Source organism: Chlamydotis macqueenii, chromosome 2 (genome assembly GCF_036417535.1).
Source record: "Chlamydotis macqueenii isolate bChlMac1 chromosome 2, bChlMac1.mat, whole genome shotgun sequence".
NCBI lineage: Eukaryota > Metazoa > Chordata > Aves > Otidiformes > Otididae > Chlamydotis > Chlamydotis macqueenii.
In genome coordinates, this window is record NC_141557.1 from 144,744,451 (window position 1) to 144,886,328 (window position 141,878).

Below are 141,878 nucleotides of genomic sequence, written 5' to 3' on the forward strand. Positions count from 1 at the left end.
AGCACATTAATGCTAGCTTTCTGCTTAAAACCACATGAAAATTATTCCATGCCAGTATGGTCAAAGATCTCACCTTTCTAAGAAGTGGATTTGAGACTTCCTAGATAATACATCTGCCCTTTCTTTTTACATCACACCTCAAAATATTAAGCTGATCAGAGAAATCCTAAGAATTAATATATTTTTCCAGAACGCATGTGCTGCCTACTTTCTCTCTCTGAATAACATCAGGATTTTCTTCAGAGTGACTGGCTGTGTAACTTGGAAATATATGCCAAAGCTTCTGCAAGTCAGCTACATATTGCAAAGCATCTGCAGCTTAGAGCTCATGGGAATTCCTTAAATTATGGTATAGGGAGCACTGGGGAGTAGGAGGGAAAGGGAAGAAGGAGTAGGAATAAAAAACCAAATACTTTTGCTGCACTGTTTACATGAAGGAAAAATAATAACAATATGAGAATGAAGAATGATTGCCTCATTCAGCTAATCAGCATTGCAGCAGTGCAGCTCATTTATAATCAGAAGAAATACAATTTGGGTCATCTCAGTACAGATTTTGAAAATGCTTTCAACTCAGCATTCATGCGTCCTTACCATAACTGCATACAAAAATCAGACTGAAAATGCTTCTTCCACATTCGTTTTCCTACTGTTGCCAATCTTCTATGAACTGTGATCTTGTCATAAACTGGAAAATTCTTCATGGTTTTAGTTCGAAGTCAAATATACCTTTAGGTGATAAGAACTTTGTACCCTTCCTGCCAAAGTCACCAATTGTCTTTAACAACTATCTCATCAGAACTGATCAAAGACTTTGATTTCAAACAATATCTCATTGAACTGTGATTGAACTGATTTGAATTTACAAATTCGTGATGAGTGCATGACAAAGGAAAAAAAAAGGCAGAAAAACTGTTATATAAACTATCTTAATAAAGCAACAAACTTTTATACAAAAACCTAGAAAGAGGCTTTAATGGGTCAAACCAATAGTTCAATATTCAGCTTCCAATAGTGACAATGGGCAACACTGTGAGCACACGAGTCATAATCTGCAGTCCATTCATCTTATACTCCCTCAGCATCTGCAATCATTGGATCAGGGATTGTCATTATACTTGCCTATATACTTACCTGTTCCTGGTTTAGATTATGGACGTGAGAGGATACATACTTGTCTATTCTTCTCATCATTGGTTTCTAGACCTTTAGTCCCTGAATTTGTCTTTAACTCTTTAGAGAGAAAACATCTGATCATAAAATAGGATTAGCCTTAGAGCTTGAATACGCGTACCCTAGTCAAGCAGACCATAAGACATTTGAGGTACAAGGGCTGTTCACTACTCCTGCTGAAGCCAGGCCACAGGGTTACAAAGAACACGAGGCCAAAGGGAGAGTACCAAACTGTGACAGAGAAATCCTGCGGCTGCACTCCATGTCTCTGAGATTTTTTGTGCACATATCCCTAGACAGCAACTAAATAATAGACTGAAACAATTCTGAAGCAAAGATAAGGAGCCTCTCTGCTGCTGAGAGCCTTAACTTCTGTACATGGCAACCAATACCTCCAAGTCAATTTCAAAAGAGAAATAAAACATAATCTCTCACTAAAGTTCTGATAAAAAGAGGACTTAGGGGGAGGGAAAGCTCTCGTTTTTCCCATAAAGCCCCCTTAAAGTCTGCCAGGGAAGCTAAGACATAGTTGCAAGCCAAGACATGACATATTCTCTAACTGCCACTGTCTGTTCTCTTGACCTGAATTTCTATTTTGAGAAGTGACTGAGGAAAAACAAATCAGCCTCGTTTTCAGTGTTTATTCATTTGTGGTCTATGAACTATTAGTTAGTCTCATTGGTATTGCCCAATTAAAATCAACAAGATTATATGAGTGCCACTGAAGACACGATTTGAAAACATGGAGGCTGGGCAGCTCTGTCACAGCCAGCATGACGACAGATACAGATACACTACCAGGCAACTTAAGTAAGAATTCAACTGAGGTTGAGGACGTATGTTCATTAGAAATAAAGAGAACTATTTGCATTAAAAAATATCAGTTGACGTCTAGAAGAGTTAGATAATAGGCTGAAGGCTGGGTTCACTTAGGGTGCTCGTTCTAGTCAGCGCTGGCTTTCCTTCTAGCATGTTTCACTCCTGAGAGGAGCTGCACTTTATGCACTGGCCTGCCTTCCCTCAGGTGTCCTGTAGGCCAGGCTGCTCTAATAATTCCTCAAGTTCATGTCCTTTCCTCACTCCTGGACACAGTCTTCTCATGAAAGAAATGATGCCAGGTGCAGCTCAGAACTTTCAGTAAAGAACTAAATAAAAAGTTGACAGTGGTTTCTGGGTTACGCTTTCAGAACAGTATGTTTTGTTCTTGTTGGTGTTGGTTCAAAATAACATCAGTTTCGTTTACTGGAATTTATGCTGGCTTACACCATCAGAAGTGAAAGTGAACTAGTGTCAAGAGACAAGTACATTTTGTTGGCGAAGGGAAGAGATGTGCAGTTTGAATTCAAAACTTTCATACACCCTGGTAAGTGGTAGCATCAGCCATCAGTAGCATCACTCTTTTTAAAAAGTGTGGTACTTGTGCTGGTGGTATCCAGTTCATTTTATTCTATATTCTATTTCATCAACATAACAAAATTGAAGTACTAACTTTGATTTTAACCTGCCTGGAAAAGTCTTCTCAATTTAGCAGCTTTCAATCAAGATTTTATCAATATTTTTTTATTTTAATAAAAAATAATAAAGTTAACATGGCATTTCACTGATTTTTGTTTTAATTTTAGCTAACAAAAGAAAATCTACTTTATATTTTTTTTCTAATCTGCATTTTTTGTACTATAAACTCATACTGATAAAGGAAGGCACATCATGTAAATTCTGCAAGTATTCACTTTTCTTTCATAGCCATCTTTGTATTAATCATATAGGTGTAAGAGGAGAACAATTTCCTAATACTGACATTCGTAATATGGAAGGTTTGCATTGCCGTAATGTGGAAAGCAACATTTTTTTTCCTGGAGGAATAAGAAAAGAGACATCTAACAATAATTTCTCAATAGTCAGAACAGCTGAGATACAGTAAAGACCAGTCAGCCACAAAATAATTGCTTTCAACTTGCACCTGGGTTTTGGGGAAGGGGGTTTGGTTTGTTTGGTTTTGTTTTTTTTTTTTAATTTTAAAGAGACAGATGCTAGGAGGTCAGGATAAGGTAAGGCATACTAAAGATAGAGAGATCCTAAATGTGGAGTATGGCTATGCAATTTTCTGTTCTGGGACAGATAAATAAGATATAAAGGAATGTACGCTTTCAAAAATAACTCTTTGCACATCATAGCAATGTCACACACAGTGGGTGCTTTGCCTAGAGAAGAGGAGGCTAAATGGAAATCTAGCAGCACTCTTCAGCTATCTGAACAGGACTTATAGAGAAGACTCAGCCCAGCTCTTCGCAGAAGTGCACACTAAAAGGACAAGGGGCAACATATACAAACTGCAACAACAAAAAATTCCCTGTGGTCAAACATGGCAACACAGACTACAGAGATTGTGAAATCCTCCATCTCAGCCAGATTTGATATAACTTCAAAGTTAGCCCTGTTTCAAGCAGCGATTAGGACTAGGTGATTTCTCAAGATCATAGAATCATAGAGCATCTCAAGTTGGAAGGGACCCATAAGGATCTTTGAGTCCAATTCCCTGCTCCTTGCAGGGCTACCTAAAACTAATCATATGCCTAAGAGCATCGTTCAGATGCTCCTTGAAATCTGACAGGGTTGGTGCTGTGACCACTTCCCTGGGGACCCTGTTCCCATGACTGGCCATGCTCTCAGTGAAGAACCTTTTCCCATGTCCAAGGAACAGTCCTTTCTAACCTCAGGAGAAGTACGATCACACAAAAACCCCAGTGCTATGAATACATTGATAGGATCCACCATGTAAAGGCAGGATAAAAACAGATGTCTAGGACAACAAAGAAACTACACACGAGGGCACTTGCTACTTAGGGATGACTTTCTTGTCACTCTCAAGGAAACTCTGAATATGAAGGTGACTGTGTGAAGAGTAATCAATGTATATCTAATGCACAGTGCTTTTCAAACATGTTGTATCAACAAAACAGCTGTTTAGAAAACCCTCAAGTTTTCCACTCCAATGGGGAAAAATCTGCATCCACACACCTTCTCCAATTCTTCAGTGTGTATGCTATTCTGAAGGAATAAATTCTTTAAATTAAAAAGTACCAAAAATATTTTACTCAGAAGCTTATGACATCATTTTATTGTATTTTGTAGCATTCTTTCATTGACATGCCTAATACAACATTTGTAACCACTACTGAAAGGATTGTATGAGGGCATTCACTGCACTTACAGCCAAATTTGATAACCAGTAAGCAAACAGGCAGCTACAGTTCTTCTTTGTGCTTTTTTTTTTTTTTGAAGTCAGCATTTAATGTCCAAAATAGCAGCCTAGGATCAGAATAATCTTACTGTACTTAAGATTATTATGTTATAGGTAAATATGAACATATTCTAAATAACAGATGGTGAAAACCGCATGGTTTATGGAAGTCCACAAGCAGTTTCATGGAACATTGATATGTGCCTAACTACTGCACTTTTTTGTAGCAACACTTGTCCTAGCTAAATAGGCATCTATTTGTGCTTATAGATGCTTTATTTCCCTAGTTTATTTGTAAAGCATATAACCTATAAAACTAAAACTGAGATTTCTGGGATTTTTCTAAAGTATATGTCAAAATGAGATTTGCAGGGGTCTGGGGTGTGTTTTACCTTTTCCTCACTTTGTGTAAGTCATACGCAAGTTTTAGTCCTAGAACTGTACTAACTTCTCTAAGTGACAGCATAAATGACAGCTATTTTAGTGTGGGCTTTTCCCAGCAGATATTTTAATATCTCCTTGAGTGCAACCCAAATAACACTAGATTACCAAATTACACATCCTGAGCCATTTTAACTTCCTACACAGACAATTCTCCCCACCTCTCCCCCAAAAAAACCCCTCAAAACAGACACCAGGTGCAGATTAAAACTGCTAAACTTCTGTAAATAACTGGCAATACTGGGACATTGACTGGGGTTTGCTACACTTTTGAGTGACTGAATTTACATAGCTTTTTCTTTTGTTTTTCCCCTATTCAGGTATTTGTTTACTGTACCTGACTGAATCAGGACTAAGAGAAATAAAACCTTGTGCATTATATTTGAAAAAAACTACACATACAATCTTAGATGCCAAGAACTTTCCATATAATTTCTCTCCTGATACTCAAAACATCTATCATCATTGTGCCTCATCTTAAAAAAGTTATAAGTCTTTTTCTGAGACAAAATACACCAGGGCTGAGATAGGAGTACAGAATAGCAGAAAAGACTCGCGGTTTACTAATCTGGCAAGTATAATTCAGAGCTGATACTCCGTTGTGATGGTCAGTACAAGGTAGTTTAGCCATCTGAATGTGCTTTACAAATGAGAAAAAAAAATCCATTTTGTAACTATTGAGAAATATGAGAAGATACTTAAAACATATTAAAAAGTAAACATTTACTGGATTATTTTAAAGTATATTACGAGAACCAACACAACATAATTTTAAACATGTATAAAGTATTATACATAAAATGCATAGATGTACAGTAAATATGTTCATTTATATGTAGACAGAGTAGTATGTACACATTCTGTTGTGCTTCTGCAAGTCTAAGCAGTAACTCCTGTGGTATATTGTCTTAAAGCAGTTTTATTATACAACTGTTTTAATGTAGCAGGTGCTGAGAACAACGTACATTAACACTAAGTAGGTAAGTCATATCCATTTACTCTTGAAATGTACAAATATAGGAAACAAAGGCCATAAATGCAATAGTACCTACACCTCCAAGACTTCCTTCTTTTTTTTTTTTTAATTTAAATATGCACAAGTCCGCCTAATGGTGATACATAGGTTTCTTTCCTGCTTCCCTTCCGTGTCAACACGTTGACGAGGCACTCAGGACAAAATCTTTGACGCACTTAAGCACCACTTCCACTGATTGAACTCAGTGGGCTCCTGACCTTGAAGTCTTCAGACCAAAAATGAGAGGAAAAAATAAAATAAAAATATATAAATAAAACAAACAAGCTTGTGGGCTTTTTTCACAAGTTATTTGCCACCAATACTGTCAAAGCAGCTGAATCGTAGTGCATCCATGGGCAGGAGCATATAGCAGCTTTTGTGCACTTTGCAAAAAAAAATATATTAAAGAAAATTAAGTCTTTACTGGCTTGTTTTGTCTGTTGCTAAAAAGATGCTGTGCTGCTTCTGAGCCCTTTCCATCAAATTCTTTTTCTTCTTTTTCTTGTCCTTTGTTTTTGTTGGCCTTCTTCCTAAAAATAGGAAAAAAAAATCAATGAGTCAATTAAGCAAAAAATGCAGAAGTTATATTAGGCTGTAGTTGAAAAGCTCAGTGGCACAGAAATTATTGATGGAGACGGCAAAGGTAACGCTGGCTAATGAGCTTTGATCATCTGTGAAAACAGAAGTTTTCAATGTGGTACAAGAGGAAGCAGGATCCTCGACTGTCATCACTTGTCCACAGGCACAATTTTGCTGGTATGAGTAACCATGTTGATGCAAGTCTCACTTTCAGCAGGATAAGTCACGCAAGCAACATTATGCAAGTGCCTGGGGCCCAGTGCCAAACAAGTACGTAGGCTCCTAAGCTGGATACGTGCCGTAGACCCTTGCGTAAATTTGCTTGAGTGAGTAATCCTGTTTAAGTCAAGTCCAACATACTCGTGATTTCAATGAGAAATTAGGCATTACAGCTCAAGTATTTGGTTGGATGGCCTCCCACATGCTTTGGCAAAAACAGTGCCGCCTCTGTGGAGAACTGCTATTATTGCTTATTAGTACACTGTGCCTAATTCTCACAGCATATTACTGTGCAGGAACAGAAACTTCATTACACGCTTCTTACTATTGGAGGTTCAGTGAAAAATAACCAAAATTGGGAAATCAGGATCAATGCAGGAAAAAAAAAATTCTCAGGCTCCTGGGTTGGGAAAGTTTTTTCCTGTTCAGCTTTAACAATAAATCAGTGTTCTTTGATTATGTCAGTAAAGATAGCATGGACTGAAAAAATGCTAGATACAAAGGCCCTCATTCAGCAATGAATTGCCTTTTAAGCATATGCTTAAATCCTACCAAGTCTAGTAGGATTTAAGGAGATGACCAAATGCTGTCTGGAGTGAGAATGGTCTGGGTTTTCTTGGCAGTATTGCATACTGAAATATGTGATCAATGGTAAAAAAATAAGGTTATCAATCTCTAGAGGTGCCAACTTCATAAACTTTCAAGAGAACTAAATGAACTTAAGAAGACAGCAAAAGGAAATTCAAGTAGCAGACAACATAAAAATGTGAAAATACATTTTTCGTCTACACTGTCAGTATATTATAAATTGGGAGAAATGTTTGCCAGTCTGGTTTTATCTTACTTCTATATTGTTTCCTAATTAAAAAAGCTTGAACCAGTATGAAGTATTTTTCTCTGTTACAATAATACTGAATAAATCTGATTCTAAAGTTATCAAAATTTATGATTCATTTAAAATATAGGGTTATATACTTCAGATCATATCTTTGTAATACGTTGTCTAGGCTACTATTCTCTAGGAATTATTGGAATACTTGTATATAAAATAGGACAGGACATTAAGGTAACAAGCACATGAGTTTAGTCCATATTAAAATCATAAGGGTCCTTGGAGTTTGCTTCTGCTTCTCATTAAAGTCCAGCATTAACACTGCTATGGCATTTTGCCATTTTTAAATCTAGTTAATCCTACACAGTAAAACTTGGGTCCAACCAATCATTAATCAAAGCAGCTTTTAAGTTAAAACTCTGTAGTAACACTGTACCTAATGACTGGGCACACCTAATGAGGTCAGAGGGAAGGAACACTGGACAGAAAGTGGCATTACAACAAGATGGTTTGAATTACAGACATTTCCATATCAAAATTTTATTATGCAATTCTACTAGCTGGTATATTGTAAGGCATCAGAACTGGGATTAATGTATAGTTCATCGCTGTATTCTAACTTGCACTTTAAATATTCTAATTTTTTTAACCCAAATCTTTGCAATACTTGTTAAGGGAGGAGCAGATGAGATGAAACAATTTGAAATGAGTGATGAATGCTGCTGGTCGATTGATTTTTTTTAAGACCTGCAAAATAATTTAGAGCTTTATTGGAGTTTTGCTATCCTATTTCCTCAATGATCTTACTTGCTGAGGTTTTTCACTGTAAAGACCAGTTAGTAAAAGAAATACAAACTCCAGTCAGTGCCTTGTCTGGTTTTCTCTACAACCTCCTCCAGAGAAGTAGAGCAAATGCTGCAAGTTTAAGGTAGTGAAAGATCCTATTATTTTCTCTCTGAAAACGTTGATATGAACAGATAAATGACACACAACCCAGTTATCTTTGCCTAAGCCTTATAAAGCAGCTCCTGTAACACAGCATCAAATCAAATTGCCAGCATGCTCCCCATAAAATATCCTTAAACCAGAAATTAACTGGACTGGATTTCAGTTATTTGACATGTGACTGTGCAACAGAGATTTCGGTGTTTCTGCTGCCCTGCAGCAATCCTCCTCCTACCTGCTTTTGCCCCCTCAAGGCACACCAAAAGGCAAACTACCTTCTTTTACAGGTGCCATGGAGTAGCAGCCTGTGGGGGGACAGTACTACTGCACCACTGAAACCCTGTAAGTTGTTATCCTGTTAGTGAGCTCTTTGGCTGCTCGCTATATTTCCAAGTGCCCTGTTGTACAGAACAAGTCTCATTACTTTCAGGGCAATATTAAAACCACACAGAGAAAATCCAGATGGCTGGCGATGCTGAGTCCCAAATTCCAACTATCGTTTTAATCAGAAAACCGAATATAAAAGGTATTTCTTGGCTAATCATCGGTTCCCATGTTGTTACTAGAACGCAAGAGAGATTAGAGATTAGCAAGAAAAAAGAGACTATAAAGACCAGAGAGTTCAAGCAAAGTATGCTGCTGAAGTCCCCATGCACCAGAATTTTATTAAATTCAGATTTCAATTACAGTGCTTATTTTGCCAGCAGAAGCACAGTGAACAGAAGCAACTTCTGAATATCTTGCTACAGATGTCTTTTGAAGAGCATGATGTTCATGACACAGAAAGCAGATCCTCAGAGAGAATCCGGGAGCCAAACTCTCCCAGTTCCCCAATGGGAGGGCAGTGGGGTGAGGACAGACGATAGAGGAGGAGCTGCCCCAGGGCCGGGATGGCAGTGGCTCCCTGTGCCATGGGTGGGGTGTGGAGAACCTCATTGGTAGAGAGCCTCGCACAGTGTCCCCCACACCTCGCCACCCTCACTGCTCCTGAAAGCAAGAGCTCTGACCCCACGCCCCTCTCTCCATACGAAGCAGCAGGGCTCCACTGTGCTCGACTTTGCTGGGCCAGTTGAAAAGGAGTGGATTTTAGCAGCAGTGGATTATAATCCAGAAGGCAATTCCTGGGTGAAGCAAATGAGGGAGAGCAAAAGGACTGTCTCTCTAGAGGGGTTTTACCGCTATCAATAACAGGTTACAGTACTACGGCACAGGAGAGGAAACGACAAGATGTGAGATATTAAGTCTGATCCACCTTGCCTGTAAACCCCTCCTGACCAGAAACGGCACCCAAATACACAACTTGTCCAGTGCAGCTGCCTGGGATCTGCAGCCAGCAGCACCCTTAAGCGGTGTTACATCCTTCCTAGGGATAACTCGCCCGCTTGTCATCTGGCAGATAGCCACATGCCTCACATCGCTTTTCCAAGCTACAGGACTCCACACCAGGTCTCATCTTCAACCTTTATTTTAAGATTGCAGACAATCTATTTTTGAAAGCCTTTGATGTTAATAGCAATGGGAGCAAACACAAATAATTCACGCAAAGAGCACGATATCTGAGCACTGTTCAAGCTAACTCTCTTCCTGTTTTTACTTTGATTGCATTTTCCTTTGCATACTAACTAGCTAACCAACTTTTCCTTGAAAAGCATTTTTTATCTCTGACTGTCAAAAAAAGGGCTCCTCCATTTTTATTATCAGAGTGAGCTCTGAACACAATTTACAGAATTTGTTCAATACACTGTAAAGTCATGTGTATACACTGAAATGTATAGGGTTTAAGAAAGATCATAGAGTCAGAGAATGGCTGGGGTTGGAAGGGACCTTCAAAGGTCATCTAGTCCAACTTCCCTGCAAGGAGCAGGGACATCTTCAACCAGATCAGGTTGATCAGAGCCTCATCCAACCCGGCCTTGAATGTTTCCAGGGATGGGGCATCCACCACCTCTCTGGGCAACCTGTGCCAGTGTTCCACCACCCTCACTGTAAAAAATTTTTTCCTAACATCTAATCTAAATTTACCTCCCTCTATTTTGAAACCATTACCTGTAGTCCTGTCACAACAGGCCCTACTGAACAGCCTCTCCCCATCTTTCCTGTAAGCCCCTTTTAGGTACTGGAAAACCACTATATAAGGTCTCCCTAGAGCCTCCTCTTCTCCAGGCTGAACAGCCCCAACTCTCTCAGCCTGTCCTCATAGGAAAGGTGCTCCAGCCCTCTTATTATCTTCCTGGCCCTCCTCTGGACTTGTTCTAACAGGTCCATGTCCTTCTTACGTTGGGGGCTCCAGAGCTGGACGCGGTATTCCAGGTGGGGTCTCACCAGAGCAGAGTAGAGGGGGAGAATCACCTCCCTCGATCTGCTGGCCACACTCCTCTTGATGCGGCCCAGGATGCGGTTGGCCTTGTGGGCCGCAAGGGCACATTGCCAGCTCATGTTAAACTTCTCATACACCATCACTCCCAAGTCCTTCTCCTCAGGGCTGGTCTCAATCCATTCTCCGCCCAGCCTATATCTGTGCCTGGGATTGCCACGACCCACATGCAGGACCTTGCACTTGGCCTGGTTGAACTTCATGAGGTTGGCATGGGCCCACCTCTCCAGCCTGTCAGGGTCCCCCTGGATGACACCCCTTCCCTCCAGCGTGTTGACGGCACCACACAGGTTGGTGTCGTTGGCGAACTTGCTGAGGGTGCACATTATCCCACTGTCCATGTCGCCGACAAAGATGTTGGGGCCAACACGGACCCTGAGGGACGTCACTTGTCACCTGGACATTGAGCCATTGACCACCACTCTCTGAGTGCAGCCATCCAGCCAATTCTTTATCCACTGAGTGGTCCATCCATCAAACCCATGCCTCTCCAGTTTAGAGAGAAGCATGTTGTGCGGGACAGTGCCAAGTGCTTTGCACAAGTTCAGGTAGTTGTGAAACTTAACTGTATTCGGGGTTCAATTATCTAGCAAATAAAAGCCTAAAAGCTTATCTATTATTCCGTATCTCATATTTCTGCATAGGTTATTTTACAGAAGCAAGATTGGCAAAGCCATTCATTCAAACCCTTTATTGCTGTGTTACAAAACTCAGTTTTGCTGTTTGCTTTGTAAATTACTTATGAGTAAGTTCTCCTTTTTTACTAAGTAACTTATCTCAGTGCTTGGTATCTTTACAGTGTTATCCATTACACTTTCGTTTGGACCACTTGCCTGTGGTAGGTAGATGGGCAACTAATATGCTATGCAATGAAACATTATCGTTAGCTAACGATGTACCACAGCTTCTAATGGTATGGTAACACATAGGTAGTGGTACAATAACATACAGGTAATAATGCAATTCCAACATGAATTCCTGAAAAAACCCATTATTTATGCTACTATACACAGCAATTGTCTGTACATCAGAGAGCAACAGGTACAAAACCAATTATTTAACTTGGCTCTTGCTGGATTTTTTTTCCTCCTTTTTTGTTCTTTTTGTACCATTTTATCAGTGTTGCTCCTACAGCTGCTGCATGCTGCTATAGTAGACACTCGTGCTCAGTTCTGTGCTTTGTCTCAGACCCTGAGCTGAAAGCTGTTTGGAAATACTGCATGTTCCTTCTGGATAGACCCACTTGGTCAATTTGGGATACATGTTACTTGGTTAGGAAAGAGCCTTCATCACCTTCTGTCAGCTGCAAAGTAGCTTTCTCCAGATAGAGTTCAGGCAGCAGATTGCTAACACTCAGGGCACTCCTGCTTCTCCAGAGTTCAAAAGTCGCAGTTGTATTCAAAGGGACTCCCGGCCATGCTCCTTGAGATCCTTGGCTCAGACAGCATCAGTTCAGTACCTGAATTGTCCTTCAGCTGCTGCGTAAGTACTGTTGTATGTACCACTCTTCTAACAAAATCTGTCAGTTGCTCATTTCAGCAGACAAACACAGCACACATCCACATGAGGGCAGCAAGGATTTAAATTTAAAACATTTAATAGAAGAAAAAATAGCAACTACTATGTGCGGGTTTACTTCATTGTGTAATTCCCTCACAGACTTTCTGCATTTTCATATACAAATCATTATTTTACAGATATCTCTCCCCGGGATTTTCACAAGCAGAATGTTCTCTGCTAGGAGCAAAGGCACAACGGTGTCCTGGGATGATACAGACCTTGCTAAATACACCTTTTTATCTTTTCTTCCCTTTCATTTGTCCTTTTAGGAGCCAAGTGTTGCGCACTTACACATCGTTCCCCTACGGCTGCAGTTCTATCACAAACCCTGCCTGTGACAACATCTTCTCCCCACAGTAAGCTAGAAAACTTGTTACACTCACGTCGTATCACCGAAGCATGGCAGGCACCGTGGGAACTAATGACAACAGTGGAAACAGAGATACTCGATGATTTAACCCATCAGATCAATTCAAGAGCAAGATGGCAGATGTGAGCTGCTGGAGGAGTCCTCTCTGGCAGGACAACTTCTGTCCCGCAAAAACCCACGTATGCCTCATCATTTACTCCCCATTTGCAGTTCACATCAAACTACACATAAACAGTGACTGCAAAAACCCAACAACCAAGCAAACAAAGACTCAGTCCAAAAATTATTCCCCGGAGGTAATTTATTTCCAGGGGCTTTCAGTCGGGTTAAAAATTTTGGATACTGAAACTGCCAGAGAAATGCACAAATTGTTAAGAAATCTTATAAACACACACTCAATGAAAGAAAAAATTCCCCCATGCTACAAAGTCAACCTCTTCTTAAAGCATGATTTACAAAGCAACTCTGACAAGCAGCCCACAGGAAGAGGACGTAAAGAGCTTTTCTCATGTAGGAAACTGCATGCCGTGGGTGTCACTACCCTCTGTTGCCCCTGAAGAAAACAGAAAGGATGTTATGATCACACAGAGTACATCAGCTGCCCACAACACCACTTTGAATCCCAAAATACCAGAATTTGTAAAGGTGAGTAAATTAATATTGGCAAAGCACTAAAATATGGTAACAATGGCTTTCTTAGAAAAATTAGGAATTATTCTTTCTTCATTTGCAAGGGTTGAAAAATGTTGAGGAAATTAGGCCCTAGAACAATTACTGAATAAAAATAGAAAAAAAACATACTATAATTACAGGCTTTATCAAAACTGACACAAAGAAGAAGCAAAGGAAGGCATCTCTTCAGCTTCAAAGTGTTTGGCTTTGCAAGCTTACTGGTGTTCTTTGGTACTTTTCAGTGCAATACAAATTGGTATAAATTACATGTATTCCTGGCCTACTGAAATTAACAAAGCTATTACAATAATAGACTAAGGAAATTAGTTCCTTTCTGGAGAATGCACTGTTAGATGTTTCTCACACATTCTTGTCTATTTGATGGCAGCTTTACTGATGAAAATCAGGGAAATTTCTGTCTTGAATAAACTTTGTAATTTCTACACAAATCATTACGAAAACACTGTAATGCAGAGCTAACCTGCATGATATCTTATTCAGTTCCTAAGAGCCAGAAGCCTGGTATTTTATTTTTAATTTAATAATTTCACAACTTGGGTAAATGATTATAACCCAGCCAACACTTAACACTGCATATACTTGGTATCTGTGTAGTTACACCAGACATCAGCTACTGAGATGAAAGCTAATTTAAAAGAATCAAAGAATAATTTCTCAACTAAAAAAAAAAAAATCAAATTATCCCAAGTTTCTGTATCTTAATCGCAATAGCTTTTTTTTTGTTTTGACACATCCACTCAGAAATGAAATGTTTTACTATTTAGGGCAAGAATAAGCAAAGTGAGGTACTCTTTTCCTCCCAAAGTACATATCTACTTTTAATCTGGCATGAATATAAACTATCTAAGTAAAACTAAAATCTGATGTTCTTTCCTTCTGGACAATATTGAGTATCATCAGACATTGTCATCTGTTTAAGAAATACTGATTTATCCACAAAGATTGGAATTTAAATGTCACAGTCTACTGAGAGTTCAGTGGACTTTTCCTCAACTTTAGGGTAAATTCACCGGGAAAAGAGTCGTCTTAGCAATGCACTTCCCACAGTGCAGTTTTCCAACGCGTGCAGTAGATGGCAGTGAGATATTAACAGAAAACTGGCTTCCACTTCCATCATTTCAAAGAATAGGCATTTTTCTTTGTAGAAGTGCCCATTACTCTCTCTCGAATATAAGCAGTTCCAGTCATTAATGAATAAAAGAAGTGCAAAAAATAAAAATTCACACATACAGACTCAGAAAAGAAAATAAAAGAAAACACACTAGGGGAAGAGGAAAACTAGCAAACTCAAGGTGATGTGAAAACTCTCAGAAAACTCTGATGGAAGACCTATGTTCAAATGAATAGTACAGATGTTTAAATGTCGAGTCCCATTGTCTTTCCAGTCACAGTTGTGTGAAAACAGGTGGGTCTCTTTTCCAGCCACAACGTTTATCTAATGTCGATTTAGCTCAGAATTCAAATGACTATCAGTTGCATGCAGGGTACTCGCTATTCTTATCTTAGTCAGCAGCATGTCACATTAGATGCTTTGCAAGTAGAGCCAAGAATAATATTTCCAAGTAAAGGTTTGTGTTTGTTTATTTTCCTTCCTTTCACAGTGCAATATAAAGCAAATTTTGAAATAATTAAAAAATACTTACACATAGTCAAGAGTACACATACACGTGTAGATATATTTTAACTGTATAGGAAACAATTATATCTAAGAACTAATTGGCTTTGAACTTCTCTAGGTTAGGTTGGAAACTAATGTGACTTAAAACTCCTTCTATCCAGTATTTCAAAACAGACTCTTTATTTTTCTTCCATTTCTCCATTTTCAGGACAATTTAATTCATTTTATTTTTATCTCATCATAGAGGGAATAGAAGATAAAATCTATTGAGACAACATTTATTTGTGGCACCTGCAAGGTTTAATTTCATACTGGAAATTGCATTTTGTTCAATTAAGAGTTTCTTGCAGCGAGAGAGATTGTATTGGAAAGTTGATTTTTTTTTTTAGGGATTCTTTTTTCTTCTAAGAAATACTATTTAGTTGTGAAGAGTTTGTCTTTTTTAATTGCCTTTAGCGATTCTGGTCAAGAACTAAGGAACAATTTTTCTCCCAGGACCTTTTTCTTTTTTTCCTTTTCTTTTTCTTTTTTCTTTTTTTTTCTTTTTTTTTGAACTTAAACAGCTCAAAAATAGTTTTAATTATCACTTCTGCCTCTGTTCAAGTAACGCACAGAAAATCCTACTGAAGTTCAGTAAGAAAAAAGGCTCAATTGGACACCTGACGATGGAATAAAGTATGATCCAGTAGGAAGATTCCTACTGAATAACAACTGAAAGTGAAAATGAATGTATTATTTCTAATAATATGATGTAAAATTATTACCTCAGTCTGCTCATCAGGAATGGTGCAACAGATTAACTGCTGCACCTGCATTGCTCGCTGATATTCATTTGATTTATACGAGAGAAGGTGCTGATACAGAAGGCATTCATATTGTCTACCTAAATTTGGTCAGGTTAGTCTCTGTTTATCCATCACTACATTGGTGTATACTGTGTACACTTCTCCCTTCTCCTCAGATATTTTTCTGGTGCGATGAGATGAAACATATGCACTTGTTTTCTTCTCCAGACTACAATCAGAACTTCACTCCATCCATTATAGCTCTTACTGTCTGTACTACGGTCATGATGGAGTTGCTGTCTTGGTCTTCTAGTTAGTATATTATCTTTTCTGATATTTCTCCTCTACTGACATGATGTAACACACTCTTTATCCCTAATGATATAAATTCAGCTTTCAGGACTTCCCTTTACCTGTACATCCCACACACTGTGGTCAGAGACTTCTCCATAGTAAAGCTACACCTGCACTACTAAATGAAGTGGTGTTAAATAATATCGCAAACACTGTACCTCAATCATCTGACATGTTTTAACCTGGGGTAGCCCCTGCCCTTCCCAGGGGGATGGCACAGGCCAGGGCTGCTTCCGCAGGCACATCTCTGGCTTAGGAGCTCTGAGGGGAGTAATATGGATGTGGACCGACCTGGGCCACTCAATGTCATGCCAGGTAACACCCCAGCATGCTTAGTTATCTACTGCAGAGACAGTCTCTATCTTTGAGTTGCGGCCAGTCAGGATTTAAAAGATGTCCTCAGTTACATGGCTTTATCCCTAAATGTATTACGGTAGCTTTCCTGCTGTCTGAAAGATAAGCCCTTTCCCAAGACTGCCTATAAGGACCTAACTCTCATAAGCATGCCAGCCTGATTTATGCTGTGACCAGTTAATTCCACATCATATAGCTTCAGGAAGTTTATTCATTATCAGAAACTGGAGAAAGGGCACTAAATCTTAATTATTTCCCAATAGTCACATACCAGTTTTTCATGGATATTTAAATTAATAGTGCACAGCCATTTATAAAAAATGGATACATACAGTATCCAACATGGCACTTCAGCTTGCTAAACCTTTTGTTTTTATACTAGTACAATAAAACCACCGTACCAGCTTTAGAAACAGCTTTATGGCCCATGGAACATTTTTGGAAGTCTATTGTTCATACGGAGTCTACTTTACAACGAAGTTAGGAACATAAAATCACCCAACTGGTTTCTGTCAACTACGATCTGGGCCAGCTTTCAAAGCTCTGCTATTATCTTTGGAAAAGGAGTGCATGAGGAGTTCTGCAAGGAAGCAAAAAGGCATCAGGATGACGCTCCCTCCATAAGGCAGTGGCACTGCACCTGAGCCTGTCCACTGCCTCCATGGGAGTGGCAGCACAGCTCTCCTAGAATGTTGATGCTATTTTTTTTCCACTGCAAACACACCATGGAGAGAGTTGTGGAAAGGAAGAGCTGGACTAAAGGGTGAGTTTCAGCTCTCCAGGGAAAAACACGGTTCCTTCCCTACCCCAAAACTAGTACTCAAACAGGTACACAATTACCGTATGTCCACTAGCACACACACACAGTGTGTAACTTCTTTAGTTTTAAAGGAAATTTATTCAGACTGAAATACCAGACACTGACTGCTTCATGCTGCCTGACAGGCTTGGCCTGGAACGTGAAAGAAAGAGACGTTGTAAGACCATTGGCTATTTGTGTTATTGTCTATTTTATTTCATAAAGAAGTACCGTTAAGCCTATTTTCATTTCCATGCACCACACGCCTAGAGCTTTGCTGTACCCCTGGCTCCCAGCCTGGCCGTGTTTCTGGCACAGGCAGTGACTCTGGGGCCATCTCGAGCTCTAGACCATGTAAAAACATTCATCGTTCATGTAAAACTACTGAAATAATTTTCTTCAAACTTCCTCCTGGATGTTTTCTGAGTGTTTGAGGAATATTTGGTTCACCTCTCTGCATAATTCTTGTCACAGGAAAAACTTTTCACCCTCATCCCCACAAAACCCCCCTGCAAGCAGCTCTTTCAATGTCCCCCTGTTGCTGTGAAGAGTTAACTAAACTTTTTTGACCAGCTGGCACTTAAGGCTTGAACATGAGTTGGCAGAGGACAGGAGGAAATTTCAGTAAATCAGGATCAAGGACTTAAGATAAACTGAGCTTAAAAGTATTTCTTTTTGGCTTTCTCCAAAGTAATGCACAAACAAACCATGGGACCACCTAACTTTTTCCCCCTCAAGGCACTGAACTGGTTTATACCACTCATTAATTTCTTGTTCTCTGGAGAAATAATTTTGCTCATGATATTGTCAGCCTTTAAAAATATGACAGTTAATGGGTTTCAGTGAACAGGTTGTAAAATACTTAATATCTTTTTTTTTTTTTTTTTACTGAATTATTGATAGGCATTTTTTTCCCATTTTTTAACGTTAATCGAACATAGTGTAAAACAGTCAAAAGCACAAAATGCAATCTGATATGCTTGGAGATTTTCATAATCAAAGAGTCACATCTGAAGGAAATAAATTAGGCAGTTTCAAAGTTATAGTTATTTAAAATGGAAATTCATGTAGAAAGAAACAATTTATGCTATACTTTCTTTAAATTATGCTCTATAACTTTTCCAAATAAAGTCAAGTCTGCATTTAATCGTAGCATTAGATACAATGTGTCTTATATTAAATTTTACTGCAGATGCACATGGGAGCAGAGTAAGGACAAACCAAAAGCCAAATAACCTGTGATTTCTCAAAGTTTATTATTATACTTAATAACTTGAAGTGTCTTGTTTGCCTTGAAGCTAGCTGAATCAGTTCTTATCTGAAGTTCACTGCATCAAGATTGTCTCAAAGCTGCATACTTTTTCAAAGTCTGTATATTAAATAATAAATATCTAAATAGGAAAAATTAGATAATGCACGTCTCTTTAAGAACGCTTACACTTTACATTAACATAATTGAAAACATGTTGTAGTCCTTAAAACTTAAGATGATGCAGTGATTGCAAGTGAGAAGTGGGGTCAAGAGAACCTATAGTGAGATCTCTTACATAAACATGAGAAATTAAACATTATTCTCATATGCTATTGAAGCTAATAACATGTTGGAGAAATGCATCCAGTCTAGATCTGAAGACAAGAGGAGACGGAGGATCCACCACTTCCTCTGGTAATCGTCCCAGCAGTTAATCATTCTGCCACCAGAAATATCTGCCTAATTCCTAACTTAAATTATAATATCCAGCTCTTATTTTTCATTATGCCTTTCTGTCCTAGATCAGGCTTTTCTCTTTATGCACTGTAGATAAATCTCTGCTCATCATTTTTCTGAGAAGCTAAACACGTCAGTTTTTGTGCACCTTTCTTTAAAGCTTATTTTGTAGCCCTCAAATAAAGTTTTTTGACCCTTATCTGCAGAGTTTCCAATTGAACTATCTGTTCAGTTTTCCGGTATCTTCTATAAAATATGGGTCTCAGACTAGATGTCAGTGTTCTGCTCATGCACAGGATAAAAATGATTTACTGTGCTTTTTCTTTATTACCAAAGTTATATAGCCAAGAATTGCATTTGAAATTTTTCTCTTTAGATTGCAGTGGACTCATGTGATGTGTTCTGAGAAACACTGCTTCTTAGATGCTGTACCTCATCCTGTAGGTACGCATTCCTAGTTCTATAACTCTTTGATCCTCCAGGATAATTTTACATTTAATTAAATGAACATTAATTGTGTTTGAATGGGACTACTTCAGAAAGCAACTTGGATTTTTCTTTAGGTCTACTCTAGAGTATTATCCTCAGAGCATTTCTTTTTTAAAAAACATGTTTATAAAATTGACTGAAAAAAAAATAGCAATTCTTACAGAACCACATTAAGGCTATCGGCACTTTTTCCTAGACATCCAGTCAGCACGTGCTTTAGTTTTATTCTGTGCTAAAGATAAGAAAACTTTATAGATCTATAAAAGTCTGAAGTCTGAACATTTTTGAGTATGGCAGTTAGCTCTGTCCATGATTTTTGTGATGTTTCTCTTAGCTTCATTTCTACAGGTGCAAATACTAATCCAAAAGGATCCGACTTTGCAGAAGCTTTCCCCATATAAAATCATAGAATGGTTTGGGTTGGAAAGGACCGTTAAAGGTCATCTAGTCCAACCTCCCTGCAAGGAGCAGGGACATCTCCAACCAGATCAGGTTGCTCAAGGCCCCATCCAACCTGGCCTTGAATCTTTCCAGGAATGGGACATTCACCACCTCTCTGGGCAACCTGTGCCAGAGTTCCACAACCCTTAGTGTAAAAATTTCTTCCTTATGTCTAATGTAAATCCACCCTCTTTTAGTTTAAAACCATTACGCCTTGTCCTATCATAACAGGCCCTGCTACAGAGCTTCTCCCCATCTTTCCTGTAGGCCTCCTTTAAGGTACTGGAAGGCTGCTATAAGGTCTCCCTGGAGCCTTCTCTTCTCCAGGCTGAACAGCCCCAACTCTCTCAGCTGGTCCTCATAGGAGAGGTGCTCCAGCCCTCTGATCAGCTTCGTGGCCCTCCTCTGGACTCACTCTAACAGATCCATGTCCTTATACTGGGGGCTCCAGAGCTGGATGCAGTACTCCAGGTGGGGTCTCACCAGGGCAGAGTAGAGGGGGAGAATCACCTCCCTTGACCTGCTGGCCACACTCCTCTTGATGCGGCCCAGGATGCGGTTGGCCTTCTGAGCTGCAAGGGCGCATTGCCAGCTCATGTTGAGCTTCTCATCCACCATCACTTCCAAGTCCTCCTCAGGGATGGTCTCGATCCATTCTCCACCCAGCCTGTATTTGTGCCTGGAATTGCCCCGACCCGTGTGCAGGACCTTGCGCTTGGTCTGGTTGAACTTCATGAGGTTTGCATTGGCCCACCTCTCCAGCCTGTCAAGGTCCCCCTGGATGGCACCCCTTCCCTCTTGCATGTTGACTGTACCACATAGCTTGGTGTTGTTGGCAAACTTGCTGAGGGTGCACTCTATCCCACTGTCCATGTCACCGACAAAGATGTTAAACAGGACCAGGCCAAATACCGACCCGAGGAACGCCTCTCATCACCAGTCTCCACCTGGACATTGAGCCATTGACCACAACTCTCTGAGTGTGGCCATCCAGCCAATTCCTTATCCACTGAGTTGTCCATCTATCAAATCTATGTCTCTCCAGTTTAGAGAGAAGGATGTCATGCGGGACAATATTTGACACAAGTATTTGACTTTTGTCAAATACTTCACACAAGTCCAGGTAGATTATGTCAGTTGCTCGCCCCTTGTCCACTGATGCTGTAATCCTGTCACAAAAGGTCACCAAATTGGTAAGGCACGATTTGCCCTTAGTGAAGCCTTGTTGGCTGTCACCAATCACCTCCTTATTTTAAATGTGCAATGGAATACACAGGCTTATGAATGTACAGGCTTAGTTCTCACACAAAGAAATTTTACTTTGAAAGAAACTCTGCTTGGATAAACTCACCCGCTTATGGTATGGCAAAAATTAAAAAAAAAAGAAAACCCACAAAACCAATCTGGGCTGGACTTAACTGTGTGCCTCTAAGAAATTTTACATCAGAAGTTGCAATAAGCAAATAACAAAATTTGACTTGTTATTCACCTTCACCGGAAAAGCTTATGTCTAGGAAGAGCCATGAGAAGCCTGAATAGAGTGTATTTTCAGAACAAAACCAGTATTACTGCGGTTATTGGGAATGCCCCTTTTCTGCATCCAGCTGGAGCAGCTGAGGACATTTTTGTCCCGGCTTTTCCTCAGTGCCCACCACATGGCAACTACCAGCCACAGCTCTGCAGGCAGAAGAGCCTATATTAACAATTGCTAATCCACCGAAGTACAAAACTGGGCCTGTAGGAAGGCTCAGACTCCCTCCCCTGGTGCTGAAGGCCACTCGGCAGACTATGCAGGGCTGGATGAGGAGCATGTGCATGTTCCTTCCCCTGGCACAGCTGCAGGGAAACCTACAGTGGGGCAGCACTGGCTTCACATATAGCAACCATGCAGAACTGAACAAAGGCTTATTTGAAAATTATTTTACTAAACTGAAGTAAACCCTTGACAATAAATTTATCCACATGAGACAAATTTATCCACATGATGCCCAGAGAGGTGGTAGATGCCCCATCCCTAGAAACATTCAAGGCCGGGTTGGATGAGGCTCTGAGCAACCTGATCAGGTTGGGGATGTCCCTGCTCCTTGCAGGGAGGTTGGACTGGATGACCTTTGAAGGTCCCTTCCAACCAAAACCATTCTATGATTCTATGATCCCATGAGCTATTTCACATGCTTAAACAGACTGCATAATGAGTATGTATTTCAACCCTAAGTGCATCAGTGTTTAAACATGTATTTAAAACCATGTATTTTTTATACTTAGCACTGACCTGAAGAACAACAAAAATATCTTTTTCCCCTCCCAGAGGTGAGAGACACTGATTTGCTAGGGGAATGAATAGGTTGCAGCATCTCTGTTATGCCAGCCTATTGCTGCAGATGCTCTCAGCACCACAGGAGGCTGTCTTCCCCCCTCGTACATGCAGCAGCTGGATACAGCCTTGGCATAACATGATACAAGCAGCAGTATAATGCGGTGTCTAATAATACACATGGAGTGGACAAATTAGGTCCTTTTCTTATTTTGATGTACATCTGCAAGAAAGACAGCACTATAATCTCCACCATCAGTTTAACCAACAAGTCTAAACTAAATTGAAAATTAAAGTTTTTTCCTGCATAAAATGTTTTAAAGTATAGATTCACTGATAAAGTTGGAAGAAAAATGTGTGGATGTCTTACGAAGAAAAGGAAAATGAATATATGAAATAAACACAGCATGTAGCTTTAAAGGCCACTTGCCATAAAAGGCTTTTCCTGACTGGAAGTTACAGATGTACTTAAAAAACAGATGTACATCAAAGACTGTTGATTAGAAGCACAGAGAGAAGTAATTATCTGTTATTTTTTCTTCAAAAAATAAGTTCTTCATTCTAATACCAATAAAACCTTAGTCTGTACAGAATGATCCTATGGGTTTAATTAGCCATATGAAAAATGCAAATCTATATGCTACTCCTGCTTCACATCATCACATTCTTATGGCTACTTTGGGTGAGCTTCTGACGGATATGAGATCTTGGCTTCATTATTTTGTGACAGTATCAGCTTAAATACATGCATAACTGAAATTGTTCAAGATCTATTTATTTTTTGCTTAGAAGTGCCTGATGCTAATAGTTCTTTGTGGGCCAGAGGTATTTCCACCAGTAGATACTCAGGCTGTCAGTCATAGTCATCTCCATCCTGCAGTACAGTACCATGGGTACACTAGCAGAAACCACAGTCCCTACGAAACTGATGGCCAGCTGCAAGGGCTACATCTTACGAATAAAATAAAAAGCCAGAGCACAGGTTTGAACGCTTTCCTGAAACACCAGCAGGTTTCCTGGCACGTTTCTGACTTGTGCCAACTAGTACTTCTCCCCAGAATGGTACATTCCTATCTACATTCTTTGTGGAAGATCAAGAGATGCTGAAAGAAATATTTACCCTAACCCTTCAGCCTTCACTAATTTCACATTAGCAGCTGTTTTTCAAGCTGAAGAATTTTTACAGTTCTGATTTTAGATGCATACATGATAAGCCTCTGGACTGAAATACATGGACCTAAAAAACAGACCTGCAAGTGTATGACTTTGGCTACGTACTTGGGCTGACTGTTACCGTTTTGAGTGCTGGAAGGAAATATTTATTTGAATCAAGCTCAGCTAAGTGATTATCAGCTTCTCACATTGAAGTATAATTGATCTCCACTGAATGCTAATTATTTCATCGTGTTAGCAAATACTCATTTCTTGGCCAGTGCCTTCATCACAATCTGTTCCATGTGTTGATTTAAACTGTCCTGTAAGATTAATAGTGGGTGACAACTGGATCAGTTAGGGCGTGACATACTTATAAAATTAGTTACAAGTATCCACTCAACTGTTTATTTTCTTTACTGAGACAATTAATCCACTATTATAGCCACATTCCTTTTCTCTAACTCAGACTGGAAGGTAGCATTTTCTTCTTGTCATTTGCTGGCTATCTAGTTTTTCTTCTTTAAACTTCTTTCCACACACATAGGCTTCGAACATGTAAATTTTGTTGTTGTTAATTTCTGTGTAAATAAACTTTAGATAATAGCTCTTCCCCCAGACCTGACTTCAACAGGAAACATAAAGTACTAATATGCAACAGAAAATAAATGTTTGTAATACAGTATAAACATTTCTCCTTGGATTGCCTGTTTATGCAGACAATTAAAATCTGCACAATTATATGGATTATTAGTTAGAAATTGTCAGTATTATAGTTTGTCTCTATCAGAACGATGGAAACATCCTAGGTGAGAGTCACAAAGCAGATTGACTCTTGTGTCTCCATGATGAGCATTCATAACATGCATTAACAGTTATTTATGTAATTAACTAAATGGAAAAATCCTGCCACCTATAAACTAAGCATATCATATAGAAAAAACAAGTTTTTAAATGCACACTAGAATGCAATGTCAACACCATACCATAAGTTAAAATTATTTATACAGTTACATTTTTGTTGATACACAGTTAGCTTTTCAAAGGAAAATCTCTTAGGCATTTGAATATTTCTAGAATAGTGAAAATAATTTGACCATTTTAAACTACTTATCAGTTTCTGCATGGACCTACTCTAACAGACAAAACACACAGAAATATTTAAGAGTGATTTGTGAGGTAAGAGCAACAAAGTAGTTATTCATTGTCAGGAAATGTGTCTATTAAGATCATAATATTATTTGTTTCCAACAAATACAATTCTACGATCTTTAAACAATATATTATTTTGAAATACATCTGACATAATAAATTAGATGACTGATTTATTTTTGAAAATCTGGATAAATATACAAGTAAAATCCCCGTGAATCAAGATCTCCTATGCCAAGTCTCAACTGCGAGGAACTTTTTATGATTAAGTATGAATTCCTGGAAAACATGGTTTATCATAGAAAAACTGGCAAAACTTTCACGGTATTTGCTGTAACAGGCGCCACTGTAATGGGCTGCAGATCTACGAACAGGCCAAGAACAGAAGCTAAAACTAACAGTGAACAATACAATATGTTACAAAGTCAGAAGATAGGGTTTTTTTTTCTTTTCTAAATTATAATAGATGGGATTAATTTCAATCCATAATTTACATAATGAAGAACTTAACTGGCCTGATCTCATCATTTCTCAAAAACATTGTTTTGATAAGTGATTCTGTTCTGCCAAATTTCATCTGGCAATGAAAATATGGTCATCTTTGAATAACTGATTTATTCTCTTCCTATGTGCAGTTACTGCTTGGGAACCCAATTGTGCTTTCAAAGAACAGATCAGTTATAAGTTACTATTGCTAGCAGAATTTTGCTCATTCCATGCTGGCCATAAGTCTTGAACAATGTGCTGACCCTCAAATTTCACAAATCCTTAAATGTCTATGTGCATAATGTTACAGGCTGAGATAGTTAGCCGGTAGGACCAGAACACAAAAACATGAAAGCGGTTGCTCTGGGTCAACCAAGGATCCACCGAAACCACTATTGTAACAGTAGCCCAAAACTAACATGTTGGTAATAGTGTAAGAGTAGGACAAAAATATATGCTCCCTTTCACAAGAAACTTCACTACCACGCATGATGCCTGGCACATACATGGCCATACAGAGACACTTAATGCAGAAGGGTTTGCAAACGTGTTTTTGCTAGGGAATGTATTTTCTCGTAGAACCCTTGTAAGTGAAAGTCCCCTCTACCTGCCCTTCTGCCACCCAGTAACTTCTTTGCCACTTCTTGATCCTAATCCTGAAAAGCTAGTTAGGATCATGCAACTATGGCATTTTGAGTCCTAATTTTTCAACTGGTAATAGATCAGGCCAAACTTCTTTTGTACAGAAGGGACAGTAGACTTTGCATGACATTGAAAATGTACAAAGTCTAGACTTTTTAAGGGGAAAAAAAAAATGAGCCATGCATTGAACTCCTAAGTACTGCTTGAGACATGGGAGACCAGAAATGGTAAAGAAAAATCTGAACTACTGTATGAGATGAGACTAATAGAGAGTGGAAGAGTGGCGTTACAGCAGACCATATCAGTACTTTCATGCTAAAATCAGCGTATTTGTTATTTTATGGCCCTGCACATCAGGTCCATTCTTGACATGTATAGGACATGAATCTACTTCTTTTGCAATGCCAGCCTACAGCATCATGTAGTTATACAGAGGCTGTCACTGAAAAACTTGTAGCTCCATAGCATATCCAAAAACATGAGTATCACTCCACCTGTCATTTAAATGCCTTACATATCAGGCACACAATGCCTGCACTTGAGTTATGCCAGGTTTACTACTATAGAAAGTGATAGCGTATTTTTGCATATGGCTTCCAATTGCTCACCGTTTCAAAAGACTGGCCCAGAATAGTAGTTGCAAAAGATGAAGGCATGTGAAGACACTAATTTCTGACAAAATGACTGGTTAAGATTCCCTCTCTTACAAGCTGACTACACTCTGAAGTAAGAGCTCTATCACCTTTGGGAGAGAAAACAGAAAATTATTTTCCCTGTGCCTGAATGGGGTCAGGAAAGAGAAAGGCACCTGTTCATATTCTATGCTGACACAAGTTTATTCAGCCAACTATTGTGCTAATGCAAATGCTAATAGTTTGTTGCAGATGTGCGCAGCTGAATATAATGCAGCCAAATCATCTGGGCTTTTTGCAGCAAGAAACTACACACAGAAGATGATGGTGGATTCAATAAGCATTTTAAAAGAGAATTTTAAGTGCAGTACCTTCCTGTCAATGCCCCTCAACACCTTAACCACCAAAATGGCAAACTTTCAGTTGTAAATGTTATTTTGAGAAGATTAAGATGTAGGGTGACTCAAAAATCAAAGTACAAGTGGCTAATGGATTTCAGGCTTTAATATTGACATTTCATAGAATCACAGACTCATAAAATAGTTTGGGTTGGAAGGGACCTTTAAAGGTCATCTAGTCCAACCCCCCTGCAAGGAACAGCGACATCTCCAACCAGATCAGGTTACTCAGGGCCCCACCCAACCTGGCCTTGAATGTTTCCAGGGATGGGGCATCTACCACTTCTCTGGGCAACCTGTGCCAGTGTTCCACCACCCTCACTGTAAAAATGTTTTTCCTTATATCTAGTCTGACTCTACCTCCATTTTAAAACATTACCCCTCGTCCTTTCACAACAGACCCTGCTGAAGAGTTTCTCCCCATCTTTCCTGTAGGCCCCCTTGAGGTACTGGAAGGCCACTATAAGGTCTCCCCAGAGCCTCCTCTTCTCCAGGCTGAACAATCCCAATTCTTTCAGCCTGTCCTTACAGGAGAAGTGCTCTAGACCTCTGATCACCTTTGTGGCCCTCCTCTGGACACACTCCAACAGGTCCATGTCCTTCTCATTTCAAGTCAGAAGGAATCTTGTTAGGTTCTGCAGTCACTTATTATGTTCATTATTATTATTGTCACAGAGAGAAAGTGATTGATAGAATGATTGTAAAATAGAGGAAGTATTCTAGGATAGTACAAAAGAGACAAACATGGTGCTAGTGTCTCAGTTGTAAGGAAAGAGCATCCACAGTATAACAAAGAACTATATTCTATCTTCAGATACATCAAATAAGTTGCAGATATTTTGCTGACATTACTATATCTTAGGTAAGTTCTCACTGATTTTTTTTTCTGTAGCGCTCCACAGGTTTCAGAAATTTTCTCCACAATCATCCTCAGTGTTCCAGTGAGGTGTGCAGCTTCCCATCACTCATCTAGTCATATAAATTGCCCTTCCCCAGTAGAGCAATGTCCACACTTGGACTAAAACATAAGGTGCTCTAAACTACGTAGCACCATGCACTTGTTGCATCACTTATTTTTCTCTTATTAATGGAGAACCATATAATCAATTAAAAAATCCACGAACTTTCTACCTATGGCAACATTCCTGCTTTTAAACATACATAGTATAGCAATTTATGGTTAGCTTACCATCACTTCAGATTCTATTTTGAAATCAAACTATGCCTATGAGAGAATGGTTGAAGTTGGAAGGGACCTCTGGAGGTCATCTGGTCTAACCCCTCCTGCTAAAGAAGGACCACATAGAGCCATTTGCCCGTGTGCCCATATATCCAGGTGGCTTTTGAATATCTCCAAGCAGGAGACTCCACAACCTCTCTGGGCAACCTATGCCAGTGCTTTGTCATCCTCACAGATAAAAAAAAAAGTGTTTCCTGATGTTCAGAGGGAATCTCCAGTGTTTCAGTTTGTGCCCATTGCCCCTTGTCCTGTCAGTGGACACCAATGAAAAGAGACTGACTCTGTCCTCTTTGCACCCACTCTTCAGGTATTTACACACATTGGTAAGATCCCCGGAGCCTTCTCTTCTCCAGGCTGAACAGTCCCAGCTCTCTCAGCCTTTCATCATATGAGAGATGCTCCAGTCCCTCTAATCATCTTTGTGGCTCTTTGTTGAACTCTCTCCAGTATGTCCATGTCTCTCTTGCACTGAGGAGCCCAGAGGTGGACACAGTACTCCAGGTGTGGCCTCATCAGTGCTGAGTAGAGGGGAAGGATCTCCCTCAACCTGCTGGCAACGCCCCTTCTAATGCAGCCTAGGACACCATTAGCCTTCTTTCCTGTAACGGCATATTGCTGGCTCAAATACACAAATATACTGAGATTTCTTATTTAAAGGTTGCACAAATATATCCCATTTACTTAGATTACCCACTAAATACAAAATAGTATCATCACCAGACATCAAAATTATCTGGTAGGTTGATAAAAAGGGTATTATCAGTCTAGATTAACTACATCAATTAATTTATTTCACACAGGATGAATTATAGCATTAATGAGTAAATAGAAGAGGCATTCAGAGTGGAAGCCTCTGGTTATTAAAAAAATATAAAATGCAAGCATAGGAAGCAGAAGAAAACCAGGGAAGTGGGGAGGAATATCATTAAACAGGGAGAACTGTGTTAGAGACAACAGGAAGAAGAAAGTACGCACGGAAACTGGAGATGTCCAGAAATAATTTTGAAATGTGCTAGAAGCCTGGTAGTCATCAGGAATAACCAAAGGCAGAGGGAATGACATGTAGACATTTTGGTGAATTTAGGTGAAGTGATGCTTTTTGTAATCACCCTCAAAATGACAAAAATACTTACACCAATATATACCAATTATATTGGTTTAAAATAAAGTATTGTAATTATTTTAAGGGATGGCATAAACCTGATAGCATTATGCAGGTTTGCTAAGCTCAGCAACGCTGAAAATTCAAGTTTTGGTTGTGATTTTCAATATGCATTATGCAAGAGTGGATCTGTCTTTGTACGAGCATCCTGAGTGAAGAGCTGCTCCATCGGACAAGAATATCAAATGCTGTCTCAACACAGGACTGACAAATTATGGATAAGATTTGAACATAATATTATGAAATACTATCAAACTTTTTTTTTCCTCAAGTGACTTAAAAAAATATATCAATTTTTTTTGTGGCTATGATCGAGAGCTAAGTAAAAGAAAAAAAAAACCAACAACCAGAAGTAGAAATATCCCAACAAAAATGCACAGTGTGCGGAACAGCTATGTCTCCTCTCTAAACTGCATTATTCCATTGAAACTTATTGTAGTAACCATGTAATGGAGTTTTGAGGTTATTTACTAGCCACATCTTGACATTCAGAAAAATAGCTGTATATCAAGTAACACAATAACAATATAATCATACAAAACAAAACACAATCCATTAACCGCAATTTGAATATTTTCATATGCTTCTGCAGTTCCAACTTTTAGCCAGTAATGGAAGCTCCAAAAGACTGGAAGGAAGATTTTTCTTATGGCATGATTTCAAGGCAAGATTTTACATCCATTTTTAAGGGTAAGATAAATTAATTGATGATGAAAAATTTTTGCAATTATGTGGAAAGCTAAATATTCTCGAGATCATGGTTAAGATTCTAGGTATGTGGGTTAATATCTGAACTGTATTCAAAAATATACTGTACTATCATTATTCCAAACTACTAAGTAATTCACAGGTAGCTACGGTAAAGAAATCTCTGTCCCTCACTCTTCTCATTATTCCACTTCTTGATTTAGCTCTTGTAAAAATAAGATTTTAAATACTTGAAAATAAATTGAGTATATTTTCACTGATACCAGTCAATTCCAAGAACAGTGCAACGGAAGTTTTATTGCCAAACTTCCAAATTCCATTTCTAAACCAAAGTCATGGAGGGCTTCTTGAGGAGTGTTCAGCACATGTGACCACTAGATTACTTTGTCCCGTTTGGGCTAATAAGTGTAACTGCAACATAGTCAGAAATATTTCATAAATTATATCATTGCTTCTGAGAAAAAAAAAAAAAGAGAGAACATGATTCTATGAAACTATTTGTAATTCTGCATTTAACAATCTTGAATTTTAGTACAGAGAAATGTAAGACTGCAGAAATCCCACAGCATGCTCTACAATACCATTACTTTGAGTAGAAAAAGCCAAACTGTAAAGTTTCAGACATTTTCATAAACCCCCGAGCGATTCAGAACAGCAAGTCCAACTAGAAGTCAGTAAGGCATTTTGCAAAAAGCCAGAGGAATCTCTTAAAACACACTGTCCTTTAGCAGCAAATGTTCAAAAGTGCTCAGCAGTCAGTAGGGTCTGCTAATAACAAAATTGTTATTGAAGAAATTTTTGAAAGCCTGAACAACAGCAGCTGTGTATGAAGAGAAGTACCAATAGCTAAAGATTCAAATTATTCTAGCTGCAAGTATATTTTGGATTTAGGACATACTAGCAAGCCCGGAAACATACAAACACTTTTCTTTCTATGTATAGTTGTTAATATTTGTATTATCTATAAACAAACAACTATTGTCCCATTCTCTTTAATGTGGAGCTTTAGCTTTTGGGGATAACATGGTAAGTTTTAGGTATAAATGAAAAACATGACAGATGTCAAACCTATTTGGAAAAAAATTAAGCACACACAAAATCTAAGTTTCTATATCATAGTCAGATGTGTTGAGAGTTACAAAAATCGAAGCCAAATAATAAATGTTGGCTCTTGAGCTACAGTAACTCAAACAAAAATGTTTCTACATTTTAACATTATATACACAATTAAGTACTCAATTTCCTGATATTTTTCCATCAAAATAAAGCTAAGCTGTAATAAACACCGTATGAAGCTTCAAGCAAAGAGGATCCAGATCTGATTATTATTATTATTATTATTATTATTTTTAATTTGGCAGAACAACACTCCAAAACTTCCACACTAGACAAAGTATCTCTTGCCCTTATCTTCAGAAGTGTAGGATCACCATAAGTACATTGTAGCTCCTTTTTAACAAAAAAAAAAGTTTGCTAGCAAAAATGAGGTTATGGAGCGTGTTTAGTATTAACTTCTGCCAAGCATAAACAATTTTTCCCTGAGTTACTACTGAGTCATATGGCTAACGGCAGTAACTGTTATCACTTCATTTTCTGTGAAATGGCTTAGGCTTGAAACCTCCCACACTTTCCCCTTGCAACTACTCTGGACTATGAAACAATCAGAAAGCACTTGCTTGCTTTCAAGATCTAATGTGGTTGGTAGCATGGTGACATCATCACCATTCCATGGCCTTTTAAAATGCACATTTTTTTATTTTAAATTTGGCTCAGCTGAACACCATATTCATGAGCACTAATGTAATAATAGGATAACTTCAATCAACGCAATTTTGAAGACTATACATAATGTATTTTTAAAAGAAAGCTACTTTTTTACTAGCAGAATGTAAATATAGCTAAACACTGAAGTATTTTTATCTGTAGCAGGAAATTGCTGCACCTAATTGGAAAGACTGACTGTATCAGTTTTAGTACAGTTTCTTTGAGGACACACTATTATACCTACTCAACACAAACGAAATGGCTGAGAGGAACCGAGGAAGTAAATGACCACCATTATTTAGCTCAGTCACAATACACTGTGTTAGCTCATTTTCAGAGCCTAAACAAGAATATGAATTTATAATATCCTCAAATTAGTATGCTAGATTATAGCATTGAAGTATTCCTTAACTAAAAACACTTGATTTTTTGCTGTTGACTAGCTTTTATGTAAATATCATGAAAGTAAGCTCTTTGGAAATATGTCAAATCTACAATCTTACACAACAGCATTCTCTGCCTCACAAATTATATACCAAGTATTTTCATCCAGAAATAATTTGAGTTTTCTGTGAACATCTAAACAAGACACAGTGTTCTGGAAAACACTGAAAACTCTAAACCAGCACCTTTAAACAAGTTCTTTTTTTGAGTTCGATGTCAGGTACAAGCTTGACAACTACATTGAGTCAAAAATCATGAGCAAGCAGCACTTAAAATTTAAAACCACCTGATTTTACAGCAGTAATTAATTTCCAGTGCTTTTGATTTAATTTATGGTGTTGAAACATTCAGAGTCTCCATGTTTTCAGACATTTGCCTGCAGCTACAAAGACTGAAAAAAATAGCTAAAACATGAAAAGTGTCATTATGCAGTGGTTCCAGCAGCTGAGCTTTAAGAAATTAGAAAATTGGTGACAAAAATCACATGAGAAAGCAATATAGGGAACTCCCATTCATGTCCTCGTTACTACTTTATTTTCTTCTCTTAATTGTCCTAGGAAGTAATAAGGTAAAGCCTTTTTATAGCAATTCCTGCAAGGGATGCACGGTAACTTCCACATTTCAAAGAGTTCTGCTGGAGGAAGCACCTGAGCTTTCTCCAAGTGTCCACAGGGGATGAATACCCTCACAGATCTCAGGGCATTTGTACCTTTCCTTTGGCAGCTGAAGGATTGCAATGCTGACAGAGTTTCATTTCCTGAAAAAGCGTCTTTCCAAAATCAGTCATTTTTGATTGAGGCAGAAGCCCAAAGTTTCCATATCACACTGTTCTCAGTAAAAAGGCCTTCCCCTATTCTCTTGTTTATTATTGTCTTAGAACAAAACTATTAGAAAAAAAAATAGTATGAGTGGTATAAAAGATAGACAAAACAATTGAATTGCCAGTGACCTGCCGTGATGTCTTTACCACCCGCTGAACAGTTCTAGAGAATTTACATAGTTAATAGCATAATTAGATTAAATTTTGGATCACATAAAAAAGTAAAGCACACTCCTATCAATAGATTCACACTTTGTTTTAATAGCTCTGAAAGACAATATGGAAATGTTGACTTGGACAACTGTGTAAAAAAAAATAATAATTTTAAGGGGTTCTATTGCAACATGTTGGTCCCAGCTTTCCCAGCTTTGAAGTGCACACACTGATGCAGCCAGTTACAATTCCAAAACAAACAACGCTATTTACATTCTTATGCTATACTCAACTGGTTGTATCTTTTCTTTTTAATAATTTTTAAAATTTTTTAAATCATTTCTGCTAGGACAATCTTCCCTTGAATTAGAGAGAGGTTCCAAAATTGCTCTAAGAAATGAGAAGGCCTGTAGTTATATTCTGGCTCCTATTTTAAGTTCGCTTTTAATTTCTGAGATCTCATTACTTTGTGGAACAAAACAGCCAGATTTGCTTCTCATTTAAACCAGTCAAGCAACAACACTTTGTGGCCTTTGATAGAACTTCTGACTTTGTCAATACTCATCAAGAAGCTCACACTTATCAATGCTATGAGAGATCAATAGGAACTCATCTATAGAACAAGACTGACCTATTCCAGACAGGTGTATCACCCAAAGAACTAGGATCTGAATGCTTTATAGGCTTGAGCCACAGTTTAAGATACTGTAAACATTTGACATTGTAATAAGGGGAGGGTTGTGTTCTCCTCCAAAGAGACTTAATTTCCTTTATCTCCTTGAAAAAAAATAATTCGGACAGTTGGAAGAAAAGTAAGAGAAAAGTAATATATTATTCTTTCACAACATACTCAACCCGAAAAAAAAAACATTATTCTGGAAAAGACACGTGAATCAACTTCTTTTAGAGACTGAAATTTTAAGGACAATAACTTATTTAATAAAAAAAAAAATCAGTTGAAATAAATATTCAGCATGTTATAAAACTTCTTACAAAACATTTTGCTGGTTTTTGGGCTATCTCTATTACCAAGTTCTCCAGAAATGATAAATCCCTCTTCTCCTTTTCCTTGCCACAGCTGCAAGAGAAAATGAACCTTAACTCCCAGGATTTTTCCATTTATATGTCTGGGACTCATGATCCACTGGCTTCCTCTGCTCTCAAAAGGGGTATTACTGCAGCCTACGCGCAAGCTGGCATTGGATTGCAGAGCTGATTAAGAAAATCTGATGGCAGAATAATCATTTGCAGTACTGAGTGCTGCAAATTACAGCTGATAGCATCTATTCATAAGTCCTGCAGATAATATACATTTAATCATCTTCAATGATTATGAAAAATTGATTCTGACCATTACATCAGAATGTCAGTATTTTGTATTATAAAACTGACACAGTCTGTAACGATCTTGAAACCAACTTCCTTTTCCTTCAAGACTTATCTCCCTGTATTCTGCCATGGTACTTTTTTTTAGCTAGAAACCTTCCATCAGCCCTAACAGTTGTCTAAGCAGAGCAATGATTTGAAGCCTGATCAGGACTTGCTTAGTAGATATTTTTCATCTGTGGAGTTTTTATGGCCCAGAAATGTCTTTAGCCATCAGCTATCAAATACAATCTCTTTTCTTCTGTTGTAAATACACTCAAATAGTCCTACTCATATATCACTCCTAGTGCTATATAGCAGAATGGTGAACTGATTGTTAGTGCATCTCTCCTGCACAATCTTTTCAATGCTTAAAATATATTCTCTGTATTTGCCTAAATTGTGGGTTTTCTCTGCTAGGCCTCACAAAAGTTGCTTCTTCTAGTTTAGATGATATAAGGAACAGATGATAAAATCAGGAGGTAAAAAAAACAATCATACAATATTTTGGGTTGGAAGGGACCTTTAAAGGTCATCTAGTCCAACCCCCCTGCAAGGAACAGCGACATCTCCAACCAGATCAGGTTGATCAGGGCCCCATCCAGCCTGGCCTTGAACATTTCCAGGGATGGGGCATCCACCACCTCTCTGGGCAACCTGTTCGAGTGTTCCACCACCCTCAGCGTAAAAAATTTCTTCCTAATATCTAATCTAAATCTACCTCCCTCTATTTTGAAACCATTAGCCCTAGTCCTGTCACAACAGGTCCTACTGAACAGTTTCTCCCTGTCTTTCCTGTAGGTCCCCTTTAGGTACTGGAAGGCCACTATAAGGTCTCCCCGGAGCCTCCTCTTCTCCAGGCTGAACAGCGCCAACTCTCTCAGCCTGTCCTCACAGGAGAGGTGCTCCAGCCCTCTGATCATCTTCGTGGCCCTGCTCTAGACTCACTCCAACAAATCACAGCGCTGTGCCAGATCTAACAAATCCTCTCACTCAGCAGGGGTAATTAACTCTTGCAAAGCATTTTGCTGGCACTTTTAAACTGTTTCCCTTTCCTGAGCTACTTTACGCAGCACCAGCTTGGGAGCCTCTGAGCTACACATCACTGTAGACGAGCCTGTTGTGCATCAGATTTTAAAAGGCACTGGAAAGCATCCACGATGAAGCAGCATATGGGGATAGGCTTTACCTTTTGCACTTAGCTAACAAAGCCATTAATTAGGACTCAAATGTCCCTACATTATTTTTTCCTGTCTAAAGCACCAAAAAGCAGGAAGAAGCCACAACGGTCTATTTCTCAGATTCTTTCCTCTCTTCTCCTTTTTGCCAGAATCTTTACTCTCCAGATTTGCCCTGTCTGGTAGTGGGATAGAAGAAAATAATTTCTGCTGAATTCAGCCTGAATCCACGAGGCTCCTGTCTTAGGCTACCTTAGCTATCTGTCTTAGGCTACCCCTAGCTATCAAGCAAACAAGCCACCGAGCAATGAAAATTATTCTCCAGAAGAAGAAAGCTATTATAAAGGGTACAGACAGGCCATCACAATCAATCAAGTTACAGCAGTGTAATGAGTTCCTGGTTTAACAGCCAAGCAGCTGTAAAAACAGCCAGTCCTGCAGAGCAACACCCAGCATTCAGAATCATACATGTGTTTTCTTATAGCATCCTTAAGGATGACAAAGCAGACAGAATCTAAATATCACATAAAAATACTGCATATTTTCAAAATATTATAGTATGGTGAAGTCTTTCTACTTCAGTGGCAGTTCCCATTATTTATGGAATAACTTCCAGTATCCAAACACTGCCATTGTTAGCACATGTTCTGCTGGAGAGATGAACTGTACAAAAGATAAGGAGTACCAGAAACATTCAAGCAAAAACTCTCCCAGGAGTACAATACAAGGGCCACGTCCCAACAATGTTGTGAAAATTAATAGTATCTGGATAAGCCTAATAGATTTATTACTTAAGAAGACACTTACGTGCAAGGAAAGCCTTAGTGAATCCTTAAAAATGAGCAAGGCTGACTGCTCTCCTGATATGCCAAATCTGAAGCAGATTGCTTTCCAGACCTGCCGTACCCAGGTCTGTGGCTTGGGAGAGGACATGCATAGAACTGTGCCTTACCGATTGGTCTTCAGGGAGGAAAATATAATCTCAGGTAGGTGAGTGTTTGCTGTTTTCTCTGCTGTGACTGAAACAGCTGACACTACAATCTATTAAAAAAGCTGTCTGGCTGAGACCCGGAAATGATCAAGTATATGGCTTTTCCTCCTACAGGTGGGCTGTAGTTTCAGAATGCGCAAAAGACAAAACCAACAGGAGTTACTTCACAAGGGCATGCATAATAAAGTTTGTCAGGTACCTTTTATGGACGAATTCAATCTGTGCGCTTGGACCAGCTACAGGTCTTTTCAGTATTTGAATTTCCATGTGGATTAGCATCTGGCTCTCTTTCAGCATTTTTAAATAACCTTGAACTGTATAATTGCCATGGGACAGTTCTAACTCACACTCTGGTCATTTACAAGGATTTACACTCTGGTACTTAGTCGGTTATTCATTAAAACTAGGTAGCTCCCATAGGACATACTGCATCACATGATGCTCATGCTACTTCTGAAATACAATATACTTAAGGAAACACACATGTTGGAAGTACTTATCTGGTCGAAGATATAACAATGGCAATAAATAAATTGTGCATAGCACCTTTTAATGATTGGAAAAACTACGTGAAAGTCTTCCCAAAAAAGTATTTTGTATTACTTTAACTAAAAAGGAGGATTGAAGGATAATTTACATTCAGAAGGAAGGGCAAAATGTGCTTCAATTGGCACTTCTGTACTGCCAGCAATTGCCTGATAATCCTCTGAAAATAAGTTGAAAATGTATCATGCTGCAATATGATAAAGCAATACATAAAATCCCACAGGCTGAATTGTTCTGATAAGGTAAGTAGTGACTACATCAGTAGACAAGGGAAGAGCTATGGATGTCATCTACCTGGACTTCTGTAAGGTCTTTGACAGGGCCCTCCACAACATCTTTCTCTCTAAATTAGAGAGATATACATTTGATGAGTGGACTGTTCACTGGATGAGGAATTGGTTGGATGGTCACATCCAGAGGGTAGCAGTCAACACCTCAATGTCTAGGTGGAGGCGGTGACAAGTGGTGTCCCTCAAAGTGATAAGATCAGTACTGTTTAACATCTTCATCAATGACATAGACATTGGGATCGAGTGCGCCCTCAGCAAGTTTGCAGACAACATGAAGTTGAGTGGTGTGGTTGACAGAATGCCATCCAGAGGGACCTGGACAAGCTCGAGAAGTGGGTCCATGCAAACCTCATGATCTTCAATAAGATGAAGTGCAAGGTCCTGCAGCTGAGTCAGAGCAATCCCTGGTATCAATACAGGCTGGAGGATGAAGGAATTGAGAGAAGCCCTGCCGAGAAAGACTTGGTGGATGAAAAGCTGGACATGAGCCAGCAATGTGCACTTGCAACCCAGAAGGTCAACCGCATCCCAGGCAGCACCAAGAGGAGTTTGGCCAGCAGGTCAAGGGAGGTGATTCTGCTCCTCTACTCTGCTCTGGTGAGACCCCACCTGGAGTACTGCATCCAGCTCTGGAGCCCCCAACATAAGAAGGACGTGGACCTGTTGGAGCAAGTCCAGAGGAGGGCCACAAAGATGATCAGAGGGCTGGAGCACCTTTTCTATGATGAATGGTTTTAAACTAAGAGAGAATAGATTTAGACTAGACATAAGGAAGAGATTTTTTACAATGAGGGTGGTAGAACACTGGAACAGGTTGCCCAGAGAGGTGGTGGATGCCCCATCCCTAGAAACATTCAAGGCCAGGTTGGATGAGGCTCTGAGCAACCTGATCTGGTTGGAGATGTCCCTGCTCCTTGCAGGGGGGTTGGACTGGATGACCTTTAAAGATCCCTTCCAACCCAAACCATTCTACGATTCTATAAAAAGCTTGCACCCAGGTATATATATAGTCCATTACAAGATAAGCTTTGGGCAGCGGTAATAAAGAAGAAAAACTAAAACAGAAATCAGATGACAACAACCCTTTTCCACTAAAGTGTTTTGCTAATGTCTTGAAAGGTACCCTTAAAGATCACGTCAGACATTTTATATCCAGTCTTAAAAAGAACCATGAATTTATAAATTCTACTTAAGTCAAAGAGAACTAAGCCTCTTAAAACCTTTAAAAACTGACCTATCAGTTAAAGAAACAAACAAACCAAAACCACACTTCACTACAACAGCACTCTCACTCTGAGGGAATTTGAGCTACTTATATCTAAATTAAGTTACAGGTTTCAATATAAGTAATGTATTATTTCACCATGTTTACAGAAACTCACAAATTTTAATAACTGCAATTGTAACCCATTGTAATATTTATCTGGACTAAAACATCAAAAAAGGTTTGTAGGAGCATTGCGACTTAATACCAAGCTGCCTCAACTTCCATTGAAGATTCACCAGTTTCAAGGAAGAGAAATACTGAAGAGTTAAAAAAAAACCCTAAAAGTTTGAGAAACTCTATGAACTGTAAATGGGTACAAGCAAAGAGAGAACATCTTAATTACTTAAATATTGGAAGGGTTATTTTCAATAAGTGTTCATATTTTTCAGGGCACTTAATTGCTTAGCTGCTTAATTTAACTGACCTTATTTCAAACAAATAGAAGACAGAGGATGATGAGTCAACAGCCTTATCTTGTTCACAGAGCTTTGAGAGCCATTTAGACCATCAAGCAATGTAATTTTATAACAGCAAAGAAGAGTCATTCCTCTCAAATCTGCAAATGAAACTTGGATGCTGGCCCTTGCCAGATATTACTTGGTTTTAGAATTAAACATAACTGCTTCTCAAACTAATGTTCAAGTTTATATAGCTTATAAAAAATATTTCTAACTACTTTTTTGGATACAAGTCTAATTGGATCGCATTTTCCCTTTAGAAAATAACTAGAGAACAGATTGCTTCCAATAACATAATAGAAAAATAACAGCAATTTTTAAAAAGTCACATTAAGTTTATATTTGAAGTCATTTTAATGAATATTAATCAAATGCATGTGGAATAGGGTTATCTAATCTCTTAGTTCACACATGTGTATGCATTTTTCTTTTCTCCCTGTATTCAGAGTTTTTGCTGCTCAGGTTGGGGGTTGTTTTTTAAAACAAGTGCTTTAACACAAATTCAGCTGAAATATTTTGTGTGCAAGGGAGTTTTCAGAACAGGATTTCATAGATTCATTCCATCACATATTTCCTCATTCATATGACCAAATAACACACAAATTACACTGTTTGAAAAAGATATTAATCTTTCTGTATCTTTGTCCCATAGCTGTGAACATCAAAATGTCATACTGGGTTGTCAGGATCTAACAGATTTGTTTTTCACCAGCCTTAAGGAAAGAACATATCTACTCATATTTCATCATTAACACACCTTGATTTTCTTTACAGTTTTGATACAGAAGTATGGAAAGAACACTCTATCAACAGATTCCTGATTTTCCTATCCCTGCTGCAGGACAGAAAAAGAAGAAAAACACACAAGAAATATCAGTACAGGTTTTTTGTTTCTAAGAAAAAAAAAAATAATACTATATTTTAATGCAGAAAGGAAAAATCAGAATTTCTCGCTATATTTCAGCAATTTTCTAGTATCCTGTTGGCTGAGAGGTACACTGCTTAACTTTTATCTGCAAATTTTAGAGGTATAGAAGTGCTCAAATACAGGTATATACATGCACCATGTAAGTTTTCAAATCTAAGTGTAAATGAAAGCAAATATCATGAAAATGTAATTTCAAATTTGCTGTGCCTTTTTATATTTTTCACTTTTTTTCCCCTGTAATTTATAAGCCAGTATCTCACAGACACACACATGAAGAGGAACTGAGCTATGACCAAAAAAAAGGGAAAATATTTCATCTCTGAGGACTGTCAGAGCAATAGCTAATCCTGGTTTTCTCACAGTTGACCTGATTTAACAGGAGGCTAGAGTAGGTGACCTTCTGAACTACTAATTCAAATTTGTTTTTTTTTATTACTACCAAATAGAAATTACAAACTTTGTCCTCTTTTTTAGAAGCTGGCACAAACTTACTGACTATTGATAACTATACCTCTTGCCTATGTGCCTTAATTTAAAATACTTGAAGTCTTGTTGCAGGCACTGTCACTGAAATAAACAGTATCATAGGTTTCATTTTCCTTAAGGTCTGGATTTCCTTTCCTATTAGTTTTTACCTGCAGCAGTCCCTTCTGAATGTGATCAGCTAAAGGGTACAAAAAAGCCTTTTAATACTCTCAGCACAACATTCACTGTATGAAGCAGATGTTGGCAATCCAGATGAGCAGAATCCACAGCTGACAAAAGCTTGTTTCCTGAACAAACTTACTAACAAGCATGCCAGGCTCTGAGGGTTAACCCACACTATAAAACAGTTCTTGTTTTCTGGAAAGTCTCCAAACTACGTTCATCTTGTACCTTCTTGCTCCCACTTGCTAACTCCTTCACAAAATGTGCAGAATGGCCATCAACCAAAACACAAAAATATTTGCTCATTATTATTGCTTCCCCAATCTGCACTGGGCAAATAAGTGTCTTTGGTGGAGTTTAGTTCTTATAAGCTCTCTGCTGATGCGGAAATATTTTTTCCTTTTTTCCTTCAGAAGCTTTAAGTCATGCTTTGAAACTGAAAATTATGGGTTATATTTTCAGACAAGCTAAGGCCAAGCCTTCTTGGTTAGAGTGTAATTGGTGTTTACAAAATACATCAAGGAGGCAAGCCTGCTTGGCGATATCAATATTCTAACAGAGCCAGTAATCAGCAGAGCTACATTTAAAGTAGTTCCTACCTATCTGCTGAGGGCAAAGAAGGGCAGATTTGGTCCAATGCTACTGCAAAATTAACAGAGAGCTGCAGTAGGCAATGACACTCTATTGTTGTAAATACTATGTACTACAGTCTCATTTAAAATGCTGATGAGACATGCAAACACTAGTTTTTAGTATTACAGTGATAAATAATATTCCAATGTCTTCAAGATTCATGCAATACTAACCAACGCAGTAAGACCTTATTGTTTGGAAATCTTGTCATCTTTCCCAGAACCACAATGTTTTCTGTTTGCTACCATCCCTCTTCAGATCATGCCTTAACTTATAGGATAATCTTTTCTAAGTAGAGTCATTTTCTTTTATCTGTAACTTGCCACATACATTTATGTCATGACTTAGCTAACAACAGAATGAAATCCTCAAGTTACTAAAAATGTCAACAAATTAAACTGGACTTTTGTTTAAGATTTGAAAAGTCAAATCAAATCTAAAACTAAAATATAGTTCTATATCTGCATCTCTACAGTACCTCTGCTGGTCTTTCAATTTCATCTTAGATCACCATGGTGCATTAAGTTGAAATAAAGGTACATTGTGCTATGTATCTTTTAGATTCTATGCAAGATTTTGACATTACAGGTGTGCAGCATTCAGCCAAAGAAAAGTGAACAGATCAAAAAATAATAAAGTAAATTAAGAAATCAGCATTTCCAGCTAAGCTTCCATACTGATTAAAGCTAAACTTGGAAATGAATGAACAGTTAGCTTTATATTCAAAACGTTAGACATACTCTGCATGTTATTTCAACATCAATAAATAGTTCAAATTAAGAGATCTCATCACTGTTACAAACACAGGAAAGACTTGTTTTGTTCCTTTTCCCTATGACCAGTCATTGTAGCTTCTCTCTAATTGGGAGTAGAAGACATCAAAAATTTTGCAAATCCTGGACAGGAAGAACAGTGCTCTTTCAGCCTAAACCCACAGCACATTCTGCCTTTCACAGCAGCAGAATCATCCAGGCTGCTCCCCAGTCTGACTTCCTGCTCTCAGGAGCATCAAGACAATTCAGATGAGATTGCTCAGGGCTTTGTCCACTCAGGTCTTGGAAACTTCCAATGATGGTAACCACACAGTCTGTGGACAAATCTAGCCCAGTGCCCAACTGTTCTTGTGCAGAAGGCAACAGTTCTTGCTGTTCCTGGACCATTTTTTGCCAGGCTATCTGTTCTTGTGGCAACATAACAAAACCAACAGGAGACAAAATGTGGTGGTAACATTTACTGAGACCCACCTAGAGAGAGCCCCAGCATTGACACTCAAAAAGCAGACAGACAGTGGTTGTAGGTATTGTGCCTACTTGTGACCAGAAGTGCAAGGTATAAATTACGGTTCTGAAAGCATCCTGGCTTACAAACTTTTCCACATTGGGTACTTCAGTGTAGACATAATCAAAGAGCTCAAAAGAACATAATCATCTGTCTGATCACTGAGATCACCTGCTGAGTTCTGGGGCTACATTTATTTTGAGCTTTTTTTTTCCCCTCCTCACTTATGAAGAGATTCACTGTAGCTGAAAGGAAGCTCAACAAAGACAAGTGCAAAGTTGTAGCCCGGGACCATCTTGTCTGGCCCTACTTTGAGCAGGAGGTTGGACTGTGTAACCTCCTAGGTCCCTTCAAAACTGTATTATTCAATAATTCTATGAAATTGTTGGTTGTGCAACTAAAAAATTCTTCAGTTAGCCTCTTCTAAATAGATCTAACAAAAGAGAGAAATCCTGATTTCCTTTGCCAGGTCTCAAAAGAAAATAAATGTTAGCACTAAATTTTCAGGGGGGAAGGGAGTACAACACAAGAACATTTTCAACCTTTTACACTGCAGGTTGTCAAGTTAAAGCCAGAAATTTTAAAACATTCACTCTCAGAGGAAATATGTAGATTTAGAGAAGGAAAATACATGTACCTACTAAAGATAACTATACCTTTAACATGGCTTCTATTGGAAATTATGCTAGTTTACTATACTTTAAGTGTATAGCTAATGTCTTCACCAACGTGTATATAGAGTTTTACTCTAAATATTATTTATCTTACCTTAAATAGTCTTGCAAACTGAGATCATTAACTCCCTGTTTGCTATATCACTAGTAGCTTATCAGAGTAAAAGAACTCACACTACTTAGTTAACATGCATTTTGCAGCTTTGTATAATTATTAGTTTTCTATATTTAAGTATATATTCTTTAATACTTAGATATTTTCAGTCATAAATTCTGAATATTAATAATGAAATGTAACTGCAGTATAAGGACAGAAAGTCTTATTGGGTCTTTTTACTGTTGCTCTTCCAGCAACGGAAAGAAGAAAGATTATTGCATAAGAAGCCTCCAAAGCCCAATCAAGCAGCATGAAGTCCATCCAATTACATGTCTGTGTCCTTCCCACAGTAGCCTCTTGACCTGTCCTGCTACCTTCCCTCTTTTAAGCTCAGGAAATTAATGCAGACATACATGCCATCTTCACCTCTCTTTCTTCATGTCCGAAATGGCATCATGATTTTTACTAGAAGTAATAGAGTAATATTAATGTATTGGACAACTTGAAAAACTGTGGCCTGATAGAAGACTAAAAGAAGTAGAGCTGCTTTGCTTGCCTTTGTAATACTTAATAAAAAACATGACAGCAGGGTACAAAGAAAAGAGGAGTAATTTACTGAGGTGAACACAGGAAGCATGTAAAAACAAAAAGTAAAAAGAGAATATTTATAATAAATATATGGGAAAAATTCTAGACAGCAAGCTGCATTAGCCCACAGAATATTTCTGCCTGCTAATTTCCCCATTGTTTGTAATGTAATCCCTTTTTAATTTTTTTTTCTTTCTTTTTGAGCTAAAGAGGAGAAAATTCCCTATGAGGACGAGATCAGCATGAGTAGGAGGAGGCCTGAACAATGCAAGTCATCTTCTCTTAAGTCTAACCTCTCATAGTATGAGTTATGTTACACCCAAGCCACAGGGTAACATACATAAGATGAACAGATACACAAATGTGGCATTCCCATCTGGTAATAACAGTTAAATCAATTAGTACTGACAATAAGAAAATACCACTGAGTAACATATTTGAAATCAAGTAGAGTATCCTCTTATGTTGCTGGCTTCAGTAGGAAATAAGTGAAATCATCTTTCACTTGCATTCCAGCTTGTATATCTACGACTCTGCAAACACTGGGAAAGTGATAAAGAATTCCTCTTCATCAGCTAGATTTGTACCACAGCCATATGGCCAGATGAGTAATATTTCAATCCTTGATAAATATGAAACTGAAGTACTCAGTAGGAAAACTTCATTTAACCCCACTTCTGCAAACATGTAAAAATCTGTTTCGGAAGTTTTTCTGTAATGTGGGCCATAAATAGTAACTGTAAAATGTACAGAAGTAGAAAGCATGTGTCAAAAGCACTTTATTTGACCCTGTTATACCAAAATATCCTTACTTCCTGTGCTCAACTTAATCCATCACAATCTACAACCATCTTAGCTGTATAATCCAATACTTATCCTACACATTTGTGTGAGTTTATGTCCTGAGAATATTAGGAAGAAAGGATTTATTGACAGCCTCTCAACTGACATTTACAGGGATTACAGTTCTTCAGTCCTGCAGTAGTGCTAACCTTACATTTTTCTCTTATTTCCCTAGTTTAAAAGTTCAATTATAAAATTTCTAGCATTAGAAAAACACCACATTTTTAAAAACACAGAATCTCCTTCTTAACAGTCAGTATCTACTTAATTTCATTTTCATTTTAAGCATCAGCATTCAGTGTGGAGAGTTCAACCCGCAGTTTTGTACATATTTATTTGCATCTCTGAAAACACAGGCAGAAAATTCCACACTATGGGAGGACAGGAGAGGACTAATCTTTAGGATTTACTGGAGCCCATGTGTAGAGTACTACAAGCCTTTCACATTAAATTTGTATTTGTGGCAACAGCTTTTCTGATACCTAGTGAAAAAAAAATCAGAGATTTTATCAAAGATCTTGATATAGACTAGGCAATAAATTTACTAACTCTTAGGAAAGTCTACCATTGTGCTTTTGGAAAGATAAAATTCGAGAGGTAAATCTTTAACCAATGACCTGAATGGCTGGACAAGAAAATTTGAAACAACCTAAGAGAAACTGCTACAAAAAGGTATGAATGTTCAATAGCTCCAGATTACCACAGATGTGTATGCTAAGCATGCATAAATATTGTGGTTCACTTAAGCACAGTTCTCAAACTATTTACAACAATTTGAATAATTTGTATCCTAACTAAATTATCAAGACTTAACCCACATCTGTAAATTTCTATGTGCCAGGAGTTTATACAGAAGTTGGGCATTGCATCCATGAAATACCTCCCACTTTACACATTGGGTAGGTAAGTTAATACATCTCTATCACATGGAGTTTAATTGAAAATATTCTGCAATTTTCTCAAATTTTCCACTACAAGCTAAACTTAATGCATTTGGACAGCAAAAAAAAAAAAAAAAAGAAAGTATTGACTGGAGATTTTGCAGAACTACTTCACACAGGCTCTTTTTGCTTCCTTCCATTTTAGCAATAAAATATTTCTCCAGTTGATCTGATCACTAACCCCATTTGGGCTTCAGTGTTTGTTAGAAGTAACTGGAACAGCTCACCCACCTCAGCGGGCTGCAAGCACTAGTAAGTGGAGCTACCTTGATGTAGACGCATCTGACTCTCATTCAAAGATACCATGAGACACAAACCATGGCAGCCCAAATCAGCCTTGATTTTTACACTTTTTTCTTTCTTCCTATGGAGATATTCATTCTGTAGGTTCCACTCCACAATGCCTTTGAGAAGTTTATTTAGGTTGCAGATTAACTGTGCTGTTAAATGCACCCCAGTACCACTCTGACTATGCACTATGTGTGCAGGCACATGTGTATGAGTGTAGGGAGCGGGACAGGGAAGAAGAGTGCATAACAGACTCGGTTAACCTGGATAACAGAGAATAAACTTCATATTTTCTTCCAGATTGTGTCAGGGCCCCAGAGATAAAAATGAGGCTTGCACAGATTTAATCTGTAAGCTAAAACTTTATGTATCATCTTCACACATACTGGTGGGGAGCCAAGAGAGAAGTATTCCACAATCCCAGAACACAAAGCAAACTTATTTATCTACCTATTCTAAGATTATTTCAGTTCTGGTTTATCATCAGGTTACAGCTTTTCTCAGAATTCTACAACCTTTTATGCCTCATTATTTGTCTGACCTCACAGTTTACCCAGCTTGCAGCAGGAGGTTGGTCTAGAGATCTCTTGAAGCCTGAATCTTTCTTTAATCCTATGATTACAAAAGGAATAGCATATTTATCACCTGTTGATCACCCACTTCTCCTACAAATTCTCAAAACTCTGTAAGTGTTCAGTCTGCACAAGTGAAAGTTTAATAATTTCAATTTAAAAGGTAACAAAAACTCCTCTACCAGTGACATGTCTCCACAAAACCAAACACAAATTTGAAATTCCATTTCCTTTTTCAAATAAGCATCACTACTTAAGTCTTAGAACTTCATGGTAAAGAAATCTGATTATTTATTTTATCTGCTTGTGGCAATTGCCATAAACTGTTCTCATGCTGAAAAGCTTGGTATCTATTACTATTCTGCTTGCATCACATCTGTCATTGTTTGGCCCTGATCTGCAATATTCAGAACAAGTAACACATTCCAGCTAACAGTTCCAGCTAATAACACCATGTGTAACTAACTTCATTTAATTTAAATACCCATCACATCAACACTGGGTGTGCCGCCTGCAGAGAGGTTTAGAGTCATAATCTTTCCTGCCATGCGCAGAGCAATTAGTTATTCCGCTAGCACTATCATTTTCATGCTGAAGCTCAAACTGCAACCTGTTATGATTCTTCTGAGGCACCTGTCTGAAAAATCCTCAGTATCACACCAGGAAAAACACAGTTTCATGTCTACTGAGAGACTGATGACTCCCACTCTGAGCCTTTCCCTGGAGTCTTGCTGCACAAATTAGGACTGCTGTAGTACTGTTGCCTTTCAGCCTTGGCTGGCAGAGCAGAGACCGGATTTCCCCCTCAGCTGGGGTGAAATAGCTCTCTATTCAAGTCAGAAATACGATTTCAGTTAAGGAAAGCTCAGAAAGATTTTTGTGACATGGTCTATGCTTACCTCCTGGACAATGCCTCACAGCCATTTTACACCGTCTGGATTCTGCAATGGTTGGGCATGGTATCGTGTCTTTTGCTGGCTTCTTCACAATTTGTCTTGTTCTTGTTTCCAGGCCCCACTTAAATCCACAAGTTTTGTTATTTCTGCTGCAAGTTCCCCACTCACTCCACTGACCCACTTCACAGCCTTCTGATAAAGCAAAGGAAAACACGAGTGAGCAATTCTTCTGGGTTCTTCTTTCTTTCTTTCTTTCTTTTATTTTTTTTTAAATTAGAATACACTATTAGAAAGTACCACTTGAAAGTTTTACTGTTAACAGGCAAAATCCTAGAAACAAAATTAAAGTCTTTTACAAAACCTAAAAGAGTCTTTTAGCCGGCATCAACATCAACCTGAGCATAAAACCATCAGACTATCAATCTGTATGTATAGACAACATGTCAGTCCCAAATATTCCAAAACCCTCCTAAAATAATGAGATTGATTTAATTTTTTTCTCTTTTTAATAAATAATTCCTTTATGGTTTGTCTCCAGATGTGCAAAGCTCAAGAGTTCTCATTTCCAGGTCATCTCCATCATGAAATGCAAGGAATATTCTTGAAACAAAGAGTCTGTTCTGACACAATTCCTAGGCTTCAAAATAAAACACCAAACTGTGAGACTCGAGAAATATTGTGAGAACTGCCAATGCTGGCTCAGAACTAGAAAGTAGATTTCTACTAAACTCACTTATTTGGTGATTTATATCTGTTACCTGCTAATGGAAAACAAGGGAGCTGCAGAGAAACTAGAAGTTAATTTGAAGCCTAGATGTTACAGGAACTCAATCTGCTCTGCCCCTGGGTTCTGTCCTTGGTAAAAGGTGAAATGAGTAGGTAGTTTTATGAGGGCAAGAATCCAACAAGTACATCACTGACTTAAAGTTCTAATGCAAAGGCTGGCCTTCCCAAAATTGTACCAATTCTGAGTTACAAATCCTCATACAAGGTGATTTACAGTTAAGAGGACAGAACTTTCCAGTGCAGAACACAGTGGTGTTCCCAACAATGCAATATTTCAAAGTTTGGAAAAAACTATTACTGTTAGTAGGGATAAAGAAATCCAGACGCAATTCGTTAGTGACTATTTCTTGATAGGAAATGCTAAGCATCAGCTTAAAAATAGTGCCATATTTGAACCTGGCCATCTGGCAAAAGAGCTGCTTCAGCTGAATTGCTGTGCTAGAAGACTTACCCACACATTCCATAAGCTCTTCCAAGGCTGCAAAGCCAGGGGGGCATCCTCGGAAGCAGCGGCCTCGGTGCGAGTAAAAGCCAGTTTTGCATTTGGTACAAAAGTCTCTGCTAAAGCAGGAGTCGCAGTTTTCTATTCTGCATCCTGAATCAAAAGGATCATAAGGAACAATTAGACAGCTAACTTAGGGTAAGACTGAAAATGAAAGGACTTACAAAGCAATGAAACAGCAAAACTAGAAGTGCTATAATGAGGAACACTGTCATCCTGAAATCTATCTGCTCTGTAAGAGAAATTACAGTTAACTGTAATTATTTTCTACATTTCCCCCTACATCCTTTTAATCCTATTTTTTTAAATCAAAACTGTAGATAAAACCTCTAGTTAAGTCATATTTGAGTTAATTACACAGTTTTGGATTAAAAACATTCAACATAAATTATATCTATGTTTAAAGTAATTTTGAGGAAACTAAGATGCAACAAATTGTTTTGGGAAGTATGTATGTATTATATGTACTGTCTTCAGTTTATTATTTGTCATTGAAAGTAAGATACATTGTATTCCCATGATTTGATCCTATAAATAGCTGAATGAATGCTTGCATGTATTATATCTGATGTCTATATCTACACATATGCATCTGCCACCATGCAAAAAGCCTATATTTTTCTGGATATAATGCCTCTCTATTTTTAAGGCAGTTAATCCATAAAAAATAACCATTATTAAATGACTAAAAGACATAAAGCTATAACCCATAGAACAAAATACTACTGCCTTTTGAAATATGAGACTTCTCTGAAAATTTAAGAGAAATATAATCTGCAATTGACTACAGACTCAGAACCAAACTGTTCAGAAACATCCTATTCCTATAGTAAAACACAGCAACTTGGAAATGAACTAGAAATCAACCATCATATGCACACTTGAAAAGCAGAAATACTTACATGGAGGCTTATGAAAGTCAGTCATACACACCTACCAAAAAATGCCAGGCAAAAAATGTTCCAAAGATTAAAAAGTAAAAGTCATTATATTTGGAACAGTAATGAACACTTCAATTTTTAAAAATCTAATCCCTCAGCTAACATACTTAATTTATATAAACTACATTAACTGTATCCTGTCTTCAGCTATGTGAAGTCATAGCAGGAAGCATCTGTTACTCACGTCATGCAACAATACACTAATCTTTTTGGTCACTTATGTAATTCATTTATTGTTTTCTAAAGAAAAAAAAATCACAAACCATAAGGACTTTTGAAATAGCTATTGGCAAATATCCCCTAAAACCACTGCAAATTTAGCCAATCTTTATAAAACAGATTTTAATATTTACTCTTGAACTTCAGCAGGCCAAAACAGGGCACAGCATAACACTTAAACTGGGTGGCAGTGGAAAATAATTCTTTGTTAGCAATTAGGGAAACACAAGGCTTTTTAGAGCAAACCTTTTGAGGCATTAGACAACAAATTAGGCAGATTGCATGAAAAGAAAAAAAAAAAAGTCAAATGCTGGTACACCTTTCTTTGGTTAGAAGGAATGCTAACATCAATGTGAAGTCTTGTACTGCCAAAGGTAAGCTCTGCAGGCTCTATTTAGACACAGCCATACATAACCCACGTGCTACCAACTCCTGTTTTCAGCATCTCTCAAGCGGGCTTTTAGAACTTGTGTTCATACAAGCAGCACAAGTTGGGCTTCTAATCCATAGTTTAGTTTTTAGGAAATTCCCAAGAACAATAATTTTTTTTTTCACAAGGGTTACCAGTCTTGAAAGAACAGGAGATCAATGCCCATAAAATTACCCTGCAAAATCACTTATCCAGATTAATGTGTCTGCAAGGCAAAATGCTAAGGTATGCTGCTCTGGAGATAGAATCACAGAATCATAGAATAGTTAAGGTTGGAAGGTGCCTTTTAAGGTCATCTAGACCAACCCCCCTTACAATGAGCAGGGACATCTCCAACTAGATCAGGTTGCTCAGAGCCTCGTCCAACCTGATCTTGAATGTTTCCAGGGATGGGGTATCCACCACCTCTCTGGGCAACCTGTGCCAGTGTTCCACCACACTCACTGTAAAAATTTTTTTCCTAATATCTAATCTGAATCTACCTCCCTCTATTTTAAAACCACTACCCCTCGTCCTATTGCAACAGGCCCTACTGAAGAGTTTTCCCTATCTTTCCTGTAGATGTTCCTGTAGATGTAGCACAGTAGTTAATTGCAAATCTGGCTTGTTAACTCAACATGTACTGCAAGTATTTTATTAATTGCAGTGCTTGAATCAAACATGCAGTGCATTTAAATATGCAGAAAAAACATTTGCCTCTTGCCCACCCACACAAGATAGTTTGAAAGTGATGCAAGTATATTTTCAAAATAATGTTTTAACTATTGCTTTCAAAACTTGTTGGGGAGTAATATGTTTAAAGTTTACTCCCTTTGAACTATTTTGGTGGAAGAGGGATTAAATTAAAAACTTTTGGTACAAATTGCCTTTTGATACCATATAAAGAAGCTTAGCAGGCAACAGTCTGCCTCACTTTACGCTGGGGATACTCTTCATAAAACTATTGCTATTTAACAGTTCATATGTGAATACTCCATATTTAAGCATTAAATGAAGAAATCACTCTTCTTTCAGTTTCGTGATCATACTTTAAAATTCCTATCCTATTTATATCTTTTGCTTTGCCTTCTATTCCAGTTTTCTTTTGTATCACAGTACAGTCCTTGCCACGATAGTTACATTTTGGAAGTATTACAAGGGGCTCCTGTGTTAAGGTTGGGTGGATATTTCCACCAAGGCAGTTTATTTTCCATTTTTTTCCTAGGAAGATAATTTACTCCGAATATGAAATGTCTATTATTTAATTTATATCAGATACAATTTAGGGGAAAATATTGAAAGAATATTAGGAATTATTTAAGAATTCTGAAATTAAAACATTAATTCACAAGAGTGATACTCAGCACAATGCTTGGGGTTACTGGGTGCTAATCTCAATGATAATTTAACACAGTAATAGACCACATTGTAGTTGAGGATCAGCTGGGATTGACAACTACTCCTTTTTGACATCCTCCATCCACTCTGTTTCACATCATGAAGGGTGCTGGTGCAGCTCTAAGTCTTGCAGGGATTTTTTAAAATAAAATTTATAGAAACTGAACTAAAGAATTAAGAAGAGTAGTACTCCAAAAGTTAGAAAATCTAACTTCCTAGAAGTCTGTTTCCAATTACAAACTATCATAGGAGTGGTTATAAAATAAAGACATTTTTAAAGATTTTATTATTTTTGGTGCCTAGCTTCATTTTATTATACCGTTTAAATGCTTTTGGAGCAAATTTTCTTTCTTTCTTTTTTAAAAAAATAAAAGATCTATTAATAAATTATTTTTACTGTGACTGAGGTTAGTAAGTTAGAATAAAAGAAGTTTTAAAATTCTTTCATTTTTACAGCTAAGTATACCAACATGGAGAGAGAAAGTAAGCATATACATTTTTAGTTGGACTCCTAAAGAATGTTGATACTCCATTATGACTATTTAGATACATTAGTTTGGAATTAAATATAACTGCCAAAATTTTTATTTCTTATTATTAATCAACATCATTATCTAATTGTTAAATATAAGTCTTAATGGGAGTATATTGCAGAATTGAAAATTATTTTGCATTCTATTATTTAAATAATAAATTAGATAATAAATTAATAATCTAGTATGAAATCTACAGAAGAGCTGTTTGACATAATATACAATAATTAAGAAAACCAGCATTTTAAAAAAATGGTTTTTGCCTTTACACAAAATAATATAATAAAAAACAAGGCAATATTTTTTAAAGCTGATAACCTGAACTGCTTTCTTCCGATTGCCACCGTTTTCAACCCTTCAAACTTTCTGATCTCAGCATCTTATGCCTAACTCTGAAGAAGGAAAGCAAAATCTTTCCTACTTTTCAAAACCACTTTCTAAATCCTTTTGGATTCGCTTTAAATTAATGAGTTAGCTTACTGATACAATTATAATAAACTGGGACGAGAGATTTTTTTTTTTAATCTAGAGAAGGTTCTTGGCAAAAGAAGTTTTATTACTTCATTTTACTATCTACAGATCCCATTGCTTTTCTCACCAGTTCAGTGGTTTAATTTTTTGTATAATTTCAGTAGCTAAGCCATGCTGCCAGTGTATTCTTTTTATTCCACTGAGAAGATTACCTAGAAGTTTACAACATCAAAAAAACACAAAGGAAACAAGACCAAAACACTTGAGCATAGCTATGATTTTAGATCTAAGGAGTTCTTTAGAGGAAAGAAATAGATATTGCACAACCCACAGTATTCTTAAGAAATGCTTTGATTTCTTTTCTCTAAAAATAAAGAGAAAAATGGTGCCCACTAGAGGTTTCCAGATAGACAAGGGAAACTGCCTGGGAGATTTTAGAAGCAGCAAGGAGAGGAAGCCTAGAAGTGTAAGCTCTGGAGGCACAAGGAAAGCTAAGGTTGGTGTTGAAGGGAGAAAAAGTTCATAAATTGAGCCATGCATAAGAACCCCAAAGAGTAATCACATACCTTTGGCAGGCCTACCATACTTGCAGGGCAACAATGACAAGGTTGGAAACCTAATCTTCAGAACCTGAGAGTGAAGAAGTAAAGGGTGCTTCATTGCTGCTGTTCCCATTTAGCTAGCAACTAGAGGTCTGTAAGTTAGGGGCAGACACTTGTCAGTCCTTACCTCGTCCTTCCCTTGTATTGAATTTGCTGAGTGTTATCAAGGGTCTGCTTCCTACAGATCTCAAATGCCTTCTATTCCTATTCAGCATCACATCTCCTTATATCCCACTGGCTCTATTACCCTCTACATAGCCAAGACCTCTCAGATACATCATAACACTCTTACTAGCTTGTCTAGTACAATCTCGGGTTTTTTTTCCTTTTCTTTTCAAGCAATAGGAACACTTTCCCAAGATAGTGTTTCTATCTTGCGAAAGTCAGAAAGTCAAATATTTGCTTCCATCATTCCACATGAAAGGTATTAAACACCCTTGAAAGCCACCCCCATATGAAGACCACACATCCTCCTCTGGTACCATCCTCACATAACTGGACTGCAAAAAGGGCTCAGGGAGGCTCAGAGAATCTGCTGGTATGTTTGATTAGTACAGCCTATTTTTAAAGAGATGACTTTAAAAAAAAAATGTTACACCATACTTCCACAAAAGTTTTTTGTAAATGCTAAAGGAAAAACATTCTGACCTCACTGAAATCCATAGCAAAGGTCCTAATTGCTTCAGCAAGGGTAGTTTCAAACTAACTGTCTTATCCCATCAGATAGAATAGAGCCCGCTGCAACGACTTTAATGGTCAAAATTAATATTAAAAACCCTGAAGAGATATAATCTTTCATGATAAATACATATTTATAAAGTGAAAAGTGAGAACTGAAGAAGAGCAGTACTCCAAAAGTTAAAAATGCTTTCTAGAAGTCTATTTTCGATCTCAAATTGTCAGAGGAGTGGTTATAAATTCACAGCTCCATGATTTCACCTCCCAGTGGAAAGGGTGGAAGAGAAGTCACTACTTTGTCTGGTAAAGCTAAGCTAGGCTGAAATTAGACAGACATGCTCCGCTCAAGTATCTTCAGAGTTCAGGTAAAACAAAGTGAAACATCTTATCCCTTCGACAGAGCTCTGCAATGTTGATTTATGGGAGATACCTACAAGATACCTACATTCCCCAATGGAAAGTCTACTGATACTGTCTCTTAATTTAGGTTGACAGGAGAGTAAGAACTTGAATGACTGACATTTCAGTGCAGCAGAAGGGTAGATCATAGTATGTAAAAGTGCCTCCACCCTTGAAAGCAGTTAAAGAATATGCTCAAGAAAGAAACTTAACTCCATGAGCTAATACTGTGCCACTCCTCAGTCACTGGCCAGGAAATCTACAGAACTGAAGGACCAGATTCTTTGGTTCTGAAGAGAGGGAAAAGAAAAAAAAAGAAAAAGATCATAATATCTCCATCAAAAAGGCCACTGTCAGAAAAGAATCCGAAGACAGAAAGTTAAAACATCTTTGACTTTGCTTACTGACACAGAATGGCATGGACTTAGGAGCCAAAGTCCCTTTTTCATTAATTTTCAGTTAGCCCTAGCACCCCCGGGCACTTCAGAAATAATTTTCTTCTGAAATGCTTTTGCACATACACCAGATTTTTTTAAAAGCTATGAACCATGTTTCAGTCAAAGTCAGGGCAATCAATCTGATCTGTAAGGAGTGTATTTAGCTAGCCAGTAATAAAACACTTGCATTTTGGATTCATAATCCCATTTATATTGCCCAAATGTTTCTCTGCCATTTACTTAAATAGCAGTAAAAAATCACATCTGATTGACGTGGATGAAACTTAGAATATTTATAGAAAACTACATAAATGGGGCATTAAAGAACTCTGTAAGGAGAAAGCCTGGATTACGAATAATGCTCAAATTAGAGGTACATTTTAAGCAGATGAACCACAGTGATATTAAAAGATTTTCCTGACCTGCTTTGACTTCCTGACAGTCATGATAAGCCACTCCTACTCATTCTTCTTCTAAAATAAGCATTAAAAAAAAATGATGGACTTAGATTTCAGAGAAGAAATCAATAGCCCAGGAGTCCAAAATACAAATTCAGACATTGAAATAAATTTAGACCCAGGTGCATGCGTCTGTTATTGTACAAAAAGAGTATGTGCTCCTGTAAACAGCTTAATTCTGCACTCTAATTACAGAAAGCATAACGTTACCAGGACAAACACTATCCTTCCACAGCAAAACTCATCACCAGCTTACAATGTGAAGCAGAAGAAGCTGAATTATAAGGAAATATAATTCATTCGAAGCTCAAAATAAAGCATAAAATGCTCCATATTGAGATGCTTGTGCTTCATACGGTAATATACCTTAACAAGAAGGTTTACTATATTAGCATCTCACACTAAGTGCATTATGATTAAGTTTAAGGTCAAAAGATGTCTATCATCTCAGCTGTAAAAACTGGGTACTCATTTGTAAGGTGTTTTTACTGATATGTATAATCTTGAAAATTTTACATGAGCCTTATTTTGCCTTTGTGAAATGCCTATTCTGTAGCATTTCCATTATCACATTGTTGCTTTCTAAACATAATGAATATGATGAATGAACTCCTTTCATAACAAGGATTTTTATAGTACACATAGTGGAAAAGACAGCTGGTTAATTCCTAGTAGTGTTAATAACAATGATGATTTACAGCAAGTTTGCTGCATGAAACACAGACACCAGTGAAGAGCAGTTGAGTACGAGAAAGGGAAGCGACAACACAAGAGGATCTGCATTAGTGGAAACCAGCAATTAGCAGCGTAGGAAAGAGAACTGTACTGAACTCCTTCAAGGTGGAGAGATAATGATCACATTTTGCAAAGGGAAGCTGCAGACTGAAGGTGAGGAAGGAAACGTGGCATTCCTAAATTGAAGGGCTTGACAGTCTTTGCCCTGAAATTGGGTCATTTCTTGAGGCAACCCCTTGTGTTTAAGAAGTCAAAGTAATAGATGATGATTCACTACAGTGAGCATCTTCCTTTTGAAGGTCAAGTTCAGTCTTTCCATTGAAGGATCACGCCAGAGGAACCTCTGGGCTCACAACTCGTGAAGTTGGTTATCCTGGGGAGTGATAACTGTCGCTTGGTCCAAAGCATCTAATACTTTGGTCTTTCACTTGAGCTCTGACTCACAGTACCCTACTCTTCTTGCCTCAGATCTCTCTGCCTCTTCTACCCCAGCACCTCTTAACTCCACCTATCCCCAGATTGTCCCCATGCCCAGCACACTCACTCCTTCCAACTCCTGCTCCCGTACCAGCATTGGTGCTACAGACTTAACTTTCAAGCTACAACTTTGGCAGGGGCTGAACATGGGTACTAGAGAATGATACACACAGTCACTTGACTGTATCAGGTTCTGGAGTTTACCACAGGTCTACCATTTCATGGAGAACAATACTTGGAATACAACATTCTAATTATAAAATACTATAGTGATGATATTTTTAAAAATAATTTCACTTAATAAACACTTAGTGATACATTTGCAGTATGTTCCAATCTTGATTAATTATTAGTTGAAATCTTTTAAATAAATGCCAAACTCTAGTGTTTTCCATTGGTACTTTAAAAATATACAATCACTCTATTGAATCTAAATTAACTCCAGATTTAATAAATCTTAATTCAAAACACTAGGATGTTTTTGTTGCCAGACGGATGGAACAAAACTTTTCTGTCAAAATACAAAGTGAGGCCAAAAATAAAAAAAATTCCAAATAAAAAAAAATCAAAATCCATCTGAAGGAGGACAAGAGAGTGGAAGAGATAAGAAAAAAATAAATGTCTATAAAATACTGATAGGGAGACAACCATCTCTGGCCATCCAACTTCATTTTCAAAATTCCAAATGCTATATTAAGCTTGTTTTTAAAAAGAAAAAGCCATATTTGAAGGAAACAAACACAAAGTAATGAAAACTATTTCTAAAAAGTCAGAAAAATGTTTTATTTAAAGCAAATAGTGCTGCCCCTGTGGTAATTGAACCCTCTGATAGACAGTTACAATTACACTGGCTACACTAGTCTCAGAAGGTCACATGCTCTGCTATACTACATAAGAAATAGTCAAGCCACAATATATTAATGACATCTTGCTATTTTGTAACAAAGTTAAAAAAAATCATTACTTTTCTAAATATAGTGAATTAACTACATGTGCTTAATGCCCAATTTATTTAAAAGCGTCTCTTTATCTTGTTTTTAATTAAGGCACATGGAAGTGGAAATCACAGTTTTAGCAATGTCAGGCCCTCCTGCGAGAAAGAAGGTGAATCTAAACAAATGGAGCAGCCAACCAAAGGGAGCTGTAATTTCTAAACTCTGAGTGCTTCTTCCCACTAAAATTGTAGAGGTCCCTATGGATTCAGACTAAGTTGAAAGGTTCAAGATAGGCTTGATCTATTAATCAGACCAATGTTAAACCAGCCCCCCAGGTGACAGATTTCCGCTTTCTCTTTAATTCAGCTTTGTTTTTTTCTCAGGAGATTATTTCTTGTTGGAGTAGTTCAGTTCAAAGTTATTAATTATTCAATTTCTTGGAAAATTAACAAAGTGTAGCTCTTCTCCAGCATTTTTCCACAGAAGGGATGCAACACTTTCCAATTTTGTGACCAAATATCATTCTTATCCTGCAGTGTTCAGGAGGAAAATAATCTTCAGCAGGACACTCTACATCAATTTCTAGAGACAAATAGTCTCAATATTACATGATTCACTGTTACTAGAAAAACAGTCTAGAACCACTTAGCAAATTCAAGACAAACATACTGCTTACATGTAGGAAAGAAAATTAGTCTTGAAATTCAAAATTTCCATCATTTTAGACCTGCTGCACTTGGCTGTGGTATTTATTGTGTTACATTTGGCACTAACTATGTTTGGCTTTTAAAATCATCTCAACATTTTCCATAAAAATATGTTCTATAGCTTCTCTAACAAAAATGGGCAAGTGTTCCAGTAATAAAATGTTAAACAGCTTTTGTGCCTATAAAGACATGAATAGGGCAGAAATCATTTCAATTTATGTAATTCAAGCCCTGTAACTCTCAGAAGGATTTTAACATAGCCAGAATTTTTATTATTTTTAGCTGAAATAATACTATCTGAGCAATGGAGTCTATACCTAAGCGTACCTAAAACTATCTAACATCAAGTAGGAAGAAATCTATTCTATTTTTTAAAAATGTTTATTTTAACTCAACTTCAATCCACAAAATGTATGTGTATCCACAATGCAACTATGTGCCATGCAAGATCACTAAACCAAGAATAAAAATGAAGATGTGATTTATAAAAATACCAGTTGGCAGTTACACTAAAATAAAAATACACAATACAAAAATCATCGGAGGTGAACCAGGACAGGTCAGTAAATGCAACTGCATCATTATTTTCACAGGCGGAGACTGTCAAAGTGAGGGTGAGTAAAATATCCAGCGCTCAACACATGCCAGTATGGGTTGGACACAACTTGTACTTGTGCTTTTCAAAACCAATCTTGTAATTCAGGGAAAAAGGCCACTTTCTGTGAGTGGTAAAAATGAAAACAAGTTATATTGAATTCACCATCCACCTTCTGCAAATAACTATTTCTTCTTTCTAAGAAAGTAAAGAAAGACTGTCAGTACAGACTGCTTTTCCTATCTCACAAGCACAGTACAGGCTCACATAGATAAAATCCTCTCTTTCCCAAAACTATAACTGTATTCAAAAATAAGTTTACATGGGCAAGTTTTTACAGCCCAGTTTTGAAAGGTTTAAAGTGGACGAGTTGCTGAATTCACAAACATGTTACGAAAATTAAGGCCAAGATTCTAAATTACTTTACAGAAGGGATACATAACCATTTACTAGTGTCATTTAATTTTTCATCAAAACCTAGCCACCTGGTATAGATTAGGCAGCACTCAACAATATTAGAGAGCAGTTGGGAACGCAACGTGAAGAATACCATATCCACAGAGCCTGTGCAGGGAACGGGGAGAAAGAGGTGAGACATCATCGCACAGGCCGGGCTGGGTCCAAGCAGGGCTGTGAGTGCTTCTCACCAGCCCAGACTGCCATGGAGTGACCTCGCATGGGTCTCAAGATTACGTGCGATGTGAAAGCCAGCATTCGCTTTCTCACCGCGCAGTGCGTCCCAGCGACACGCCACAGCGCTGAGGGGGAGGGCACCATGCATTCAACAGACACTTGATTATTCCAGGAAGCCAAAAAAAAAAAAAAAGCTATTTCTCACTTCAGGTTTGGTGACCTAATTCTGGTTAGACTATGACAGATACACCAGAAAAGAAAAAAAACCAAACCATAAATAAGAATTAGAGGTAATAGCAATGATTAATAATCCATATGGGTAATACTCCACAGATGAGCATATGGAAAAATTGATACGAATCAGCACCACTGCCAGACAGCAGTGAAATAATGTGTAGAGATACCAGAGCACTCACTGGTTTTAACAGTTGTGCTTCTAGGCACAAACATGCAAACAGGGAATCTTGTTGCACATTAGCAGGTTGTAAATCTCCAAATAAAATGCAGTACTAAAAGTGAAAGATTGTTTGTTTAGTTTTAATAGTACATCTGTTCTATTAAAATAGCAACACTTAGATATTAAAGCATGTCTGGTGTGAGGTGTCTGGTCACCTGAAATTTGTGTGGGAACAAAAAGAAGCTCACCCATATACCACTACATATATTGACTAGTTCCTACATGAGGCACTGTTAAATTAATGCTTAATTCTTTTTATTTTCATACAATGGGAATTTGTTTATTAAAACTAGGAATATCTGCTCAAATTATCATTCTTTCCTAAATTTCCCTTCTAACTAAAGCAATAACAACAATAAAAACAACAACAACAAAAATAACAACAAGAATTAGGTTCATGCATCAACTATTTAATCTGCTGAATGCTACATATCTTGGAATAAGCTGGGACATTCTTCAAGAAAGAAGTTTCACGATGATCTGGAGACATCTGTGCAAATATCATCATGTTCCACAATATATCATCTTAAAAACTGAGTGTGAATTATAGCCTCACTATCAAAGTGAATGTAAGCATTCAAAAAAAAAACCTCACTCACTTGAACATCTGTTCATATCTGGCGTTCGGAGTCCGTAGTACCCTGATGGGCAGGAATGCAAGCATTCACCATATTGTCTCATTCCTTCTCTTCGTAGGAAGAAGAATAACTTGTGTTGGCATCTGATGCACCCATTATCCTTGGAACAAGATAAACAGCCTTTGCAAATTGGATTGGTTCCATAGCTAGCTGCAAAACAAGAAGATAAATTACACTTTAAGATCATTTGGAAATAATTTTGGCTGGAGGTCCTCTTTCCTCTGAAGTGTTACTTATCTACTGCATGATTACAAATAGTTTTGAAAGGAAGGTTCTGAAAGTGCACTCGTTCTCATACATCTGCACTGGTAAGTGAATAAAAAGAAATGCAATCTGTGTATGTTTAATTGTATGTAGGGCAATTTAATGAATTTACACACTTTTTCAATAAAGGTACAGGCAAGCAGAGACCAAGCTATATGAAGTTCACCAGTACAACATAAGTAAAACCCAGGTGCTGAATTCTAGTTTGAAGTTGAGCACATAAGCACACACCAGCAGCGAAATAGAAGAACATCAGCACCCTGATGAATGCACCTGGAACGATATGCCCACGGAAAACCAGCAACCACATTAATGCAACTTCTGGCTTGTGCAGAGAGCAATGTTAAGAGTAACAAACTCTCTGCAGTACACTAGCAAAGCATGCTGTCCCAGAGCTCTCGGGGAACAGCTGTCTTGCAGTCTCTTCTTGGTCTTTCTAATGAGAATGTTAAGATTACTATTTTTTAAAAAGAAAAAAAAGAAAAAAGCAGGAGTTTTAACTTCTAAGAGCCTTTTTCTATGAGTTTCTACCCAAAATGTGCTGAAAACCATATGCACAGACATTACTGAAGGAAGGTGTTTAGTGCAGTTTACCATTTTAGATCACCAGCTGCTATGCCTTCAACTAATTCTGTTATCTTCTTTTTTTTTCTTCTTAAAAAAAAAAATACTTGACTGATACTGCAATACAAACCTTAGCTGCATCACTCTTTGCCCTTATAAGCTTTTACTACCCTGCCTTTCTTCAGAGTCATAGAATGCTCCCCTGTCCCCATGGGCGGTCAGCTCCTTCTCAGGCATTGAGTCAGCACAGCAGGTTAGCAGAGGAAGGATGGCTCAAGACATTCCTGAAACCAGCTTAACTTAACAGGTCTATTTTAAATACTAAATTGGCTACAAGACTCCACTGAAATTTGCCAGTTCAAATCTGGTTTACTGGAGAAAAAAAAAAAAATTATGCAACACAAGGAAAGTGTCTTTGAGATCTCAGAAGCTTTTTAATAGAGGCCACTCTGAGGGCAGCTGGCCAAAAGGGAGAGGGCTATGTTTAACTGTTATCTTTTTAAATATTTAAAAGTAATCACACCCTAACATAGTACTCTGGTACTTTTATCTTGTATGGATGGATAATTGAGGTTGTTCAATGGATGACTTTACCAGCAAAGCTGGGAAAAGAAAAAAGGAAAAGCCCACCACCCTCTGGAACCAGTAGCTGATAAGCTTTACTCTCACCCTCACACATCTGCACACCACATTCCCACTCCCTCTCTGCTCCCGTTCCTCACACACGCCTCTCCCAGTTCAGCACAACAGCATTCAACCCCGATCTCGTACAAAATAATCCTAGTGGGTGGCAGGCAGGATGAGAAGCCTAGTGATTCACAGTGAAACACCTCAGCCATGGGGACACTTTGAGTGCTGGAGTCCTCTGGCACCAGGCTTACCTGGTGAAATGCTCTTTATGGGAATAGCATCCAAACCCTCTACGGTACATGTATGATTCTTCAGCTCTCTGTTAACCCCTTTATAATGACACATCCTACCAGACCAACTGCCTTATACTCCTAAACTAGTTCCCATCTCCTGTTGCCCTCAAGATCTCAGATATAACTTTTCCTACAGCTCATCTTGCAACTATTCTCATTCACAATCCACATCTTCAAAGATGTAAGAGAAGAAAAACAAACAGATGATAAGCAAGGCCTGGATGCATCCTTCATTTCACTGTCGGCAGGGATTGCCTATCTGTAACCACATCAAATAATACGTGACCATGTACTCCAAAGCAATTGTTGCTTAACACATGGTGGGCAATCCTGTAGACTTCTGAATCCCCTTTTAGCCTCCTTGCATCTCACTCTCAGTAAATCTGTACCTCCAGCTTGTTCAAGGTTCCTCAGAGAAGCCTGTACTTCAAAAAATAATTAAAAAGAACAAAGCAAAAGTAAAGATGCGAGATGCCTAAATTTATTCACCACTCAAAGTGGTTTTTAGAGTTTGAATCAGCTGAAGTCAGGATCTCATATTCAGCATGCTGTTTCATATCCAAACCAAGGATTTCTCTTTTCTCTATATCCCTCTTGAGCAGCTACCCAATATTGGCATCAAATAACCCAGCTCCCCAGTTCACTCCAAGCTTCAGCCTTGACTGTCCACCCTGCCTAGGTGTCACTCCAGCCCTATGCTTTTCTCTGGAGTCAACTAACTCCTTCTAAAACATAGGCCAGATATGTCCCCGCGACGAGTCTGCTCCAAGGAATCCTCCAAATAGCCAACACGAACAGGACTGCACCACTCTGCCACACAGTCCTCGTACCTTTTTCTAGCATTCTGGAGCAGGGCTCACCCCTTATACCTGGGTACTCCTTTCCTTAGGGGTACCCCGTATACTCACACCACCCAACACATAACAGTTGTCATTAAAAAATCACGATCCAAGCATGCTGTACAACCCTTGCATTATTTCAGAAAGCTTGAACAGAGAGAAGGATATCTATGATTATGACATAGGGCCAGGCTAATTACCAAACAGCATAGGTATAGCTAAAGGCTACTGTTCTCAATAGTCTGGTTTAGGAAGCAGGGATTATACTTTTGCATAGATATATTTGTAGTGTCCATATAGGTCTCATGTCCACCTTCCCTCATTGATCCCCATTAAAATTCAGACCACTTGGCTACAAAATGTGTCTCAGTTTGATTCTACTGTCCAACTTTCCTTTATCTATGACTATCCACATGTTACTCTCCTCAAGTACCTCTTTCTTCTATTTCTGGTAAGATGTCCTTGTTGATAAATTTTTATTCTGCAGACAAATTTAATTATGAGGACTTCCCTGGGCTTCAGTCATAGCTCTGTCCTAACGTACTCTCACATGAAAAGGAGCTAATAGCATAAAATGATTCTCTACTATCCTGATCTATCCATGTTTAGGAGACGGACAGCACATCTTTCACAGCTTAAGGTCCACACAAGATATATGAAAGAATTCAATAATATAGTAATTTTGTAAGCTGTATATATTTATCCCAAAATTTTAACTTATGTGTAGGTTTCTCAAACCATAACATCTAGACTCTCCTTCTTCTTCATCTCCTGAGCAGCCTTAACAAATGATTTGTAATTTCTATGTCTGTATTTTTTCCCTCTTATAGAAACCGTGTGAGATTCAGTTCATCAAAACATGTAAACTGCTCTGAAATCCTCAGATGAGAGGTATTACAGATGTGACACATGTATCGTTACTTAAATGAACTATTATTAAACTCACACATTAAACTTGGATAACAGTTCAGGATGATCACATAGTTAATTGCCACATAGTGATGACTTCCCCTGTTGCTCTCCTAGTTACTAAGTTATAATAAAAACCTAAAAATGCATCAGATATTTTTATTTTCTTTCTTTATCACATTAGGCAAAAAAAAAAAAAAACCAAACAAATCACTGAAGAATTATACAATGGTAAGGGGAGAGAAAGGTGGTGGAGGCCCCATCTCTGGAAGCGTTCAAGGTCAGGCTGGATGAGGCTCTGAGCAACCTGATCTAGTCAGGGATGTCCCTGCTCCTTGCAGGGGGGTTGGACTAGATGATCTTTGAAGGTCCCGTCCAACCCTAACCATTCTATGATTCTATGATTCTATGATTTGTATGCTACGATATATAGAGAGTAAACTTTATGAAAGAATCTGAAAACTTCCCAGTGTGTTGCTTAGGCATCAAACTGAATAATTTCCAGGTATTTTGCATACAGTAAAGTTATCATGAAGTGTATATCACAGAATCAGCATTCTTCCACTTTGTTGTCGCTTATATTCTTTTCCAAGCTTCATGGGAAGCATGTTGACTTCTGCAACCTTTCTGTCAGTCCAGCTTGTCCCAGAGCAGGGAAAATCAAGGTATGCTCTACTACTAAATTACTTGGATACTGAACATATAGTTTAACAAATCAAATACTGTAGCACAGTTTTTGGTGTCACACAGGCACACCATCTTGAAGATACCAACTTAACTTTCTCTCTTTGCCCCTAGGTACATAGGCTATAACTAAATCCTATAAAATCCCCCCTGCCCCAAAGTCTTCCTTCTCCATCGTGGTTTCTTAGCACAGCAAATACAACGTATTCTTATCACATCCAGCTTTTTCAATTCTCATATAATTGCTTTTTGAAGAAGGAAGTGAATATCTCTGTGTTCAGCAGAAACATCCATACACTTCCTTTTGAATTTCTTCACAACTTCTTCTTTTTCCTTCTGTATTAGACCGCAAGAAAAAATAACCAGCTTACAAAACACAGTCAATCACATTCCAAGTTACCAGCTGTGTGATACCCAATGTAAAACATCACGCTACTCTCAGTTTTCACATATCTATTTCGGCCCTGCCTGGAACACCCTCCTCAACTCTGTGTGCCAGGCAGGCGGGTTTCCTCCAGCCGAATCCCTGATGGAAACTCACTCCTTCCACAAGGCCAACAAATGTTAACTGGTGTCAGAGCACTGCTGTCGTCACATCGTAAAACCGAAAACACACACATGCTCTAAGTTAGCACCATCCTCTGGGTCTCAAAGTGCATGATTGCCCTGGCTGTCTGTTCAGATTGTAAGGTCCTTGGAGCAGGAGCAATGTTTTGTACAGACACATAAGTATGTACCCAGGTGTGAACACTGCACATAAACACAAACACACACCTTTATACAGAAAACAGATTTTCTATTCCTTCTGCTTGCTGCTTCTACAATTCTAGAGCATCTCTGTATTTAAAGGAAAAATACAGACTTGATTCTCCATGTTGTTTTTTTTTTATTTTAAATCTGGAACTAAATTTGCCAAGTTTGAAAAGGTTACTTGAGAACACAGACTAGTACCCAAACATTGAATGAAACACTTCTGAACTCTAAGGGTGTTCAAAGTTTTATGGTTTGGATCCATATCAAGTAAAATCAAATGTCAGTTAATTACTTAACTCTTGTCTGGATCAAATGTATTGAAGCCATATCGCTGAAGCGGTTTTAAGTGAATTGTTATGACTATTTGAAATCACAAGAGAATCAAGAGTGCAAAATGAGTCTAGCCTCTTCCCCTCAAGAATACAAGTTGTTTTGTAAGCAAAAGAACTAAGAGCATTTGGTTTCCTATGATCTTACTGTCTTGCAGCCCATACAACAACAACTGTGTCTTTCTTGTATACCCACTTGATAGGTGTCACAAACCTCTTTTGAACCTGGTGCTTCAGCTCACCGCAAGAACCTGGTATTTTTACACTTCTGTAAAAAACAGGCTGAAATGGACAAATGAATCCAAAACCAACTGGAGAAAGAGGAGGGTCTGGCAGAGAAACAAGCAGTAGAAAAAGTCATTATCTAAACATTATTTCTTTAGACGGCCAGGCTAACATACTCATTATCTTCCTAGTATCACTCACTGTGTGGTCACTGTGTCACTATTTGTCAGTCTTTGGTCTTTTGAACTCTCTGAAATCAGAAACTGGGCTCACTGGTCCAATGGCCAGATTAATGGCACTCTTGCCCTAACTGGGATTGCAGCCACATTGTCGTAGTTCAGCTGATAATTGGATTTTAGTTCAGATCTAGCAGGATTGTCTCTGAGACACACTTATCACTGCAAACATGAGGTGTGCAGATGGGACTCAGAGGAGGGAAGCAACTAACGGACCACTGCAGCTGCATCTATTGCAGAAAGAGTAGATTTCACAATCCTGAATTCAATTAATGCTATAAAGATATCTCATACATATCTCAATAAACCCAACTAAAATACACTTATGCTTGGCATATGTCTTCAGGGTACCAAAGAATAGAACGAAGGATACAGCCTTACAGGTACACCAATATTGTGTACTATACTAATGCACTAACACTGTAAGACTGCAAGGTCACTAGAGTTAAAAACCATCTGATGGGCTATGAACAGAAGCTGGCCAACAAAAATACCTATTTTTCATTAGAGCTGTGTAAGTTTTGGACAGAAAACTCCAATAAAAAAAAAAGAAAAAAATTGACTAGCTTGACTCTAGTCATTGTCTTGCATTAAGAGAATTAAGAGATTCAAGGTCAAAGGGGATTTTTGTGACCAATTAGCCCAATGCCCTGTACAAAGAAGCCACAGAACTTGTGCTTTACTAAAACATATAATTTAAGAAACCATTTAATCTTGATTTTTAAATTGTCAGTGGTAAGGAAACCACCACAACCTTTGTTAAGATATCATAGAGCTAATCACTCTCACTGTTGAAAATCTGCAGTGGAATTTTGAACTTCAAATAGCAACCACTGAACCTTTTTATATCTTTGCCTGCCAGATTGTTAACAGTTTTTCAATGTTTTTTCCCCAATGCAGACACTCTGATCAGGTCAAGTCTTAGCCTTCTCATGGTTAAGATAAACAGAGCAAGATTCCAGAATGTCTCACCGCAAGGCAAAGTATCCAGTCCTTTGATCAATCTCGTACCATTTTATCAACAGGCTTACGGACACCAAAAAAAAGTGCTCAGCAATGGAAAAGCGATTGTACCAGTGCCAAATACAGAAGTGATATAAGTTCTCTGCTATTCCTAGATATTACTCTCCCAAAGTATTCATGTGTTATGCAAATTTTTTTGACCACAAAGACACTGCTTCCCAAGTATCACACTGCTCTGGGTGGGAAGTAGCCATTTTCTGGAGTTACACAGGAGATCACCCCATGTTATCTTTCTCAGGATACGAGTCCTTAATCACTCAGGATCATTTTCTTTGAAGTTGTCCACAACCCAGAAAACCCACATGTTCCACGCTCTTTGTCTGAAGACAGACTAACTGAAGGGTGGCATTTCACTTCAAGAGTTTGGTATAAATCTCACCCAATTTAGGCTCATAAGTGAACAATTTTGCCTGCTTATTATGAAACTATTTCTTCAGTTTCTTTGGAGGTCTTAATTATATCTTTTATTTTCAATACCATAATTTTATGCTTAAACTACTCTCATTTGTCAGCTCATTTCATTCTCTCATTATTGGTATAATGTCCTTCTGATTATTCTAGTCTAGATCTCAGAAGACTTGTCTTCATTCCATCTGTATTCAAAAGACAGTGGACTTTAATTCCACTTCCAAATCAAAACATTTTACTTTTGCTACATGGCTATCCAGCTGAATACTTTCAGAATTTTCTGTACTGTTTTCCCCACCACCATAGTAGGGAGAATCACTGTGAAGATCAGCTAGATATTATTCTCCATCAGCACCCCGGCAAGTCTCAGGGAATCACCTAAATGTTGAGATATTCTGCAATATTTAGTGACTATAGGCATTATCAGCATTGCATACTGACGACCAAAGTCAATAAAATAATCAATAAAATTACATGTATATTGGTTTCAGGATACCTTAGTTGCTTAGATGTTTTCAGAACATTACTTTCTTTCCAGCTGGGCTGAACTGCCAGTCACAAAGGTTATCTCAGCCACCTTTCTTCATTGAACCCTCTGGAGCTTTTATAGGCTCCACTCACAGTTTAATTTCTGGATATCTCCTATCAACTGCAAACACTTAACACCCTCTGTCCTCTTCTGTCTGCTGTTCACAGCCTACCAGTCCTCACCTGCCTTCAACTCTACTGAATGCTGCTTCCTCCTTCTACTTCTGATGTGAATCCTCCTCCTCAATTTCTCTCTGCTCAGTTCCTTGAGGGACAGTTCCTCTCTCTGAAAACAGCGCAGCAACACTTCCTCAGCCTGGTTGCTCAGACCTTTTCCATTTCCCCAGTGTTCACTAGTGACAGTACTTGTCCTTTCAGCCCAGAAAGCCACCACTGTCAGCAATTTACATTTTATGCATAGGAAGTCCTTTCTGGCTACAGGATGGAAAAAAAAATACGGAACATCTGTTGCAGGTCACAATCACCACTCCATAACCTGCCATCCTAAAAATCAAATCTAGAAATAGACACAGAGAGGAAAATGTCCCACTTCCTGTTCAAATTTTCATGGAAATATTAGCTTTTATCGCTGTTCACAGATTCACAAGTTTATCCTAGGTTTTCCTGCTGTGACTGACAGAGAGTTATTCAACATTCACACTTGAAACACTAGGGATAAAAGGTCCAAGCATCACAGACACAAAGTGCATGCAGAGACAAAAATAGAAAGTAAAATAAAACAAACTTTTAAAAGCCCTCTTCCCCATATATTCATGCATACAGGCCAGATACATAGCCTGTTCAGAAAAAAAAAAAAAACAACAACTAAGCCTTACCAACCCACTGTTTCACAGATATCATTCACAGGTCATCTGTCTTGAAATCTAGCCCCTCACAATACTTACATTTGGTGTTCAAAGTCTTATATGATGCAAACTCATGTGCATATTGCCAATCTCCTTCCTGAGTTTTAATTTGTAGGCCAATCTACTTCAGCTATAGTAAAAAATCGCATTATAGCAACTGACCAGCCATTTCCTTTAATCCATTCAAGTTGTTCGTTCGTGAAGTGGCTGCTTCAGTTATTATCACACTAAGAGTCCATCCAAGATGATCTCTGTTTCATCTGCTTATGAGTTGCTAGAATTATGCTTTTTTAGGAATGCTGTAATCCAGCAGTACCAAAACATGGCCAATACATGTCCATCTCTGTACTATTTGCATAGCTGAGGGCAGTTTTGTCTACTTCAAATCTTAAAATTCTTTATCCTACCTGGCATCTTCAGTCTCTGTAAAAGTACCTATGATATAAGCTTTAAAAAAATTTCCATCAGGTAGTTTTATGATTTAGGGTACTTTATAAACCCCGGATAATATGATTAAATGCTGGTAGCTTCATGTATAACAACCTCAAAAAACTCCAACCATAAAACGCAAGAGGATTTTTAATATGCAATACTTTTGAAGGACAACTTGTCTTCCAATTTCTCTTATTTAGAATTTACATTAATTACACTTCCAGCTTTCTACAGATCTATAGAGTAAAATGAAGAAATCCCCCAAAAAGACTACTTAAAAAGAAGAAAATAATCACATCTGAGATTCTAGGTTGTTCCACAATCCCCAACAATTCAGACATGTAGGCAAAGCATCACAAGTCATTACCTTTGGCCACAGAACAGATTACTTGTATCTGAGTGGCGTCCCTCAGGGGTCCGTGCTGGGCCCGGCCCTGTTCAACATCTTTGTCGGCGACATGGACAGTGGGATAGAGTGCACCCTCAGCAAGTTCGCCGACGACACCAAGTTGTGTGGTGCCGTCGACACGCTGGAAGGGAGGGACGCCATCCAGAGGGACCTTGACAGGCTGGAGAGGTGGGCCCGTGCCAACCTCATGAAGTTCAACCAGGCCAAGTGCAAGGTCCTGCACCTGGGTCATGGCAATCCCAGGCACAAATACAGGCTGGGCAGAGAATGGATTGAGAGCAGCCCTGAGGAGAAGGACTTGGGAGTGCTGCTGGACGAGAAGCTTAACATGAGCAGGCAATGCGCCCTTGCAGCCCAGAAGGCCAACCGCATCCTGGGCTGCATCAAGAGAAGCGTGGCCAGCAGGTCGAGGGAGGTGATTCTCCCCCTCTACTCTGCCCTGGTGAGACCCCACCTGGAGTACTGTGTCCAGTTCTGGAGCCCCCAGCACAAGAAGGACATGGACCAGTTGGAGAAGGTCCAGAGGAGGGCCACGAAGATGATAAAAGGGCTGGAGCACCTCTCTTATGAGGACAGGCTGAGAGAGTTGGGGCTGTTCAGCCTGCAGAAGAGGAGGCTCCGGGGAGACCTGATAGCGGTCTTCCAGTACCTCAAGGGGGCCTACAAGAAAGATGGGGAGAGGCTGTTTAGTAGGGCCTGTTGCGATAGGACGAGAGGTAATGGTTTTAAAATAGAGGGGGGTAGATTTAGATTAGAAATTAGGAAAAATTTTTTTACGATGCGGGTTATAGAACACCGGAACAGGTTGCCCAGAAAGGTGGTGGAGGCCCCATCTCTGGAAGCATTCAAGGCCAGGCTGGATGAGGCTCTGAGCAACCTGATCTAGTTGGAGATGTCCCTGCTCCTTGCAGGGGGGTTCCCTTCCAACCCTAACCATTCTATGATTCTATGATTCTATGATGAAAATTGCATAAGTCAATCAACAGGACAGAGACCAGACCCCCAGTTGGCTCTACCCCTAGGATCTACCTCAAGGTTCGTCTCTCTCTGCCATGCCCTTCGTGCACAGGCAGAGCTCTCTTGTCTCAGTAGCACAGCAAGCTACTTTCAATGAGGGGATGCCTACAGCTCCCTTCGCACCAGGCCACCACTTTATCACTCACCAGTCACAGCTCTCCTGCAGACAGCAAACTAGAAAATAGTGTGAATACCGAGCAGCCATAAACCATCTACAGCAGAGATTGGGAATTTTCAAAACTAATTGCTGTGTCCTCCCAAACAGGCTTTTGAAAATCACATTCCTCAACTAAGGCTTTATCTCTTTTTCACTTGTATCTTCTGTATCTCACCTACGTACGAGGCCCAAGAGCTCCTTCTAGACCTTGTATGTAGGAAAAGCGAGGCAGGGAAGAGAGTACGTGACAACCTCCATCTTCCCCAGTTTATTTCAAGTGGGAAGTTTATTTGCGTCCTATTGAAAATAAATCACACTGAGAAGCATGAGCAGACACTCAAACAGAGGCTGGTAGTTCCACTTCTAATACAGAAAAAATAATCACACTCTTTCCAGAGACTTACTATACCTTGGACCAACTCTTTATATATGGTGTAAATGTGGAAGTTGCAAAGAGAAACAAAAATAAATCACAAATACTCCTTTACTTTCCTCATAAGACCATGCTGGTGAGGAGGTCTGGTCAGTTAGAGTCCACAAGGCAGTGTATTGCCACCTCTCAGGTGCTTAAAAGTCATTTGAACACCAGTCTCAGACTTTTCCATCTCAGGTTCCCATGCTACAGTCATCCAGAAATGCACAAGCTGTAAACATCTATTTCTTAATTTAAAAATTGCACAAAAATGTGCAGGAATGCATTTTTCCCATGTATATATTTTGTGTGCCACTATCTGATGGCATATTCAACAGCAGACTTCATCTAGCATATTGCTGCTGCAGATCAACATCTGGAACACAAATCCTATTGGAACAAAGTCCCAGGCATTTAAACAAATTCATTTTTTTCCAAGTCTCTTAATATCTAGAATATTTCAGCTAGCTGCTGTGAATAAGATTCATCTCTAGCACACAGGTGAATAAACAGAGATTTAATTTTTTCCCCTTTGATGGTGTGTTTACTTTGTCTTCTATTGTAAGTTATAACTTTTCCAAGCACTGAAAACTGCCGGGATCCAACCTAGAGACATTCCAACACAAACACAGTTCCAAATCCAGGTCCACCCAAACCGCTGAAGACAAAACATTATTGGAAGCTCTGAAACTAAAGAGGTGAAGATCCAGAACGCTCTGCTTAAAACACAAAGTACAACGACAAACAAGAAGATTTTATGTATGACACATGATATTTCACTTTGCCATTTCATACTCTTACTGAACAATTCCTAAAAAGGTAGAAAAGACTGAGGAACAGAAAAATGTAGCTCAAGAAGCAGCTCAAGTCTTTCTTCTCGCTTCCTGGAAGACTAAATTCAACGTATTTTACAAGTGAAAGACATCAAATCTGGACTCTGAAGCTAGATGATCCATACAGCAATTCCAATACAAATAACAAAGGAAAATCATAGAATCATAGAATCATAGAATGGTTAGGGTTGGAAGGGACCTTCAAAGGTCATCTAGTCCAAACCCCCTGCAAGGAGCAGGGACATCCCTGACTAGATCAGGTTGCTAAATGTTATATGGTTATTTTCATTGTCATATTAGGCACCACTAAACTAATGACTACACACTTAACTTTTGTTTACTATCACATTTTTATTGTACAACAGGAACCAGCATGTAAAGGAAATGCCAAACAAATAAATATTTGACTATGATTGTAAACCTGTAACAGTGAAGAACATGCCTTATTTCTCCAGTTTATATAGCAGTGAACACACCGCTTAGTGTTTCATAAATACCAAATTTCTGAAATGTTGAATGGCATGAAAATGGAGCTTTTTGTTGTTTGTGGTTTTTTTATTTTTTTTCAGGGTACTGTTAGTTTGAAAGGTACAGAAAGTGTTACCTGCTAAGAATGAAGAAATGTAAGGTTGAGATGACTGGGAATAGTCCGGAAGACACAATGGTCTCAGACATAAGAAGCTGAGTAGGAAACTTTAAAGTGCACATAAGGTTATATACACAGTACAACAAGTTTTGCAGAAGAAATGTATAGGTCCTTACATTAAGCAAAAGGCAGTTCTGAGCAAAGTTTCATTGGGGGTCTGTGCAAGCAGATGTCCAAGCCTGATGGAATCAACCTGGGTTTCAGGTCAGGCATTAGGCTGAGAATGAATCTTAGACAACACAGAAGTAAAATTGCTCCCCGCAGTATTTCAGAGGGCTAGGCTGGTAGTCTGCAGGTAGATATGACAAGTGCGTAGAGAAACCCATTTGGGTACTGTGTAGACACTGCATTTCCTCAGCTACAGCAGCTGACAGAGTAGTCAATGATTATGTTTGCACTAGAAAACTAACAGCTTTTACAAGCTCCCAGGTGGGGTGGTTAGGCTGAACCCATTCCAACTCTGTACTGAAGCACTCGGCAGAGAGCAGATACTGCTTGTCCATTTTCCACAGGAAGGAAAAATCAAAGCTAGATGGATGCTGTGGTTACACAAACAGTCACCCAGTTTCAGTAAGTTCAGGACTCCAAGCGGCATCACAACACTCCTGAACGGCTAAAGGACATCACAGCCATTTCAAGCACCAAGTGCATAAAGCCCCAACTAACCTGGTCTAGCCTCACACTTGATCCTGCTTTGAGCAGAAGATTGGTAAGGGAGGTCCAGTCTCCTGCTTGGGAGGTCTCTTCCAGACTAACCTACCCTCCGGTCCTACAACCTACATCTGAATTATCAAATTTCACTCCTTGCTTTAAGAAGGAGGCAGCTTGAGCTAAATGATGTGCCACACACTTCTGATGGAGGAGGCACAAGGAATGAAGCACAGGGGGATATGGATATTTCTGGATGTCCAGATATATTCCTCTTCACAGGAGATCCCATGGAGGGAGGCAACAAGTATCAATGACTGAAACGGAAAAAAAGCATTTTGGAAATGTGCTATAATTGCAAGTAAGGGAACATAAAGGTTCTCTTTACAGCTGCAAGTATCCTTTCCCACACAAAGTGAGCCATCTTAAGAGAAAAAAAGCTTACCAGAGTAAAAGACCTGTAAGTAGCAATGCAGCTCAGCTTAAAGGAGATTAAATTCAAGGAAGCACAAGACAACATCCACCATTGGCCAAAACCCTCCAAATGTTCCCCCTAGAGATACCTTTCTTTCGAAAAGAGCAGAGATGTTCCAGAAGGACAGGTGGCAACTTCCTGCCTCCTGTGAGTAGACAACCTCCCCACAAGGACAAGCCACCTTCCTCTACTCCGACACTAGAACAGAGGTTTCATTATCACATTCCTAAAATGAGAATTTGGATATGGATACCCACTTTGTATTACCAATAACTGAGGAGAAAAGGCTGTATGTTCAAATGCTGAAAATCCCACCTACATCCCCTCCTTTCAGGAGGTGAGACTCTGATAAGCGATGATGGGGCAGTATTCTGCATCAGACAAACAATCGCCCTTTAGTCTTACACAGGACAGCAACAATGACCTATAGAGCTCACTCACAAGACTACAACGTTAGTGCTGGTGCACTTCCAGCCCTCCCAAGACATCAGAATAAATTCTTCCTTAGCCATCAGTTATCAGAAAAGAAAAAGTCATCCCAGGAAGCTTTGGCATTCAATAAATCTGATATGAGATACCTCTGTTATGTGTCTTTAAAGAACATTATCTAGAGTTTCTTTAATAAGGTGGAGTCTTTATGTATTATAAAGAGCACTTCCTTAGTGTGCTTATTATGAGGCAATTCAAAGCCAGATTAACTTTTAAGACAAAAACCAGGTAAATGCTGATTAAAAATTAGCAATTGATAATGTACTGGCTATATTTCCATTGTACAAGCAGTATGTAGCATAAGCCAGAAATGTGATTATTTGAAACTTCACAAGGGCCAAATTTGCCAAGTCTAGATTACTTATTGGCATAATTGGCTGGAAACAAAAATTAGATCTTGAAAAGAGTTAAAATTGGTAATTGTTCAAGGATATTCTACTGGATGAATAGCAAGCCATAGTACCACAAATACCAAAACCAAAAAAAAAAAAAATGTAGGGCAAAAAAGACCATTCTGACCAAAACAAACAAACAAAAAAAAAGTGGAAGTGGTATTAAGGCACAGTTTCAAAGGATGGAAAACTAAGATGAAAATAGCAAATAATATAAGTATAGAAACTGAAACAATTGACAAATAACTTAAAGGGATCAAAAAAATCCCACCAAAAAAACCAACCCCACCCCTCTAAACCCTCAAATCCCAAAACTCAACAGTGAGTAGTGACCAGAATAACAAACCATATTTCCAACGCTTAAAATAACAGAGAAAGTAAAAGATCCTAACAGTTACATCTTGTGTTTGGAATAAAGCAGGATGTATCCACCCAATGTGATAACACAGCTGTAATCAAAAGTTTGCCATCCTTACAAAAGGAAATCATGCAAGACCATTTGCCAAAGAGAAAAAAAAAGTAAGCAACTATCAATGCATTAACTTGATGTTTTTTTCTAAAATTAATTATTTTTTTTCAATAAATGCTTGAAGATTGAGGAAAGCCCAACAGCTCAGAGGACAGCCCATGTACCAAACAGGGAAGTACAGACCGATTCATCCGACATCAGTTTCAGGTATGTGCTGGTTTTGGCTGTGATAGAGTTAATTTCCTTTATAGCAGCTTGTATGGGACTATGTTCTGGATTTGTGCTGAAAACAGTGTCGATAATACAGGGATGTTTTCATTATTGCTGAGCAGTGCTTACACAGAGTCAAGGCCTTTTCAGTATCTCACATCACTTTGGCAGTGAGTGGGTTAGGGGTGCACAAGAAGTTGAGAAGGGACACAGCCGGAACAGCTGACCAAAGGGATAGCACATGATGTCATGCTCAGCAAATCAAGCAGGGGGAGAAGATAGAAGGGTAGATGTTCAGAGTTATGGCATTTTGTCTTCCCAAGTAACCAGTACATATGACGGAGCTCTGCTTCCCTGGAGACGGCTGAACACCTGCCTGCTGATGGGAAGTAGTGAATGAATTCCTTGTTTTGCTTTGCTTGTGTGCATGGCTTTTGTTTTACTTATGAAACTGCCTTTATCTCAGCCCAAGAGTTTTTTTCGCTTTTACTCTTCTGATTCTCTCCCGCATCCCACTGAGGGGGAGTGAGCCAGCGTCTGTGCGTATTTAGTTGCCAGCTGGGGTTACACCATGACAAGGGGAAAAAAAATGAGTCTTTAACTAAGTGTTGCATCATTGAGAAGTAGAGATTAAATATACATATGTATAGATAGACAGAATAAGCAAGAGTTTAGACCAAAATAAACTGTTACTCTCTATGAGCATGGACGAAAATAAAACTGTTGGTGAGTTATACTTCAATTTCTTCAAGTCATCTGACTTAGTACAACGTGATGTTTTGATTTTAAAATCCAGTATGCATCCAGTTCACAGGACCAGATTAGAGCTAGCCCAAAGCAAAACCTTGAAATGTGTAAAGCATGGGCACCAGATCCCCAGAACTAGTTGTTTAATTCTACAAATGCACCCCATTGGACCTCATTTCTTGCTATTGTAGACATGGCCAGTGAGTCTCCCCTGATCCCAGGTAGGACACAAATGCCCAGATTGTCCTCAGTAGTCTCACGCCTGTTAAGCCATTAGTTATAAATCCCATATAGTCTCATACTTCAGGGCCCAGCCAGTAACGCAAAAAGGTTACCCACTTTAACATGCAACTGGCAGATGTAGTTTCCCAAGAATGAGGGAAAATTATTTTTCTTCCTCTGAATGATCAGAGGCTGGCCATAACTAGGGGCAAGTAACATACTAGATCAAAGCTCACGTCTAATTTCTGTATGTTCCCCATATACACAGAGTAGTTACCAGATTACATTCAGAAAGGAATTTTCTTACATCAGATGATAACCATAGACTTGCAGCATGTGGCATGGTTTACCTGTTGGGACTGTCTGGACAATTTTTATTTAGTTAATGTCTCACCTTTCAAGGACCTGACTTGTTTTGTGGCTGTTTGGTCACTGCTGTGGTCTTTGACACGTAGTTCAGTAACCTGTGAACGAAGTGCTTTGTGCCAGTTTGAGTCTTTAGACTATATACGTCTGAGTAAAAGGTAATAATACTTAGCAATATATCATAATAACCGTCCTTCCTGGTCTTAAAAAAACAAAATGAGAATATGCTAAATAAATCAGTTTATATTTTATTCCCTTTTATTATAAAGGCTGTACATCTGAGAGGAGCAATGAGCTACTCAGGGTAGGTTCAAGGAACCTAGGTTCAAGGAATAATTCAGTCACAGTTATTTTCGTGACTTGGGCAAATAACTTAGCTTTTCTTACTCTGAATTCCTCATTCTTAAAATTGAGATAATAGCACCTCACCATCCCTTAAAGTAAGAAGTTACATGGGCTTATATCTCATTTTTAAAAAAGAGAGAGAGAAAAAAAATATCGATTTCATTAAAAAAATGGAAAACCTTCATTTCTGGAGTATTTCATAAAAGACAAATTATTTCTCCAAAGTTCTCCCCTCAGCTCTCGAACACTTCTTCCTAGAGACCACCAGAGGGAAAAACAGCATAAGACACTGAAAAAACAGCTACTGAAAATGGGGAGCAGTATTTTCAAATGAGACACTTGAAACCTGGCTGCTAAATTAATACTTTGATACTCAAATGGGTTTTTATTTTTCACATTGCTGTACATTAACAGACTCCAATAATTTCAAATAAGTCAGAAGGAGCCAGGACCACTCCAGTTATAAGTCTCCCGGTACAATTTTGTGAACAATAAATATTTCTTGATAGTTTTCCAGGAAGGATGTGTAGTACAGCTTTGGCACAACTATGGTCTTTAACTCAGCCTGCTAATTCATATCATGATTACAACTCCTATTACTAGATTTTTTACTTGAAGTAATTAACTAGAAAAAAAGAAAACATATCTTCCCACTGAAAGCAGAGAAAAAGCTCTTTAAGAATTGGACTATTAGGAAAGCCCATGCAGAGCCCAAAAAGAATAATCTGAGTAAAGAAAATCCTAGCAGTACTGCCATTTAACAAGAGCTGCCTAAAAATTAGCAATACTAAGCATCCTCTCATATATATTTGTCCAAAGTCACATACTAGGAACTCAACAAAAAAAAAATTTAAAACATCTTCATTCACGTAACTATCTGCAAAAAAAAAAAGCCTTGGTGTGCACAGATCTGGGCTCTAAAATGAGAAGTGAAAATGACTGAAAACAAATTTACTTCAGTGCATATACTAATGCGAGCTCATGCACTGAGGAGAGTGCACTCAAATGATTCCCTAATACATCTGTTTTCTTCACATAGTTATTTCACAGGAACAAAGCAAAATATTTAAATGCTTCTGTCATTTTGTATCTCAGATTTACTTGTGTTTGTAATTCCTTATGATTTTTAGGAGGTATTTGTGACACATAAAGCTGCAGTTGGGAATTGTAAGTACGTTTTCATCTCTACCACCAGAGGCAAATTTTTAGGAAGTTTTGACACTCACTTTTGTTGCTGAAAAAAAAACTCTATTAAACACATTGATATTTAAATCTATATTTAAACTTCTAACTGCTAAAACTGAAACCTCAGGTTACTCACATAATCTCTACAGTGTTGGTTTTTTGGTCTGTTCATTTTTATTATTTTCTGATATTGTGAGGCATACAGAAAACAGGCTATTCTAACCCAAAGTACATTTTTAAAAAAATAGAATAAATGATGCAGTTAGAATATTTTTCAAAGTACAGCTCCTCTCCAAAATATGACTGTAAAACCAACATTGTGGTCTTCTACCACTTGTGCCTCAAGGACTTCCAGAACAGTTTGCTCATTTTATCAGCTGCACACATGTAAATGAGTACATACACACATAGACACACACATACGCACTCCCTGCCAAAACCAGCTCTAGAAAATAACTAATTAAATTATGTCATGCAAGGTGCTTGTATCTCCCTCAAAGATTTTGTACTCACTATGCTTTCTATTAAACCACTTAAAAAACATGGCCTTCATAATTAAAATATGTAAATAAAGGCAGGATTTAGGTTGCCAATGCAATTTTATTTCACTATTCTTTCAATATACAAGCTGGAATCTAAAGCATTTTTTGTCACAATGCTGGCTTTGCAAACAAGCACCTTTTAACTCTATGAAGCAAGAATAATAGACAATGTATGGAAGATATTCACAGAGAAAAGACTTTATCTTATAAAAGATATTTTATATTTCAAGATTATTTCATCTTGTTTTTTTTAATTCAAAACGTAACCACCATGCCTCAATGTAACTCAATTAACTGTTGCCTAAACACTCATTTTCAGCAGCTAATATTACAATCATCCAGATATAGCACGATCCTAAAAAGAAGGCATCTCCTAATTTTAGTGTCCTCTTACGCCTAGTAAGTAACATCAGGGTCTCCTTACATTCAGCATCATGAGACAAGACACAATGGTCCAGCACACTAAGATCAAGAACCTGGCATCACCTCCATGAAGGGAGAAGGAAAGGGAACCAAGCCCCGTATGTACAGCGACTGCCAGTGTCTGCATGTGGAGTTGTGAACTCCAGGCTTACCACAACTGCCCCCGCGCTGGTCATCACAGACAGCCTGTGACGGTATGTTTGTGATTGCAGTCAACTCTGTACAGTAGACCTGCCCTTAGCTACTCCCTCTTCCCATCTGAGCAGGAGCACTGGTCCATGTGGCTCTGACCCTGATCTTGGGGCACAACAAAATACAAGCTGACGTTAACTTTGTGGCTATTTCCCTTTAAAAAAAAACTTGTCTTACATCTGCCTGAACATAAAATGAAACAGTTAAGTATCTGATCAAAAGAAGAGATAAAGTAGGTGATTTAGAATCACCATGGGAAATGCAGGAGAGATAATCACGTGTGATTATCAGACTTATATATTTCATTGCAGCTAGAGAGGATGACTGGATCTTGGAAACAGCTTCCCCTCTCTGCAAGCTCTCTGTAGGGATGTTTGATGAGGCAGTGCAGTCGGGTCAGACTAGAATTCTGGCAAAAAAAAAAAAAAAGATATAAAATATCCTGCAAAGAGCAAATGAAAGAGGAGGGGAAAGAGGGAGATACATATAAATATAAAGGTACCTTCCTATGCCCATTTTCTCCTCCTGCACTCCTCATATATCACCATTCCCCGTGGAGCTATTAAACTCAGTGCATAGCCCCTTACAATTACTATAACCATCTGATTTTTATAACTTCCCACTCCAGGCTTTCATTAACCCCAGACTCACTTGATGCCAAGTCTTCCTTCCTGGAGCACCAAGGCTATGTGTGGAGTCCAGCTGGCGAGTCAGGGAGACGTTGTAAATTGGAAGAGTGTGCTGGAGCTACTTAAAGTTGTGGTGAACCAGAGGAAAAGGACCAATTGCATTTTGGATTTAGGAAATGGATAGAAGGTGTTAAAATATCCATCGAGAGCATAATTTGTGAAATCACATCCAGAGCACAAAATAAACCCCAACACTAAAGATATCCACAGAAACCAAAATCACCCATCCAGACCTGAGTCTGCACAGTGTGACCCATAAAAGCAGATCCCGAACAGCCACCATACACCTATGGCTGTACATTTCCTGCCTTCTAGGAGTGCAGCACAGTCAGAATGAAGCAGATTTCCCAGTCTTGCTGATGTGCCTCTAATTTCAAAGCTGCCAGACTTTAATTGCTTTTCAGCAACGACCTCACATGGCATGCTTTGGCTGGGAACATATTTTTATAGACAGTTATAGCTCCTGCTCTCCAAATGGAAACAGTGACAGGTTACTAACTCCAGAAATATTAGCAGGAGCCACAACAACACTGGTCTGATTTAAAACTTAACCTGTGACCTGGAAAGTAATTTTTAACATTTTGTGTTTTAACATTTTATGTGCCTTTTTAGGGTTGGTTAAATGTAAAAATAAAAAACTGAAAAAGAATCGCAGGTGCTAAAAATGGAGAGATTTCTCTCACTCTCCCCTCTGGTCCTCTTGTTGAACAGCTTCCTCCTTCATCTCCAAAGATGGAGAGAAAAACATAATTGTGCAATATACCTGCATGAAAACATTGCACTATGCTTAGCTCTGCTTTGTTGCAAGCACTGTAAAACATATTCATTTTAATTTAGCTCCTAACAGTTACTTAATTCATATCTGGAGAAACAGACAGAAGGATGCATGAACACATTGATAGAGTCATAGAAGGGACCTTTAAAGGTCATCTAGTCCAACCCCCCTGCAAGGAGCAGGGCCATTTCCAACCAGAGCAGGTTGTTCAGAGTCTCATCCAACCTGGCCTTGAATGTTTCCAGGCATGCGGCATCTACACCTCTCTGGGCATCATGTGGATAAATTTATCTCATGTGGTGAGGATGGTGAAGCACTGGAACAGGCTGCCCAGAGAGGTGGTGGATGCCTCATCCCTGGAGATGTTCAAGGCCAGGTTGGATGGGGCTCTGCAATCTGATGTAGTTGAATGTGTCCCTGCTCACTGCAGGGAGGTCAGACTAGGTGATCTTTACTGTCCCTTCCAACCCAAACCACTCTGTGATTCTATGATTCTACGAAGTCTTTCTCAGCAGAGCTGCACTCAGTCCTTTCATCCTCCAGTTTGTATTGATACGTGTGGTTACCCCAACCCAGCTGGAGGACCTTGCACTTGGCCTTGTTGAATCTCATGAGGTTCACATGGGCCCACTTCTTGAGCTTGTCCAGATCCTCTAGATGGCATCTGTCCCTCAATCATGTCAACCGCAGCACTCAGCTTGGTGTCATCTGCAAACTTGCTGAGGATGCACTCAACCCCACTGTCTATATCATTGACAAAGATATTAAACAGTATTGGTCCCAATATGGACCCCTGAGGGACACCACTTGTCACCAATCTCCATCTGGACACTGAGTCATTGACTACATGTCCTCTTCACAGCATTGCAGCAATGAATTTATCTGCCCACAGTTCTAACAGGGGACAACCAGTTTCTGATGAAATTGACTGAAAGACAAATTCATTTGCATGCAAAAGGATCTGGTGATATGGTAGAGCCATGAACTCTCCCTCATCAAAAGCCAAATAAAAATCACATAAATGCCTGACTCTTCAAGCAGTAACTAATCTGCTAACTCAACAATTGTGAAAAATGGAGTTGATTAGAAAAATTATATAAAGTAGAAGGGAATTTTATATGTCATGCTATACTTCCATACCACTAGTGATTACTTTCTAAATGCAGGTTTTTCAAGCTTTCTCTTCCCTAACCACATAACTTTTTATCTGAGTTTACCTAATAATTCAAAACCCTGTGGTACAAAAATGGTCCTTCTCATTTGCAGGGATGTACGGAAAATATAATCCCACCTCACAGATGATCTTCCTGTTTCAAAAAACTGGTCTTCATTCCAGTGCAGAATAAAGTATATTTCAAAGATAAGCCAAGTTCTGGTGCTGCCCACCTGATAAGAGCATTTCATTGCGCCAGGAGCAGAAACACAGGCACTTGGGAACCGGCATCCCCTGGGCTTCCAAGCTACTCACGCCCTTTCATAATATTTAGTGGGCTAAAGGGAAGCCCCCAGCAACTGGCACCAAGACACACCAGTCTGCTCTCCTCACAGTGCCCAGGAAGCTACTGAGGCAGCCAAAGTTCTGACAGCACTGGAACATTGTGGTGAAGTGAGAGCCCCAGAGCTCAGGAGCTGCAGCAAACACCACTCCCAGCTTCAGCCTCCACAGCTTCTTTCCTGGCTGCAAAATACTGCCCCGGGGAAGCCCACTAGACTCAGGGATTTATGTGGTTTCTGCAGCAATTCCAAGACGGTCCAGACTTGGTTGCACATAATGACCTGCTGACTGGCAACACTTACGTGCCCCCACATTTATTTTACGACTAACAATCTTCCTGCTATTGTATTCGGTAGTAACAGAGTCTCCCTGGCTCACTGGAAGCAGACAGACTACGAGAGAGTCCATGCAAATATGTACACGGTGCAATATTTTAGAACTAGCTTACTTCTTAACCATATCTATTAAATTTTACTTTGTTCTATACCTCTCTCTCTCTCAGCAGAAGACATAAGACATAGAATTGAAGAATCCCGATTTACAGAAGAAACAGTAACTATTACTAAATAAATCACCTTAGAGCTGAAACAGCATACCGGGAAACAGTATGCTTACCTAGGATACACTTTGCTGCTTAATTTACTGGTTGAAGACTGGAGAACATGCATTTATCAATACATAGAAGTTCAATGGGAAAAATAATTACCATCTCCTTTTAAAAGCTGTCTGAACTCTCAGTTTCCTTAAGGAAACAGAGTCTTGCCAGCCTTAATTATAGTTTCCTCCAACTATAACATTCATAGCTCTTAAATGCTTAGTTTTATTGCCAGTAATTAGAGAGTACATGGTCTCTGTCCAAAAGATGGAAATGTTTTAAAATATTAAGAACTTTGTCAAGAAAATTAAGTACTTTGGTATTGCCAAACGATCATTTCACTCTCTCCCCCCTCTACTTCCCCACCCCCTATTTTGCTGAATTAATTTTGGAACATAACACATATCATGCTTGGATTTCTCCCAGAAAAATGAACTTGAAATCATTATTTATCATTTACGATGCCTTTTCTAAACACATTTGGCAACTGAATCCCAGCCAGATCCCTTTTTACCAAAGAGTTTATTTGAGCAAGCAAGGCTTTAGACACCAGCCACTCTGTGACCAAGACTCAGAGTACTAAACCCAAACTTTCGGTCTTAAATAGTAATTTACTTACTGCAAAAGTAAGTGCACTGTCAGCATATAAGTGATAAAATATATGACTAAAACGTGTAGGCAGTATTTTGATAATTGCAGGCTAGAAACAACACATGGGTTAAACAGCCTTGTTAAGGAGTGGAGTGGGCACACACAGCACAAAACATACGCCTTACCCATTTTCTATTATATTAGCCAACTAATAGCACATGCTTTGTATCCAAGTATGAGTAAAGGAAGACGAACAAACAGCACGCAGCAAAGCAATGCTGTAAAACTGGATGTAGACTCTGCAATGTTATATCACTTATAAAACAAAATCTTTTGAACTAGAAACTGCACTACAGCCACTGCTACCTCAGGAAGCTGTGGTTTGCTACTTGGAACACTTCATTCGTGTACTATTTTTAGGAATATGGACATATAAATAAAATTTTTAGGCACACAAGGTTATCTAAGGGTAAAAGTTTATACTGGAACAGGTTGCCCAGAAAGGTGGTGGAGGCCCCATCTCTGGAAACGTTCAAGGCCAGGCTGGATGAGGCTCTGAGCAACCTGACCTAGTCAGGGATGTCCCTGCTCCTTGCAGGGAGCTTGGACTAGATGACCTTTGAAGGTCCCTTCCAACCCTAACCATTCTATGATTCTATGATTCTATGATTCTATATTCAAAAAACAGAAGAGAAAAGGAATACAGAACAATACATGTTTACTGGGGTAGTCTTTTTGGAGACTGTGGTGATTAGGAGAGAAAGAAAGGCTTGTCATAACTCTTCCAGTCCAGGTTGTGCTCCTAGTAATCTACACCACCATAAGCCTCAGAAGGGCTCTCAGAGATGGTAGTTTTGATGCCACTTCTTTTCAGGAACAAATTTCTTCCCCATAAATGGCTGGCGGAGAACCAAGAAGTGCCTCGGTTGGTAATGAGTAGGCAGAACTGTTTTTCTGGATTCACCCAGCTGATTGCTATCTCCCTTTCTATTTAAATGTGGATGTGGTCTTTCTCATACCTTTGCTCCTACTGACGGCACAGGTACCACTGAAGTTTGCTGCAGGGACAAAGACCTCTAAGACCTTCAGCTGGTCCATCAGAAAACTCTTTGTTGTACCACAATCAGCTTATCCTTTTCCTTTCCTCATAAAGGAAAGCTCCAGCCAAATGCTGCCTTACCGGGTCCTCCTGCAGCCCCTGCACAACCACCTAGCATGGCATGGACTCCTGTGGAAAGATCTACATTCTCTAATTGGGTGCAGAGAGAATTAGGGGCACCTCAGTTAGGAACCAAAATGTTCAAGTATTTACATGCCCAAGTATCTAAGTAAACGTGTCCTGTAGCAGATAAGCAGGCTATACCAACTTTTTACCCCAGAGGGCCACAAGCTAGGCTGGTCTGAGGGCACATAGGAACATTAAGGGCATATGGAAGGAATTCCAACAAGTTTGCAAGGAAATCAGTGAGCCACACAGTTTTACAGGGGGAGAACATGTGTGGGGGAAATATAGACAAGAAAAGGTTCAATAAGAAAAATGAGTCCATCCTATTCACACCATTTTCATGCTATTCCACCTTATTATCAAAAGAAAAAGTATAACAAGCAAACTTACTCCAGGCCAGGACATCTTTGCTGTATGAGATGCATATTAACAACGAGAAGCAGAGACACCGTACAAGCAAGCCTAGGCTACATTTCAACTAAGAAATTATTTATGCCACAGGTAGGTTCCCCATCTTTATTTCCTGTTGACAGTAAAATGGCAATTCATTTTGAGCAGTAAGATGCTTGAAACCATTCCTACTATCTTCTTTCACTACCCATCTCCCTGTTCTTTTTGCTTGCCTCTGCAGTCCAAGTGTGGTTGTCAGAAAGGCTGCAGCATTTAGACTCTGTACTGAACCAGTGGCGTATTTACCAGCATTCAGTTGATTTAGCCATTTAAATTACAGGAATTTTATATATTTCGGGGACTGCCTTTCTGCTGTTTGCATTTTAGCAACTGTGCTGCTCCCATCCCATCAATCCCGCTGTGTACAGGAAGTCACACTCCTTTTCTAAGGATGGGATGTTACGCTTGTGTGTGCCTGCATGCGTGCGTCTGTGTCCAATGTTAAACCACTTCCTCAGGCGTCAGGGAAAGGCTGATCGAGAAGGTACTGTAGAGGGGAGTGGACGCAGAACAAAGCTCTTGTGGGAAAGGGAAGAAGAAATAAACACCAAGGTAAAGCCAGCAAAGGAGTTTGTGAATACTGTTTCACAGTGCTGGCTGACTTCAAGTCCTACCCATCTCAGCTGCAGATGCAGAATTGACAACGGATTATTGGATGAATTCTGCATACTTTGAAAGTCTACTCAATACCTTAAGAGATGCAGATGCTTCCAATTTCTTCCGCTCTCTAACAGTTTGCAATTCAATTCTTACCTCCGAGATGTCAGTGGCCAGTTCTGCAGGCTGCTGGGACAGACTAGCTAGTGAGATCCAGCTGGAAGTTCACAAGCTGAAGCTGGCCCAGCGCCTTTTCCCCAGAGGAGGCAAACCAGCGAGCACGGCCCCGCCAGCTGCCTCTCATACAGCTGGGCTGGGAGCATCTGCCACCCCGCAACGTCACACCCTCACAGAAACCTGAGTGCTGCAGTTTTCTTCAAGTGGGGAAGACAGAAGAGTCAGCAGAACTGCAAGCTGCTGTTTATCGGAGGGGGAAAGGAGACAGGATCTGAAGGGGTCGGCCTCCAGCACAGCTCGAGGTTACCCTGAGCTTCTGTTGCTGCTGTTTCCCAAGAAGAAACCCAAAACTGAGTTCACATGCCCAGTGGTTAAAACCAGACCACCTTAGGCTAAATAAAAACCTAACCATCGGATCTCCTATGATGTGTTACCTGTAAAGTCCTCAAAATAGAAGACCAAAAAGAGCTTTTTGGAAGCAGACTAGAAAGGCTGAAACTATAAACTGCAAACGTGCTAATCCCAAACTTCTCCTCTTGCTTAGTGGCAGTAATTGTCAGTTTGATGTACATGAAGGGATCAATCACACTCAAAAGAGCTCAGCGAAATCTCAGAGGTTTTTCATCCCTGTGGAGAAGATTCCTGCGGCAGCACTCAGCTGGAAAGGCAGAGAGCTGCCCAGCTCTTCCAGGCACAGAAAGTGTTACTGGAGCCCTGCTGGGCAGCTGTAATACCTCTGCCCATTCATCCGCTTTTCCCCAAAGGTTCCCAGGGCTCAGGAAATCGCCCTCCAAATGCCCTTTTCTGCACACACTGCCCAGCCAACAGAATTTAACAGGATATGCTGAAGTAGGATTTAGAACAGGAAAAATGAAGTTAGATGTTCTGAAAACCTCTGGAAAGGTCACCTTTCCTAAAGAGGAGTGATCATCTGCTCTATTTGCCTTTCTTGCTCATTCTCCACCTGCTGGTAGGCACGTTTTGGCACTGCAATACAAGAAAGTTTGAGGAAAAGTACCTGACCTTAGAAACTGGGAATTAATATAAACGTCAGAAAACAATGTCAAGAAAGGAAAGCTATACACACACACACACTCCATCTCTGTCACTGAACAGCTCCACCAGCTCCAGCTGCCAGAGTGCTCTTCTAGGAAAATAAGTGAGTCAGTATGACTAAAGGAAAAAAAAAAAGGCAGAGATCAGCCCAGACTGACATAAACTCCTACCGAAATCTCCCAAATAACTTCTTTCTCAAATTTCCCCTCTCTCAAATAGAGAGGATGATTAAATAAAAATGCATTTATTAAAACAGGGAGACTGTTAAATATATTACTTTAGTAAGAAAGCAGTTTGGAGACTCTAAAAAATAATACTGTATCAGTTTAGTCTTTGAACTGTTTACATTAAGAATTAGTCTCATCTCCTTCTAACTGCTGCTCTTGCAGACACATGCGATCTCAAAATATCATGTGTCAAAACAAATAAAAATGCATGCAAAAGTGAAAAAGCTCATCCAAATGCATCTAAGTGTCTTTGGCAACACTAGGCACAAATACCTAAGAGAACAGACCCGTTTTTGCTAAACAGATACATCAAGTTCTGACCATATCCAGAAAGCGTGCAAACGTAAGATTCTGGCATACAGCTGGAGGAAAAAAAAAAAAAAAAAGTTACTCTTTGTAAACCACAACATAACATCTGCTTACAAATGTGGTGCAGTTTCAAGTATGTTCTTGTGAGATCTCCCACCTTTACCCACTTACTGTGCAGAGCATTTTCACAGTCTAAGAACAGAACCTCTGTGAAGAAGACACCAACACAGAGCAACAAGGCTGAACCCTGCTCAGCTCCACTTCTAGTGATGGGAATCCGTTACCAGCTTAACCCACTGTGCAAAGCAATTGTATGAGAACAGTTGCACCGTAGTCATAAATGGAAAGTATACAGGTACTCCTTACTTCCAAGGGCCTCGAAACCAGCCTCATTGGACTAGATATTTAAAATCAGTTGCATCTGTACAAATTTGAATTTGAATTTGTTTGGAAACCTGAGTATGGAAAGTAACTTTCAATGTGAAATGATAGGGGGATCTAGACAATATATGACACCAAACAAGCACACTTGGGACAACAGATCAATCAATCAAACCATGTCCCAGCAATCAAGTACTATTCTTTCACTTGGCATGAAATAGCAAGTACCTGTTCTCTCCTTGTCAACTGAAACAGCACAGCAGAATACACTAACATTTCCATAGTTGCACTGAGTCTGATCTAACAGTAATAAGAGGTGTTTGTGGAACAGGAATAAAAAGATTTACAGAAAAAAAAAAAAGGACAAGCATAAATGAAATAATGAATCTAATTAGAGGTGTTAGAAGTTGCAAGACCATATATACCACTCTAAAAATCCTACCTTAAAGTACAGATGCATCAAGTATTTTCAGCTGCATATGGCCAGTAACTATACGATAAGAAAAATTACACAGTTACGAGGAATCAGAGCATAAAATGGGAATTCTCTGATTTCTATTTAGATAAGACATAAAAACCATAGGAAAACTCTATTTTTGTACTAGGGAGAGGAAAAAAAAATTAACACTCAAGAAACTGAATTCAAGTTCCTTATAGAAATAAAAATTAAGTTGCTAAACATATTTTCAATAAATCCTCCAAACCCATGAAATATGAGTCAGACCAACTCTTAAAGCTCTCCTTAACAGCACTTTACAAACTCCCTTTGATCAATACTGGAGACATAAAACCCACCTACAAGGTCAGCTGTAGAGAATATCAAGAAAAGCACAGGCCACACAGAAGCACTTGCCTACGCAGACAAAACAAATACAATACATATAAGATTTCAACACATTTTCAAGTCTTTTTAGAGTTGGCAGAAAATGTATGTTCCCTTGAGTCCCATTGAAACTGTAAACTTTACCCAGGTCTCAGCCTTGAGAGTTTGTTGAAGCAACTGTGTTTTCCACAGTGTATTCTGTGTTGACTACGAATGTTGGAAAAAAAATACATATACTTTTTCCTTTTTAGTTTTTTTTCTTTTTCCTCTTTGCTTTCCAAGTCAGTAAGTGAACATATGAGACTATACAAAGAACAAATTATAGCGCACTATGGAAATGCTAAAACAAACACATCACCACAAACATAAGTATTAGAGATAAAGATCACTAAATACAATGCAAAGAAAAAAATATTTAGGAATTAAACAGAAGGCAGAAGTCAGTGAAGCACCAGTGTCAAAGCAAAACAATTTAAGAACCAAACCACCACTCCACCACCTCCCTCCAAAAAAAAAACGAAGATGATAACTACGCAGAGGCAGACAGGAACCAGAGGAAAACAATAACCTATTTACACATACAGAATACTATAGAGAGGGTAATATGCTATGCAAGTGAACATACCAAGATTAAGAGCTTGGCAGAACATCCTAACGTGCTTTCTAGGCAATCTTAAAATTCAACATACCACGGCAAGACTTCAGGAACACTACTGCTGAAAAAGTTTCAAACTTTGAAGCCACTTTAACAGAATTGGAGACAAGCAGACTTCTTTATTTGGTAAGTATTTCCATCAACTCATTGACAGTTGTGAGAACAGGGATGTCACCCATAGGAACCGTGTTAGCTTTGCGCACACAGAGGTTTGCAGAACATGGACCTGTTGGAGTGAGTCCAGAGGAGGGCCACGAAGACGATCAGAGGGCTGGAGCACCTCTCCTATGAGGACAGGCGGAGAGAGTTGGGGCTGTTCAGCCTGGAGAAGAGGAGGTTCCCGGAAGACCTTATAGCAGCCTTCCGGTACCTCAAGGGGGCCTACAGGAAAGACGGTAGAAACTCTTCAGCAGGGCCTGTTGCAATAGGACAAGGGGTAATGGTTTTAAACTAAAAGAAGGTAGATTTATATTAGATAAAAGGAAGAAATTCTTTACTGTGAGGGTGGTGAGGCACTGAAACAGGCTTCCAAGAGAAGTTTTGGATGCCTCCTCCCTGGAAGTGTTCAAGGCCAAGCTGGATGGAACTTTGAGCGACCTGGTCTAGTGGAAGATGTCCCTGTCTGTGGCAGGGGCATTGGAACTAGGTGATCTTTAAGGTCCCTTCCAGCCCAAATCATTCTATGATTCTATGTATTGACTCTAATCCACTTTCGTGAAGTCAAGGTTTTCAAAATATCGGAATGAAGAACAATAAAGGACCTGTGCAGGTTGTACAATGGAAAATACTTATCATAAGCCTTCCGAGTTTCATCTTAAAAGTATTTTTCTACCATAATCCCTTCTGCTATCATTCTATAATGGAATGTTTCAAAAAAATTCACTGAAACTTTGGTCTTCAGATTCTACCAGAACTTCCCAGACCAGAGCCCACCTGTGAGGATTCTGAGTCTCGACAAAGGTCTGCCTTTTCACAAATTCACAATTCAAAATGTTGTTTTGCTCAACTACATTAAAACAAATGCTTTCCTTTACTAAAGTTTGTAACAAATGTGATTTAATATCCACCACAGACATCCTGGATCATTCTCAAGTCAGAAACATGCATGCCCTATTAAGAAGCTACAATATTTAGCAAGCCAGGAATGGAATTCACCTCACCTAAGTTTACCAGCTAAAACCTTAAGGATTCACTCTTAGGTCAGCCCCTTGGGATAAGACAAATCACCCTCTAGAGACACTCATCTTACCATAGAATTGAATAATAGAATAGCTTGGGTTGGAACAGACCTTTAAAGGTCATCTAGTCAACCCCCCCTGCAAGGAGCAGGGACATCTCCAACTAGATCAGGTTGTTCAGAGCCTCATCCAACCTGGCCTTGAATGTTTCCAGGGGCAGGGTATCTACCACCTCTCTGGGCAATCTGTTCCAGTGTTCCACTACCCTTATTGTAAAAATTTTTATCCTGATGTGTCTTCTTCCTCTGACTACAGAAGAACCTAAAAGCTAAGTGGGCTGAACATCCCTGCTTAGATGCCCATTTTGTTTCACTGATTAATGGCTAGGTCAGAGTGAATCTAACCTTCAGGTGGCTAAAACTAAGTGAAATAGGTCCCTCTCTAAGCCTTAATCTATGACATTCTTGTACTCTGTTTGCTGTAACAACCTGCGTGATGCAAGAGTGCTGCCACACTTCTGGGGTAGGCAAGACAGATGCTTGCCAGTAGTATCTGTCTAGTAGGCAGCAGCTCCAAAAATATATCATTTACATAAATATCTAACAGAAAAATTGAGAAGCTGCAATAAAATAAGGGTTATTTTGCCTATTATTTCACAAGAGGTTTGAAAATTTTTTTTGCTGTACGTTTGTCTGGGAACTATGGTCACTCAACACACATAAATTCATACCATCTCCTTGAAGTTGCGTCTAAAGACCTGTTTTATCACAGTTTATTTATTACACTTAAAACTCCCTAACGACGTAAGAAAATTACTTTTGGCTTAAATTTCAGTACAATTGCCCTTCAGTGGTAGAATTTCCAGCTTTGAGATTTAAGGGGATTTTCTGGGGTTTAATGCTTTTTTTGTACATATGTCCATTTAGCATTATGTACTGTTATGCTATAGGAAATGAGGCACTCGTTCTTAGAGAACACCAGCTTCTTGTTAAATTCAATCAGCAGACAAACAACTGCATCTTTGTCACAGAAGCTCAAGTTCAAATGCATAAGGATCAGATAATGACAAAAAAAAAACCTTGTATGACACAATATGCTTTCACTTTATTTAAGAAGTGAATGCACAAGTATCTACATCAGACACTCTGAAATCAAAGCAGTTTAAATGAGTGGATTTTAAAGCCTAAAATAGGTTTAAGCAGTTGAATGTTATAACAACATATACTACATTAAAATTAGGTTAAATCAGACTTTTTCTGGTTGTCTTAAATGTAAAAAAAGAAAAAAAAAAACAAATAAAACACAAATAAATGGCCCTGAGCTCCAGAAATACTTTTAAAATTTGAGGGAAGAGACGTTAAAAGAATCAGAATTCATTTTCAGAAACAAATTACCATCTCAACATCCTTGTATTTTATGTTCTGAAAATGTAAGAGGAAGTGGGAATTGTCAGAGGTATGTATAACTATGCCTAAATTATAGCTATAAAGCCAGCTAGCCTAATTCTTAGGGAACTTCTAGTTAGAACCTACTCAGATTACATGCAGATAATAAAAAGAATTAAGCTAGGAAGCTGAAGGGTTTTTTTGCCCACACATTATTTAAACATGAATCCAATTACTGAAGTTTCATGGAGCAGCTGTCTCACCCCATTCAGTTTCCCCTAAAACAAAGATGATATAGCCATATTGCGGTGTTGAACAATCCCAGATTAATGTGGGCAAATGAAATGCCTTCTACAACATTATTCTGCTGTGGGAGGGGCTGTGGAGGAATATCTTTTAGCATAATAAAAATGATGGTGATATAATGAATAATTATTATGGGATTTTATAGCTGGAAGGCATGGTAGTTATTTCAAAGCTATTTGTAACCAACAGCCTTATAAAAAGCTAGAATGTATTGCATATGTGCAGAAGGTAACTTTGAGCATGTATTAAATCCCAGCATCTGAAATAACAAATGGATGATTGTTTCTCCAGTAACTACCTCTTTATCAAAAAATGTGGGCTGATGAGCAACTAAATTAATTAATTATCAACCTTTTAAGAAAACAGAAATGAAGACTTAAAAATAAACTGCCATGAGATGGGAGCTCTCCTTTCCTTCTCTGACAGCTATATCATTCCCTTCCTTCCAGCAGCAATCTGATTTCCTGGTGAAATGCATGGGTGGATGAGCCCTGGTAGATTAATTAGTTCCAGCTGCCATTCAGAAAAGGGTCATGCCAAAGAGCAGAGCCTCCAAAAGGTGGTATTGCCAACAGTTAAAATGTAGGAGAATGGGATTCCAAATACCCAGGTCCTGGATTCCTGTGATATATATATATATATATATATAAAAGGTATTTATTTTTCTCTTCCTAAGAAAAAAAAAATTCCACAAAAGAAAAATGGAATTGGTGTTTGCTGAAGTTCGCAGAAAGTTTGTATAACAGCCTTGAAATGTGTGAACTACTTTACAGACCATGGAGAACTTTTAATTTTTTGCTTTATCCTCCTTGCTTTATAGAAATATCAGGAATTCCAATAAGTTTTGAGGAAGCAGTTTTACTTCCTTATCATGAGGTGGTGGTGTCATACCACTCAAGAGGATGGTCCATATCCTTTCTCTGTCTCTTCAGGAGTTAAAAATGGATCCCACTGCTGTTACTCCCACATAGCAAAAGAACTTTTAGTCTGGTAAGCTATGTCCCTATCTGTATCTCAACTTGTGAGCTTTCTCATCTTATTTTCCCCTCCTCTGTCTTGCTGAGGAGGGGGAGTGAGAGAGTGGCTGGGTGGGCATCTGCCAGCCAACCAAGGTCAGCCCACCACACTTAGACACAGGCAACAACCGTGAGATTAACTGTGAATGTCCATGTGGACTATGGAAGTGGGATATCCAGCTGAACATGGGTCTGTTCCTTTGAAAAGAAGAACTAGTGGCTCTGAATGTGACTTTGAGGAGGTCACCTACAAGTAGTAAAATAGCTCCTTTCAAAATCATTCTACTTTTTTAAGCAAATCTAAACCATTCATAGAATTAATAATTCAATATGAAAAAAATTGAATGGAAGTAACAGAAAGGTTGAAATCTATTATTTTTTTCCAAAAAGTCTTCAAAAAGACCATTTTTATGCTTTTTTGTAACATTTTGATTTTTGACACCTAGATAGAACATATAAGAACTTCAACAGTATGCAGTAATTCCCCTTCCTGTAAGTGTTCACACACTTAAACACACACATTTACACACGCTTCTCTGAAAAGCACAAGTTATTTTAAGACATATAATGAAAAACTGGAAGACTACTTTCCTGCCTATGCCCTTTCAATAGAGCCATGGCCTTTGTTTTCTACCAAAAGAAGCTTGTCTCATTAGGGTACACTTACATAAATTTCCAGAATTCCCATTTCAGGGTCCATAGATAGTTTCTGTCCCACCTCTTGCAAACATCTCAGTGCTGCTCTGCGGTTTTGATCCATGCAGCAGCAGACCTAGCTAGGTCTGAACGAGGAAGCATCCTCTGACACGATCTGGGTACGTAAATTCCTCACCAGCCACCTGCCAAAGCGGTGGAAGCAAAGGAGGAACTGCTACAGATTTTTTTTTTAACATGCTCCTCACAGGAATGTTGATACAGAATCCAGTGATCTGATTTTCACTACAAAAGGAATGGCTACACCACGCAGCATGCATGTAGGGTCAGCGGATTCAGAAACAAAAATTTACAAAGTGTGAGCACTATTTTGAGGGTGTGGGGAAGGAGGAGCAGGCAATCAGACCACTTACATAATGTGGCCCTAGGCGAGCTACCCTTTAGTACCCAAGCACTAGTTTCTCAGTATGATCAACAGAGCTGCTTTATTTAAATGTTTAGCCATGAAACAACTTTTAAGAACTGGTTATTAACATTTCTGTATTAAAAAATTATCCCTGATGCAGAAAGACCGCATCCTATATCCACGTTTTTCTATGTACATCTACTCTTTGTAATCTCTATTCTGAAAGAAGATAAATTAAGATATGCGTTGAAACTATGGTTTTAAAAAATGCAAGTGATATACTTGAAAAGCTGCTTGTTGTTCAAAATGAGGTTTTCCTCAAGAGCAGGGATATTACATTTCAGTTACCAGGGACAATAAAAGGGACAATGCAGCCAACACTGATGCCTGCTTGTTGTAACAAGATAAACCATAATACTGTTGGCTTGAGTTCATTAATGAATTAATTTTTTCAGAAGTGTCTATAACGAAGGTTCTTAAAAGACCACAAAGACATTATAGTACTAATGGTTTGCCATTATGTGGTACAGCAAAGTTTTGCTCAACCAGTTCTAAAAGCAGACATATGGAGTCCATTAAACCCCTCTCCTTTTTGTGGTGTAATTCTGAATGGCTGTATTATGCTACTTATTTAAAATATGGATTGTAACTTCCACCACCAATTAATAAGAGTTCTATACATTGCATGCAATTTATAAGAGGCACAAACTTTGTCATCAGCACCTAAAACTGAAACAATGTCAAGAACTGTATTTCAGCTAACTGTAACAAATAGAAGATTAACACGATGAGAGCCAAATAACATTAACATTAATTAAGTCAGGGGCACACAATTTAGCTGCTGTTAAAGTCAATGAAGCGGTGCTTCTCCTGTAAATCTCCTGATTTTTTGACTGGTTTGTCTTTCTTTTTTTTAATATATGCATTGGTATCCTCTGTCACACATGCATAACCATACTTAACTACAATATTCTCAAATAAGGAATTTATGTTTAATTTTATAAATAAATATTTTTTAAAAGAATCCCACACATGAAACTAATCAACTCAGCTGATCTCCCTCCCATAATAAAAACTGCCTTCTTCACTGTTCCTTCCTCTTGGTGCCACATTTTGCTCTCTTGCATCAGCTTTGTCTTTTCCTTTCTTTACTATGCTGTTTTGGACTTCCTCGTTGAAGGAATTAGGCCTCAGTCCTACACGTGGCTCCTAAATTCCGTGGAGTTCAGTATGAACCTAGAAAATCCTTTGCATATACCTTTGTTCTGGTTTTATTTATTCGGGGGGGTGGGGGGGGGGCGCTACAGTGGTAGCTTCTGTAGGAAACTGCTAAAAGTTGCTCCCCTTTGTTCAGTGAACTCGGCCGGGCCTAGGGCGGACCCGCTGCTGGCCAGGGCTGAGCCAATTGGTAGCAGAATGTTCCCTGGTAATGCCTCTGCGATAACAGAAAAATGGAAAAAAAGAGAGATGATGTGAAGACACCGATCAGAGGCAGAGAGGGGGAAGCGTGAGCCTTGTGGGCCTTGCAGCCCTCACCCTCTGGTCTCCCACCGGGGAGCCGACTGGGCCCAACTCGGTCTGGCCCGGCTGCAAGAAGTGGAGAGGAGATGAGATGTGAAGAGAACCTGAGAGGCGCCTGCCTGAGCCAAGTGTGAAGAATTCCTTGTGAGAGGAATGGCTGCAGATGCCAAGGTCAGTAAAGAAGGAGGAGGAGTAATGCGGCTCCTGGCCAAGATTTCCCTGCAACTCGTGGTGAAGACCATGGTGGAGCAGGTTGTCCCCCTGCAGCCCATGGAGGTCCACGGAGGGGCAGAGATCCACCTGCAGCCCGTGGAGGACCCCATGCCAGGGCAGGTGGAGGCCTGAAGGAGGCTGTGGCCCGTGGAGGGCCTGCTGGGGCAGCCGTTCTGGAGGGACTGCACCCCGTGGAAGAGATGACCCACGCCAGAGCAGTTGCATGAAGGACTGTGGGCCGTGGGAGGGACCCCACGATGGAGCAGAGGAGGAATGCAAGGAGTTCTTCCCCTGACAACAAAGCAGCGGCGTAAAACAACGCGTGATGAACTGACCGCGACTCCCATTCCCTCTTCCCCGCTGTGCCGCACGAGAGGGGAAGGTAGCAGAGATAATGTTAAGCCCGGGAAGAGGGAGGGGTGGGAGGAGGTTATCTTGTTCCCTGTCTCATTCTCCTGCTAGTTTTAGAGATAAATGAATACTTTTCCCCAAGTCAAGTCTGTTTTGCCCGTGACGGTAACTTTAAAGATTTCTCCCTGTCCTTATCTCAAACCTCGAGCCGTTTTTCTTATATTATCTCTCCCTATTCTCTCGGAAGGTGGGAGGAGAGAGAGAGAGACTGCATAGTCTGGTCCCAATCGGGGGTAAACTACGACCTTACTTCAACATCAGGGCTACAATAAAAGATCCCAAGAGGCAAGGACCAGGGCTCATGCTCAAGCTTCAAGTTGTCTTTTCACAAAGCATCCTACCCAAATAACAAATAGCACGGAAGTAAAGCTTAAGATATATTTAGAAAAAATACAGTGGCATTGTACTTGCACATGTACTTATGCATATATGAATTGTCAGTCCATACAGCAATCATATAATCAAGATTAACCATCTAATATAACAAACAGCAAATGTTCTCAGATGAGTCACTGTACTCTTTATACTCTTGATTTGTTGGCTTCTTTGCCAAGCAATCATCAGCTAATTACTGGGCTAACTATAGAACACCAAAATTGTTACATCTGCTTAGACAAGGCCATTGAGGGGGAAAAAAAAAAAAAAGATTTCTCATTTCATATTTGAGTTAAAATCAAAGTGTACATAATAATAGTTTTCAAGAGATCTCATTACTACTTTCCTTCAACCATTCACAATTTTTCACATGTCATTTATGTTCTTAAGAGGACTGCACAGCTATATTTTCTACCCACCACAACCCTACCTTCAGGCTACTGTCCCAGGTCTTGTAATACATTTGAGCAGATTTGGGTTCCTGAGTTCAGTAGCTGGAAAATTCCAATAGATCAGGTAACATTACAAAAACAGAAACGATCTTTCTACAGAACATAGAGTGCAATTTTTTTTTCATTGCTTCTGCATCCCACACAAACAAAGTGAAAAAGGAATAATATCAAATGCTACTGCAAAAGAGTTTACGAGTCTTTTAACCAACATGAAAGCCAACACAGTGGACAAGATAGAGTTGTCCACTATACAATGCCTTGGGATTCACATGCACGGTTCATAGCAAGAACCTCTGTACCCAGGAATGTTTCTGGAGCATCCTCCACTGCATTAGCGACCTATTGAAATCATTGTATTAACACAGAAATGCATCTCTTCCTCCTGACAGTTCTTCAAATGGCAAAGTACTTGCCAAAAAAAAAAGGACTGGCTTTTGTTCAAAGAAAACAATACAAAATGGACAACAGGCAGCCAAGCTGTAACACCAACTTTATAAAGCAGCATTAAAAAAAAAAATTAAAACTAAATAACTTTTTCCAAGGGATCCCGTCTTTTTCTAAGGAACTATAAGAGCAATGTCTACTACTGTTACAGTTACAGGTAACACTGCTGGTAGATATTAAGTTTCCAATTATTTGTTATAACACAGCTGAGACTGATTAGACAGTTTACATATGACTGCTAGGAGCCCGGTGCACATTATGTGGGCCATCAGGTCCTGCAGCCTAAACACAATTCTTGATTTAATGGATAAATGAATTTTGCTAAACCACTTCAAATACAGGAATGTTTTCTAAATCTGTGCACAGGCTGTTAGAATATTTCCATGAAGTCTCATTCTGAAGAGATCACAACACACTTTGTCAAACCCAATAAAAACTGCACCCCAAAATCCCATACCAATGAATTAGATACTGTTTTCTATGGGTCCTTGTAAGCTTCTACACTGACGTCTTGTTTGGCAATTATTTTTCTTTTTATTAAATGATACTTTCTATGAAAGTTGTCTGCTTTTCATGAAAAAGGCGGGGGGAGGTTTCCTATTTCTCTGCCTAACCTCCCTCACCACTCAAAAACACTTCTTTGTTTTTCCTCCACCAAATACACCGGTTCCTTTGCTAGTTCTTCCAAATTAGCATCTCTGTGCTGTGGAAGCATAGTGATCTCAGTCCTAAAGGAAAAGTCTGAGGCTTAAAAAAGGGACAAAGTAAGACTACAAATCCTCTTTTACTGCTCCGTTGCCAGTGCCCTGGAAATTTACTTGTTCTTACAAATGCCATTAATGAAGATATTAAATTTCTGCTATGCTGTCTTGTAAGAAATGAAAGGAAGTAATATGGCAGCACGCTAATGCAATACCAGAATTTTGCAGCATTACTATACAAGTAATTAATTAAGCATTAATTAGGTGGTCCCAAAAGAATATCTCAATTTTCATTTACAAAGGAACTGTCCTTTCACCTGTATAAATGTATTGAAAGTCTGTCTATTCTGGAAGCCAACGCACTGAAACATCTTCAGGATGAACTCCATGAGGAGGAAAGGGACACTTCATAAAAAACATGATGGCTTTTAATATAACAAATATGAAACTCTGCAGTACACAGTGGGTCTGTTTCTGCAATTACTGACTTCAAAAACTTTTGAAACGCACATATAATGAAGGCCCTTGATCAATATTCTGCCCTTGACAAATTTCAAGCAAAAGTCTTGCACCTTGACAGTGCTAATGGCAAGCCATGAGGAAAAGATTGCGTGGGAAAATTAAAACTGTATTCAAAGGCCTTCAAGCTTCCTTTCCACTTGCATGCTCCTCATGGATGAGCTACAGGTAAGATACACAGGCTGTTCGCTAGAGTATACTTTCTAGTTTGGAGCCCAGTGTTTGGAGTTCTATTTTTCTCACTCAGTAGCACCAACTGAGTTTTAGTTTACTGAGCGTAAGGCCACTGAGACCATTATGATCATCACTTCTAAGATTCTTGTAGCATATGCTATGTGTAACTCTCAGATTAATCTTGGGAAGGAAAACCAGTCCCAGATTAAAAGATTATGGTAAAATAGAAGAGCTTGGACTTACTGCTCATTGACTAGAATTATTTTTATTATTATTTTCCCCAATGTAAAAAGGTAACCATTCTCATAATTGAGGAGTCTTTTTCTTCTGTAAGACTTACTGAAGAACTCTTCACATACCCTTTGTCTTGTTTCTGGATTCAATGAAGAATGTTGAGCTGTAGGTAATAAAGCCACTGGCCCTATCTAAGCTATGTCCAGCAAGATGTGATAGGCATCAACATATAATGTCAAACAGTTGAAATTTCTTAAGGCTTTTTGCTCTTAACCCCCAAATAAACCAATAGCAGATGAGCCTTGTCAACAATTTGCTAGTTGCTTAGTACACTCTGACTACCATGTTCTAGAATGCACACTCTATATCTGGTTGGTATTAAAGTGCATAATGAAGAACATATTTACATCCTGTATTTTTCCAATCTTATTCACTGTATTACAGGATTAATGGGCCTACAGTTCATGTCAGGAGCCAAATTGTTCTAATAAAATATGAAGCATTTATCTACTGAGAGGCTGGAAAGGGCACAGTTTGTTTATTGCCAAGTCTGAAATAATGCTAACAAGAGCATATGTTATTAAATCTCATTCATGCCCCTAACATTGCACATGCTAAGACTATGCTGAGTAAATAAAATTCAGAAACCTAAAGGAAATCCTATTCTCTTATTTTTATTGAGCATTAGTAACAAGTTTGGCTCTGTACTGGAAACAGCCTGTTTTCCAGCTCACCTCAGCTACTTAAGGTACCCAAGACCCCATTATATTTTACATAAGATATGGAAAGTACAGGGCAAACAAGTGAAGGAACACAATCCTACTAGAACCCAGGAAAATCCTGCATAAGTAAAGTTTGTTGACTGACATGTCACAGCATTTCACCTGGCACTTGTGAACCAGTGGTGACAGCCTCATTCCGCTCAGGTCAATGGAAGATATGCCATTCATTTCAAAGGGCCAGAAATCTCCCTATATCTGTATCTTAAAGAACTTACAGCACAGTTTAAACAAACAACAGTACACTGCTTCAAAGAGCAAGAATGAGGTTTTGACCACCATGTTGCTGTTTCTGGAGAAAGTTTGCAAAGAATATGTTGGATAAAGGCACTAAAAGTAGAAAATTATGAATGCTAAGGAGCAGGTCTTCCAAGTTATAAATATCAGAACAAAAAATGTATGTAAGCAGAATGTAAGTAGAAATAAAGAAGTAGATAGAAGAAATAAATTCAGTTCTGCTAAGAGACGTGCAGAGTCTTCACCATTATAGTGCTGTTATGGGTCTATGCCAGGAGCAAATGTGTAGTCCCATTTTCCAGATGAAGAAAGACAGAGACAGTAGATGGACTGAACAACTCACCAAGGTCCCACAGGCTGAGAATCAGGAAGTGAAAAGAGTTCCTCTGCATCCTGAGACAGGTCCTTATCATTGCAGTCCTCCTGTTCTAAATCTTTATTAAAACTGAATATTATCAGTGCAAAACTATAATTCATAGAGCTCTTTAAAAAAATTCAGATTACTATATTTTAAGAGACTTCAAAACTTCCTACAAACTTTTCTTCCAAAACGAAAATGAACCAATAAAACCATTTTTAATAAAGATGAGGGTTTTTGGAGGTTGAGGGACAGGAAGAAGGTGATAGTTCCAATAAATATGGAAGTTCCAGCAGTAAGCTCAGACAGAGAATGGGGGACTTGCAGGCAAGACAAAAGAGCTTATAGAAACTTGGAAAAACCATGAAGGAAAAATAAATGCTAAAAGTGATGTTAAAGCCGCACATAACTGAGAGGAGAAGCAGCAAAACCATCTAATTAGAAATGGGAAAGGTAGAAGAGCAGAATAGGTATCTTTAGACACAGTGGAGAAACACCAGACTGGAAAATTATAACTCTGGAAATATGCATGTATTACTACATATAAATGTATCTGAGTTACAGAAAGATGTATGGAAAAGACAACTCAAACTCTCACTGGTTCCACACTACACAAATACACACTTTAGGACGTCACTTTAATTCAGTCCAACAGCACTGTGCTTTACATCCTGCATGTACTTAGCACATTCAAAACATCAACCAAGTCTTCTGTCATCCTCCCTGTTGTCAGCCTAAGACATCAGAGCTTGAGACATCAAACAATGATGATGGACCAGACTTAGAAATCTTGAACTAGAACAGATGGAGCTCATTTGCTCCTCAGATATGTATAGTTTTATCTCCTCATCTTGCAGGAGTACCATTAAAAATGAAATTAAATGAAGTAGCTTCTGTATTTCAGATCCACTTAAATCACAGCAGGCTGGATCTCATCCAGAAAGAATGAGACTTAATGGCCATAGGGCTTTCTTAAATCCAAATGAGAATTCCCTCATCAAGAAGATAAAAAATAAAAATGTATTAATTTACCTTTGCTCTCTAGGTGCCTAGCATTCAGCACATTTCAAGCAGAAATTAAAATTAGTATTTGGCAAGGTGCTAGGGAATTTCTTTGGTTATTCTGTGGGAATGCAAATACAGTCTTAAAAACAGACAAGTCACTTGTTTATAAAAAACTAAAAGTCACTTGGTTCACATTACATAGATTAGGTTTGTAATATAAATAATAAAGGTCTCTAGAATTAAAGGAAAGACAATGGCAGGTCTGAGGAGGTAAAACCAAATATGCTATATACATGCTTTTTATTCTTACTATAAGAAATACACATTTCTTAATTTTGAGAATGCCCTGTATTTTTAAAGCTATGCTTCCATTTTCAGATAAGTTATAGTCAGTAAGGTGTTTGGCTAAGTATCTCTAAATGTAAGCCTCTTTGAAACATCTTAATTTCACAGCCCAAGACTGAGGCACCTCAAGCCCCTTGTCATTTTCAAAATCTGATGATGTAAGTATCTTATTTTGGTATGAAAGAAAACATAATTTGTTTTTTTATGAATATATAAGTTGTTCTTACAGCAATTAAGCCAGCCTACTGCAAATAGCTACTGGCGTATCAAGAGCTCCATCCTTTCTGTCTGAAAGTTAATAAAATACATTAGGATAAAACCTCATTTAAATACTTTTTCAAAAACCGATCTTGTAATGAAAAAAACAGGAGTAATTTCTGCACACTACAGAGACACAGGTTTTGCTATCTCATCTCCGGCAGACGTGAGAACACAGAAGACTTCACATCAGATAGAGCCAACACTTTCTAAATCTCTTAGATCATTGCCACGGATCCAATGTTCTACATGCAGGTGCTTGTTCAGTCAATAAACTTGGAGGCAGGAAACTAATTTATCTACTTATTATCATTCATAATAACTATATACATGCCTAGAGATTAACACTCTAGGACTTCTTAGCCATGCAAATCACTTCTATAATTTAAACTGCAGAGTGATAAAACACTACCCTCCGCACCAGAGGAGCTCAGGCACAGAAGGGAAAGAAAGACTTGCAGTGCTTGCTTAAGCTGTGAATGCTCGACATTTAAGAAAAAAAAGAGAAAGGAAAAAAGCTTCTTTGCAGATACATATGCAAAAATCCTTTATGGGGGTGGTGAGGTAGAAGAATCTGGTTTTAAGCATACTGACCAGCTCTGTTGGTAAGAGAACCAGGAACCTTGGATTCAAATTTCATGCTGTCACCACTAAACCACAGTCCCTGCAGAGCATTTAAGCAAAGCTGTAAAATGAACATCAAACAGAAAATGTAAAGCTGTAGGATGTACTTGAATACTGTCAAGAGCATTCAGCTAATGAGGTTCCTCTTTGGCTAAACATACATAAACAAAAGAGAAATTATTCCACACAGTAGAATATCATGGCGATCTCTACACGGTTACTAAAAGGAGAGAGGTGAGAGTATTTCTGTTACAAGCTAAGCATGAATGATAAAAATCAAGAAACAAATTAACACAGTAACAAGCAGTGATGAAAACCAAGTCAGCTATGTTTGTGGCTAAACAAAATGGTTAATGCTTAGTCGCAATTTCGTAAGTTGGCAGTGAGAGATGTAAATACAAAAGGAGGATAACACTAAATAGTTGTGATGTTAAATCATTTCAGTACAAGTCTCTTGAGAAACATGCTATTCTTCCACAGCGCTGCATTTCATTGTGTGCTTTTCCTCATTACGTATCTGCCAGGCTTAACTGTGACTTGAGGTATTTTTAAGAAGAAAGATCAAGCCCAGAAAGGTACATGCTATGCTGAACCTCACAAAAATCTAGAATCAATTACCATTTGTTGTAGAAATAGAAACCTTGTAGTGAAAATTTTACGTGGAAATTGATATAGTGAGCAAAAGCAGTGCTCGCTCCAGCAGCAGTCAATAGGGCTTTAGAGAAAGGTATGGGAAACCTCTTGTTGGTAACAGCAAATTTGTCTCCACATTAAGAGTACTCCCAGCCTGGGATACTCACATCTAAACCTAGAAGCATGAGATGAAGTAGTTCCTCTGAAAAACTCTAATCTTAATAAGCGTATTTTTTTTAATCTCCATATAAAGGTATTTCCAACTTTACCCTGCAATGGTCAAATCTCACATTTAGAAGGAATGGTTGTAGTGGCCTGCTGTGGTGAACATCCACCTAGTCCCATGTTATGGGTGCAATCAACCAGTTCATTTTATTCTGCTCCTATCCCAATTTACAGCAGGGTTGGGGGAGGGAGAACAAAAATCACTTGTGACTTGTTTTTTCTGAGGTGCTAAGCATCCCCAATCCTCATTCTCTTTTACTTTATGGAGGCACTCAGGCCTTTATAACCCTAGGACTCAATTTCTTCACCTATTGAGAGATACTCCTCACTTCAAGGGGGTGCAGAGGAAAGTGTCTTGAGCACTCTAAAACACAGTCACAAAACAGAAGAATGAATGATTTTCAAAGACACCTTCTCAGTAGGCATGTTATTAAGAATATGGGACCACTGGGTTCTCTAACCTCACATAATCAGAAAACAAAGACAATGGTGGATGAAGCACCATTGCCACTAACTGCTCCCTCGGTCTTCTCCTGGATTTTGATGTGTCAATGCATGTATTTGTTTGAAGCTGTCCACATCTAAGGGTATGAACTACACATGCAGCTGTTTATCAGCTAGATTGCGTACACTGAGCTCCCAGTGAGGATAAAAGCAACAGAATGTAGATGAAAAAATGTTAAGACTTTAGTAATTAGAAAAAGCCAGCTGCAGCTAATAAGGAGAAGGAATGTTAAACTGGGATTTTTTTAATTTTTCTTTTTTTTAACTTCACTGCAGCTGAGACACAGAAGCCAAGTAAATCACTGGACTCTTTCACTATATGACTGCTGGTAGAAAACTGTGCACGGAAAAACTACCGCAGCTGATCTGGTAGGAATACAAGCCCTAAATGGAGGTCTTCGTTCAGGTCAAGCTTTGGCAAATTCTAATCCTTCTCAGGTGACATTACTTGTATTCAACCACATCCAGTCGATCTCTTCAAATATTTTCCTTCCTCTCCTCCTTAAGCCTTCCAGAGTGTGTTTAAGTAGCACAGACTAATGTTATTTTACCCAATGAGCCTCATATTACACCAGGCTCAATATGCAGTAGTTTCACTTAGCGGCTGCTTGGAAAGCTATTAAGAGAAAACAATATGAAACCAAGTCTGTCTTGAGATTCAGGTTTAATAGAGTCACATTTCAACCCTTTTCCAAAAGCTAAAAAAGCCCTACATATTGATGCCACTGCTAATGTTACAATAACTGAAATAAAAGTTGGAAGCAGCAAGACTTTTTCCAGGAGTCTGATGGAAAGAACTGAAAGTAATGAAAAAGAGTCTGAGTTCTCAAATACAGTATTAGCGAAGTGAACCACAGCTCTTAGAGAAGTGCCTGACTTTGAGTCATTCTGTAGGATCTGACAGTAATGCTGCATGAGACAACAATACCCCAGAGCAGGCACCACTGCAGAAAGACACACTATACCCGAGACAGATTGACATTACTCCCAGATTTACAACAAAATGAGCGAGGCCAGCATTAGATCTAGTATCTTCACTGTTCCATTCACAATGCACTCTTCGGTATTTGTAAATATTTGGAAAGGAAAAAAAATGAGGGAGTAAGGAACTTGCATGATGCAAAATTAGTATGATAGAGAATATTATTTTTATGATAAATTTAAGTGACTCAGGTTACCAAAAGAAACTTAGTTTTTTGTCTTCCCTTTGATTTCACCTCTTATCTTTCATTTCCACTGTACATCAATATCAGCATTTTTTTTTTTGCACAGAAGTGTGCATAGGAGGGAGAAAGAAAGTAAGAGGTGGAGGAGTAAGAGGTGGAGGTGGGGCAGGTGCTATTGCAAGACTTCATCCTCTAGACTGGGAGTCTGATGGAGGGGAAAGTGGCAGAGCTGGGAAGTCCTGTGTCACCACTGAATACCAGGAATTTCTTCTGTGTTGATCTCAGTACTCCAGCAAAGTTAAAATGATCACAATTGCACAAAATTCAGGTCATGCATCCCAGGGTTTCCTAAAGGAACTGAACTCTCAGTGTTTCCTGACTATTACTAAAACCAAGCAGGCACAAGCTAGGTATCTGATACTTTCCAAACCACCTTTTGCAGAATGGTTGCAGTTGAAAGGGATCTGTGGAGGCCATCTGGTCCAACCCCCCCTGCTCAAGCAGAGACACCCAGACACAGTTGTCCGGAATGATGTCCACACAGCTTTTGGATATCTCCAAGGCAGGAGACTCCACAACCTCCCTGGAAAACTTATGCCAGTGCTCAGTCACCCTTACAGTAAAAAAAAAAAAAAAAATAAAAAGAGTGGTGTTTTTGATGTTCAGAGGGAACTTCCTGTGTTTCAGTTTGTGCCCACTGCCTTTTGTCCTGTCACTGGGCAACCACTGAAAAGAGCCTGACTCTGTCCTCTTTGCACCCTCCTTTTAGATGAGATCCACCTTGACCCTTCTCCAGGCTCTCTCAGCCTTTTGTCATATGAGAGATGGTCCAGTCCCTTAATTATCTTTGTCACCCTTTATTGGACTCTCTCCGGTATGTTCATGTCTCTCCTGTACTGAGGAGCCTAGAGATGGACACATTACTCCAGGTGTCGCCGTGTCAGTGCTGAGTACAGGGGAAGGATCACCTCCTTCCACCTGCTGGCAACAGTCTTCCCAATTCAGCCCAGGATACCATTGGCCTTCTTTGTTGTAATGGCACATTTCTGGCTCATGTTCAAGTTGGTGTCCACCAAGACCTGCAGGTTCTTTACTGCTAAGCTGCTTTCCAGCCAGGTGGCCCCCAGCATGTAGTGTTGCATGGGGTTGTTCTCCAAGGTGCAGAACTTTGCACTTTTCTTTGTTGAACTTCATGAGGTTCTTGTCAGCCCATTTCTCCAGCCTGTCAAGGTCCCCCTAGATGGCGAGGGGGGGGTTCATTGTTTTCTGCTTCTACAACAATCTGTATCTAAAAAACCACAAACAGAAAACAGTAAACTGGAATCAAAGTAAACTTTATAGAAAAAAAAAATATAGTTACTTTGAGCCCTACAAAAATTTTGAGGATTTTTCTCATTTTACTTTCCAACTACAGCTACATATGTTTCCTAAACTAAATTTAAAAAAAAAAACCCTTTGAAGGCCAAGTGCAACAGGTGAAGTTCAGCAAAATTTGAGATTGAATCAAAGAGCTGTAATAAGCACTTGTAATTCTGCAGTTTCATTAGCTGAAAGGAGAAACCATGACCCACTGTCATCTCAGTGTCAGTGAAGCTGCTGCAGCCCAGCACACTGCAGTAGTGCCATCAGAAATACAGTTGGAAACCAGAGCACCTGTTGAGAAGCACCATTTCAATTAGACTCCTCCATTATTAACTCCCATACTGACACAATATTAACATTTCACACTCAAACGCTGATTAGCATTTACCTAAAACAGGGATTTATTTTCTATTGCCATTGATGCATACATGTATTAACCAAAAGTTTTACATGTGGAAAGACTAACAATGAAAGCAATCCCTCTGGCTTCCTGAAGGCACCCTCATGCCAGTAAGGCAGACTTCCTAGCGCCCAACCTCATCATGTAGACAGCACAGACACAAAACAGGCGACCTGCCCATGTGCAATCCATATTTGGTGAACATCTTACAAAACACCAAGACAGAAGCGTGCAGTCCAGGTATATTTTTGATGGCCCAGGCAAGGGGCCTAAGTTGAAGAACTGTCCTATCATCAGCTGTTGCCACAGGAGTAGATCACAACAGCAAAGGCACACAACTACCCTACTCCAAAAGGTGCCTTCCCTCGAATGTCCCTCAGAAAGTCAACTGTCCTCACAAGTGACCATTCAACAAAGTAAGGGAGAGAAGATTGACCATTTTGGAGAGGAAGGGAGACTAAATTTAGACGTAAAACCACCTCCTGAGAATGCTCCTGATGAAAGTATTAAATAATATAATTCCATGAGGACAGATAAATAAGCAAATACTCTATAAAATGTTCCTTGATTTTAGGTCCCTTGCAAGAGCAAAGCATCTCAGATCAGACGTCATCTGTAAACATTTTGCAATAATTGGCAACAGCTTTAAACAAACTAAAATCAAGTATCTGCTGTGGTAGTGTGCTGCAAACACAACCTAATGCACCTTGGATGCATTGCTGTAATCCTGCAGTGTTACAGTTACTCTTGCTGATTCAAAACCGAATCCATGTCCATCATGTTATTAGCATGCACTGTGTAAAGTCTCCAAACTAGCTGTAATGAAAGGCCAAAGAATATTTCTGCTTCTGGAGGGAAATCCAGGACAGATTCTGCTCTGGCGACCTGAATTCAAGAGGTTTTTCTCTAAGCAGTGCCAGTGCTACAAGGCCTTACCTCAATTGGGATCCTTATCTCAATAGAGACAAAGTGAAAGATGCTGAAACTTCAAGTGCCATTCAAAAGAGTCTTGGCTACACACCTGTCAGTGGATTCGACAGGCATGTCAGTAGGTTTATAATGAAAACATACCATATCTACCAGGGGTTTTTTTGAGAAATTCAAGAAAGAAGCAAAAGCAACTCAGTAAGATCTTTCTTTGCTAAACAGAGTTGCTGTTTCAGTGGTTTCCAACTTGCCCAACAAGTTTTAGTGGGGACGCGCTGGGTGTTGTCAGCGCTGCTATACACGTGCAGATTAATCTGTGCATGCACAACAGCCATCTGTCTGATGTGGCTAGTTTGGGGTTTTTTTTGGTATTTCAAAGGTGGCAACCATACGGCTGAAGAGACCATACATTAGTGCAGAGCACAGATTTGTGTGTAACATATTTCAGCCAGCATTTCAACTCAAAAAAGAAAATAATGTGTCTCGATCAGGAAGTTTATATTTTGTTGCATCACTGCAATTCTCTAACACAAATACTATTGTCCCTTTACAGTGTAAATCAGTACAAGTTTCTCCCAAAATATAAAAAGGAGCAGATGTCTTCACTGCTGCATACAGTCTACTTGAGAGTTAGTGTTCATGCAATGGCTCAGTGGTTAAAAAAAAGCACCAATTTAGGTACTACCTAAAAGCCAACACCACAAACACTATTTATCTTCTAGGTCCCTTCCTCTGTCTCACTACATCTATGTTTGGATCTGGTTTTCATCAAGATGAAGAAAATCTTTACAATTCTCAAAAAAAAAATAGACAGAAGTTTCTGCAAGATTAATTTGAGACACATAATCCCTAAACCATACACTCTGGAATATTTTTAGATTTATATTTTTAAGTCCTAGAGAGCAAAAATTAGTTGTTAAAAATAGAAAATCATACTAGAAGGCTTTTCATAATGTTTTGGATCTATGTTAACCATACATGAGATTTGCTGCTACCTTCTTCTTAATTCAATTTAAAGAGTGTTTATTCTGAAACATAATTACAAAATTGCATGCCTGTTATAAATATTACTTGTAATTACTTATGCTTTCTTTGTTACACTCATACAAGCACCATCCCATAAAAACAAAACAACAACAAAAAAAAAGGAATGAGAGCAGATAGCATAAAATCCATTTCCTCATAAAAGGACAAAGTCTTACAGATACATCAAGTACTTGGCTCTACTGAAATTGGTATTTCAAAAAGAAATACATAAGTGATCAATTACTGGATGCCAAGATTTGAAAACTCCCTGCTGTCAAAAGATGTGTCTCCTGTTACAGTGAAATAGAGAACATGAGCATTTTTTGCACTGCTTACCAGATCTTAACAGATGGGATTGTAAAAACTCTCCTCGATCACAAAATCAAGGTAACTAAAATACCAATTGCTTCTCTACTTTCCCTTAAAAAAAAAAAACCACCTCTTACTACAATTTTATTCCCTTTTTATGTCCTTTTGCTCTTCACAGTTTGTACATTGAAGTCCATAAGCAAGAGGAAAGGCCAGGAAATTTAATCACCAGTCTTTCACACGCTACCACCTAAAAAGAAATTCAAAGTAATAACTTCACATGTAAGTAATAAGCAATTGCATCAAAAGAGGTTAATATTAAAACATAAAGCAAATTCATTGGAGTGTTGCATTTTAGAGTTTTTAAGTCCAAACACAAGGATGAGGCAGAGTGATCTGTACACATGCAGAAAATACTAGCACTCCATGGACCACAGTTTGACAGACAAAGGTCAGAGATGTGCGTGGCTTTGAAATCAAAGTACTAAGAGGGAGCCATCCCAAGCTGGAGACATACGGTTAAGGACTCAAAGCCTTGTAGTCTCAGAGGAAAGTATTATGATACTCCACCGTTTTAGATTATTTACAGTCATCGTCTCCAGTCTATGGTCAGAACATCAACTTTCATATCAACTGAGTACTTTAAAGTCAGATTATGTACAAACACCAATTTCTTGTAATTCCTCCCCCCAGACACACACTGCTGAAAGTGGAGATACAGGAAAATACTGCACCGGAAAAGTGACGTTAATTACAATGCCTGCCATCTTTCACTCTTCTTTCCTGCGCTTGATAGTGCTGCACCATCATCTGCTTTTTGGGGAGCAGGTACTGGAGAGACCACCACCCTGACCTCTTCTGACTTCTTTCCTCTTCTTCGTTTTGAAAAAGCATTAGTGAAAATGGACAGGACTTTTCACATTGTGATAAACCCTCTCAGAGATGGAACAGCCAAATGTAGAGAAACATGGCTGCATCACGGTATTCTCAAGTCAGGGTCACATGTTATCTTACTGCCTACAGACAGATGAAGTTCAACAAGTACAAAAGTAAACCCCAGTCAATAGGAGCTGGCTAGACAAAGCCATCGTGTAGACAGGAGAAAAAGCTGTATAACTCAAACTCTGCATCTGTCCGATGGAACTCAGGGACAAGATCTACTTGACACTTTACTTCCTAAAACATATTAGTCAGAAATCCAAATATCAGTCATACCACAAGCCTATTCCACGCTGTACACCAGAAATTACTCAGTAAGAGATTTAACAAGTTTTAAACACAACACTACTGCCCCGAAAAGCAATATATTTACTCTGCATGCACAGAGTGATTTTGCAGGACCCGACTGACACTTTCCAAAGCATTGGCTCTGCTAAACAAGTACTAGAAAGGCAGTGAGTATACAAACCATGGCAGCACCTAATTTTGGTGTCTAAAGCAGCTCATGATGAAAGGATCAAGCTGTTATATTTGTGCATTATCAACAGCCAACATGTATGAAGTCATGCATTTTCACTCAGAAAAGGATTAGCAAATACTTGGAGCCTAGACAAATACAGAAGATTCTCCAACTGTGCCTGAACAAAACTTTGAGGTGAAAAGAGAAGGCAGGACTGAGGAATTTAATTTAGTATTTAAAAATACCTGAAACTAAATAAATCTCTAATACAAACAAAGTAGAACTTTCAGGGAACATATCTGTTAAAGCAAAGATCTGCATCAACACGTAATTTTAACATAGGTGAGAAGATTGGATGTGGTAGATGCCTTCTCATTTGGGGTTGACTTTGGCTTACTTCAGGGGCTAATAATGAAGATGCGTACATCTGAACTACACTTCAGTTATAGATGGAGGCAATCAAGTCATCTTATTTAATATTTATTGAGTTTGGGGTATGCTTTATCTGACCAAAGGCATGCATCTGCTATAGGATGGAGTTAATTGTACCAACAGCTCCATGCACTGCACCAACTGGCACTACATCAATTATAAAAGAAAATGTAGACATTCACATTGCAGATAATTATATGTAGTCACGTGAATCCCACTCCTGGAGTTTATAAACAAGGACACATTTTTGGAAAGAGATGTTACAGTCAGCTACAAGTTTCTGAATTTGATGTACAGTGCATTGGGAAAAGTTTGCAATCTGTGATGTTCTGCATGTTTGACAAGACAGTCCCTTCTAATCTACGATTACCTAACGTTTTTGGTATTAAAAAAATAGCCAGATGATCAGAAATTAAATGCAGACCTGCATAGGATAGTCAGACTCTTAGCAGAAGTAACAAGAGAAAGAAAAAAGAAAACCAAAAAACAGCTTACAGAAAGGACATTGTTTATTTCTTTATGCCTTGAATTTTGATCATGAACAACTCTTCCATCTTCTAGCTTTTAAATAATGTCATATTTTTCATTAAAAGTGGCTTATGTAAACAACACCATGCTAACATTATCACAGTAATTATGCTGGCCTGCATACTGTAAATGATACATTGACGTGAAAAACTGCATTCTTGCTGTTATCGTCATAGCTTCCCTATATTAGTACAGAACCTCACTTTTGGTATTTGTCATGCATTTTGAACTGCTCTAGTCACAGATTTCAGCCAAGCTTTGGAAAACATACATTCCCCCTCCTGCTTCCCCAAAAAAAAAAAAAAGGAAAACATAAAATTAAGCCAAGTTTATCAAGCAGACCTGTGTAGGTTCTTCATCACTGTGTATATCTTGCAGGTTTTAATGCAAAAGTATGTAAGCACAGATTTCAAGATTTGACCAGACACATCCATCTAGCCCAGTATTCTAACATCAAGTGACCTGTAATGGAAGCTAAGGGATGGGTATGGGAAAGGAAAAGCATACATAGAGCAATGCTGTGCCAGCATATGCTTCCCATTTCCAGTTTTGAGCATCTCTTCTGCAAATCTTTGTGCTCCACTTGCGCATCGATTAGAATCATAGAATGGTTTGGGTTGGAAAAGACCTTCAAGATCATTTAGTTCCAACACCCGTTGCCATGGGCAGGGACACCTTCCACTAGACCAGGTTGCTCAAAGTCCCATCCAACCTGGCCTTGAACACTTCCAGGTATGGGCCCTCCACCACCTCTCTGGGCAACCTGTCCCAGTGCCTCACCACCCCTCACAGTAAAGAATTTTTTCCTAATATCCAATCTAAACCTACCTTCTTCCAGTTTAAAGCCATTACTCCTTGTTCTATCATCTACATGCCCTTGTCAAAATTACCTCCCCATCTTTCCTGTAGGCGCCCTTTAGGTACTAGAATGCTGCTATAAGGTCTCCCTGGAGCCTTCTCTTCTCCAGGCTGAACAATCCCAACTCTCTCAGCATGCCTTTGTAGGAGAGGCACTCCAGCCCGCTGGTCCTTGTGGCCCTCCTCTGGACTCGTTCCAACAGGTCCACGTCCTTCTTATGCTGGGGGCTCCAGAGCTGGACACAGTATTCCAAGTGGGGTCTCACCAGAGCAGGGTATCCTCAGTAACACTGCATCATTAACTAGTCTGGTGTTCAATCATTCACTCATGCAGAAGTTGTAACTTCTGATGACATTTTAGTTTAAGAAACTTCCTCAGACTTACCAGATAACAGAGCATAAGTAGCAAAAGTTTAAAAGTTTTGACTTTTCAATGGTTTCAGTGTTATGATATCCTTACTGCTGTAGTAATTACATGTATATAAAGGAAGTTTAATAACAAACTATGCTAAGTGGCAAGGGGCTGAGAAACAGAAGCTATCCTCCAAAGCTTTACTACTGGTCACAAGTACCTGTGAAATTACTCCAGAAAGTGTTAACATGTCTTGGTTCTTTTACAAGTTCTGTTACAAGCATTTAATGTAACACTGGAGGAAAACACACATCTCAAAGTACAGCTTCCTCGTAAGATTTTAAGACTTTACCCATAGACAAAAAGTTAACTGTCCTCCAAATGTATAAACATGTTTCAAGTTCAAAGAGAGGAGGACAGAATAGGTAAAATATTCAGATATTCTTGGACAATTTGTTTGTAGTATGACTTTTGGTTTTTTGAGCTAGTAAATTACTCTTTTGGAGCTAATGCAGTCCTTGTAAGAGCAGATGTGGTATTTGTTTTAATCAAGTATTTCCAGTACAGGTTCTTTTTCCCTAATGCTCAAATCATCAATCTTTCCCAAAGCCTGCCTGCACAATCCAGCTGAGACAGGTTGCAGGATTATCCCTGTCTCAGGTAAGTGCCCGGTTAGGAAAGCTAAATCACAATTCCCAATATCTGAACAAGTTTTTCTTCTAGTTGAAAATCCATGTAACAGCTTCCTATATTAATAAACTGATTTGTGGTCAAGATTCCCATCTTACATTAAGATTGCATAGATTTAATTGACATAATCTTGATTCCAGCTACTGTGTTCCTCCATATATGCATATACTCCTATAAACACCACACACAGAGCTATGCTGAGCTCTGAGAAACACTTGGGGAAATTTGCTTCCGCAGGCACTCCTTCTATTTCCACCTGTGGAAATTTTGCCATCACCACTATCTCTTACTATTCACTCATTACCAGAGATATTACCCCTTTCTCTATCTATATCTAACACAGAGCATCCAGGAGATGTGGAGATGACCTTAGCCCTTACAGCACTCCTTGAATACAAACTAAATAGAAAGACAAGTATTTGACAACAACCACAGTTTTTCTTCAAGTTCTTGGATATAGGTCACTTCCCATTTCCCAGTGTGAATGCATCCCATTCACATCTCTCATTATTCCAACACTGGTCTCACCAACTTTAGAGAGCCTCTCTGTACTACAGTTGAGTCTTCCCATCAATGCAGGCACTGCTGTCATTCCTCCAGGAATTTTTTTTAGCATCTAGACTTAGGTTTAGACTAGATATAAGGAAGAAATTTTTTACACTGAGGGTGGTGGAACAGTGGAACAGGTTGCCCAAAGAGGTGGTGGATGCCCCATCCCTGGAAACATTCAAGGCCAGGTTGGACAGGGCTCTGAGCAGCCTGATCTGGTTGGAGATGTCCCTGCTCCTTGCAAGGGGATTGGACTAGATGGCCTTTAAAGGTCTCTTCTAACCCAAACTAGTCTATGATTGCATCTGATTTTTGATGGCTGTTTACAATGAACCCTATATTCTTCTCTGTCAATGCTTTTGCAGAATACCATCACTCCTCCAGATAAGGCAGCCTGACAGTCTTTATTTCTATATACTCCCATTTTGATTTGTGGTATTCTTTGGGAAAGTTGGTTTTTTTCATGTCTCAAAGATAAGGGAAAAACAACTGGTCTTTCATGCACCCCATGCTAAGACATGAAGCTGCTCATCTTACTGCTGAAGAGAAATCTAAAAAGATAAAAAATTTCATTGAGTGAGCAAGCGAGCAGTTATCCAAGAGAAATGAAAAATCAAGTTATACAATTAAATAAGAAAGGGAAAGGAGGTACTTTGATATTAGGCTAAGCCAGCTGTGAGATTACACCACTGACCTTTAAGCTACATAACTCTTAAATATGTTTTAGAACAGCTTCTGCAGAAAAAGGCAAATAATCATAATTACCTGCTCAGGACAGAGACTTCAGAGGGAGAATTTGCTGGAGTGTTTCAAGGGAAGTAAGGTTCTGCTCCAAGCCAACTAGGCAAAGCAATATTCTAATGAGCTGCAGAAGCAGCGAAGAGTGGCAGCGGAGTTAGCAGGATCTGTTGATTATAATACATTTACTAGATAATTTTTAATGAAGTGACATTGACTAACAAAACACAAAATGCCAGGTAGGAACCACAATCTAAACCTTAATTTTTCTTTCCGCTTCTACTGCAGTGTTGCACGCCTTTGCTTGGGAAAGGGTTGAAAGCAGACAGGGAGTGAAGAAATCTGGGAATGTTCCCCTAGGTTTACTAAACTCTTACTTACTAGAGTATTCTATATTAGCTACAAATCCACAGCAGCTCCAATACAGGCATATATACTTAAAGCTTACTGTACATATAGCTGCTTTACAAATTAAAAAAAAAAAAAAGAAATCAGCTACACATGATATTTGCCCATAATTCCAGACTAAATGCAATTGATTTCTACCGCACAGGAGACTCAGTCTATGCCAAAAATTTTATTTCATTAAGAAAATGATATTATGGAGCATCTGAGATCATGTAACAGACAAAACAGAATGCCAGAGAAATTTTAACTGCCAGTACCCCACAGTGAATGCCTGATTATTTGCAGATGCGATGTGGAAAAATTGTGAAATTATTGGAATTTTGGGTCTTGTACGAAAGCATTACTTCAGACTGCATGTGTCATGGCAAATGTCTATTACAGTTTGAATACATTCTTAGATTTTGCTTTCAGTGCTTAGAACTGGCCATGCTTATTTCTTTAGACTTATTAACTGAAAAAGACTGCATTCTTCAACGCGCAAAACAAAACCCTTAGGTGACAGCACAAAACAGTGCCAGTAAGTCAACTGTCAATACTGACGGTATTTGTCCAATAACTAAACTAAAAACTAATTTAAATCAATCTCCTTTGGAAAGCCAACTGTTCAACAAGTACAACAATTGGTCTAAGATCAATCAGCGAACATGAGATCAATTAAAAACAGCTTAAGTTTTCGTAGGAGGACAATTCACACAACTGGAGTTAGATGTCTATTCATTTCAGTACTCCCACAATGCAACCCTTAAGCTCTGTTGTAAAGCAGAAATACCACTATCACCCTCCGCTGTCTAGCCAGCACTCTAAGTAGTTCCACATTTAATTAAAGACACAGTATATCCTTTGTTAGCACAGATAGTCTGGTCACTTAAAAGGACTGCTATCGTTTTAGCCACGCACACAAAAATTAAATTCTGAAAGCCATCTGTTGAAAAACCATCAAAGCTAAACTGCTTCTCGGTTTTATTTGTACCTACTCGGAAGGTGGCACATGCAGGAAAGTGCAAACTATTTTCCTTTCAGTTTTATTACTGTTTGTACCGGCCTATCGCTGGAGATGTTAGCTCCTTCCCCTTCCAAATAACTGGACTAAAAGGGCAATTCTTTCAGAAATACCAGTTTCTTGGGAGCTAAGCCACCTGATTTTCAGTTAACTTTTGAATTGGGGGAAGGCATGTCCGAGAGAGTAAGGGGATGGCAAAATAATTCAATATATGTGGATAATAAAAACATCCTATACTGAAGGTGTACCCCCCCACACACACACACACAAAAAAAAAAAAAAATAAAGAGAGAGAGTAAAAAAAAAAAAAAGAAAAAGAAAAACCCCACAGGCAGCCCTGACAGCTGGGAGAGGTGCAGTAACCATCTTGCCCACACGGGTGCTGTACCGGCACGTTTCACCGCTCCCGGCTCCCGACTCCGCTCATCCCGACGCAGCATCCCAGGAAAACTGGTCAAACCCTAACGCACCGTTTCTCTCTCTCTTTTTTCTTTTCCCTTCCCCTTCCTCAAAGGGATCTGCAGGCTCCGAGCGAGAGTTGACACCGCAGAAGTCCCCCCGGCGCTGGAAAAGGCGCGGTTCGCTCCGCCGGCGCGGATATTCCGCGGGTTGAGCCGCCCGGGCCCCGCGGGAGCGGGACGGCGGGAGAAGAAGCCGCCTTTCCTCGTGGGAGAGGCAGTGGATCGACGGACGGTGGGGGGCCGGGCAGCCCCACCGCCTGCCCCACGGACACGCGAGCCTCGGCAGCGCGGGCTGACGGGGAGGTACGGCGTCCGGACGAGATACGGCGGCGAGATCGGCGACTTCCCCGCCGGCTCCCAGCGAGACCCCGGCCCCGCCGGCTCCCGCTCGACGGCCTACGGCAGCGCCGGGCGGGCGGCGAAGCAGCCGCCCCGCTCCGACCGGTCCTGTCCCACCGGAGAGAGAGCCCACGCCGCTCCTCCCGCTCCCGGGCCGGCCTCCCCCGGGGAGGCGGGGGCAGTCGGGGCGAGGTTCACCTGCCGGAGAGTTTCCCGTCCCCGGCGGGGAGGGTACGGGCACGGAGTCCCCCGCAAGCACTCCCGCTCGCCGCCCCGGGCGGCGGTACTCACCTCTCTTGCTGCGTCGCCAGCGGCCGGCTTGGCAGTGGCCGTAATCCATACAGTTGAGGACGATCAAGGCAAAGGAGAAGAGGCGAAACCGCATCCTGGGCCGCGGGGGTGGGCAGCCTCCTCCAGCGGACAGCGAGGGGCGGCGGCGGCCGGCGGCGTGCGGGGCTGCGAGCGGCCGCGGAGGCGGGGAGGCGGGGGGGTGGGCAGCGGGGACGGGCTCAGACGCCCCTCGCTCCCCTCCTCGGGCGCTGCGAACCGGCGACCGCTTCCAGCATCCCCGCTGCGCTGCAGGGAGAGAAAGAGGGGAAGAGCTGGGCTCCCGGCTTTCCTGGTCCTCCCCCTCCTCCGGCTCTCCCCGAGAAACAAAAAGAGGAAAAAAAAAAAAAAGAAAAGAAAATCAAAAACCCAGCAGCGGGGCCCCGGAGCGGAGTCACCGAGAGCCTCAACTTTTTCCCCCGAGCCGCGGACGAGCGCTGCGCTCGCCCCCCGCCCGCCCCGGAGACGGGCTGTCAGGCCGGCCAAAGCCCTATTTATCCCGGCGCAGGGGCGCACCCCGCCCACAGCCGCTCAGGTCGCGGGCGCGGCGGGATGAAGCCGCCCCCCTGCACCCCCCTCCTCTCTACCTTCCGCGGCGCGGCCCCGCGGCCATCCCGCCCCGCCGCCGGGTCCCGAGAGCGGCTCCGCGCCGCGGGGCAGGCGGCGGCGGCCGCCGGGGCTGGGACTCAGCGGGGGCTCCCGGCCACATGCAGGCAGTGACCGTGCGGGAGCCCCCCCCGCCCCGCCCCGGCCGCCCGCTCCCTCCCTTTATGCGGCGGGGCGGGGGCCGTCAGCCGGGGGGCAGCGGGGCCGCGCGGGGCTTGCGCGGGGCTGCGCGGGGCCCCGGGGTCCGTAGGCGGTGCCACCGCCCCGATCCCGCCGCCCGGCCCTAGCACCGCCCGCCGCCGCGCTCCCGCCCCCGCCGGGCCCTAACGCCCGCCCGCTCCGCGACCACCCCCTCCCCTCACCCCGAGGGCTCCTCCTCGGCGGGCAGCTCTCTCTCCCCGCAAAGCCTCCTCGCCCTTTCCCTGCACCGCTGATGGCCTTGGGAAACCTCGCCCCCCGCCCCCCCCTTCTCTCCCTCTTTTCTCTCTTTTTTTTCTTCCCGCAGCGTTTGGTAATTAACTCTCTCTGTTTCTTTCATCCCTGGTTTTAAGACCTTGATCCATTTCTTTTCCTCTCCTTTTCTTCTGGCTTCCTAAAATCTGATCACACTTGCTTCCAAAGCTTCTTTTTTTTTTTTTGAAGCACGTTCGTTGTGCTGGGAAGACAGCTCTCCAAGTTCTAAAGGATAACTTCAGCAAGTGATTTTTAGCTGTTCCGAGCCACACCTCTGCTCGGCAAAGGCATTGGAGAGCTGGTAAAGCGGGAGCCCTAATGGTACAGATAAGAGTATGAAACAAGGAAACACCCAAGAGGTTCCACGTGGGTTTAGCTGTGATGCAGGAGGGTCTGTTAATTCCTCATAGCATCAGCTACACTGACCCCACAGAGCCATTTGGTTTCTCCTCATACACAGCCTGTTCCCCAGCCCTACAGACCGTGGCCCCTTGGTTGCAGTGCTGGCTTTGCTGTGCCTGACCCTAATGAGCCCCATAGGACCTGGGGTGCCACGGAGCGGGTGCCAAAGCCGGGGAGGCAGCAGCTGTGCCGGGGGGTCTGGCACAGCCGGCGCAAAGCCAGGTCTCCTAAACCCAGCTGGATCCAGGCTGACTCCTGTGCTGGGTGTTTCTGCTCCTTTCCACCACCCAGCACTCCTGGCTGTGGGAATGCGGTGCTGAAATACCTGAGCTGCCTCGGGATGGAGCCAGCTAGGTTCTCACAAAAGCAGATGTGCTCTTTCCAGAGCCGGCCCTAAAAAGAGCGGAACTGCATTCACGTGGCGCTGTGCCTGAGCTCATAAATTGTGTTAGACCCAAGCTGGCTTTTCGTCCACGGCCCGGACAGTCTGACCACAGATAAATGAAATCTGACTGCATAGTGTTTACCACACCATCCTAAGACCTCAGAACTTTTGATGGTATTTATCAGGATGAAATTCCTCTGAAGCAGAGAAGCATCAGCATCCTCAGTTTGCAAACAGAAAGCCGAGTTACAGAGAGGCTAAATAACTTGCCTGAAATCCAATGGGAGGTGTGGGACAGAGTCAAAACTTGATCCTGAGTTTCCCAAGGTTTCGGACCCCTGGGCTGCCCTTCTGCACACTGATCTACTGTACAGTAGTAGCACTACACTAGCTTAACCACTAGTATGAAATACAAAGATTTTTTTGACGCCACATTCTGATGTCAAATCTTTGTCTTAACTGTCATTATGGGGTCACAGTGTATGAGATCCCACTGTGCTACACAGAGCCCCTCAGTGTTGTCATAATCTAAGAATTACAGAGAGGGGACCCGTCAACTAATTAACACAGACCTAAGTACTCGGTCAGTCAAGGTCATTCTAGCTCAGTGTCAGTGGTCTTCAAGTGGATTTGGAGTGGATGCTATGGGAAGGAGTGCAAAAAGTACAGCATGTATATATGTGGTTTGTGGTCTTTATTTTCCCTAGTGAAACTTTCCAAAGGAGATAGGAGATACATATATACAACTTCTTGCAACAGAGCCATATTTTATTTTAGTGGAGGATGTTTACAGGCAACTGGAGTTCTCCAAGACGTGCAGTCCCCATATCCACTCTAATTTCATGTGACAGATTGTGTGCCACGGAGAGCTGAGACTGAGACTTTTTGTACTAGCAGTATCTTTAGAGAATACAATTACTATTTTCCAATGCAGAAATAAAAAGTGCATCAGCACCCCACGGATCCTCCCAACCTGCAATGCAAGGGGGAGAGAGATCACACTACAAGAGGAAGGGGAAATCAAACAGAAGTGTTAACTTCACCTTTGTGAGGACTCCGGGAACTGAGCTCCTTTACTGTTTTCAGTTCTACAAACCCATAGTCATCAGGCTTTGAGTCTACACAGTTACCTGGAGAGGAGTCTCGGGATCCTTCATGTAAACAGTGTTATCAGGACCTCCACGCTAACAAAACTCCATTCTGGATGTGCCTGAAGTTCACAGGAGTATAAATGGACTTTCAGAAAGGTGCCCTGCTGATGCTGACAATGACTAAGGTCTCTCAAAGTGTAGTACTGAGTTTCAGGGGAAACAGGTCTCAGACATTTCCCTGTTTCTTAAGGAAGGTTAGCCTGTCACCCTTCTCCAACCTGGGCTCCTTTGAAGGTCTCCCAGACCTGGAAAATAAATATGAGGAAAGTATCTCCTCATGAAATTCCTAGCCTTTGAGAGCAGGAGTAAACTTCAGGGCTGAGTTGCAAGGGGGAGGCAGTAGCCCAGGTGGGAGCCAGCTCTGTGGAGGAAGCCTGTAGTTGATGGTTCAGGAGCTGGCTGGGGTTTCAACATCCAGTTTGGGCCAGGCAGGCCAGACCACCCACAAGCAACCCACATAATACCTGGCAGCACTAGCCACGGGCTAGCATCCTGTCATGCCATTAAGTACAGGACATAGCAACTTCCTCAGGACTGCCTCAGGACTGCTCGATGTGATTTACATCAAGAGACAGCGGAGGGGGAACCTCTGCAGAGAGCAGAGACTGTTGGTCTGTAACAGGAAGGTGGCTGAGCTGGAGTGCCGTCTTCGAGACTTTGGTAGGAAACACAGCTATGATAATTTTAAAGGAATATAATTAATTAAATTTTTAAAAGTATTTCTCAAGACCTCTTTCTAAGTGTGATGGGCTCATGAGGAGACAGTATGAAAGCACTTGTATGAAAGATCCAGAATATGAGTGATGGAGATCCCCATCCTGGATCAAATGGCGATTGGAGGTAAAATCTCAGTATTGCATGAGGTATGATAGGCAAGAAGTGCTTCCAAAGAGAAGACAAGCTGCTTATGCTTCCTATTATGAGGAAGAATTCAGAAGTCTCAGTAGCCAAATTAATGCACTAGAACATTGCCAAGATGATTCATTATACACTGTTCTGAAATTATACTCTTTTATAGAACTGGAGTTCTGTTCATTGAAAATTCACTTTTATGTGTTGTGCTCCACAGAGGTTTCACTGACTGTAAAAGATCTCACCTTCCACACCTCAGCTATATTAAAGCCAAAGGGCTGCTGCTTTTGCAATATAAAGCAACTGAACCTTTCCACTCTTCATTAGGCTCCATAGGATGTGATCTGTAAGTATCCTAACTTCATCACATAGCAGAGAGAGAGATCTTAAAACAAACAATACCAAAGTTTATTTTAAAAGAAATTTCTCCAAATTCCTATAGTTGGGTGACTCATCTCCTCTGCACTGAAGTAATGATCTTTCCTAAGACCAAAGTCTCGGCATTAATATGTAAATTTACATAGCTTTACATTGAAGTAGAGAAGATGTATCTTTATTTTCAGTGAAAGAAATGAGTGAACTTGATGACCTTTACATCTAAACTTCAAAAAGAAATAAATTTATACACAATCCAGCTTCTAACTCTTTATTTCCAAGTCAATCTTTACCTCCTTTAAATTCTTAAAATATGTTTAATTCACTAGTTCTTCAAAATGTGATCTAAAATAGTAAATAAGAATATGGGCATATTTTGCCCAGTTTTGGGCCTCCCAAAATAAGAGCAAGACCACTGAAGAGCCACCAAGGTGTTTAGGGGCTGGAGCACTAGCACTGTGAGAAAAGGCTGAGGGAGCTGGGCTTGTTTGTCCTGAAGAAGTGGTTTTGGGAAGACCTGATGGCTCTTTCCCGTATCTACAAGGAGGTTAGTGAGCAGGTGAAGCCAGGATCCTTACAGAGGTTATGTGCTGAAACAGGAGAAGTGCGCACTGGCCATAAAGGAAATAATTTTCCTTGTGAGGATGAATGAGCACTGGAAGAGGTTTGCCCAGAGAAGCTGTGGACTCTTCCTTGGACAAGGCCTTGAGCAACCAGGTCTGAATTCTGTTGATCTTGCTTTTAGCAGGAGGTCGCACTACAGACCTCCCAAGGTCCCTGCCAAATTGGATGATTTGGCAACCCTATAAAAACCATGAGCTCCCCAAAGAGGGTGAGAAGACTGCCTCGTGCACCTTTCGGAGACACACATAGCTTTCCTTCAAGCCCTATCTGGCCACCTCTGCAATATCCACCATGCACAAAAAACCCAAACTTTCTTAAAGTTGTCTCTGGTTTGAAGCAATAAAATGATTGAAGCAATCATTCTATTAATAATTTTAAGCTACAGTGATATTTAAATTTTTGTGTGTGTGTGTGTAAAGCCAGTGAAGCAAAACTGTTCCAAGTTCTTCTGTTGGGCTACAGAGATTTCAATATTCTCTGTGGCAAAACTAGGCTAATTTTTAAAAATGTGTTGTCTCAGCAAAAATACCCAGTGCCTTATGGAGGAAGAGTGTAGAAGTTAAGAGACTGTAATTAGAAGCAAATCCAACTAAATTCTCTTATATTGAGTAGGGTATCCGAGATTGTCTTCCTTCCGACTCTCCTCCCTCTCTGAAACACGATCAAACTGCTCAGGTTTTGACCTGCTTGTGCAGGCTTTGCTCATGCAACATTTCCAGCACTATCCATGAGCATTTTGCCTGAAGAAGAACAAATTCATTAAAGCTGTATGTTTTCATTAAGGGCTTGGGGAAACAAATGGAAAGAAGGGGTAACATCTCTAAAATAACTTTTGTAGCTCTCTTGAGTTTCATTTCCAGTTCTTTCTGTACAAAAAAAAAAAAAAAAAAAAAGAAAAGAAACAGAAAAAAATAATAAGAAAAATATGCTCTAAATTATGTGTATCCTCCTCTCCCAATCTGGACTGGCAACTGGCAAAAGACTACTAGTTCCTGCCTGCCAGCTGTGGACACCATATTTCTCTTGGAGTGTGCAAGAGCCAGTGTGCTCATGTGTGGATATTGCATTCTGAAGGTGAGAGCTCAAATTCCAGCTTGGCAGATGCAGATAATCCCCTTCTTTTGGAGAACAGTGATTTCAGCTTGCCAGCATATAGATCAGAAAATTACTAAAAACTTAGTATATACCAAGGCACTTCAGGCTTTCTGTTTTGCAACGCTTTTCATTGCACTCTAGCTATAGATGTTTGCAACTTTTATATACGAGTTTTAATTTGCTCTAACGTGGCCTCAGAAAAATGGCTTCACAAGGACCTGTAGAATGCAAAGATGAAATGTGAACTAATTTTTGCATAGTTTTTTACATACTTTTAGATAGATTTTACGTCTTCTGCCCTGAGCTTTGTGCAATCACTGCTTTATCTCTCATACACATACAAACCCACCCACACAAGACCACAGAGTAACTGAGTTTGGAAGAGACCTTGGAAGATTGTCTGTCTAACCTCTTGCTCAAAGCAGAGTAACTTCAGAGTTGGGTCAGGTTGCTGAGGGCCTTGTCCAGCTGAGTTTTGAAAATGTTCAAGATGGAAGATTCCACAGCCTCTTTGGCTGACCTCTTCCAGTGCTTGTCCACCCTCATGGTGAATTTTTTTCCATGTATCCAGAGAGAACTTTCCTCTTTGCAAGCTGTGACCATTGCCCTTTGACTTTGTGCATCTCATCTTCTTCCTTTTATATCTGAATATATATATATTTATGTTTGTTTGGATATATATATATATTGAATTATTTTTCTGTATTGCTGGCATATTCTGTTTTAAATCTATGTTTAGGTTTTATTTCTACTTTCCACTTCCTCTATTTCTTTATCACCTATATATCAGACAAAGAAAATATTTAAGATATTTTTTTTTTAAAATGGCATCCTTGAGATTAGCTATATCTCTTTGAGACACGTACCTTGCTTTCCCACTGTTTCTGTTAATTACAGAAGGAAAGAGGAGCAAAGACAATTGAATACCTGTAAACGAAGAACTGTTACTACCACAAGCACTGGTAATCAAAAGTGGCTCTCAAAATGATCCCTTGTTAAGAGGAAAGTGATATGATGGAAACTTTTAAATTGAAATGTCAGAATTTGCAGATTATTTTCCTGTAACAGAAGCATTGTTCAGCATAGACATATTTTGTATTCAACATCTTGTGTGAATAACCTTCTAATTTAGGAACGGATTTTGGAGATGTCTTCCAAGAACAGTTTAGAGACCTTTACTACTTAATGTTAATAAAGGCTAAGTGTTAAATGTCGTGATGTTAAGCACGTGCTTTCTCCAGCACATCTATTTAGCAATAAAGTGATTGCAATATTTGTTGGAATATACAAGAAGTCTCTCTGCCAAATGATAACAAAGAAGGGAGTTTAAAAAGTATTTTGGACAGTTGAGAATCCCTAGATAAAATCCTAACAATTTGTGTAGTTAATCTACAGTGAGTTTCAGAAGTAAAATTGCTGCCATTAACATAAAAGCATATATTCAAGGCACTTCTATAATCTGCAGAATATTATACTTCTCCACTGTCACATCGTTGATTACCCCTTGTCTTATATATCTAACAAACAAAGCTCAGGAAAACAAATTAAATGAGAACTGGCGAGCATTCTCTCTGAAGCACTATCACCTCTTTCAGCCCAGCTCGGAAGAAAGCCGGGAGTAGCAGATAGTCCTACACCAAAGGACCAATGGTTGCGGTGACGCTAATAGGAGACGGGCGTACGATTTCAGTGTGGTCAGGATGCTGGCGCTTGACATGTTGTGACAAATATCTAAGCACAGAAATGAAGGTTTTCAGCGAAAGGGCAAGAAAAGAGCTTACATTCAGTTTTGTCAAAGGAATTGCACGGATGTACCCAAGGATATATTTTTCAGAACTTGAGAGCCACAAAATGTAGCTTTTAATTTTAAAAAGTGCATAAACCACACTAGAATCCTGTTTCGTTTGGGCTCTATATCCTGCTAGTCACAATGGGAGCTGAATGCCAGCTTTTGTTTCATTGCAGGTTTTGGAAAGGTGGATGATACCTTTCTTCTGGAACAAAAATTTGACTCAATTCTGTCCTTACAGGAAGACAGAGCTAAACCATAAGGGAAAAAAAATGTGCAAATTTAAGGTCATCATTCTTCTGAGTAAAATTAAATTAGAAAATAGGGCAGAGCAACTGTGATGGCTGCCATTTCAACAATACCCCAGGGGCGGAGAAGGGGACTGCTGGAGCCAAAAGCATGAACCGCAGTACACAAGTAGCTGTAGAGTTCAACCATGCCTATCTTCTGCTGATCAGCAGAAAGCCCATAAATCATGCTCCTCGGGGAAGGAAAGGCTTAAATAAGTATTAAAGGACTCAATCCTGCACTGGCAGAGTAATATGTATGACAATCTAGAAGATGTTGTCTGCCCTTAATTTCTACTTTCTTTTGGACTCTCTTTTCTCTTTTCTCCACTGAGCCCTTTAAAGCAGAAGAATAAGTGAGGCCATGCCAAATGCAGATATTTCACTTTGCTTTCCCTGAACTCAACACTGAAGTTTTTGTCATCGCCTTAATGGGTATTTTCGGATCGGTTGGACCTCAGTGATGATTTTCATTATTTAATGTCAGCTTCTCTCCTTGGGGAAAATAAAAAGTTTGGGTTTTTAGACAGCATGACAATTAACAAAGAGAATATTACAAATCACATGGCTCAGTCTAAAAACAGCTACTGGTCATCTGCAATGCCCTCATGACACTCCCAAACCTTCCTTCACCCCAGTCCTGGTTTGGCCCACAGCTGGCAGATGAATGTTTTCTGACTGATAGCTGGCTTGGTAAATACAACTAATAATAACACTGGGCCCAAGTCCACTCCCCACTGTTTAGTGCTTCTGGGGAACAGCATCTTGCACAGTAAGCAATTGTTATGGTATCAAAATCCACATTTTATCTGCTCAGCATGAGGGATGCAGAGGGATGTGGCTGGGACAGTTTCAGGCAAGAGATTTTTAAAAATGAATTAATCTTATGCTACTGCTGTCCCCTTAGCAAATTGTCACCTTCAAAACTTAAGATGTTTTTTTAAATATTAGGAAAATACAAGATACCTTATATCTACACCATATATGTATATATATGGGATAGAAACTAGGCGCTAAACCCCTGCAGAACTTTAAGGATTAATCAAGTGGAACATATTTGAATGTTTGCAACTAAATTTCACCTGAATTGATGTATCTAAATGCAAAACGGAAATAACAATAATAAACAACCCTCTCTTGGCTTGCTCCTCAAGGTTTTGAACTCAGTGGCACCATTTAGCTTGACTTCAAAAGTCCTGGAGGAAGAGACCTTTGCTTCTACCTCAAACCAGCAAATGTGGAAGGCTGAGACCCTCTCCAACAGAAGCATTTGCTTTAAAGGTTCCTTCCAACACAAATTATTCTATGATTCTGTGATTCTATGAATGTATCCTAATTAGAAGGGGAAGGCAGGGCAGGGAGGAAGCGATCCATGCCATCCCAATGGCAACTGCACCACTGGGTAGGAAGGAAATCAGGATTTGTTGGACTAGAGAGAAGTAGGAGAAAGGAACCCACAACCTCGGAAAGAACCACACTTGGGTTTCTGGTTTCTGCCTCCCAACAAATACACGTATGTGTTCATCAGTTACTGCATAAAATGTTACATGTGTCAAGCTACAAAAACATGTCAGAAGAGGAGGCTGAGAGCCTCCTCTCCTTTGGAGCAATCAGTGCACGAATACACTCTGTCTGTGATCAATTACGATAAAGTTGCTGTGAGTGAAGGAAGCAATGCATCTCTTGATGGTTTCCAGTTAGGAGAACACATGACTACCAGCGCCTGGGGGCAGGAGCTGTGGACATGAATGAACACCGACGATATGGACAGGTTTGAGTACCTGTCTCTCCCTCCCTGGCTGAGTGGCTTAGCCTGTAAATTACTGCACAGAAGACAGATGTGAATTTCCCAGGCTTCTTTGAACAGAAAATGGTGAACTTTGACCTCTTCTTTGACAAAACGGCAAGAGATGGCTGTAGGTCGTGGCATGTGGTGAGCATATTTTTCAAAACTCTTTGCTGGTGGGGCAGTATCTCCCTTACGGTGGCTCTTTGGAGAGCAGTGGGGACACAGTGCTGCCTCCCCAAGACCTTTGCTCAGGACATCATTCGCAGGCATCTATAACCTGCACTGGGGCTCTTTCAGCCATTCCTCCATGGTTTTGGGCTTTTGTGAGAGAAGCAGAGGTCTCTGGATCACTGGATTACAGCTACCTACCATTTAATTACTTTCAAAAAATGCTTTTTGCCAGTCAAGGATGAGAAAATGGTCAAAAGGAGAACCAGCCCTAAGAGTGTTTGCTGAGCCCTACTCACCCACTCTGAGGCATCTCAGGCGGCCCTCAGGCTGCAGTGTAGCACCCTGGGGCATGAAAACCACCTCATCGTCCAACCTAAAGGAAGCCCAGACCAAAACATTTTGCATTGGTGTCTTCTTCTCTAATATCGTTTGACACACTGATAGGACAAATTGACTGCTTTGGTCAACCAAGGAGGCTGCTGTTCTGTGAAATGTTAGGTGAACATTGCTTTGCTACCGCAGGTTAAAATTCACATTTATCACTATAGATGTTTTGGCAGATGTCTGATGCTTAAATTACGATGATCTTCAGGGAAGGAGTGGAAAAGAAAGTCAGGGAACAACCCATAATACTAGTCTAGCTGAATAAGTTTTTCCATGCTCTTCTTTTTGTAATAAGAAATGTTTGGTGTTCCTGTGCCTGCACTTGGATTGTCAGGATTGCCATCACATGCCTGGATGCGACCTACTTGGAGCAAAAAGCAGTGGGTACAGAAGAGGCCTGAGACCAGGCTGATAGGATCACAACATGTAGTTTTGTCAAGAAAGTCTGCTTTTTGCCCAAATTGCCCACTCCCTGTGGGCAGGAAGAGGCCTAGAGAAAGGCAAAAGGCTTTGTCTGCAGAGGGGAGACAGAGCAGGAGCTGTTGCCCAGCAGCAGCAGTGCACCCAGCAGCTGCCAAAAGAAAGGAAAACCGTAACTCACAACTGTAACATGAGCCATTATTAAAGAGGACTATGGAAAGAAGGTAAAGCTTCTGAAGAGCTAATCCCAAACTTACTCACAAGGGGGGAAGAGAGCAAATCATCTTTCTTACCAGTGGTAGAAGAAGCAATAGCGCTGCAATATGAAACTGTGCTGACAAGACTTGGAGCAGACCTCTCCATACCACTGATGGTTTTCTCACTCTAGTCATACATCATTCTCACATAATGCTTGCCTCCTGAGAAATGCAAACTACCTTTGAATGAAGGTGAATCCTCCAGAGCCACCCGCATTCATGTTCATCTCCAGGGTATGACTGAGATGTTCAGAACAGGAGCAGAATACTTCTTTGTCTCCAGAGGACCCATCAGTGCCTGTAAACTTTCTTCAAGGCCTTCATCAGAACTCAGCCTTGGCCTGCCCTGTGTCAGATCCTGACTGCATTCATACTGCAATTGCTGGGACCAATTTATTTTGGACATTCCAAACTATTGCCCTTGTGTGGATGGTAGGCAAGAGGGAGCATATCATGCCAACCTTGGAGAATACACTCCTAGCAAGTTCCGGGGCGTGACTATACCTCTGGCATAGATGCATGCTTGTGTCATACTTTTTTTTGTTCAATATGAGCAAGTTGTACCATTTGGTACTGGTACTGAACATTTCTGTTCAGCTGTCTCGTGTACAAAGGGGATTATGACAAAATCACAGAACAGTTGAGACTGGAAGGGACCACTGGAGGTCATCTGCTCCAACCTCCCTGCTCAGCAGGGTCACCTAGAGCCATTTGCCCAGGATCATGCCCGAATGGTTTTGGATATCTTCAAGGAGGGAGATTCCACAAACTCCCTGGGTGACCTGTGCCAGTGTTCGACCATCCTCACAGTAAAAAAGTGGGGTTTTGTGTTCAGATTGAATTTAATTTTTTAGCTTATGCCTGTTGCCCCTAACTCTGTCTCTGGGCACCACTGAGAAGTCTGGCTCCCTCTTTTTCATTCCCACCCACCAGGTATTTATTCATACACATTGGTAAAATCCCCCTGAGCCTTCACTTCTCCAGGCTGAGCAGTCCCAGTTCTCTCAGCCTCTTCTTGTATGTGAGATGCTCCAGTCCCTGAATCATCTTTGTGGCCCTTCACTGGACTCAGTCCAGTAAGTTCATGCCTCTGCTGAACTGGGGAAATGAGTGGTGGTTCTTCCAAGCTGACACAGAAAGGCCAAGCAAGATGGACACCAGCCTGAGACTGCTTAGGAAGCCCAAGGACAAAAGGTCTGGGCCTGGTTGTGGACAATCCAATCAGGTTCATAAACCATCATGAACACACAATCCAGATCCAGCAGAACAGAAGCCCCATCAAAGTTACATGACAAAGATTATTTTAACATCTAACCTGGTAGAGTCTGCTTATACTGGGTCAGAAATTTGGCTGAGGTAGCTGCAGCGTGTTTAATTCAATCCCAAATTGTCTGCGATTGTTTTTGCATTTGACACTGTAGTACATACAATATTAACTGAGATGTTTATTCATTTTTATAATTTGCTTTTTCAGTCTTCCAGCAAGACCCTCTGGAAGCAGAGAGTTTTCGTAAAAACAAGTAGTACCTTAACAGATAAAACATGCCAGAGCAGCTAATGAAAATAATTTAATAGTTTTAGTTATATTAAAAAACCCAAACTACATGTGTCATACATGTTCAGCATGAGACTGTGGACAAGAAAACTCCTGCAATACTGTGTAAATTGTTGAAACAAACAGTAGAAGAAAGCCACCCTTTGAGCCATCCACCTGAAGTCAGCAATTAGCACAGCTATGCTAAGAATGATTGCCTTTGCAGATATCTCCGATGTCTCAGATATCGCTAGTTGATACCTCAGTCAAAATAAATCCACTTTGTCGGTCTGTTTACACTGCTGGGGAGTTGTGGTTAAACCAAAACCTCTCCATAAACTGCACTGTTTTGTATAGAAAGTGTTTGTATTACTGGCTTCTCCATTAATAGTTTGTTTCTTTTTCTTAAGAGATAGCTGGTTTGCTTTGAATAAAAGCACTTAAACATTGATTATAAGGGAACGACTCGCAAACTTGCTGGGGCAGACCTGCTCCAAAAATCATTAAGGACTGTAAAAACAGAAAAAGAAAAAGCCACCGTGGTGCTTTCTTGAGAAGTGAGATAATGAAGTTCAAATCCTTGTTCTAAGTCAGGAAAAAGAAGGATTTCAGCCTGCTGCTGAGCATCTCTGGCATGTGCTCAGACTACACAGCAGACACACCTCTCTTCATCTTTTTTGTTTGTTTTCCTGCTAGGCCAGGTCTCACGGGTACGTTCAGAGAGTGTCCATCACACAGGACGGATGCTGCATGCACGCTGGACAAAGGAGCACACCGTCAGCTCTTGCAAAGCTCAGCCTGTGTGCACGAAGTCAGGATTTAGCCTCATGGGGAATTCTGAAGTCTCAAGGATCAGATTGCAGCTGCAGAAGACATTGCAGGTTTGAATTTTGGATGTAGGTACCTGAAATCAGAAGGAGGATTTTCTATCACTAATCCATCCTGTGGGGTCACTTGGGGACTCCACCGGTGACAAATGTAATAGTTATCAAGGCCAGGTTGGACGGGGCTCTGAGCAACCTGATCTGGTTGGAGATGTCCCTGATCCTTGCAGGCAGTTGGACTAGATGGCCTTTAAAGGTCCCTTCCAACCCAAACCATTCTATGATTCTATAATTCTATGAAAGAGATTCCCCAAATACTTGATCCCTCTGCTCGGCTGAAGCAAGATGGCCAATACTGGCTGTTCTCACATACTTCTGCTTGTTAAAGTAACGCAACCTGGAGTGTTAAGTAACATAACTTTTCCCTCTGGTTTGTTTCTTTATCAATAGTGTTATGGTTGAAAGTAAAAATTAAAACTGAAGAAAACAGCATACCCTTAAGGGGATCTGAATAATCATTGCAGGAAACCTCCCACAGACCTGCTGCCAGATGTAAAAGTATCGCTGCAGTGTTCACCTGAAAGCCAGACAGACAGTTCTGGGGATGCACAGTGTGGCTAGGACAACATTGCTGTAGCAGCCATGGCATGTCCTTATTTTTTTGTATTTACGGGGCAATTCTAACATTGCTACAGTTTGAGGGATTTTTAACACACAGGTTAAATCTGCGCTGCAAGTGATATTGCAAGTGCAACCCAGCAGGCAGGCAGCGAAGAGTCAGCAGTCTGGGCTTCACTGCAGGCTGTGCAAACATGCTGAGGACACCGAGACCTTTCTGGGCCTCTTCATCTGCATTGAGTCCTGCAACACAGCGTCCTCATTGCACTGTATCCGGATCAGGTAACTTCAGCCTGGCATGGGAACACCTACACTCTCATATGCAATAGTCACACCTCTGTTTTGCAGAGCCCATCCTTCGCTCCGTGGATGCTTTAGATTGTCCAAGCCCTGCTCACATACAGCTGTTCACTAAAATTTTTAAGGGCGGATTAAGTGAATCTAAAAAAATAGACTTGAGCCCTAATTTGTCTGTGAACTTGTACCTTCTCTGTTCACCAGTTTGACAGAGGAATCTGGAAGGGGGCTTCTGGCAGGATCCTGAAAGCAGGGGTTGGAAGCTCCTGGGTAACACAACGGCTCCGTTTCTAGTTCGATATTCCGGGCCATTTGACAGCATCAAGACACACGAGCCACCTATAGTGCTTGGAACAACTATGCTCTATAATTTTTTTATCCTCATTTTAGATCAATCTAGCAGTAATAAACTGATTCTTATGGTTCCTGGTAGGCTGCCCCAGTATGAGAAGCATTCTCTCCGTTGTTTAAACTAAGGATCATTCAGCCAGACTTCTCCTCTAGCTCTGGGAGGTTTGGACTGCGGTGACTTCTTGCTCTCGGCTGTCCCCACGTCGTGTTATTTATTTGTGGCATTCTGCATAAGAGCTCCTATGCAAATTCTCGCTTGGAACCTTTGTCCAACGGATAAAGGGAGCTGCAGTCTGCCATTCCCCCAGTGGCAAGCTTGCTTTGGTGTCACTCAATAAATCACGCTTCCAAACACAAGAGAAAAAAATATAAGTATGTTGGAAATTTAGAATTGGAGCTTTTCTGTCATTCTTCTCTCATCACAAATAAATCAAAAAGAAAAGAAAGACGCTTGTGGTACTAGGAGCCTTTGGATTGTTAGAGCTACTAACCAAAACCTCCAACAAGCTGCCAACCAGACTACTTTCCTCAAGCTTATTATTCCATTTCTGTTTCTGCCATTTAACTCCTCAACTGTAATATTTCCATGCAAACAGCACGGTATGCCCAAAATATCTTATCTTACATGAAAAAGAAAACAATTTTTTTTCAGGGAGGACACTGTATCTCTTTTTTCCCATATGGCTGCAACTATGCAAACCCAAAACGGTTTCTCTCTTGGCAGGCAGGCAGGATTCCTAATGAGCCAACACACAGAAAACAGATAAAATTAAGACACAAACATTAGAGCCTATTTTACCCTTTTTCTTTTCCCATCATGCTTTGTCCAGCTCTTACATCCCCATTATGAACACTAACTAAAGCAGGCAGAAATTAGAAATTACAAATTACATTTCAGCCAATGTCATTGGCTGATGAGCCCCGCACATTGATACAAATTTAACTTTTCCCCCACACTCATGGCTATCAAGAATTTTTATTTTGTCCATATCTCTGCTCTAATTCCTCCTAATTTTGCCTCATACTTTTTGATTCTTCTTATCTGACAGCTTTTTTTCTCTGTCTTTTCCATAACATGCTTCACATTGTTTCACGCTGTCTTTGTACTTTGCCCAGGCTTCTCCTCCACTTGCTATGTCCTGTTTCTTTGGACATACCTTTCAAACACTTTTCTGGAGTGGAGGCTTCCCTCCATGTCCTCCCTTTGCATCCTTTATCTTTACTCCCTCATATGAGTCTATAATAATTCCTCAGTTTGAGAACAACAGAGCTGGAAAAAACAACTGAGGGGTAAATACTGCATCTCAGATTCCCTGCTGCTCTGGAACCAGTGCTTTTGAGTTGATGCATCCTACACAAATTGATGGATACCATTAATTAAATAGATGGATCCTGCCAGCTGATAGATATTCTTTTATGTCCTATTCACTTTTCTCACAGGGGCAGAGCTGACGCATAGAGGGGGTGAAAGACAGAAGGGCTGTGTTGGCTCTCTCCATGGGATAAACTCAGAATCTGTGGAGCAAGTGAAGATAAAGAGAACGTGGCAGGCTACTGAAATATGTGGGCTTAAACTAACACAGCGTATACCTCTCTGTGGCTCCTTCTGCCTACATGTTCAACAGTCCCACTGAGTCTGGCTCTATAGGTGAGTAAAGCACACATATGATAGCCCATTAATAACATTTAACATTATTTTACTCTTTTTTTTTCCAGGAAATTCTGTTTTTAGTATTTTACCAGCTTTTAATTCTGCTGAATTCTAACAAGCCTCATTGAGGATTTTTTTTTTTTTTTCCTGAGGTGGTTTTAGTGGTGAGTAGGAGTGAAGAAATTCAATAAGCCTGCAGGCAATTGCTGTACTGGCAGTGTGCATTGCTCTACATTTTGGAATTGGCATGAAGGTCCACCAAGTAACACAAGCTCTCCTTTTTTGACAGAATTGACAGATAAATTATATAACAAGATGCAGTTGGATAGTCTTTTGGGGTGATGAGGATTGAGGGAAGTCAAAATGGAAAGCTCATTTCACATCAGGGTATTCCTTCACTGTACTGTTGACATAAAGCACCTTTTATCCAAAAGGCAGCTATGGCACTTTACAAAATGTACCCAAGATTTGAAATGATGTGGCTGTCTAAATTAGGTTCCTCAATCTAAGTTGGACATACCAGTAATAACTCGATAATCACAAGTGTTTGACCTCTCACAAATTCTGTTTATTTGGTGGGGCAGGGCACTGCAAATTATTAGTACCTTTGAGCTGTGCATGTAATTTTAGCTGAAACTGTATATTCTTTGAAAACACTGATTGAATTTGTACAAGAAACTAATACCTCACCATGTTGAAAGCCAAAATAGATGAGTGTCCTTGTTTCTTCTAACTTAATTTGAACCTCCTGTAGCCCTGCAGAAATTCTCTGACATTTCCCATTCTTGGTAACACTTGCTTTATATTCAAATCCTACAACATATTGGACTGTATTTTTTGTACTAATAATTTCCAATAAATATTTTCAAAGCTTTCGAAGCTGCCTGCCTTGAGTGAGTTTCAGATCCTTCAGGGAGATTTATAAGGCAGTATGAAGTGAGGAATGGAGAGGAAAATATGATAAAATAAGCCTTTTCCTACCTACATAGTAAGAGAGGCATGGCACTAAATAAATAGTCCATAGGTAAGGCAAAAATAAATCTGTCAAAAAGAAATAAATAGGTTGCTTTCTATTCCATACACTGCCAAAAAATCAACATTTCTTGTATCAATCATAAACAAAAATTCTTTGTTCTTTTCCAAAAATCATTAGGAAAAAGGTTCTTACATTAAGGAAATCATACAACACAAGGTTCATGCAAGAGAGGATGAACTACAGTTTTATGTAGGATAAACTTTTACTGTCTAAATGTTATTACCTTTTTGCTTCCTCAAAAATACATCAATCTGGTATCATGTGATGAAAAATGCTTCTTAAAGAAATAGAAACAGGCCAAAAAATCCCCCAAATTAGGCATTATCTGAACAATTATTATCAAGTAACATATTGCATTTCTGTGGCCCCTAGCATACAAAAATATGAAAACATACCAAAATAATTAACATCCCAAAACTCAAAAAAAGTAGTTTAACTCCTAAGTGCAGACACAAAGATTACATTCTTCTTTTTCATGAGATTAAACAAGAAACTGTGTCCAAGTCATATGTAGAATCTGAATCCTTCCACAACCAGCCTCATAATTCAATCGCAAGATTGATACCTCCACACATTAAATAAATGACTCTTTGACACAGCACAACTTGCCCTTAAATACCATCACCTTTGATCACTGAGGGACAACGCTTAAGTATTCCCAACTTAAGTATAAAAAGATAGCTGTCCTAAATAGTTGCTTCCATATACCCTGCCCAGGGTCATTATTAGAGGAATATAATCTGCATATTCCCAGCTCTTAAAAACATGTGCATGCAGTGCACTTTTCAGCCTGGGGTCGTTTCAGCCTTCTACTACAGTGTGTGCAAACTCTCACAAGCATCCAATTTTTTTTTTAATGACAAATTTGGCCATGTACATTAGATGCTCACTGCAACAAGAAGCTTAAACTTTTATGTTGTTTGTATTAACATTTCTCTTCATGGACAACTTAGTGTGTTCAGGGTTGGTTAGCTCCAGGAGGACAAGCTCCAACATCACAGTCATCTAATTCATACACGTTTTCAAACTTCTTAAGCTATGAAGTATGTTTATACTGCATTATGATTTTACCTGATAGTAAAGTTCAAATTTGTGCAGTGGCCATGATGCATATAAGAAGGCAACCCTCACATAGAGATATTTTGGGACACAGTGTATGGAGAAGTTTAGCCCGTACCATTAGCGCAGTGTGGATGTGTGCTGTGCCTGGTCTAGTCTGCTACCATGTAGCCTGCTCTTTTACAAGGGGAGACAGGGATTGTACATATAGCCTGAACTGAAAATCCCCTCCTGTCACTGAGGATGCACTGAGCAGGAAACAAATACAGTACTCAGGAAGAAGAGCGTGGAGTGGAGTCAAAGAAGTTGCTGAGGTCTAGCTTATTCTCTAGCCCAGGCTGCTGAAAAACCACAGCCCTCCTCTACTTGAACAACTTAATGGGAGTATCTTTGGATAGCTGTGGCGGTTTTGCTCTTTGTAAGGCATTTCTCATTCTCATACAAAATGAAAATATTCATTAAGAGGCAGTTTTGCATTTCCATGTATGTAAATTATAGTTTATCTATTCAGGACTGCATTATACAAGTAAAGAAGAAAGCTATTTTACTGCCTATCAGCTTGGTGCTTAGCTATGGAAATGAATTGGGCTCACAACTGCTCCTGTTGCCAGTTGTCGTCCCTTCGAAGGATACTGAATTCATGAATCCATCTGCAGAGAGCTCACATGCTTCTCCAATAGTTTACTGGCAGCCTATTTTCACTACTAAACTCCCTGCAATGCTGTTACCCACTAGTCTAGGAGGTCTCTGCTGCATTATTTGCTATAAGGAGGCAAAGATAGTACATACACCAAATCCTCTGCTGACAGCTACCAACGGACCGAGGAAAGCCAAATCCACTTTAACAACGCTGCGCTCTTGGTGCTTTCCGCTGACCTCCTTCACTCACTCTTCGTTCTGACGTAAAACAATTCCAGCAGTCAGTGCTCTGAGTTTGCGCAGCACAGTCTTAGGCCACAAAGCCCAGTGATGACCTGGAGTCACATGCAGCCTTTCGAAGCTGCTGGTGGGATTTTGTTTAAACCTCTATTTTAATGTACAGCTCACAGGCATCTGATTCTGCTTTCCTCTTGCATATTAAACGTCACACAATTATCAGCTAATTGCAGGGAAGATTAAGAGTTCCTCAGGCCTCTCTTCCACTTGTACATGCTATAAAAGGAGCCCATGACCAGTGACAGCACTGTTCCCCCTTACCACCACCCTCCTCTACTCATTAAAGTTCCTTGAACAGCTTTTGCAGGCTTAATTTCTGATGGCATTTCTGCAGTAAGAATTGAGAAGACATTTATTGAAACTATTAAAAATTTTATTTAAAAAATTAGAAACATGACAACACATCTTCTCTAAATAAGATTAGAAATGAAACATTTTAACCCCTAGAGAATCATAGCATTACAGATTACATTTGTCTAAAACAGAAAACTACAATCTTTATTTTCTACAAAAGAGGGAAAATTTGACAACATAACATTGTAACTGCTCAACAAATTTACTCAAAAAACAAACCAATTTTGTTGAAAAGGAGTACTTGCAGCAGGGGAAGTACAAGATTTCCCCATCTTCTACCTTTCTTTCCCTCCTCCCTTACAAAAAAAAAAAAAAAAAAAGGAAAGAGAAAGAAGTCTTAAAATGTTTTTCCTCTGTCCCCTTTCCAAGGGCTTCTTTTAGCAGTTACTACAAACATTTTTGTAAAAGCAAAGCCTAAACAAGATGCAGAAAGTGGATCTTATCTTTATGGTAATTTAAAGAGGAGAACAACTATTCTTGGATGTTTATAAAATATTGCTACTAATGAGATTTCTAAAGCTTAGTCAATGGAAAGCTATGACAGAATTTGCAATTGTCATGCTTGAAGGAAGTTTCATCTACTGCCAAGCTATTGCAAACTCATGCTCTGGCCAGCTTCGTCCTTTGGCTGAGAGCATGCTTTGCTCTCCCTCTTTTGCTCTCCCCTCCCTGTGTAATTCAATCCTAACTCAGTCATTCTGTGAAGACCTTGATTCACCATGTGAGGAAGACTGTGTGTTCTCAATACCCATGCTGAGAAGCTCTGCTGAGCAGACATCTAGCCACACGAAAAAGCAGTTCGGTGAGCTGATCTCAGCAAGGCGGAGCACTGTTACAGCACTGTCATCTGCATCCCATGAGAAGGCTCATACTTTTGAGATTTAGGTTCAACAAAACTGCCCTCTCTGAATAGCAGTGCTGGTATATACATAAAAAAAAAAAACAAAATAGGGGATTAGATTCTTACTGGGCCACTGAAAACATACAGTAGATGTACTTCACCAAAGAGTCACCTAGAACTCAAGCCCTTCATAGCCTACCAGATACCAACATTTTGAGGGAGGCATTGCCCTTCCACCCATCAAAATCAGGTAAGATATATGCAAGACAACGATTTTAGCAACATTACCCTAACTGCATAATAGCAGATGGGTTTCAGACCACATGCGCTCCTCTCCAACCACATAACCATCCTTATGTTTTGGTGTTTATTTTAAAAAGAGTAACATGAACTCTTTTACAACTTCTCCCAGGCAGAGACAATATCAGGGGACTGACAGAAGTAATAATTTGTTTAAAAATCCCTTTCATTTGAAATCGGAATTTCAGAAAATTGGAAAAATTACTTAAAACATACTTGCAAGTACCCGAGATATTCCTAGTGAATATAGTTAGCTCTGAGTTTTACATCATTTGTATGGTTTTCTACTTTTGTGAAATGACTAGCAAACACCTCTTCTGGAAAGGGATATGAATTCTCGTTTTGAACTCCTGTTCTGAAACCACCTGCCTGTATACTGAAATCAGTGGTTTCAGCAATCACTGCACCAGGATTTAAATGCTAATGCAAAACTAAAACACTCCTCACCCACCACCTCCTTCCAAAAACTAAACATCAACCAATGAAAGCATTAAATTTACATTTACAGCAAGTTGAATGAACTTCACCCTTTGAGCTTCCTTAAAAGGTCACAAAAAAAAAAAAACCACAATAATTTACTGCATGAGAATGTAGTAAAGTATTGGCTTTTTGTGAGCTGGACTAAAGCCTTTAATGGGGGGCTCACCGAGACATACAGTAGCTTGTTGGTGCAGGAATTCAAGTGTAAGAATAATAAAAATATTTTTATACGCAGTGGATTTATAGAAGGTCATCATTTTGAACTGAAGTTTTCCTTTAACATTTACAAATGGAAAAAATTCTCAAGCCTCAAAACCAGTCAGGTAACTGATATTTCACTCTGTATTAGAGGGAAACTATGAAGAATTTAAGCAGTGCTACAATCTGCAGGTATCTTTTCTATGCATGTGCACCTGACAGATTAAAGTTCAGAAAAAGCAGAATGGAAAGCTATAACATAGTATTGCGCTCCTGAGATAAGTTGATTTTAAAACTCCAGCTATTTAAGTAAATTCTTTCTGTCGAAAAGGAAAACTGCTGTTTACAAAAAAAATTTCCAATTTTATCTAAATTTGAAATTCTTTAATTATTACACAACAGTATTTTTGTGATTGTGTCATCAAACAGGGAACATGGCTATTACACAATGTGGACTAAAGTGAGTGGTTTTGGGCTGTAATGATATAGAATGAATGAATCTACAGTTTGCAATGTAGTCAATCTCTTGAGAGAAAACTTGATGAACAAGAAGAAACTTGCTATAAAGCCTTAGGAAACTCTGCTCTCCAAAGGCAACTTGCTAACTTCAGCTCTAATTCAGACTCTTCATCCTTATCATAGGAACAAATCCTAGACATAAATAAAGAGAATCTTTGTGCTTCAGACCAAGCTTTTTGCTTGGTGCATATAGTCTAGCAGCAAGTCTACCTTTCACTATTTTTTTCCACCACTTCTTAAATTCCCTTTAGCAGTTTTTACAGTCTTAAGACAAAAGACATAATTAAGCACAATCAATAGTGTTTATTATAGCTAGATCAGTTCTTTGAAGGCACAAACAGCTGTGCAGCACAAGGGGTTTGGACAAGAGGAGTGCTGCATGACAGCAAGAGCATACATAGGAGAAAGGGTAAAAGAAGCTGCTTGCAGAATCAAGACTGCCTGCTGAATGTGCTAGTAACCAAAAAAAAAAGCCTATGTTTTCTAGGAAAAAGAAAAAAGTTTAAAGAAACAGTCATTAATTACATCACCACTCCACACTTATCCCAGTTCTAACTGTTCTTCCACAGTACTTTAGGTAACGTCAGAACACTTCCCCTTGCAAATGCCCTGTACACTGACTACCTTATAAGTTATGAAGGTATGATTTTTTTTGCCTGCTTCTTCCCCACCTCTGTTTTTACAACTCTAAGTATTACAAGATCAGACTGTGGCACAATGAGAAGTTACATGAAATCACCTGCTGGAAACCACCTCCATTACTCTGCTGTATGAAAGTATGTTTTAAAACAAGTTCTTAGCATGCGTATTAATAAATCTAACACATTAAATCATAAAAGAATTTAGACTGGAAAGGACCTCAAGAGGTCACCGAGTCCAATTTAAAGCAGGTCTAAGTCTATCAGGAAGGTCCTGTACTTATTGAGTATTTCCAACCAAAGGTGGAGATTCCATAACCTCTCTGGGTGACCGGTTCCAGTGCTTGATAATATTCATAGTGAAAAAAAATAAACTTTTTTACTGCTACTTAAATCTAATTGGAGTTTCCCCGTGTTCCAATTTACATCCAGCGTCACTCATCCTGTCTCCATGCACCTTCAAGACCAGTCTTGCTGTGAATCCTCCCACTGAAGGGACTGAAGACAGCAATAAAGTTTGGTCTTAGCCTTATTTTCTTAAGGATGAACATTACTCAACACTCTCAGTTTCTCCTTTTATATCACATGCTCTTGGTATCTCTTGACTGGACATGCACCAGAACATCAGTACCTGCCTTGTATTAGGAAGCCCAAACTTGGTCACAGTATTCCAGCAGTGTTCTCAGCAGGGGAATAATAATTTCCATAAACCTGCTAGTTCCACTCTGCTAATAAAGCCTAGATAGCACACTGTGGTTCTGCTATAGGCATGTCTTTTTCCACAACAGCACCTCCTGACTTGTGTTCACCTTGCTGTCCACTATATCCTCAAGTCCTTTTCTGGTGAGTTGCACTCCATTTACTTCATGACCCCTGCCTGCACTGCTATATGATGTTATTTCATTCCAGAAGCAGGACTTGACACTTGGCTTTGCTGAACTTCACGATGTTCCCATGAGCCAATTCCTCCACCCCGATACAGTTCCCCCAAATTGCAACCCTGCCCTCCAGCATATGGACTGCTCCCTGCCCTGGTTTGGTATAGTATAGGATTTAGACATGGGAGAGTAAGATAGAAGTCCGCTTTGAAAAATCACTTCTAAGGAAAGTCACTTGCCATCTTCATGGACAAAGCAATTTTTGTGACTGTTTCCCAAGCAACATGTAACTGCAGACAGTAAGCAGGAGGGTTGGAAACTTAAAACAACTTCCCACATGT

At 39.7% G+C, this 141,878-nt stretch overlaps 1 protein-coding gene across 1 annotated transcript; it reads right to left on the reverse strand.

The window, feature by feature from the left end:
• Positions 1 to 4,260: 4,260 nt before the first annotated feature.
• RSPO2 (R-spondin 2) lies at positions 4,261 to 118,451 on the reverse strand. The gene is made up of 5 exons (XM_086742544.1): positions 117,948 to 118,451; positions 60,510 to 60,698; positions 48,776 to 48,919; positions 47,542 to 47,730; positions 4,261 to 6,400 (listed from the first exon to the last, which is right to left on the reverse strand). Exons 1-5 carry the CDS (start codon positions 118,039 to 118,041, stop codon positions 6,291 to 6,293), a joined length of 726 nt encoding a protein of 241 aa, XP_086598670.1. The 5' UTR covers positions 118,042 to 118,451; the 3' UTR covers positions 4,261 to 6,290.
• Positions 118,452 to 141,878: the final 23,427 nt, after the last annotated feature.

What these genes read in the sequence shown, in the direction of transcription:
- RSPO2 (XM_086742544.1), bottom strand. Translation starts at nt 118,041, where the DNA reads ATGCGGTTTCGCCTCTTCTCCTTTGCCTTGATCGTCCTCAACTGTATG. An exon ending in CTGGCGACGCAGCAAGAGAG is followed by an intron (nt 60,699 to 117,947) that starts GTGAGTACCGCC and finishes CTTGTTTTGCAG; the next exon opens with CTAGCTATGGAACCAATCCA. An exon ending in AGAGCTTATGGAATGTGTGG is followed by an intron (nt 47,731 to 48,775) that starts GTAAGTCTTCTA and finishes TTGCTTTATCAG; the next exon opens with AAGGCTGTGAAGTGGGTCAG.